Source organism: Agelaius tricolor, unplaced genomic scaffold, assembly GCF_023055355.1.
Source record: "Agelaius tricolor isolate 1412-34295 unplaced genomic scaffold, bAgeTri1.0.p SCAF_1, whole genome shotgun sequence".
Lineage (NCBI taxonomy): Eukaryota > Metazoa > Chordata > Aves > Passeriformes > Icteridae > Agelaius > Agelaius tricolor.
Genome location: NW_027269261.1, coordinates 55,096,337 through 55,218,232, shown reverse-complemented (window position 1 = coordinate 55,218,232; position 121,896 = coordinate 55,096,337). Strand labels below are relative to the sequence as shown.

The following is a 121,896-nucleotide window of genomic DNA, read 5'->3' as shown; positions in this document are numbered from 1 at the left end:
GGCATGGGGAGAGATAAACAGATGCTGTGGGACATTGCTCTGATCAGTCTGGTCCACATTGTAATGGACCATTGCACAATACTGTGAACTGTAATTGGTCTTCCAAAAGGAAAACTGGAGAGGGATGAAAGTTTGTCCTGACTCGTCAGTGAGAGGAGAGAAAGACAAACAAAGAGGAGAGAAAATGAAACATTTACTTGATTACTTATTTCGACTAATTCAATATCAATTGTTAAAGAATGCTTGTAAAAATACATGTCTAAATTCCAGGAATCCCCTTCATAGAATTTCTCTTAATTTGTAACTTTTTGATTTTTTTTCTTTTTTATTCATTTTAGCTACAGTTGGAGTAAAGTGTAAGTTGTATTTGACTGAAAGCCCTTTTTTGTCATTTTGGTGTTTTCTAGGAAGGCTGTGTGCAGCTCCATTCTGGTTTTGGCAAGCATAGTGGCTGGCCACGAAGACAATGCAGAACATACTGACTGCTAACTGTGCCCGTGTTTGAGAGTGTTCCTACAGGTTTGCTCTTTCTTTCTGTGCTTTTAATCAAAAAGTGCTAAGGGCTTGAAGTAGGGATGTTAAAACATAGAAACTCCAGAAGATAAGATTATGCTTTTGCTGTGGCTTGTTTTGACAATTTTTTTAATGAGGCAGCAGTGTATCCTCCTCCCGGTGATAGTCTGAGATTCCACATGTAAAGAAGCATAGTCCTGATGGAAAAAGCATTTTGGTGTTGTTTCTGTACGTTACAAACACTGGAGATTCATTTTCTGAGTTACAAAAAGAACAGAACTGTCTTTTTTACTTTGGGGTACACTTTATGTAGGTTTGGAATCTGCAGTCACCTCAGTGGGGCAATTTAACTGCTCCAATGTGTGCTGTTCACTGCAGACACTGTGAAAAACTGAAGAGCATTTCACCAAGCAAACTATCAAACTGTGCTGTGCTGAATGAACATAATGCAGTTTCGTGCTGTAGAGGAAGATAAGGCTGTTTGCTAACCAAATTATTTTTTGTCTGATTTTTTGCATGCTTTTTTTTTTCCTTTCTCCTAGATTAGCTTCATTTAAACACATAGCTGGGGTTTACTGAACATTTTATTGAGGCAACCCTTGGTTGCACAGAAATCAGTCAAGCTGAAACTGCAGTGGGCTTGTCTGCTGCCAGAAGGGATTTCTCTGAAAGTACAGTTCACTTTACATCTAAGTTATGATTATCTTGCTGTCTCCCTTTCATTATGCCATTGTTCTTGGGAGCCAGAGATTTTGTAAGTTATAAGAAAAGGATGTTGCCAAGGGTGTGGGTAGAGGAAGGTGTTGACATGATTTCAATGGAGTTAGATTCCAGCTTTATAACAGAAGGGTAATGAACCACAGAGAAAATAGGCTTTTCTAGCTTGCCCCTAAAATAAGTTCAGTTATGAATTTAATGTTGTACATGGCTATTTAATGGCTTTTTTTGAAACAATTGTTTCATATAATTTTTTAAATAGGCATTTTCCTGTGTAGAGGAAAACTTTTTGCTCTTTTAGCCATTGTTTCTAATGAAACTCTTCTTAATTTAGTGGAAAATGGGGAATTCAGAAAGCCAATACAGTCTTCAGGGATCAAAAAATCATGCTGCTACTACAGCTGGTGCCAAGCAAAAGCCTTGCTCTCTGAAAATTCGCAGCATTCATGCTAAAGATGAAAAGTCTTGCTCTATGCATGGATGGGGACATACCAGCAGCGGCTCAAACTACAAATCAAGGTCCCTTGCCAGAAGCTGCCTTTCACAGTTCAAGAGTAGTCAGCCTTACTCCTCTAGACTTGGTGACACTGTGATGAAGGTCTCCAAAAGCAATGTCCATGCCAAACACAGGACAAATGCCTCAGGGGACTACTGCCAAGGGAATAACGTGATGTTTTTGCCAGAGAATGGTTTCCACTATATTGGCCTCCAAGCTGGAAGTAATCATGCTGCCTCTCGAGAATGCAATGGACACATTTTAAATTGCTATGGAAAGAATGAGAGTCTTGCATCAGCCTCTCCATCAGAGGACAGGAGGAGTCCTAAAGTTCTCATTAAAACTCTGGGGAAGCTGGACGGTTGCTTGAGGGTCGAGTTCCACAACAGCAACAACAGCAAGGTACCAACCGAGGAGTCCGGTGGGCCAGTGCAGTTGCTGAGGTATTCCCCTGCCTTGGAATCTAAGCCAAACAACCTGCTTGATGTCAGGAGGAACTCCAGTGCAGACTGTTCTTCAAGTCATCGTCTGTCACCTACCGACTCAAGGCTTCGGTCTAGTAAAGGGAGCTCCCTGAGCTCTGAGTCTTCATGGTATGACTCTCTCTGGGGAAATGCTGGGGATATCAATGAGCTGGATGGCTCATATTTGACCAGGAGCACTCCAGATACAAGCATTCATGCCAGTTTCCCAGCAAGCGACAACAAGAAGTCCTTCAACCAAAGTTCATCTCTTTCCTCACTCCGAGATCTCTATAAGGATACAAATTTGGAAAGCACTCCTCCACCTGGGATCAGGCTGTCTGATGAGTATATTGACACTCCTGGTAGCCTAAGCAACCGTGTCTCCTTTGCCTCAGACATTGATGTTCCCTCCAGGGTAGAGCAGGGAAGTCCTGCACATTACAGCTCCTACACCCTCCCGTGCAGAAAGTCTAAGCCCCTCGGTGAGGATGCATCCAAGAAGGATACATTAAAGAACCGAATGCGGCGCATCAGTGACTGGACAGGAAGTCTTTCAAGGAAGAAAAGGAAGCTGCAGGTATGTACAAACCAGCCTAAGTGTGTGAAAGTTGGTTTTTATATTCCTCTTATAAGCGTAGTGATTGCATGATATTTGTCTTTTTTGCAGGTTAATTATGTGCTTATCTCATTTAGTAATTTGTGGAATTTTGAGAAGTATTGCATCCCTGGTGCTGTCTGTAATGTCAGCAGCAAAAAAAGATACACATTATTTTGTGCAAATTTTCCCTTCCTATTTTCATATTTTGTCACCTCCTAAGTTAACTCCAGTTTTTGGAGCTTAATATTTCTGTGAATTTGCTTTTGAAATTGTTGCTTTACTTAAAAGGTGACTTGGGGTTTAAACCTTCTTTTTATTTCAAGTATGGAAATACAACCTCTCTCTATATATGTGCTATGGATTAGCATACATTATCAGAAGAGTGTGGAAGGAGCAGTAGAAGGAGGACATTGTATCCATCTTTTCAGATGCTCCCTGTCTGTCTTACTGGCTTCACCACTCAGTTTTTGCTTGTTGGTCCATTTCTAGTAAGGCAAGCAGCCGTATTGACCAGAGGTGCTGGTTCTGCCTCCACATGCTCTGAAGGCATTACATGGAGCAAACTCCTCCTTCCTGTGTGTCAGCTTAGTTCACCAGATGGAAAAACTTGAGTTGCCATCTGGCTCACTGGGAGATGGTGGTGTGAAGGAGATGGGAGGGGAGAGCAAGAGGGAGGGAAAGGATGTTTCTTTAGAAGAATTCAAGACTAAATCCATTAATAGGAATTTAGGATGCCTGTGGTCAGGAATGAAATTCTCATCTCTAGCTGCAGGCCTCAGAATTGGCTCTTTAAATACCAGACTGTGCCTGGTCTCTGTGTGTGAGTTTGCAAGCTGAGATGAGACCGTTTTTGGATTTGGTCTGGATTTTTGGTTTTTTCCCTTCCTTTTTTCCTCTGAATCTTCCCTGGTGTTTTTCTTAGAGGAACACTCACTGTGCTTCCCTAAATGAAGGATGCTCTCTTTCAGCAACATTGATGTGCTGGCCACTTCAGAAGTTTCTTGTCTCCTGTGCTGGAAATTCAGACAGGTCTTGTGCTTAACCATGTACATCTGTCAATGCAATGTAAAACTCTGACAGACCCTTAGGCTCAGAAATGAGCTCAGCGTAAGGTTTGCTGGTGTGCGTCCTGGCTGGGGGCTACAGAACTGGGAAATGAAAATAAAAGCTGTTTATTTGCATCACTTCTTTTGTGAGTTGGTGCTCATGTACTTTATCAGATACTGTCTTTTCACCTTCTTACTCAGCTGTGAAAGAGAGGGCAAAAAACCTGGAATCACTGAGGAGCCTCAGTGCTGTGTTCCAGGATTCTTCACTGATTTCAACATCTGTAGCTGCTCTGGATTTTACTGCCAGGCTTTACATATGATTTCTGCATCCCAGACCTTTAGTATGTATTACTTAGTTATGACATTTTCAGAATGGCATTTGTGGTGTGCAGTTCATAGCTATTTTGAATTCACTGTGCAGTGCACTGACTTCAGACACAGCAAGGAAATTTGGCTGGTGAGATTGCATCAAGCTTGAATCAGATTGTGGTAGAAGGAAAACAGCCCTAACTCCAAAAACGGTGGTTTCTTAGAAAAAGGCATAGGAAATGGTTAGTCACTGATTTTAATCAGACAAATATCCAGCAACAGGAAGGGTTAGAGGGAGGTAGTGAATGCTTTTTAGTTTTGCAGTTCCTTGTGTAGCTTTATTGGTTCATTTCCATCTTTCACACTTTGAGTAACCTGCCATCTCTTCTGGGGGTTGCTGGGTTGTAGTTTGGTAGTGCTTATACTCTTAACAGGTCCTTTAGCTTAAAAAGACAGAAGTGTTGTGCATGGTTCTGAACTGTCACGTGGTTGGTCCCTGTTTGTGCGACTTCATCTCGTCATGGCAGCATCTGTGCTCTGCTCTGAACAACGCGTCCCTTCCTCCGTACATTAGTAATGACTGGCTGTGAGTCACTGGGGCTGAACGTAGGTGAAAGCTGGAATATTTCCCTGTAAGTGGGCCTAAATGCCAGTGGTGGCTGGGTAGTCCCTCGAGCTCCCCAGTGGAAGCAAACCAGCCAAGCCCCCTGCTTCATGGGAGCACAGGCCTAGGAGACACAGGCTTGGGATATTGAGGCCAGACCCCTGACACTAGAGAGGCAGTGGAGTTTAATCCCCTTTGTGAACAAATTGCAGCTTAAACACAGGTAGGATTTTCTCCATCTTAAAGGCTCCTTCCAGACCGTCTTATTCATGCTTGCTAATAGGCAGAGTAAATGTAGTTCCAGACAGTTTGTTCTGATGTCAGTACTGCCTTCTACATTAGTTATTCTTTCCTATTTTTTAATCTGTTATGATTTATTTAAAGGGAGAAGTGGTGTCTTTTCTTGGCCTGCATTTGTGGGGCTATACAGACTTTCCTTGGTCTCCTGTGTTAAGATTGGAAATCTATTTCCTTTTCATTCTGGCACCCCTCCTCCTCATCTGTTTTAAATCATCCACAAACACATTTGCATATGGGATATTCCAGAGGATTTGTTGGTTATGCCCTGTCCAGTTACTTGGATGTTTCCTTATGTCTGCTTGATCTGATGTATCCTGGAATTGAATTTACCTTTCTAATTAAGATCTTGCATCAAGACTTGCAATAATCTTTTCCAAGACCTAGTTTTCCTTGCGTGAGGGTGTGCTGAAGTGTTCCCTCAATGCATCACTGGTACTGTACTGCAGCACACATCTTCATTTAGTTTAATCTGTGCTGAAATGGCATTGGGGTGATGCTGAGTTGCAATTCAATGTGTGTGAGCTGAAAGGTGTGTGTGATGTAGGTGAGACCTGTGGACAAAATTTAGGCAGACTTGCTGCACAGCCAGATATGGCTAAAGATGCTGGTGTAAACTCTGTGCAGCTCTTTAACATGGAGAACATTGGCAATTTCTGTGTAAAATGAAAATCCATCCACCAGAAACAGCTCCTGAAGAAAGGTTCTTGAATTAAATAAAATAGCCTCACTTCAGGAATCGTATCTGAAATTTTATGACTTTATAAGCCAGAGCCCTGATGTGGGCTGTAAAGAGAATTTAAAAGAAAAGTACATTGAATGAACCTTTTTATTTGACTTGAAGACTGGTATTAGATTCTTCTTTTAGCATGGCTCCTAATGAATGCAGCAGGCTGCATTTTTCCTGTGCTGTTCTTTGGACCTAATTATTACGTGTGTCACTTTGTCTAATTGGTATCTTAGCCACTTGATCTTTTGCCTTGTTTTTAGCTATTCCAGAGTATATCTCAAACATTGAGAGATCTCCTTGAAGGCAGCTGAGCAGAAACAGAGATCTATCATCACTAGAGTCAACAGAGCAAAAACCAGCAAAAGCCAGCCTGGCAGGGAAGCCACCTGGCCAACTTAGGTCAAACCTTTTCAGTAGTGGCAGATATTGCTACAATGACAGCCTTCTCAAGGACCAACAGACACTGGCAGACTCTGACAATTCAATTCTTTAGGAAAAGAAAAATACAATTGATGGTGTCCTGGTGAAGTGTATATATTCATTTTGGATTCATTATCCATTTTCTCTATTCTGGTACTTCCTCATTCCTACCCTTTCTATGTGTGAGGAGAAAACATAGGATTTGGTTGGTGGCTGATCATTGACAAGTTGCATCCCACACTTTTCCTTAATGTTTGCTGTTCCAGTGGTGGGTTTTCACAACAGACCCCTTCTATGTTTTTGCCTTGTGTTGTGTCTCTTACTAGCGCTTTGGGACTAAAAGAAATACATATTATTAATAAGCTGTACACTAATGTTTTCCAGTGGACACTAGCAATTCCTGGAGAATAGTCAAACAATTAAAATGCTGGATTTTGGCACACAAGTACAGTGGCAGTAATTAAAACAAGGGTGGAGAAAGCTTTCAGTTTCCCCCTGAAATACAGATCACCAGCACAGTTGTACGATCCATGTTCTGCAGTTGCTTTGTGGCATAACTGCATTACATGTGGGATTTTATCCTGGCTTGCCACCCCATATGCCTTTTACCATATAAAAACCAGTTAAGCTGTTGATGTTTAGGGAGTTACTCTTGGGCAACACTGATTACCACTTTGCAACAAGATTTGAGGAAGGTGCTCCTTTACCATGAGAATTGGATCACCAGACAGTGATCTGACAAGCCAGACTTGAAGTTCAATGTACTATAGGAGAGTGTGGGTCTCAGGTCAAACTGGCTTTTGTGAGGCCACAAGCAGCAGTGTCCTGCTGCTAGAAAAGTGGTTTGTCTGGCATTGCCTGGGAGGGTGTACAATCCCAGTCTTGGTTGCACACCGGAGGTCCTGATGCTACCAAAACATAGCACAGCTTTTCTACTGCAGTTTTGAAGAGCATCAAGTAAGAAGCAAAGAAAAAGTAGCTGTTTTCAAAGCTGCTGGGGAGAACAGCTCCCAGGAGACCAATGTTTATTTACTTTGTTCTTAGTACAGTAGTCTGTGAGAAAATAAATGCTTTTAGAGAGGCAGTCTAAACCTGAAAGTATAATGGCTTTATTATTACCGAGGGTAATAGCTTCACTTCTCAAATAGTTTATTGCAATATCTTTTTTTTCTCCCCTTCCACTTTTACTACAAAAGGCAACATGTCTTTTGTGTTTTAGGTTCTTAAACCTTGGTTGCTTTTAAATAGCACTGACAATGCTTGAGTTCAGAAGACAATAAATGTCTTCTTAGGATGGATGGTGTGGTTCTCAGCAGTGAAGTTAGTCCAAGGAGCTCTCTTTTGGGTAGTAGGAAAATCCCTGTCCATCCCTGGAGCTTGGGAGAGTTGGGATCAGAGAGCATATTACTTGGAAAGGCTTAAAAGAGAAAAGGTCCAAACTGCCAACAAAGTCCCACGTTGACAAGCAGTGGCAAGAAATAGGCCTACTCTAGCATCCATATCAAAGGCAAAGTTGAAGTCATACCATCAGGCCTGATTATTTCAAATAAAATTAGCCAGCCCTCTCAATCCAAGGGATGAAGTTGCACAGTGCAATTAGGAGAAAGGCCTGCCAGTGCTTGATGGGATGATCAAACTCTCAGGGTGTTCCCAGCAGCTCAGAAAATACACAGCTCTGCAGTCTGGAGACTGGATTTAAGCCAGTCAGCAAGCATGTCTTTCTTTTTTTTAAATCCCATATTGTTTTAGATTAGATTTTAGTCAACTGATCAGTTCTAACAAGCTTAAAATATTCTTTACTTTTGACCTTTTTTTTGTTGGTTAAGCACCATTTGTACGACAAATAGAAACTGGAGGTTAAAATCAGCCTTGTTGTGTTGAAGCTAAACCTGGCCACCTTGCACCAATGTGATAGCACCAAAGTATCGAAAACCCTGTAATAATAAAAAAACCTGTTGTGACACTATTCCTGCTTGCACTCAGACAGATGCCAAACATGGTGCCTGCATTTCAGATGGAGGATGTAGTTGTCTCTTGGAGTACTTCAGGTTTCAGACAGTAGTTTCTAGTGAAATTTGAGATTGCTCAAAGCATGATGGAATTGCCAAAGTGCTCACATTAGTAGATAGGGTTTAATGGGGTTCTGCTGAAAAAACTGAATGATAACAGTGGTGGTGTGAGTGGCTGAGGCAAAGGCTGTGATATAAGGGTGAAAAGATGAAGGAACTGGAAGTGGCTAAACATGAAACAAATTTCATTGACAAATGAGGTGTGTCTTTTGATCATAGCTCTGGTGACTGATGGCAGATAAACTCCTTTTATGCGCAGGAGCCAAAGTGTAAAGATGGGAGTGACTACTTTGACAGCAGAATGGACAACTTCACTACAGACACACTGGCACCATCACAGCTCTCCACTTTACTGTGGTCTCCTGGCTCCAGCCATGCCCTGTCCCAGAGAAGCGAGTCCACCAATGCTGTCAGCAGTGATGCCTTGAGGCAGAACATTTATGAGAACTTCATGCGGGAGCTGGAGATGAGCAGGATGAACTTGGAGAACACGGAGACCTCGTCGGAAACAGAAGACTCCAGTGGCGAGTCCCTTAGCTCCCTGGAGCAGCTGGATTTGTTGTATGAGAAAGAGCAAGGAGTGGTGCGCAAGGCAGGGTGGCTGTTCTTCAAACCCTTGGTGACCCTGCAGAAGGAGAAGAAGCTGGAGCTGGTCACACGACGGAAGTGGAAGCAGTACTGGGTTACACTCAAAGGTAAAACCACCACGCTGATCCTTCATCTTGGCAGCAGCAGTTCTTTCTGTTGTGTCTCAGCAGCATTTCATGCATGCTGGCTTCTGTTAGCAGATTTAGGGGGATCACAAAATCACACCTAACTTTGCAAGGCCTACCCACCAGCTAAAGTGAAACTTGTGCCTAGGCAGCCCACTGAACTGAGGTGCTGCTCAATGTCTTTGGGATTGTGTGCAGCCTTGTGTGTCATATCATAGTGGGAATTGTTTTGTCTGACTTCCTAATTTGTGTGTTCACATCAGACTGGGGAGTTAGAAGATGCTTTTGGATGTTTGGAGATCAAAGACCAAACTGAACCAAAATTTAAGGGTCAGGAGAAGTTGCTGGTGCCCCATTCCTTGTTAGAGACACACAGTTCCTTAGGCTCTGCTATGAAATTTACTGAAGGATGGGGTAGTTTATTGTAAAAATGTTTTGTTCATTTCTAGCACATTAGGTGGCAGTATAATGGGAGAGGTGAACTCCCAGTGCCAGAGCCTTTACACAGAGAAGTGTGTGTGGTTCAGAGCAGGGGAAGTTGAAGTGGTGCCCAAGGCAACTATTCCCAGGAGTTGAAGGTCTCCCTCCTTTTCCCTGCGAAAGCAGGTCTTTCACATTCTCCGCTCCCAGCAATACCAACCCTTTCTGGCTTTTGGTATGCCCAGCTTCCCATTTCCTGCAGCTGCTCCTGTTGTGAAAACAGCCCCGTGGGAGGGGAATCCACTCAAGGGGGCTGCTGCAGGTGTGATTGTTGTGCTCCATTTGTGCTCAGAGGGTGCTGTGAGAAGTGTACAGGTGTCAGGAAGTGTGAGAAGGAAAATAATATCTATTGTGGGGAGGAAGGGAAATTTAATGGGTAAGTTAATATGCCTTTTTTAAATTTTGAATTGCACCCAAAGGATTTGTCTTTCAGTAAATATGATACTAAGTTAATGAGCAAGGAAATGATCAAGCTTGATCATTTCCTATCATATCTGGGACTAGAGAAGAGAAAATGGCAACTTTCCCACAGGTTGCCCTTTTAAAAATTGTGCATGGGTGTAGACCTGAAGAAAAATGAACAGCAAGTCCTGGTAATGTTTTGCTTGATAGTGCTGATTGAAAAGAAGCAAACCTACTAGAATGAGGCAATTCTGCCTAAAAATTCAGAGACTTGTTATCAAGTGATCAAAATGTAGGCAGGCTTAGCAGTTGAAATCACTTGTCCTGATAGCATCATCAGATAGCATGATTCATGCTTACAAGCAGTGTATACAAAGGGAAAAACAGTCCCTGAATTCCACCCTCTTATTGTGTGTGTTTGTGCTATGGAGTGTGAATATAGTTTAATCTGCCTCTTCTAAAATACACTTTCTAAACAATTCTACCAAAACTCTAAACTGAAATATGTTATATACTAGTAGTTTGTGCATTTCTGGGATAATGAAGCTCTGGCAAGCAATTTACGTGCTTCATGTTCACTTTCTTGGCTATAAAATTGGCTTATTGGTGACCTTGAAAAAATTGTGTCTCTTCTTACTACCTAAATTTCTACAGCTACAAAAAAAGGAACAATAAAGTTCTTTGTAAAAAGCTTTAACTTCTAACATTATTACTGTTAGATACAATGCTTTTTACTTCAGTGGTTGATCTGGCTGCATTCATGGTACAGAGTCTTTTGCACTTTGCTAGCTGTTTTAAATATACATTCCTAATTTCCTTGATCTCTTACCTTTATTGTCCTGTGGAGACTTCTGATTCCAAAATAAACTTGCCTGTCTGGATATCAAGGCATAACTCTGTTTTCATAATCGCTATATCAAGATCAAGGCACTTGCTTTAGTTCTCTTTATACAGGTTTTTGAATGAATCAGTGTCTAATTTGTTCTTGAAGTTTAAATATCCAAGATATTTTAAAGCATTGATCTAAACATGTAAATGGAGAACAGCATGTTTATTTGCACTCTGTTGAGATGTGTTTAATTATAAGTATGCAGAAGGCTTATAACCATCTAGTTACCTGCCAGACTTAAAAGTATACATGTCCTGAGGCCTCTGCTCCACTTTCAGGGCCACCAAGACCTGAGCCTGAAGAGTAACTGCATACCAAGAGAAACTCTCTTTTCCATCTGTCTTGTCCAATTAGTTTCCTTTAATGAGGGAAATTGCTTTCCCTTTGCTCTCTCTCTTCAACTCAAGTTTTAATTAAAGTATTTGGACAATAATCAGTCCCTGTGGGTCTGACAGAGCTTATGAAACTAGCTGCTTCCAGGGATCACTGGACTTGACCTAAAGATATACCTGGGGTTCCATGCACCCAAGCATACATACGCGCCCTTCAAAATTTTTAATTTGTGTACATATAAACTCTCAGGATAAAATATGACTTATCTTGAGTTAAAGCAAATAGGGGAAATACGGGAATATGGAAATATTTTAAAATAAATCTTAAAAACTTTAAACTTCTGCACTTTCCTAAAATGCAGAATATAAGAGAAGACTTGGTTTTGTTTGTTTAGTTTGCCCTGTTATGTTCAAATGACATTTCTGATATGCAGAGTGTTATAAACCATGTCCTTTTCTCCAACTGCAGAGATCTCCCAAGTGTTTCAGTGGCATAAAGAAGATAAAGTGAGGGCTGCCCAATGGAATGGATAGGACCAACTCTATAGGATTTGTTCTTACCCAAAATATTCTACCAGTCACTTTTGACATTAACAGGAAAAGGTGCAGTTATGTAGTATAGAGGTATTTCTATGTATTAGATTCCTTACTCTAGAAACTTTTCAGTTAACAGATGATTTGATCAGAAATCTCTGATATGGGTTTCCCTTTGTAATGGTATTTTAGAAGTGCACTTCAGTCCATGACCCCTTGAACAGGCAGATTGGTGTGTCTTGGAGGACAGTGGGTTATACTGAGGCAGGAAGGAAAGGCTGCCAGGGATGGAGGGCACAGGCCCTTCTTGAGCCAGCATCGCTGCCAAAGGAAACATGGCACTGTAGTCATATTGCTGTGGGCTAGGATCAAGTGTCCTCTGCTGGGATCAAGTCTCCTCCACTCTCCTCCAGAAGTAATTCCACTTGTTATACTCGGGATTGCCGTCATCAAGGATGAAGTTTGTTTTCTGGATGCAAGCTTCATACCTTAGATATTACGCTATTTACAAGACTGAACATGCTCAAACTCAGCCCTTTTAAACTGTTTTAAATTACTCAGAATTGTCTGAGTCTCAAATTTTCAGTTAGATTCAAGGAAATCTGGTTTAAATTTGAGAAGTTTATTCACTAAGCATGTTGTATGAAGACAAAGGGTTCTGCAAATCTTTTCAACAAATATGAAGATTTCTTAAGTGGCTGTTATGGGAGAGTTGGTTCAATTTAATAAAGAAACACAAAAGCTGATTTAACTAAGCAGGAGTTAATCTCTTCTACATGCCTTAACATTTTAATAGACTGAGTTTATTGATAGAATATTGTGGGTTAGAAGGGACCTTTAGTCCCGCTCCCCTGCCATTGGCATGAACATCTTTCACTGCAGCAGATTGCTCAAACCCCATCCGACCCTAACCCTTGGATGCTTCCATATTGAGGTGTCCTGATTTATTTATTAAGTCCATAAATATTTGTTGTGGCCCTATTAGATGTCTATTTCAACTTTTCATTGGCAAATGGATCATTAACTGTTTTTCTGTGTAGAAGCTCTTCCTTTTTTATCTGTTTCGAAAGAGGAGTGGAACTGATGTTCTCTGTCTCTGAAGGGTGTCTTAATTCACAAAAACATCATATAATGTTGGGAGATCCATGACTTACTTTCTCCTCATGTCTCATGTTTTTTTGTCCCTCTGAACTGCAAAAGGTTGTACTCTACTGTTTTATGAGACCTATGGGAGGAACTCAATGGAGCAGAGCAGTTTGCCTCGATATGCGCTGTTTGCAGAAGACAGTATAGTTCAGTCTGTTCCAGAACATCCCAAGAAAGAAAATGTATTCTGTCTCAGCAATTCTTTTGGAGATGTCTACCTATTTCAGGTAACAGGATGCATGCATAACTTGGTGGTTGTTTCCATTTTAGGATGTGTTTGTGAGTCTACACATGTATCTATAGGATGGTATGTACACGTGCACACACACATCATGTTTCTGCCTTTATTTTTATTATAAAAATAAAAGCACGACTACACTGTTGCATTACACTATTATAATATTAAATATATGATATGACTGCAGGTATTACACCAGTTGGCTCAGTCAAATATGGTTCAGAAACAAAAAGAACAAGGACCACAAATCTGCAAGAAGCTCTGGGTACCTGGTTGATCACAAGCTTCTAAAAAATCAACTTTTTATCAATTTTTTTCACATCTATTAGCATTCCGCCCTTATAGAATGGTGTGCTCAACCCTGAATCTGCTGGCCACAGAGAGTTTGCTTGAGCAAGATACTCAAGAAAGAGAGCTAAAAATAATCAAAATACCTGGGTTGCTCAAGGGCACCACTGGAAATGTCAATAAAGAACAGGGTTATGTGGAACTGCCTGCATAGAAACATGTTGATTCATAGGCACACTTGTACATATCTCCAGAGATACTTCATGCAGATTGCATTCTTTTTACCTTGATGTTGCATCTCCACTAACTTGGCACTTTTTAAGTAAGCAAATACCTCACATATAAAATCTTCTCTGCTATCACAGCAGTGAAGAAGGTTTGTCTTTGATATCTGGTAGGGTTTACTTTAGTTATCTGGAGGGATGAAAGATGCCAGTCACATCTTTCCCACAGCTTATGTGGCTCTTGTCCTTCTGGGGCTTTTAGACTTTGCAGGTCTAAGAAGCAGAAGCTGGAGTTTGGAGACAAGTCATGATAGTGTAGGAAAAAGTCAGACTACCATTATTTCCTCAGTTCTAAAGAAAACTTTATTTCACTTGATTAAGATAAAGTGCCTAAGGCAACAGTGAGCCCATGAAGCACTTCATGCCCTAGAGCTGTTGATTTTATTTAATTTTTCTCTTTTCTGCTCATAACATTGCACCATTGATTGGTTTCACAGGCAACAAGTCAGACGGATCTGGAAAACTGGGTTACTGCCATACATTCAGCCTGTGCTTCCCTCTTTGCAAAGAAGCTTGGTAAAGAGGACACTGTCAGGCTGCTGAAAAATCAGATCAAGAGTCTCTTCCAGAAGATTGACATGGATGGCAAAATGAAAAAGATGGCAGAGTTGCAGCTCTCAATTGTTAACGATCCAAAAAACAGAAAGGCCATAGAAAATCAGGTACTGGAAATAATTTTTTTATGAGAGCATATTTATTATAATTATTGCTTTGGTCTCTATTTGTGATTTCTTGGCCTGAGAGTAATTGTCTTAGCATAGCTGGCACAGTGGCTGTAATTATTGCCAGGTTTCTACAGCAATCCAGAGCAGTGCAGGAGGCAGGTTCCTGAAGCTGCACATCAGACTGTTCTGTTACAAGAGCACAAAGCTTTTTCTTGTCTCTTCTGTGAAAATGTAATTAATTTTTACTGTTTTATGTTAATAAGATCTAGCTGTTACATCACATACCACAGAATATACGGTATGTTCTGTGAATAATTTATTATTATATTGCAGAAGAGATTGAAGAGTAGGTGCTTGGCAGTATTGTTCTGCACCTTAAGACAGCACATGAGGAATATTTCGTCCTTCCTCTGACTTTATTTGTGTAGTGGCAGACAGAACCATGTGCTTCCAGTTGAAATTTAGCCACGACTAATGATCACCTGATTGTCTGTGTGGTGGTGAACAAACATGAAGCCTTACTCTGCTCTCAGTTCTAGCATGCAAACCAGGAATGACTCCAGGGATACCTTATGGAAGTACATCGTGCAGTGTTGATGGCTTGCCCATGCCCTCAGTTTTGCAGATAGGAACAGGCAAAAAGATGCTTTAATTATTTAGACAGATTAATGTTCAGTCAATGACCTTGCTACGCACAGCTTCTTCTGCACTAACCTTGTCTAGTAGTTTAGCCTACATAAGTCTGTGGACTGAGGCTGCTGTATCTTTGGTTTTATTAGGCCATTTACAGAAGACTTCTAATAATTTGAACTGATTGACTGGTCTTTGAGAGCCTTTCCAGTCAAAAAAACTATTCCTCTGTCAATACATGCTGCATATTATGGCCCCTTGAGTAGCGAATGAGGTTTACTTCCTTCAAACCAATACAGCATAATTATTTTTCTTTTGTTAAGGAAACAGTTGTAGTTTCGGCGATTTGATGCTTATAATATTTAAAATTCTTACTTTACTGGCTTGGACTTGATGAAGAGCAGACTGAGTAGTACTGACGTCACTGCCAAGCTCTTGTGGCACACTTGAGTCTGAAGCTCTATGAGCAGAGTTCAAATAACATGCAGGTTTGTGTAGGGATTTGCAGTGCAGATGTTCATAAGCCCTTTGAGTGCTCAGATGTTTTATAATTTATTTCCAGGTCACTTTATTTCATGGTCCAGAGCTGAGTGAGGTGAATGGAGGAGGAAAAATGTTAAGCATCCTTTTATTGCAGTAGGCTTTGAGACCTAGGAGGATATACAGACCTCTATAGATGTCTAGTGCTTGTAACGTGTGATGCACTGAGGAAAAATCCTGATGTATATTAAGTTAATTTATCCCTCCCTCATCAGATAGTCCTGTTAGTAGTTAATTTAGAGTCAGCTGAAGAGTATTAATGATCTATATTAATATCTGCTAATTAAGTGTTCTATCCTTGAAGAATTGTCATTGTTTTCCAGCTCTGTTAGAAGTTGGCTTCATTCTGTAGAACTGAAATCCATCTTCTGGGCTGCAGAAGATTTATTCCTGTTAATTTTCTGTCTATGTGTGTCTCAGAACATTGAATGGGGGCAGACCATTGGCACAAAGAATGAAATGGATCACTGCAAGCATCCAGTAGTTGGCAAAGAATAAATTTATAGCAAGAATTTTCTCCATTCTTGATACCTTTGATCTCTTTAAAATCTCTCCTTACAATTGCCTAAGGTTTGCTGGCGAAGTCACTTCAGAGAAAAATCGATAGATAACTCAGTTGCCTAATCTTCTAATTTGTTGCCTCAGACTGGCTTTTGCAAAGAAAAAAGAAAATCTTGATGCAATTAGTTACTGAGAATTCTTAATATACTTAGTAAGGTAATGATTTTGAGAAAATGTTATTCCTGAGGGAATAGTTTGCATATATGTAGCTATAGTTGTTTAGTAACTGTGGGTGTTTTGTTGTCTTTTGCCTATTTTGAGAAACAAGAAAATATAAATTCTAGTTTTGGTTTTGTGTAAATTTGATGATGTGTCAATCATGGGGCAGATATTATTCTTCCATGCTGAATTACATAGTATTGCCAATACTGTATTTCTTAAGAATGCATTCTGTGCTGGAAATTGTCACTGGTGATTTATTTTGGGAAGCCAGCGGAAACAGTGTGATTGACTTCAGAAGGACTGTGGTGGTTTTTTTACATAAAAAGAATTTATTTTCACTGGGGAATTATCTTGGAAACTCTGATTTCTATAGCCTTTCTCCTTTTCCTTCCTCAGAAAACTAACCACCAAATGTCAACTTACTCTTTCGCTTCTTATTGACTTAACATCCATACTTCTATGCTGAAGACTTAATAATTCTCAGGGGTTTAAAAGCAAGCAAAACCTTTTTTTATTTCACAATTTCTACCACCTGAAAGACAGTTGTACTAACGAAACTTGCGCTTCTAAAGTTGCTATGGGTATTTTGATTTACTTTGACACGCTTTTTTTCCGTATCCAGCAATTAGACTAGAGAAGCTCATCCAGTACTCTCTGGTAACTTTTGTGAATTTGAAGGCAATCAATTGATAAAACCAGTGCTAAACAGAAGTGCAAACAAACAAACAACAACAAAGACAAAGAAAACATTGTTTTTCTAGAGAAATTGTTGTTCTATCAAATCTGTTTTATATGGTATCAAATGTTGTTTATATGCTATCACACTGGTTGGGAAATGTTTTCAGTCTTGTGGCTTACATGAGGGATTCTCTCTAGCTGGGTTTAGTGGCATAATAATAATAATAATATTAATAATAGACTTTTTAAGTGTTTAAGCGAAAATTGTAGCCCTTCACAAAGCTATTGGTAATGCTGGTCAGTTTAGAAGAGATCAGTGAAGCATCTACAAGATGGCAATGTGGCTGGAAATCTGGAGTCTGTACATGCTACTTACAGCCACGTATGTTTATTATTACTATGTGAAATAAATAGGTTGTGTGTGATGGTCTTCTCCCAACATGTAACTTCTCCCCTCAAGTGAAGGCCATTAGGACAAAAGGTAGCAAGTTTGAAAATCTTCTGGTGCCGAGATGAATTTCAAAGCCTTTCTTTAAAAATTTTTTAGTTTTCCTAGATGTTTAACCTGCTAGCAAACCACAGTGTTTGCTGTGAATATGGAGCCCTGTTACTGAAAGGGATTATTAGCATTTATTTAGATAATAATCTCTCTCCTAGCAAAGAGAGCTCTTTTAACAAAATATTGCACATTAAAGTCAGAAGTGAAGCTGCCTCTGCCTGCAGAACTGGTTTTAATGGGGTGGAAAATCTGTCTCGCAAGAGAGACCACTGCAGCCCTTGTGTAATTGTTTATGTACTTGGTACATAAGTCTATCCTGATGTCTCATTTTAGAACAATAGCATGATTAATAGTTGCTTGAAAGCATTACGGAGTTTTGTCTTCAAATTTTAATATGTTGGCATAATCATGTTTTCCAAGCTATTCAGAGGTTTCTGATGTAATTCATATTTTCTCTGCATATACTTCTTAACTTTTCAGAGGGTTAGGAACATGTGTATTTACTTGCAGGCACTGAAATGGTGAAGCATTATTGAGAAGAACAGGAACATGCTTTTTTTGGAGATAGTTTTTTTGTAAGTTTTCATACGTGTCCTCCACCTAAAAGTAGTTTGTCTGTTACCATAAAAAAAAAAAAAAGGTCAGTAAGATGATGGTCTGCTTATTCTGGGTAGTCATTTAATCCATTAGTACCTTTCTTTCTTTCTTCCTTTCCCTGTAGTGGTCTCCAGCTTTTTACAAAGAGCATAACTTCACTGCTTTGTTTTTAAAATTTACTTGACTCTTTCTCTTTTCTCTCACATTTGAAGAAGGATGATTGGAATAGATCTGAAAATTTATTCTTCAGCCTCCCCAAAGCTCAAATTTCATATCTTAACTTTCTATAAAACATCTGATGGAATATTTTCTGACATTGAGGTCCAAATTCTCAACAACACTCAAAGACAGTCTTTTCAGGGAACTTCGCTAACACATGCCATCATTGCTGCAGACAAATTCAGCTGGAATCTCAATACATAGTAACTTTTCATGCTTCCATATCCTCTTAAACTAAAAAAAAAAAAAAAAAAAAAAAAAATTAAATGTCCAAGCTTGTTAGAACAGACCTTCAGTTTGTGTGGTCTTTGAACTGGCTAAAGCAGATCTCTGCTTCCTGAGAGGTTGGTTCAATATCTTTCCAGATGTTACTCTTCAGTAACATTTTACTTCATCATACCTTCCCTGCATTATTAGCAAAGTACTTCTCTTTAGCAGTAGTAGACTGGAAGTGAAGTGAGTAGGCAGACAGAAGGTTAGGGAAGTTCATCTCCATTCTCTCTGCACTGTTGTTGCAGTTTTACAGATTAATGATCTTCCCTCTTCTGCAAAGATTTAGCAAGAGGTATTGAAAAATGAGTGTGGAGTTGCATAGAACTATCTCATACAATGGAGCTGGTGGGGCAGCCTGTTCAGAAAGGGATGGTGATCTGGATTTTGGAGAGGGCAGCTGGATAATAAAATTCAGTGGCTTCATTACTTACATCTCTAGCTGTAGACCTATATATGGTACCACCAATTTCCATTGGATTTTCAACAAGATGTAACACACGTGTCCACTTTCGTACTGTCAGTGGTATTGGGAATAAGATTAGCTCTGTCTGTTTTGGTTAAAAATTATGAAAAATTCTGTTCTTCCAATGCATCCAAAAAGATGACATTTATTGAAAAAAAACCCTCCATTGTCTTGTTATTTCAGGAAGATTTCTTAACCTTTTTAAAGTCACCATGCAGATGAAGAATAAAGTGTTGCTAATTTCACGAGTGTACTCTGTGAGTGTACTCTGTTACAATGCCTTCTTTATTTCTTTAAACTAAAAGTTATGATAGCATCTCATTAGTGTTTTTTAAAGTAATGGAATTTCTGGAAGAGTGATGGTTTTGCTTCTTCGAGTTCTCTTTAGGAAGTAATGACAATAAAAATCTGTTCCCTGTCCCCAGAAACCAAGTGACTCATTTTTCCAGATGGATACAATATGAATTTTGTTTGAGAACCAGGGACTGGAATGCAAAGAGTTTGGTGTTGTTTGTAATGTGGTTGAAAAGCTGTACATATAAAACAGCAGCAGAAGTTTCCTCTCAATCCACAGAGTTCCCTACATCAGCCTGCAGAGACACTTTCCATCTGGAAATAAGATATTGTGTAGGGAAGAATTGAGAATTTTTATTGCTATAGATAGTGAATTGTGTCAGCAAGGCCCTCATGCTTCTGTATGGTATAAGAACTACTACTCAGTAAAATCAATTTTGAAGGCTGAAGTACTGACAGAAGGCCCTCCTTCCTGTGCATCTTTTCTTTCGTGCTCCTTTGAATAGGTGCCAGGTGAAAAGCTGGTGTTATCAGGTGAGCTGTCCAGGAAGTTTTTTCCATCCTCCTTCTCTGTCCTTGAGTTATTGTTACATTGAGTTGATATGGTGTAATTTCTGGCCCAGCTTTACACCATTCACAGGCTGGTTTGGGTTTTATTATACTGAATTCTTTTTACTTCGTACCAAACACGTGCTTGCAAATGAGACAGTTCTTCCTCAGCCCCCCAAAAGATACTGTTTGCACTGTAGTGTATGAAGGATGAGGGGCCAGGGACCATCCCTGAGCCACCCTGCCTTCGCTGGGACTCTTTCCCAGCCTGCAAACCTAAACCTGTTCCAGCTGAAGGTGCTGGTGCCACTGCAAATGTCACCTTGAGAGAGCTGTAGAGCATGTTGGAACTATGGATCCCCAAATCACATGCTGGAAACTATTAGCATGTATATATTTACCCCTTGTTTTCCCAAGCTCCCACTTTAAAGTTTAGCTATAGAGAACTTAGCAGGTTTATTAGTCTGAGAGACCTGCTTTCAAACAACTTGCTTTAGCTCCTGTTTGTCTGACTTAAAATGTAACTAATTTGCAATTTTTTCTTAGTGTCTGAACTGATTTTTCACTAACCTGGAGGAGATTTGACTATTTATGTTCTGAAAGTGATCATTACTGCTGAAGTACTGCCAAAAGTACCATGCTGATCTTCCTTTGTGTGTTAACTCTTAATAACTCATTTCCATGCAAAAACTTATCCCTCACATAATTACTGTCTTGTCCTTGCACCAGGCTTCCTTGCATGAGTTCTCTTGGTGGCCCAGGCTAAATAATTCTCAAGGCTTTCCACATATTTACTCCTTTTTATCTGTCTACGTTGGAAGGAAGCTTCCTTTTCCACCCTATCTTACAGGATCCTACTAGGTTCAATACATTTATTTGAGTGGCCCTTTTTTGCCTTTCTTCCAAGCACTTTCATGCTGCCATTAAACCGAGAAATCCTTGCTTAAAATTTCCCTGGACTAACAATTACATCCTCCCTTTCTTCTGGAAAAACCCTTTAATGCTTTCATGTTTCATGTGTGCTCACTTTTCTTGGTATGCCTCATTTCTGGCTGTATCTCTTATCTCTTTTTGGACTCACTTCATACTGGTGTTAGCCTTTGTTGCCCATTCCTGCTTTCACAGCTGTCTGCTGCATCCATGTTTTCCTGTTTGCTTTCGAGCAGATTTCAAAGGGCTGTCTTTTCTGTGCATGATGAAGTTAAATCCTTGAGCCTTTCTTCGGGTAGTCCTCCCACGTGGGCCAGAGATTTGCCTCACACAATAGCAGAATAGGGATTGCAGCAGCGAGTCTGCAGGCCGTAAATTAACTTCATGGACCAGGTCATACTGTGCTTTGAAGTTGTTGCTTTATTACTTGTGTGCTTCTCCCGTTTATTCTTCAAGAATATAAATCTCTAGGAAGAATTATCATAGTTTAAAAGCCCTAGACAAATAGCAGCTGGTATTGGTTCATGGTCTGCAATTGGTTCCAGACATCCCTGGTTTTGATAAGACTACAAGACAATCCCAGAAATTCCTTGCCTACAGCTTTTGCTAATGCCATTAAATGTAACATTGTGATTACCAATGCTTTTGGAGCTGATTAGCCAGTATCCTGTGTGACTGATAAACACTGTAATTTAATTATTTCTTCAGAATGCCCCCATGTCGTATCCCACTTCCCCTTCTTAGATTTTTTAATTTTAAAATACAACTTCATACAAATGTTTAATGGGGATTTTGAAGAAGGCCTAACACACACAAGGGTGCTTGTTCTCAGCCTGTGTTCAGTGAGGACAGGATGCTCCACTCCAGCAGTGCCCAGAACAAAGCTTGCTCTGTTCTTGAGCTATTAAAAGTTGACTTGGCTCTGTACCCACAGAGGTGTCATCTTGAAGGGAAAGACATTACCTGAGCTTGTAGCTTTTGGCTTTGTGAAGAGCTGACAACCATGTTTTCATTCTAGTTGGATGTTGACACAGAGAAAGAGCCCATCTCGCAATCTCCTTTTGGAGTCGTCCCATGTGTAAAGTACTGGAAGCAGAAAAAGGCTCTGAGAAGCACCTGAGAGCACAAAGAAAGCAAAAGAAAAATAAAAGGGAAATTATCAAATAAACCCAGGGAAAAGAAAGATTATTCTTTCTGGAGTGCAGAGGATGCGTGTTTCAAATGTTTGTGATGAGAGATTAGACAAGGCATCTTTGTCATGTGTATGTCTCTGTCCATTTTCACTAGACTTCTGAGAATTGATCTCATTATAAGCTTTTGTAAATTCTCTCTTTTGCTTTTATTAGCCATTCTTTGAAAGATTTTTCAAGTGTAATGTGAATTGCAATTTTGCATTCATACCTGTACAAAATGGTATATTGTCTTCTATTTCTCACCCTACCCACCAAATAAGATTTACCTCTTACTTCCAAAAGTAACTGATGCAACAATTTGTGAGCACACGTGTAAGGAAGCTGGACTGAGTGGGATCTCTATCAGCTGTAGCACAAACCTTAGCACCAGGTTGTTAACAGGGCCTATTTTGCCATTTCTCTGCTTAAGTCTTAATACTTGAAAGTAAAGTGGTAAAATACTTGTTTAATTCTTGAAATATTTGGCAGCATTATAAGGAATCTGAACTGATTTTGCTTCTAAACAAGCCTAAAGGGCATAGTCCACCTGAGGTTTTTATATTTGTCAGCTTGTTTCCTGAGCCACAATGGTGCTTGTCCCAGCCTTGGCTAATCCCAGTGTGAGGTGATAATGTCCAGTGCACGTGGGGACAGGCAGGTGTGCCAGGAAAAGGTATGAAGCCAAGGCTTATTAGAGAAAACATGATGAACTTTCTCCACAGACCTAAACACCTGTTGAACAGGCAGCCTGCAGTGATTGGAGCTGATGTTGGAAGCTCAGTGTTGTCAGGGGCTCAATAGTCGTCAGTACCCAATCTCAGTGTTCCTTGCCTTTTCTACCTTCTCGTTTATCAGTGTGCTTGCTGCCTTTTTTATTTGCACTATCTATAGGTATTACTGTGTGATGTACATTAGTTGTACAATCTCCAGGGGAGATTTTTTGCTGCTACTACCAGTATGTAAGTTGGGGAAATGAAGAGCAAAATTTGACTTGGGTGCAGTGCATAAGAATATGTGTTTAAATAAGTGTGTATGTTTTAAATGCATGTGAATATGTTTCAATGAGTGTGTATTAACACAAATACTTAAAGTCTGTAATCTAAACCTTGATTCAGAGCTATCAGTCTAGTAAATATTTGAGTCTTTTCTAATTTTACATTGAAACTGGGTTAAATTGTTACATCTTCATGTACCTGTGGTAGATATATTGTAAGAATTGCATATTTACATTCCTTCTTTGGGTACAGTGGTTTGTATTGGGTCTATATAGCTGATTTTTTGCAGTTTGCAGTATTGTCTCCTGTTTACTACCGTAGGATGGTAGTAAAGAATGAAGAGAACCTACCACTGTAGCTACTTTGCTTTTCACAGTGTGTTAGAGTATCTGTTTTCTACTTTGCTTTCAGCCAGCCAGCTACACAATCTAAGCTAAAAAAACCCCAAAACTAATTTCCAAAAAGAAGGGGGTGGTGGGAGGGAAGGGAAAAAAAAAAAAGCAAGCTTTTGTGAACCACAGGGTTGTGTTTTTATGTAACTGTTTTTGTGGCTATCAAACTACCCAAAGTTCATGTTATGTTCATCTTGTCAGTATGTGTTTAAGACCACCAGCTTTGTTTTATTTCAAGTCATCTTTTGGGTTGATGTAACACAATATGACTGAATGTGTTTTGGCAGGGAATAACTAATCTAATCCATATACTACCAGATGAAAGCAATTTACTCAGGGTTTGGGGAAGCGCTCGAATTTTCAGTGCAGCCCACAAAGGCATTTTCCCCCCATTTAATTGTCCCTTTTTATATCCAAACAGATCCAGCAATGGGAACAAAACCTGGAAAAATTTAACATGGACCTTTTCCGAATGCGATGTTACCTATCCAGTTTGCAGGGTGGGGAGCTCCCAAACCCCAAGAGCCTTTTGGCTGCCGCCAGTCGTCCTTCAAAATTGGCACTGGGGAGGCTCGGCATTTTCTCTGTCTCATCCTTCCATGCACTGGTAAGTCCAAATGCACTTCCATGGGTGTGTTACACACAAAAAAAAATGTGCTTAGACGTTGAATTGTGCTGGGATAATGCATGGCTGCACCCACATGCATTGCTCAGGCAGCCCTGTACACTTCTCACCCTCTCTGCCTGCTCCTTGACTGTAAATACATTTTCTTCTACAGGATATGGCCATGGCTTTTTTTTTTTTTTTGCCCCAGAGTACTCCAGACTTGGAGTCCCTCCTAAAAAGGAAGTATTCTTAGAACAGGCTAAAGCTAGAAACAATTCAAAATTAAATGTCACTTTTTTTGAAAACTGTGGGGTGTGTTTCTAAAGAAGAATGAGTGAGATCCTCAGCTGTAACCTGTTGCCACCCTGTCAGCTTCAAGGGAAGTACAACAGTAGCAGGTTTGCCTCTGCTCTTCAACCTTGGCAGGGCTGAAAGGCTGATCTTGGCAGAGAGGGCTGGACCACATTTGCTGCATGAAAAGTCTGAAGAGTAGTACCAAAAGAAAGACCTATCAGGGAATGTGTTCCTCTCCACCACTGTTTTTATCTGTGTGCTTTGTGCCATTCTTTGTTAATAACTCAAAGCCATAGCATTTATCTCCTATGTTTGGCAATTTGGAGAGTCTGTCTTCCTCTAGAAATTTCATATCTGAATGATAGGTTATCATTCTTATTCAGAACCTTTTCATTAGCTTTTGTTTTACAGAGCAATATTTTCTCAGATTTTCCCTTCCTATGGCTTCTAATTTTGCCCCATGACAAAAAAGTTATGCTGCCATGCCACTGGAATACTGAAACAAGCATCACTGCCAAAAGCTTAAAACATCGTCCTTGCACTTTGTCATGTTACACTGAGATGAACTGAAGTAACCCCCATTTGATGCCTCAGGTTGAAATAACTGTCAATATTTTGCTGTTATGAAAGTGATACAAGAGGGTCTGTCTCTGTGTTTAAATAGATCTGCTCCAGGGATGAAGCTGCTCTCAGGAAACGTACCCTGTCTCTGTCCCAAAGGGTTCGAAATAAGAAGGGTTTATTTTCTTCTCTAAAAGGACTGGACACACTGGCAAGAAAAGGAAAAGAAAAGCGACCTTCCATAACTCAGGTAGATCTTGCTTGCTGGGAATGGCATAGAATGGCTTGTTTCTCCTGGAGTTCATCCTGCAAGGTGCTGTTGGTGCACAGGGTAGAAGACATTTGTCCATCAAACCTACATCCAAGGTTTCAGTAGGTTTAACAAACTTGCAATGGGATCATCACCTGTGAAGAGTATATGTCTAATTTGGGGGGTTTTTTGTGATGAATAAGATTGGTGAATGACAGGTTTTGACCCAGTAATTTAATTATTGTCAGCATAAGAACATCAGGCTGGAATTTGTAACAAAACTTCTCCTCTGGCACATTGCAAACTGTTTGGATGTAGGGTTTCTTTCAAGATAGCCTCTCTGCACAGTCCTTAATACAGTGTGTGCTTGTTTGTGACTGGGACTCTGAAGCACTGTTGCAATTCAATATAGTGACATAGGTGAGTCTTCAAGGGAAAAAGAGACTGTGCAAAGACAGACATCTTTGGCATGGCCTGTTAAAGCAGCACACACTGCCTGGAAGTACATTTTAGCCACCAGGAGAAGACTGCTGTCATGCAGGGAGTCAGCTCTCAGTACAGACAGCTGACAAATAATGCCAAACCAGTTTACTGAAGACTTGGCACAGGTTTGGTGTGCAGGGTCAGACTGGCTCTAGGGAGAGGGACTATGCTGATGTGTGCCCCCACTGAAGGGCTGCACTGCTGGTGAAACCACAGTATCTTTTTCTCTTTCTGGAACTAATGGTCCATGCTTACATTTAGTGCAAGCTCCACACTTCAGGAGTCTGTGTTTTCTCAATAAAAGCTCAGTTATATGCAAAACAAAAGTTTGCTGCCTTTTCCCTGAAAAAAAGGTAAATAAGAGCAGAGACGCTTCTTAACAGTGAGGCTGAAGTTACAGATGTGCATTCTGACTCAGAACACTACTGTTTTCACTAGCCTCTGCCATGTCTGCTGCTGCTGCTGCAAAGCAGTATTTTGTGCATTGTTCATTAGGTAATTTTGCTCCTGGCCCTTGATTTTATTAGTCACAAAATCTCTGATCAGCACTTGAAAATTGGCTGTTCTTGCATGTGTGGTAGTGTCTTGCAGAATATTTAAACAAGCCTATCTGTACATGTCCTGCTCAAGACACAGAGCTGATTCAACAGATTTAATGTTGCAAAATAACACATCAGGATTTTCTGGTCTAGTGGTTTGTATTTTTAATAGGTAAATATCTGTGTATTACCCTGGCATTAAACTTCTGCCTGTTACACATTTTAGCATATTGATCAAGGAGTGTTAGCATGGTGAAATTGATTATTGAAACTCTGCCTTACAATAGAAGGAACCAAAGGAGAAATTTTCCCTAGGTCATCTATTTCACATAACTTCCCCTGTGTTCCCCAGCAGCAGAGTCTGGTCTGGGAGTCCTGCACCTCTATTTCTTTATTACTATGAGCACTGAGGGAAGGAATGTTATACCCTTTAGTTCTGTTCCCAGCAGAGCCGATACCTTGCCCTGTTTTTAACTGGGTAATATGTCTTCTCTTATGCTTTATAGCCCATGAAGGGGATTCTGTGGAGCTCAGGGACAGGGAATATTATAGCTCTGGCAAGGAGAGGAGGCTCCTGCTACCCTCCCAGTGCTTTTCTGAGCAAAGAGAAGGGAGGCCTGTCACAGGCAGAGGTGCCCCCGGTGGGTGTTTACCCTTCTTATTACAAACCTTGCAACCAGCTGGTCCAAAAATGTTTTCATTTTCATAGACAAGCTGGAGTTCTTGGTTTTTTTTCTTTTTGTAATTAAACATCCTGCAATATAAGTAAGGAAATTTAAATGCTGAGTGTTGCCTATAAAAGTGAGGAATTTTTATGGGCATGGCTTGAAAACTGACCCAAGAACCTGGAAGATGGCTGAATAGAGAGCCACATCCTTGCTCAGACTTGTGTATATGCACATAATTCTGTATCAAAATCAGAATAGGCCTGAGGATAACTTTCTTGTCTCTTTCAGCCAACTGGGTTAAGCAGAGAAGTCGAGGTTCCTTCTCTGCTCATTGTGTTGAGGTGTTTCTGTCAAGCAATAGATTAAAAAAAGTCTTGCTTTCTTGGATTTAAGTTCATTTGACTGTAGCTGGTATCTTTTAATCTTCAGTACCCTAGCTTCAAAATCCAATGGTATATTCTTGAAGATCATTGCGTCAAGGAAGCTTTTAATTTTATCTTGTTTATTTTTATGACATTAATAAAACTGTTCAGAATTTCTGTGCTGGGAAGCTTTCGTAAACATTAATGAAGTGGCTAAGTCTTCTACAAATCAGTTAATAAAACTGCACTGTAGCAGATGGGGGATGTCTAGGCTCACATTATCCTCAGTTTCTTAAATGCTTATCTGCTTTCTTATGTCTAAATGGTGAACTGTTTTGACAAATCATAAGCAATAAAATACTTTGATTATATCTGTGGGTGAGACAAGGAAGTTCAGAAGTGGTACCTTTTATTTGCATTGGCAGAAACAGGATTTTGTATGAAATCTAGAGAGTTTGTTGTCTTGGATTATCTGAAAGGCTTTTGCTAATACCAGAACCCCCCAAAAGTTCATCTGTAAGTCTGATATTGTCCTAATTTGTTGACTGCAGAAGGAGTTGGAAAATGGTTTTTAAATTTGCAGTTTAGGAGGGCAATGTTATTGCTTGAAAATCTCAATGTCATTTATAAAGTATATAGGTCTATCCTTGTGTTTGCACCAGCCTTATCACTGAAATATTCGTATTCATAGCCATATACTTTGTTTAAAAATAAATAAAAATCTTAGCAACTTTGTGAGATACCAGTAGTTAAATTTCCAGAGCATGTGGGCAATGTACATCTGAGGTCCTGCCTTCATCACTTCCAAAGCAGACACAGTAGTCAGCTACTTTTGTTGCTTAATAGTGTGGGGTTTTGGTCAACTATGCCTTTAAAGCTAAGCTAAAAGTTTTGATTAATAGTGCCAAGAAAATTGGTTAGAAAAGATGCAAAACTGTAGGGTAGGAGATTTAGAGACACCAGCAACAATGATTTGAAATAGTCCCTTGAAGTCATGATGAGATTTGTAGCTCTCCCTAACAGTATCCTGAAGGGTGAAATTTATAATTCCAGTATAGTGTATGGTTTTGAAGGTAAATGACTTTAATCTTATTACTAAATAGTGGATAGGAATAAACAAGAACATATTTTATACATATTTGAATCTGAGTGTGCATGTAGCTTAAAAGAGAAAATCTGCTTAAATTTTCTTTGTATGGAGAGAGTTGTATTTCTTTATGACTTCCAGTCAGAATAAAGCAATAAAAGGTACAAAAGATCCCTGGGGCTTAGCAGGTTGATATATATTCCTTAATTTAATTTTATTTTTTGTTTTTTTCAATGGATTTACCCAACACATGTCAGAAGCAAAGGTGTTTATTTGTTCAACCTACTTATTTATCTGTTATGTTTTCAATAGGTTTTTGATTCAGCAGGAGGACATGGATTTGGTGGTGTGCAGAATTCAGCCAACTCTGCTGAGGTATGATATGCCTGTTCTCATTCTGCATCATAATGTTTTTGAATTCCTGAATGCATTTCTCTATGGCAGGGCTGGTTCAGAGACCCTAAAGAGGTTCATAAAATGTATTTATTGTCAGATGAGAGGATTATAACTCTGCTAATGAAACCACTTCAACATAAGTTTCTGAGCATTCATGGTAAGCTTTAAAAAACCAAACTAAACCGCTAGAAGCTTCTTCACACACTAATGCATACAGTCTGAACACTGTGAGAGAGAGACTTGGGGCCATGCTTGTTTGAAAGCATCTTTCACAGTATGGCAAATCATAGGATGGGTTGGACTGGAAGAGCCCTTTATAGGTCATCCAGTCCAACCCCCTGCAATAAACATGAAAATCTTCAACTAGATCAGGCTGCTCAGAATCCCATCCAATCTGACCTTAATGGTTTCCAGGGATGAGATGAAACCCAGGATATATTTTTCCCCTTTGTCTGTTTCAACAGAAGCTTTGTATTTTGAGTTTTAAGGCAATAAAATCTATGTAAAGTCTATGGACCATCCCATCAGAGAAGTGAGATTTAATATAAAGCTGGAGATTGCCCAAATAAAGGAGAATAATAGAGCATCCCTCAGCTGCATTACCCAGTAAATAGCTGTGATCTTCTCTGATACCCAGGAGGAGGAGATGTGCTGCTTTTGCCTGCCTGGCCTCAGTCATGATCCTTCTCCATTCCTTCAGCCCCCCTGGGGCACAGTGTTGCCATCCCCTAGTCTGGAAGGACATCTCCCACTGACAGCAGCTATCCTGTAATCCTGTAACACTGTTTTGCCTTCTGAAAGTATCTTCACATTTTGTCTGTTTTTTGAAAAAATGGATTGAAATACCAGAATTCCCTTTATTACTTGGCCACTTGCCTGTTATTTCCTGGAGTGGAAAAGTATTTAAACCAAATCACTCCTCTGTTTTCAAAATAAATTGTAATTATGGGGTTGAAATCAAGTCCTGTAGAGAACACTTAAAAATTTCCTCCAGAATGTCCCATTGTGTGTGGTGTGAGATGGCATCCATCTCCTATCTCAGAGACAGCAAGCACAATTCATTCCTGTTCAAACATGCTGAAACGTGGAGAAGTTTGCCACATGAGAAGTGACCAAATCTCTTGGGCACAGCCCCTGGAGGTTTCTCCTGAAGGGCTGTGACACCAGTCCCTTGGTTGGATGCCAGCCCCCTCGGGGCTGGGAGGTTGATGCAGCTGCCTTATACAACAGGGTCTGCCATGGTTCTCCCATCCTCTGGCTAACAGGAGCATTTACTCCTCTGAACCCTCCTGAGGAGACAGAGAAATGTTTTGAACTAGGGAGCAGGCAGAATGAAATGCTCTCCCTCTGGTGAAGTGTCAGCAAAGGGACAAGGTCTGTCTTCTTGTCCCAGCTCTAGGTAAAGCAGCCTTCTCCAAATTCAGGTAGGGGTGCACAGCCCTGTTCCCCAGGCAGAGGGGGACCATCAGAGGTCAATATGGCTGCAGGTTTTGGGCCAGGATTTAAAAATTTAGCAGGGTTGTTCAAGACTAGAAAAACACACACAATTTAGGGTGCTGAGTAGACCTCTAGAGCTAGAAAAACATTTTTTTTTCCTTATTATTTCAACCCTATTTCTGAAACCTTTTTTCAATGGGTATTAAATACAGCGTGGGCATTTTTAAGATCCTGACATTTTGGTGAATCATACAACAACTCAGAAATGATTCATCATAACTTTGAAAACCGTTACTCTGGCATCAGCCTGGTTTCACTGATTTAAAATGAAAAAAAAAAACCAAACAAAAACAGCATCAAAACTTTTATAAAATGCTGCCTGGGTATGACAAATAGCGAAGTCTGCCAGGGAGGCTGTATTTTCCCTGAAAAGGATGATAAAACTAGAGGCAAATAGTGGGAGGAAATTATGAAGTAACCTATTGGTCCTGCAGCAGCCCTGTGGCACAACATGTGACAGTCCTGGCGCCTCTTTCTGGAAAATTGGATGGGTTGTTATAACTTCATGTGGCAATGAATGAATGAACTATTGTGGAATTGGTCACTGCAGGCATAACAGGAAAAAAAAACCCTTTTCATGTCAGATTTTCTGAGACGGAAAATGTGGATGAAGCAACGGTTCCTTGACTGCAGTTAAGGAACAGTCATGTTTAATAACAGAGGGAAGTTTATCTCAAATTGTATGCTTGAGCATCAGTGTACATGGCAAGGAAAGGATGTAGTTCACATTGGCTGCAAAGCTTTCTGTCCCATTATAAAAGCTTACATCAAAAGGTGGCTTTGGACCTATTCCTCATCACCTTAATCCTCTATGATATGAGGTGACGGGGGTTTTTTTCGTCTTTGTTAATAGTGAGATTTATTCCAGTTGCACAGATTTGGAGTGCTAGTGTTGCAGGGCAATAAACCATTGTAGTAGTTGCAAACCTCCCTTGCTGAGGCAGGCAGAGCATTGGTTTTCCCTGGAGAAAGCCACCAGGGAAATTCAGCCTGACTCATGTGTGCTAATCTCTCACAGCCTCCCTGCCTTGCCCCCTTTCTCCTTTCTGTTATTTACACTATGGAGGTAGGTCAGGCTTCATTCTCAGGCAGTTGATTTAGTGCTGAGAGGACTAGAGTTCCACAGGAATCATCTTCTTCAACATCACCAGCATTACGAGCAGGCTGCACCTACAGCCGCCAAGGTCAAACTTCTCCTGGTGTGGATTTCAACACTGTGTTAATTGCAGTAGCAGAACATGACTCCTGTTATGTATAAATTGATGGATTTCAGTAGGATTTCAATCACCTGTGTTAATTGAAATTTCATGTTCAACTGGTTAAAAGGGATGGTTGAGCAAGACAGACAAGATTAATGAAAAGACTTAGTTCATTAATATTATTTCACCAAGCCACTATTCTGGCATCACATTATTATTGTGCCACAATCTGGCTTGTCTGTAACCTGAATTTCTGCATTGTTTGGTAATTACCTGCATAGGATTGCTTGCTTCACTGTTTTTACAGCCTTAGTTGTTATTTGCAAAAAGAAAAGAATATTGTCTCTCTGTTGCTACTGACAGATTGTTGTCAATAACTTTGCTGCCTGCAGCAAGGAAAAGAGGCTCTGTGCAGCTTTTACAGCAGCTTTTAATTGTGGTGAACCCTTGGGCTTGTGTCCCGGTTGAGAGGGGGCAGAACTGTGTAATCAAGGGTCTTTATGTAGGCAACAAATTCCCCCAGCACAACAAACAAACAAAAAATTCTAACAAAAAGCACAAAGGAAGTAGGGATGCCTGGGAACAGCTCAGGATGTCTTAAGATATGCCTTGGGTGGAAGTCTTGCCACTCTATTGAGTTATTGTCCATTTTCAGTGGCTGCATGGGGAATCAAGGGACCCATCTGCATAAACTTAAATGCCTTGATATAGGTAATTAAGTGATGTGCTGAATAGGCTGACCCAAATAATATGTGAGACTCCAAATTCTGAACAGCTCTTGGTGTTTGTCTTGTCCTGTGTGGCTTCCTTTGAACCATGCAGCCTGAAGTGCAGTACAGGAGAAAGTGTGAAAGTGAAGAGTGAGAGAGTGACAGGGAATTTATTTAGGACTGATGTTATTTGATCAAGCAGAGTGGCATTGGAAAGAGGGAGAATGCAGAGCAAAATGGTAAACAGGCAAAATACCCTCTGCTGCCAATGAAACACAGTGTTCTCAAACTGTAAATAAAATAGGAGCACTTTATTCCTACTTTAAGCCTTTATTTTTTTATGGCTAGCCTTGCTCCACAGTGCTCTCTGCTGGAATTTTGTTGTCATTTTCTGTCAAAATGACACCAATTCAATTTATTTATTTATCTATTTATTTACTGAGTTATTTTACATGTATTGGTTAGGTAAAATTGCAGTTGCAGTTCTTCTTAAAAATTTATTTCCACTGTGATATAAAACCAGGTAGATACATATTTCCACAGTCAGTTAAATCAATGATTAGTATGAGACAAAGGCATGAAACTCCATCATGGGAAAGCACAGCAAGTTCAATCTGAGCTCTAGAAAATCAGGCCTTCAGTAGTGAATGAGAGCAGGTAACAGAACTCTGCCTGGATTGCCATGGGGAAATACACAGCACTGTTTTTGAATCATAGCCAAATCAGCAAACTGCTAATGTCATTGAAATGTTTTGTTTTGGGTTTTTTTTTGTTTTGTTTTTTAACATTCATATATGTTGTTCTTTTGTCTCTTGTTTCCAGCAGCAAGTTGATGATTTTTTGAATGTCTACAGCTCAGTGCCAGAGAGCATCCAGAAGGAGAATGCTTGGGAAACACAGACATACGTTCATTTCTGTGATGGCCAAGCTGTGGCGCTGACACTCAAGCCAGAGCACAGGGTGGAGGATGTTTTGTCTTTGGCATGCAAGGTACTTAGTTTTCATGCTCAATTGCTCCGTGTAAATAGCTGTGGACTTGAGAAAGAACATAGTATATCAGTGGATGCATGAATAGGGAAAACTGTGGTAAGATTATCATTATATATAATAATACAGTAATGAGATAATATATAATACTAATAATACATAATGAGACAGCAACAGGGAGATGCTTAAGGCACATTGCTCTCTTTCCTCAGTTGTGGTTTTTATATGCTGTAGCTAAGGCAGCAGGGTTGTGGCAAGGTTTTCAAGATCGTTGCTGGAGACAGCACACAGGGAGTGCTTCAAGGGCAGTGACAGTGCACCAGGCAGTCAGCCCTGGGCAGTCTCAGCACGTGTCCACTCTGTGTTGTCCTTGCAGCAAACCCAGTTGTTCTGTGCAAATTAATCACAGAGGAGCAACAGGGACTGGTTGAGCTAGAGTAGGAGATTAAGACATTCAAGACTGCTGTGACAAAGGCTATCATATAGGTTTGCTTCTGAAATGACCTTTATGAGCTTTTAATGAAATACAAGCTCTATTTGTGAATTTCAAAGAGTGAGTTTTCTTGTGAAAGTCAGTGCTGGCAAATTGAGAGGGATTGCTGTAGACCAGGAACAGAAAACTGAGTCACAGGTTGAAGGTAAAATAGAAATACCAGTTTTAGCTACAGGCAAAACACTAGCACCTCTGGAACATTGTAATATACCTAGCATTTCTGCCTCCATATGTGTCAGTGCTTGAACTCTATAACTTCATGTTTCAAGACACTTAAATGATGCTAAACAGCTTTTTGGAAAAAATTACTCTTTACCCCCAAGTTCTCTTTTCTGGCCATCTGGTAAATATATTTTATTTACTTCACAAGGGGAAAAACAGGGAAAAAAGAAGTCCTGTGCCGGACAAGATCCAGCTGTAGCTTTTGGCATAGGTTACGGTGAATTTCCATGTTAACTCATTGAACTGCCTTGACGTTAATGAAGTTTGAGGCTTTAATGGAGGAAAGGACCCAATTTAATGGCTCTTTTCACATGCTAATATTGGGTGAGGAAAAAAAATAGAAAAGCTTTTAACAATCCAGAGTAAACTATAGTTTTAAAAATCAAAATAAATCAAAATAAGCGCTCTGATTTAGGCAAGTCCAAATGTGTCTCCAGGGCATCATTAGGAAGAAATTATCTTCTTGTTGCTTCTCCTGGTGGAGACTGAATCCTTGAGAAAATGTTTAATATTAGGCTTTACTTTTAAAAACTTGTCTGTGCCCGGTCAGGCTGAAGGGATTGTGTGATACACGGGTTGGCCACCAGGTGGCACGGGAGAGCCAGAACATTCTGAAGTCCTTGGGGCACCATGCGAGACCCCTAAAGGAGGAAATAAAATTTATAAAAGTAAAATTAAGTTGGAAAAGGAAATTCCTTACCTCTCTTATTCTATCATTCCAAAATATTTGTAATTGTAAAGCTGACTTTTAATTGTCATTGTCTGTATCTCATGAAAATTTAGTTTTAAATTCCTTGATTTTTTTCTTAAATGTTTTTCTGTTTTATTTTGTCTTTCTATTCTGTGTGTAAAGCTTTTCATAAGCATTCTCTAATGCTGAATACTTTCTGCTCATCTGTCCTGGTTCTTTTCCTTCTTACATTTTCATTCTGCTCTGGTGAGTGTAAGGAATCTTTCTTCTTAACAGAAAATGTTTGAATGCTATGTGTATAAGGCTAAAGTTCAGAAGAGTTGTTAGGGTTTTATTTTACCCCTTCATCCATGCTTTATGAGGTTTATACTTTTCTCATTTTTGTTTTCCATTTGAGGTTTTTGGATAGCACGTATAAAACAACCTGTGCATTTGAATTCAATTTTTCAGGATTCAGAACACAAGTAACTTGTAAACTGCAGCATGTAATGAAAGTTAACTACCAGTTTCTCAGTAGAGTTAGATTTGTAAGCTGCTGAGTTGCATTAAAGGGGTTAAATAACCCTCAGGGAGGGTGTCAGTCCTCTTCTTTTGGAAATGTTGCTTCCTCCTGTTTTAGAACTGTTGGTCTATTAATATGCTAAAATGAAGTGTTTTGTGCCTTGGTCTCACCCGTATCTTGATTTTTTCAGAGCCTCCCATCAGGGGCTCAGCCCTTTCAGGCTAATATCCTTTGGGAATATCCCTATTTCCCTTTGGCTTCCTGTTGAGACAGGATCTTTGCTTTGACCTCATGTGGTAAAAAAAAATAGGGGAAACTCTCTGATCATGGATGAAATCCAGCAATAAAAATAGAATCTAATAAAGGCAAACCCTTAGGGAACCTGCTTGCCATCCCATCTCCTCTCCTAACTGCCCATACGTGCACACACATTTTCTACATCAGAAGCAAAAGCTGCTAAGCAGAACTAAATCATCAGAAGTAGTCATAGAAAAAGGTGCTTGTGAGTGCTAAGTTCAAAAGGACAGAAGACTGTTGAGATATCTTTGGAAACATATATTAGTGCTCAGTTAACCTAATAGCCAAGACAGAGTGTTCATTAAAGGATTTGGGAGGATCATAAGGCAAAATGGAAATAGCACTGTAATCTTATATTTTAAGCATCTAGTTTTGTTTATACTACAAAAATAGGTAGAAAATTACTTTTTGAGGTTGCTTTTGCGTGATTTTAGAAGCTTGTTGTGTGTGTCATTTCTCTGTCTTCTAGGATTCTGGAAATAAATAATGAATTCCAAACTCCATTCTTTTTCTTCTTTAGATGAAACAGCTGGAGCCAAGACACTATGGCCTACAACTCAGAAGACTGGTTGATGAAAATACTGAGTATTGTGCTCCTGAGCCATATGAATACATAGTAGACCAGGAAAGTGTAACTCCTTTTAGATAAAGTTTTGTGATGTTGGTTGAGCTGCACTTGAGTTATCACCTACAAATATGTGAAATTTAGGTGTAAAACGAGGTTTTAAAGCTGTTCTGGGACTGCATTTTAGTTCACAGTTTTGAGTAGCTAGGCACTGCAAGCACTTTCTTCAAGAAATGTTTGAAGATTTGAATGAGGCTTTTAGTACAAAGTAAAGTGTCAGCTTTTACTGCAGAGTGGGTTTTTGGTCTTTAACTTTAGTCCCACTAATAGCAGTGATGCTTACAAAGTAACACAGTTCTCTATGTAAAGACAGCAAGTCTTGATGCAAAGAATTTTGTGCTTGTTTCTCATGCTGTATCTGGGGTTTGATTTTCATTTTCATTTTTGATGACTTCTGCTACTGTTCTTTTCTAACAGGTGTATGATGAAATAGAAATTTGTCCATTAAATGTTTATCATGTTCATCTGACAAAAACTGAAAACATAAGTGATTATGGTAAGCTCCCAGGAATTCTTCTTTTTATTCTTCTCATTGCTTACTTTCTCTCTTTGGGACTTTTGAGTTTCTGAAAGCAGACAGAGCCATCCTTGACAGCTCAAAGTATGAGTCTGCAAAAAACTCAAGGCATTATAAAAAAGACCCAAACTGATTGTTTTACTGGCAAGTGCATTTTTTATGTTTTGAAAGGGTCCACTTTCTAATTTTCCTACAGTGGCTAAATAATTGAAGCATGGGCTTGTCAGAAATGTGAATGTCCTTTGCCAGGACTAATATGAGTGCTCTCAGTCAGACACTGGTCAAGGTCTGCTATTTTTTTTTTGTAGTGAGATCCTCTGTTGGCACAGTATCAAAAGTATCCTTTGGAACTAATTCTGACGGGCTTTTTGTCTAGGGGAGGTAGTTATGCCTAGGAATAATTGCATACCTTGCAAAGATACCTTTGTAAGGCAGCTTTATGCTGTGCTTTAGCTGCAAGTCAGTTTTAAGTTATTATTTTCTGGCCTTTCCCACTCATTAGTCTAGTATAGTTTATTGCTTTATAGTTTGGGGGATTTCCACTTTTTGGAGTTGTTTATGCACCTCTGTGTCTGATGGAGACTCTGTAGAGTTCTTACTGTAAAGATGGACTGTGCTGTGTTATGGAAATGTCATGGAGCTGAGGTAGAAAATACTTTTTTTGAAACCTTTTTTTTTTTTTTGCATCAGAGAGTGGCATTTTCTGGGAGTTGAAAAGTCTAACTAATTTTAACAGGTCTTACAATGACTGGGTAACCATGTGATAATTTCTACATGCTCTGTGAGTGTGTTCTCATGAGAAGTATCTTCCTTCTCATGTAAAGTCTGCTAAATACAGGAAATAAAAGGGAAATGTTCCCAAGAAAGTTTATTTGCTTTAAACCTCTTTTACTTCAGGCTTTGCTGTCACAGCCCAAGTTGCTGAGAATGAACATCTCACCCATATCTTTGTAAGTGATGTTCTCCCTGATGGACTGGCATACAAGGAAGGTATTGTATCCTGTTTGTGTTTAAAACTATTCATTATCTTTTTTGAGTCCAAAAACTTGAAGGAGCTTTAGTAATGCTGTCTCAAATATTTCTCGGCTTTTACTATTCACAGTTTTCTTTCCTGAAGACCGTGGAAAGTATGTAGTAGGAAAAACAGTGTCTACAGAGTAACTGAATTATCCTTTCAGTGTAGTGGGGACAGTTCTTATTCACCCTTGGAGACAGTCTGTGTTCAGCCATCCAACTGAGTGCTTTTGCACAGAGGAACAGACTGGAGAAAGAGTTCATCTCACACCAGGGAACTTCATGGGCTTGATCAGTTTCTATGAGCCATTGCTTCCACTTTTGCTGGCAAAAAGCCTTCCTCCCCAGAGCAGTTTTCTGCATACATTTCTGTGAGCACCTTCCCACTGCACTGCTCAGAAAATGTGCCTCTCTTCATTGGCACGTGTGAGCATCATGTGGGTTCTGCTAGATGAAAAATAGCCCCAGAGAAATGGAGATAGATCTGAATTTGCTACCTGATGGTAATATCTGCTTGGTTTTGCTGACTTAGAAAGACAGCACTTGCTACTGTTTAGATTTATATAAAAGCTGATAAAAACCTCCATCTTTAGTTGTTGCAGCTTTGCATGAATAATTTGATCTCTGTGACTAGTGCCTTGTTCTTCACAGCTGATGAAATATGTGTTATGGTGCTGTATAGTGATGGTATCTGGTTGTGAGAGGTGCCTCTATTCTAATCTTCTTGAAAGCTGTGCTGCTCTCCCACCCACCCAATTCTGTAGCATCTTTAAACAAAACCAACTTGATTGCTGTACTGTGGGTAGCACCTATCAAAGTAAGCAAGCATGAGGTCAATCTGTATAATTATAGCACAAATAAAGCTCCCATTGGTTTAATGGACTTGTGGTAGGATTTGGGTATTTGAATTCAAACAAAAAAGATAAAAAGCAAGTCAGCACAAGGTTTGAGTTGTTACCCTTCTTATATTATCTTACCTTTTTTTTTTTTCCTTTGCTTTCACATGCTGCCAGGGCTCCGAGTAGGCAATGAAATCCTGAGCATAAATGGAGAGGCTGTGTCTGATCTTGATCTCAGGCAGATGGAGTTACTGTTTTCAGACAGAAGTGTAATGCTTACAGTGAGAACGAGCCATTGTGGTACCCAGCAACCCTTATGTGTGTCCTGGTCAGATGGTGACATTTCCAGAGACCCAAAGAGTTTGTTGCCCCCTCCAAACCAGTCACAGCTCCTGGAAGAGTTTCTAGATAACTTCAAAAAGAACACAGCAAATGGTAAGAAATTGACAATAATTCTATTATTTCCACCTCACTTCAAATATAACTGTTTTTTAAAACTCAGTAATGATCAAAAGTGTGTGCTTGCCTTAAAAACACAACTACAAACTGTTTAAGTTCCATTTGTGCTCAATATCTGTCTGTTATTAATTTTTTAGGGAGTAGAAATGGAACAGAATATGATTATGTCTGCAGGGAAATGATAATATTTTAATCTGTTTGTCTTTACCATCCAGTATTATCAAGTGTTCTCTTAACTGTTCTGTGTCATCTCGAGTATCTCCAGCACATCCATTTCCCAGGCATCAATGGTTGAACTGATGTGATGGCTTTCAGAAGCAGAGTATTGTTCTGTGTTTGCCGTGCTTTCTGTGTGGCAAAGTACCACTTACATTCAGGGTTTCTTCAATGCAGTAGTCATCATCACCTCAGAAAGGAGTCATTGAGCTCTGCTCCCATCTGGTGACATGGTGCTCCTGTTGGGTACAGAGGCCATTGTGCAGAATAAAGCCTATGGAAAGAGCTTTTGTGGGGATTGTTCTGCTTCTGCCTGCTCACATTCCTTACTCAATGTGATAGCACTGTTTTAAGCACTGGGTGGAGGATGTATCCTAACAGTGCTTATGTCAGGGTGAGATCCTGGTGGGATGTGAGGAGCACCAGGCAGAGAAGGTGCCTATGTGGTAAGGAGTGCTCCTGGATGATATCACAGCCCCCCAGCCCCAAGGAGGTGCCAATGCCCACTGCTGGGTTGCCTTTTCAGCTGGAAATAGGAGGTGCACATAGAGGGGCTCTGCCCCTGGGGGTGGAGGCAAGCCATGGACTCCCTTCCCTTTCTTTATCTGATGTTATGTCACTGGAGAACCACATCTTGTCATACCAGAACACTTGTGAATGTCTGTCTGAAAGTACGTGGGGCTTTGCTCCCCTTTCGTCCCACACCTTGACTATTTTTCAAACAAGGTAGAAGGAAATTTAACGAGATTTTCAGGATAGAAGGTGCAGTTTCGTCGCTATGACTCTGGAGGGTGCTAGTAAAATTCTGCAGGAAAGCTAGCCAGGATGCAGTGCTGTGTGAAGGGAGCAGCAAGAGATACAAAAAGAGATCGCTGATTTTTGCATATAATTACGATGGCGAGTGTTTTCTGATTGGAATTCTTTTCGTAATTAAAAATGGGAGAAGAGAAAGAATCACATAGGAGAAGTTAGAGTGGATTTAATTATAAAGCAATTTTATTAGGTCATCTTTTGAAATTAAAAGAAATCTGAATACAAGATTTGTGATTCAGTAAGTAGCATCTCTCTCAGGGGCCTTATTTCAATTTAAAATGCCATTAAATTGACTAGTGGCACATAAAAGTTAGTGTCATAAACCAAAAATTATGATAGAGCTAATTAATTACATAATTATATCAGGGCTATCATCAAGCTTGTTGGCTTGATATTATAGACCAGCATTACCTCGAGTATTCAGTGTAATAAATGTATGTGTCCATTCACTAGATTCCTCATTCCTCAGGGATAAATTTGCAACCTGTGCAAATATTCCATTATAATAGGAAATTACTGTAGTATGTATTATACTTTAAGCACTAGTGGATAAAGGGACATAGTGTATTTGCTTTTCTGCTTAAAAGCAGTTAAGGAAGATTTATTTTATTCTGAAAGGGAACAAATAGTTCTAAATTAAGCTTCGTGAGAAGAACTTTTATGTTAATTGAATTCAGTGCTTAGTGTCTGATTACCTGATCAGTTCAAATGGAAACAGAAGAAAATGGCATTACTTTGAATTAATAGATAATCATAAAGGGTTTAACTGTTCTGTGTCCTGTTACTCAGGAATTGAATAAGATTTTAGATTAGTGGAGGGGATATTTAATGATCCAAGCAGGGATTTGTAGGTCAAGGACTCTTAAATTCATACCCAATCTTTAGGAAATTCATAGAATCATTAAGGTTGAAAACACCTTAAAAGTCATTGAGTCCAATGTTTGACCAAATGCTGCCATGTCAACCAAACCACAGCACTCAGTGCCACATCCAGCTGTTCACTGAACACTACTGGGAAGGGTGACTCCACCACATCCCTGTGCATCCTGTTCCAATGCTTAACCTTTTCAGTGGAGAAATACTTCCTGATGTCTGACCTGAACATTCCCTCATGCAGCTTGAGGCCATTTCCTCTTGTCCTGTTACTTGCTCTCTGGGACAAGAGGACAAACCCCACCTGGCTACACCCCCCTTTCAGGGAGTTGTAGAGAATAACAAAGTCTCCTCTGGGCCTTCTTTGATCCAGGCTAAACACCCCCAGCTCCCTCAGCCATTCCTCATATGACTCACTCTCCAGACCCTTCCCCAGCTCTGTTGCCCTTTCCTGGACACACTCCAGCACCTCAGAGTCCTCCCTGCAGTGATGGGCCCAGAACTGGACACAGGATTTGAGGTGAGGCCTCACCAGTGCTGAGTGCAGCGGGACAATCCCTGCCCTGCTCCTGCTGGCCACACCATTGCTGAGCCAGGCCAGGATGCCATCGGCCTTCTTGGCCACCTGGGCACAGCTGGCTCATGCTCAGCTGTTTTCCAGCACTCCCAGGTCCTTTTTCCCTGGGCCACTTTCCAGCCACTCTTCCCCAGCCTGTAGCCCTGCCTGGGGCTGTTGTGACCCAAGGGCAGGACGTGGCCCTTGGCCTTACTGAACCTTGTACCACTGGCCTCAGCCCACTGGTCCAGAGATGTCCCTGCAGAGCCTTCGGGCCCTCCAGCAAATCAACACTCTTACCTACCTTAGTGTCACCTAAAAACTGACTGAGGGGGCATTTCATCCCTTGTGCAGATCATTGATAATACATTAAACAGGACTGGCCCCAGCACTGAGCCCAGAGTAGCACCACCCGTGACTGGCCTACAACTGGGTGTAACTCCATTCACCACCCCTCTCTGGACCCAGCCATCCAGCCAGTTTTTAACCCAGTGAAGAGTGCACTTGTCCAAGCTATGGGCTGGCAGTTCCTCCAGGAGAATTCTGTGGGAGGCCGAATCAAAGGCTTTACTGAAAGCCAGGTTGGCTGTGTCCACAGCCTTTCCCTCATCCATTCGTTGGGTCACCTTGTCATTAAAGGAGGTCAGGTTGTTCAAGCAGGACATAGCTTTCCTAAACATGTGTTAGCTTTCCTAAACCATGCTTTTCCTAAACCTGTCCCCTGGTTGTCCTGTTTAATACTGTTCTGCTTGAGTAAAGTTGAGTGAGTCACTGTTAAGACTACAGTTTTCAAAAATAATTTCTAACATTTGCTTGTCCATATTGAGTCTGTTCTTCTGAAGCACCACCTTGAAAGTCAGTGCTGGAAGAGGGGACCTTTTTAAAAAATCAAGCTCAGTTTGGCTGAAGGTACATAGCAGGAGTTAAAAAAACTTCAATGCTTCTGCTGTTGCTTCCCTGTTTTTAGAAATTAACCCTGTCTTTCTAGAGTGCTATGAGGTTAATGAGCTAAAATTAACAAAGTGCTTAGAAAATGGAAATTTTTAGCACTGAGTCATACAGTAATGCCCTGCCTAGTGGTTGGTGATGACCACCATGTGAAAGCAAAACAGAACTTACTTAAAAGTAAGTTATGAATCACTGGCTTCATATAACTTGGATAGTAATAGTTTGTGCACATTTGTTTACAGTTTTGTAATTGTTTGTAGTAACTTTGATGAATGCCTTTTCCTACGTATTCTGCTGTGTTGAGGATACCCAATTATACCTCGTGACAAACCATGGCAGCTTTTACTGTATGGAAGGGAAGTGATTGACTTTCTCCAAAGCCACTAATTCTGCCACTCCTGAAAATTATTCCTAGGGAATTTTTGGTGAGAATGATTCATTTTCTCTAAGAGGTTGTTATACCCTTGTAGCTGTATTTTGGACCTGCTGTGGTTGTATCATTTGATCTCCCACGTGGCACCACTATGTTCCTGCTGCTTAGCTGCTTGGTGAGTAATAAGCTTATCCTGGAAAAGAAATGAGATGAAATGCTTTTAAAAAATGCACTCATAAATGTGGAGCAACTAAATTTTTTCCAAGCCCCAGTGCCAAGAAACTTAAAGAAATATTTATGTAGAATTAAAAAATGAGGAAATTGCAATGAAGTTCTTATAGCTGTGGAGCAAAAAAAAAAAAAAGAGGAAAAAGTGCCTCATTTTAGGATGGCATGGATATTTGAGGAAAAACAACAGAGGAGGCACAAAAATTGGAAGCTATATTTAGGGCAATGCTGTGTGGGTTTATCGTATATCTATAGATATACCATATCTATGGTATGAGGCAGGAGGTAGAAGCATTAGTAGGTGTGAAAATTGGTTGCAGAATGTTAGTTACTGTCAGAGTTGAGCAGAATTTTCTTTTTCCTCAGAAAGTGTGGTTTTGCCAAAAAAAGCTGTTGTTTCTGGTTAGCTGACACTGTTAAAATCAACCCTAATTTGTAAATAGAACTCTGTGATTAAAAAGAAAAAAAAAAGTGGGGATGGAAGGTTGGAAATGCTTTAACGAGTTTCCTTGATGAAACACTTTCATCTCTGAGGGCTAGAAAGTTAAATGGGAGCTAAGTGGGAAAGAAACCACTTAAAAAGGAAAGAAGAAAATTCAAAAGTAAAAAATAAATGGTCATATTTTTCCTGTGCTCCGTGTTGTACTCCTCACCTGGGGGGTGGGGTGCTTACCTTCTGAGCAGGGTCTGGGTTTCTTTCTGGAGGCGCAGTCCCAGGAGCAGTGAAGAAGCCCTGGGTGCTGCTGACAAGGAGGAGGTTTGCTCCTCCTCCTCTTCCTCTAGCCCCATAGCACTCCTCCCACCCCTGTGCTGGCAGCAGCACTTGCTGCAGCCCCTGCAGCTAATCAAGGAGAAATCTTCCTCCCCTGCCCCCACACTCAGGCAGTTGAACTGATGGGTGCAGAGTTCTGACAAGGGCCAGAGCCAGGTAAGGAGGAGGAGCAGGGAGCAGGCAGGTGCCAGGGGAGAGCTGGTTGCAAGGAGTGCTACTCTCAGAGGCAGCAAGTTCTCTTTCAGTTGAGCTGCACACAGAACACTGCTCTAGCTACTTTGGAGCAAGGGTTTTGCCCTCTGCTTTCCCTCCTCTTGCACTAGTGTCTGGCCAGCAGTGTAGTCTGGGACGTGCTGGTTTGAGTCACTCCTGTTGAAGCTATTTTGTGCTGTAAAAGGCATGGCTGGAGTCAGGGAGGGAGAGAGTCAGGCTTCATGCTTTTTGACAAGTGGCTGGGCTGTGTGCTGGAGAGGAGCAATTACATTTTAGTTCCTGATCTGCTAAACATTGAGATATTTTTGCAAAGTGTCAGTGCTTCAGGAGGAGGATCAGTGGTTTGAATCCTCACATGGAAAGTGGCTCTTCTGTTCACCAAGACATGTGCAGCATCTGATTTTAATCTTAGTAAGCACCCACAAAAGCAAAGCACATCAGTTGGCCACAAGTTTAATTTTTATATGACTAGATTATTAAAAAAATTACTTTAATAATAACAACTGATTTGGATTCAATTCCAAGGTACTTCCTGTTTCAAATGCACTTTGCTAGGTGTTCTAGATGCCTCTGTAAAGTGTGATTACAACTCACTGCTTCTCCAGAAAACTTTGCTCCATTCAGCTTTGTCAGATACCGCTGATTTGAGGGAGGAAAAGGAAGGCAGATGTTGGTTCTGTTGCCAGCTGTCTCTCTGCATGTTGCTGTGCACACCTTTCCACACAGCACCCTGTACATCCTTTTTCAGCCCCAACCTACCCTGAGTATCAGAAAGACCTGTGTGTCCTTCTTAACAGAAGAGATAAAGTTAGGAAAATGTTGACACTAAGGTGGCCTCTAGCTCCGACAGCTGGGGGTTGTGCCTGGACCACTGGCTCAGAACACTCTGCTTCTTGCTGTCTGCCCATAGCTTTTTGTAAATGTCTTTAATGTATTGCTGAAAGCATTTTGTAAACTAAAGTAGAACTAAAACTTAACTGAAAAACATTCCTAAAATGACTTCTACTCTTAGTTCTGCCTAAATCAGGTCCTGTTTGTTTGCCTAGATGCTGTTTCAACATATAAATTCTCTATGTTGTGCTGTAGGGCATCTCCTTCCTTGTGCTTTGTGTGTGAGATCTCAAAGAAATCTGGTTTTATTCTTTCACAGAAAATTCCTTTGAGCTCAGAAGAGCTGAATATTGCTTCTTAGCTTCTCAAGTCCCAAGGACATCCACAGTCCTGTTAGATAATGGGCCCTGATATCTGTTAGTTGTGCAGATCTGCACACATTGCTCCCTCTTGCCTGGTGGATCTAATACCAGGTATAAGATGGTTTTGTGTGGTGTAGGGCAACATACTGGGAAAGCCTCTCTGTAACACAGACATGTATCTGTCTGTGCAGCATGATTGCTTATCTGCCTGAAGATAGATGACTCTGCTGCGCTTTCTTTTCCTTACTTGTTGCCCAATTCAGTGGGAAACCACAAAGATGTGAGAGGACATGCTCGTCAGAGCAAGTGCAAGGGGCGGGCTGTGTGTTGACAGTAGTCTTGGACAGCTGTGGAGGGTTGGCTCCTGCTCCAGGCTGTTTGTGCACTGTGGACACCAGTGTCTTTGTCCTGCACTCTTGTGAATCGCTGGGAAAAGACTATGTCTGACCTGTGACAATTCCTGGGACTGTAGCAGTGTAGGGATCAATTCAGAGAAAGCATTTTTCTCTTCAGAAGATGGATCCATTGGAGCACTTGTTGCCCTACTGTGTATTTTGCAATCCAAGTGTTTCCCAAGAGTGGCAGTTTAATGAGCTCTTGCTGACACTTGACAAACTGTCCTGTTGGCTTTCTGCTAGATGTGTGTGCACCAAATTAAAAAATTGCTTATGCTATAAAATGCTCTTCGTTGTGCTTTCTTACTGGAAGAGCATTCTGTTCTGCTTTGCTAAATGCTGCTATGATTTAATCCCTGTGAAGTCAGTGGGCCAAATTGTTGGGTTATTTTTTTTCCTGGTGTAAAATTCATTAAACCCTGTATAGCTGCACCTTCTGGCTCAGTGATATGTAGGCATAAATCATCATATTGCCCTTCCTACTAAATTCTGTAGAGTGACAATATGGATAGCAAGGAGGTTTATTAATTATGATAAAGTTAGAGACATCCACATATAGACTAGTGTCATAGGCATGATTTAAAACACATCAAACAGCAGATGTTCTGTGTTTCACAGAGGTAAGGTAGGTTGAGTAATCATAAAAACTGTCTAAGCTAGCCACAAACTCTTGCTAAACTATTAAGTAGGTAACTTTTCCTCTCCTTTTTTCTTTCTGTTTTCATTACTTTTGTGCCTATAAATCTGAGATGGAGAAGAAAATGTGCCGCTGAGGTGATATACTTAAAACCTGGGCAGGGCTAGCTCCATTTGCTTTCCAGCTCTCCCCAGTGCAAGTGACCTCTGAGGGCAGCCAAAGATTCCCATGTGAGCAATCCTGCAGAAGCAGCAAAAACAAGGAGAGGGAACCCCAACAGCACCCCTGCATGTCCAGCAGCTGTAGCCTGGAAGACCTAATGGCAGCTGCCTTAGAGAGGATGGTGGCATTGAGGAGCCAGTTTGGGCTCTGCTGTGTCTTCCTCCTCCGTGCTGCAGGCACACATCTCCAGCTGTTGAACTGGAATTGCAGGGTGATGCATTAGCTGGCCTCCAGTGAGAGTGTATGGAAGGAGGCATTTGTTACACACTTAGGAAACAAAAGCATTTAGATAATAGTCTGAGAAGCCGGTGTGAATTGTTAAACTTCAAACTGAAAATGCTGAACAGCTGCCCAACCAGAGAAAGTTTAGAATGTTAAATAACTATATAGAAACAAACCACTGAGATGCAGGGGCTAATCAGGCGTTGCTACAGAAGTGCAGGCAGCTATTTCCTATTGTGTCGCTAATTTGTATCTCCTATTGATGGTTGAATTAGCTAATGAGTCAAATGACTTAGCCTCACCGTGAGCTGTTAATGGACAAAGGAATCTAAAGGACTCTGCTCCAGCATCAAAATGGATGTTGCTGTAGATATTTAGGAAAAAAAAAAGAATTATAAGAGCATAAAGCAGCCTATAGAAAGTCAAACTTGTACAAGTAGGTGGTTGATTGGAGTGAAGCCACTGTTCAGCATGTCGCCCAAAATGTCTTAAGAAAGCTGTATGATACAAGAATATTTGCGTGAACATACTGCCTTTTTCTATACTTGAAAATGTGGAATGTTAAAAGGAGAAGTGTCACTTTCTCACTGAAGGGTGAGAACAAAGGAGAAAGACTTGTCCAGCTTGATCATTTCAGATTCTAGCCAGCAGTAGGAATTTCTCTTTGTCTAGGCAGTATCACATATGCAAATAGAAGCAGCTGGGTTGCATTGTACATTGGGAAGCATGTAAAGCACCTTCTGATGTTTCATAGTTTGCTCCCTGAAGCCAAAACATATGGGTGAAAGGGGCCATGAAGGGAATCTTCTTGGCTGGTCTGTAATTGCATGTCTTGTTTGGTAACAATTACTCTAGTTAGTGACAGGTCTCTAGTAATTCTGTGTTTAAGAATCCTGTCTAGGAAGTCTGATGTTATGACAGCTGTATGCTAATTTTCTTTCCAGATTTTAACATATGGAAAGGATTCCTGAATGAGTTTCCAGCTACACCAAGGAGTCATTTGTTACAGCCTAACCTGAGAGTATACCTTCTCGCCAGTCTCAAAATAGGTTACAAAATATCTAGACCACCAAAAAGTGATAAAAGCCAAAATACCTTACAGAGACTTAATAGTTTCTGAATTACTAAATTCAGTTAATTTTATTTGTGTTTTTCTAACATTCAGTTTTCTAGAGACTGAAATTACTAGTGGTAGTAGATTCAGGTCATGATAATATAGCAATAAGAACTTGAGCTAATTGTTGTTATCTGAAGTTAGTTCAAAGGCTTTCAGAAGAACTTGAAAATTTCCTAGGCAAAAAGAGGAAGGTGGTTTTGAATTGATAATAAATTTAGTGTTTCAGTGTCTTTTAAACTTTTGGTTAAAGCAGCATGAAAGCTGTACAGTTAGTAACCAGAATTACTGCCTGCAAATACATTTGGGCTTACTCCAGCATTAGAGTGAACACTGTGAGTACCAGCTGTGGGGAAAAAAGTGGACTGGCACTGTGTAATAGTAAAAAACTTACACAGATTCCATTAATTGAGCTAACATGAACACTCAATTAATTGGAGATGAATAAGAATCTGCACTTGGGGTCCATCGTACCTCAGTCTCTTGCCCAAATCCATAGAGAACCTCAATGAAGATAAAAAAGTGAACCAAATTACTGTGGCTTTCAGCTTGAAGTGGTAGAGAGAATATGGAGGGTTTCAATGGGCATTTCTCATCTGTGGCTGCAATCTACCCACCTTCCCTTAAAAATCTGTTTTCTTAATGCAGAAGTTACCTAGAGACAGTTTTCAGCCTAGAAATCAAATGTGACCATAAAAACTCTCATAAGAAGACATATGAGTTATTCATAGCTGAACTAGTGAACCCAGAACCCTTCATCTCTCTGGTGAAACTTGGATGTCTTCTCTAACAGAGACTGTGAGAATGTCTTTTGAAAGCCATTCAATAAATTCTTTTGGATCAACTGTTACTTTTTGAAAGATATTTCTTGAAGTTTTTCAGAAAGGAAAAGGATACAGAAGGAATGCTTACAGACCTATTTCTCAACTTCATTACAAAGGAGTAAATATACTGTTGAAAACCTGAAATGTATTAGGTTGTATAAAACCAAAAGAAATAAGCACGTGCATGCTACCTGCCAGGCTGAACTGTTTAACTGAAGTTATGAGTGGTGGTCTCTGAGGGAGCATTTTTAGAGCTCATTATGCTGATATTTATCTTCTCCAGGCTGTGCTGGAATCGTTCACCTACCACTCCCTGTTTTTCAGTAAGTCTGAAGGCATGAAGACCACCAAAACTTTGTTCCTTTCTGAGAGTTGGCTCAGACTTTGGTATTATTTGCACCAGGGATTTTGGAAATATTTGTTATCTTCTCTTGGAAGTTTACTTTTCTCTTGATAGTAACATTGGCTAGAAAATGATAACTGTAAGCTTATCATAATTAACTGCTCAGTCTGGGGAATTTGCAGAACAATGAAAAATGCAGCTTTCCATACACTTGGCTTAAATTTATTACCCAAATGTAATATCTCATTTCCAGATAAACCATACAGGGGATTATGGAAACTCTCTGTAACAGGGAGTGGAATATCCTACATGCTGAAGATCAGCTGAGTTGTGTTTTATTGGTGGTTTCTAGAACATTTGGGAATTACTGAAAATATTGAATACATTCTTTCCTAGTGGACATTCTGGACCTCCTGCAATCTTTTACAGTTGTGGATCCTATTTTTCTTTCAAGCTAAAATTCATATTACTATTCTCAGAAATAAGTTGATGCCCACTTTATTGCTGTTTTGCATAATCTGTCTGAAATCACTGGACAATACTAGTGTTTAAAAAAGGCTGTCAGTTGCTCTGATCTGATGTCAGGATATCAGTCTTTTACAGACTAGGCCAAGCCCATCATAACTGTTTGAATGCCACTGTATCTACAGCATCTATCTACTGCAGATTAAAAACTGCAGCAGAGAGGACAGGAAGTGAGAATCCTCTTTCCCTTTCAAGTGCCAGAGAACTACAAACAAGAATATTATCATTTTGTTGCAGTGGAGTTGTTAATGAATATCAGAGCTGGAGTGAGCAAGAAACTGGGGTAAGACAACTGTCAGGGCTCATAACCCACGTGCACTTGTGAAATAAATGTTCTCTTAGTCATAAACATTCTTTGCCAGTATCTTTAAGCACCAGTATTAATGAAACTTAAAGTATTTCTTGTGCTCTACTGAAGAGACAGAGGCTTCTGGCTATTTTAACCTGTGTAGCTAAATTATGTATGTATGTATTTGTGTAATATTTGTACCATGCTGGTGATAGATAAACCCAGGATGGGAAGGAATTTCCAGACTCAGCATGCCAAATCCAAGCTTGTTATGGCTTTGGACAACCCTATTGATACATTTATTCTATTCCATTTTAAAATAGATTGTTTGCAATCTTTGTGCCTAGGTAAGTCTGTTGTAGAAATTTATTTGTGTGATGGTTGAAAACCAGTCTTCTAATTGCCAGCATAGACAGATTCCTGGCCAGTGGAATGACTGGTCAGTATCTGCTGGCCTTTGCCATTGCTTAAGTAGCTCTAGCTCACAACTACATGTTGTCAAGCCCTTCTCCACACTTCCACATTTTTCTTTCACGTTTCCAACTCAGGAGTCCCAGCTTATAGAAGCAATGGTTCTTACAGGTCCCTGAAACTGTCTTCCATGTGATTTCATTCGAGGACTGTGCCTTCATCTTCAAGGTTATCCACATCTCCTTTATGCATCTCCAGCTGTGCTCCTAATTAATGCTCTGTAGTAACTTTGAATGATTTGAGTATTTAATTGGAGTACTTACTATTGTACTTTCTTTGCTGAGACAAATAATGAAAATATCAAATAAAATTAGTCCCCCAAACCCACCTTGAACAAAATCTACAATCTAGCCTTTCCTAGGCCTAGGAGTTAATTCAGACAAATCTATTCTCATCTTACCTGCTAGCCAGTTCTGTCTTGTTTTAATTCCTGTCCTTTTCATTTTGGCTAAAAATTTCCCCAGGGATATTATAAAAGTTTCCTATTTCTTTTTTTTTCTTTTTAAACTAAGTTTCCAAAAGGTTATTTTTATCCTTTATTTTTGTCTTTAAAAAATACTTTATTGAAGGTGGATGTCAGATTAGTTTGACACCATCTGCTTACCCATAATGTATATATGTTATAGTCCATTTATCTTCACATTTCTGATTTTTCTTTCCTTGAATTTATTGTGAAAGCCTAAGGTTACTACATAGGTTATAGAGCTGTATTTTCCAAAATTAGATTACCCCAGAATTCTTGTTCTTTCTTTAAGCATAGCTATTGGATGTTATTCACCAGCTGTATAGCCTCATCCTCTTTTCCCATCATCAGTTGAATAATTCATTGATATCTTTGCTCCTGAGTTTCAATTTCATATAGGTTTTATATGTTGAGAGCTAAAGTTTAGTCCTCTGCTCAGCTGCTTGAGTGCAGCATGGCTTACACCCACCTCAGACATGGCCATTTTCTGATCATTAATTCCTGTCCTGCCTTACTCATCCCTGTTGATTACAGACATATTTCAGCCTGGTTCAGCCAAGCCCTGTGGGACTGGTTTTACCATGGCCTTTAGAGTCAGACTCTGTTTTAGTGAATGTCTGGTGATGTGGCAAGTGGATCAGGTGAAGTCAGGGGTACCAGGAAAGACTCACAGCTGCTAACTGTTAATGAAGTATCTCCACTCACCTGGGTGCAGTTCCCTTGCCTGATTCCGACAAAACACGAGACTTTATCTCTCTTGCCCTCTCTCTCCTACAGCTGAGGATAGTTATCAAGTAGTGCCCAGAGCTGCTGCTCCTCACAGATCTGAAAATGATGCCCTGCAGTAGTCTTAGTTTGTCTTGGAGTGAGAGACTGAGTACATTTAATTTATCTGTGTTGTCTTCTCATGTAGATGTAGAAGGAATTTTTATTCAATTTATCATTGTCTTTGGAGTGGCAGGCGGAAACACTCCTCCTTGCCATAGTTTGAAAAAAGAGGTGGTTACACCACCTACACAGTGCTTGACATTTGATAACACTTGACATGCTTGTGATGGTTATTTGGCATTTTTTTAAATCAGTGAGAGCAGTCTGAAATGGAACAAGTTCTGATGCATTATGAAAAGAGAACTATGAATAAAGAAACAGGATCCTCAGTTCCTACTCTCTCCTCATGATGATTGTGGCTTTGCAGTGAGCAGCTGAACTGGTAAGAACATCTATGACTTGAAAGTAATTAAGGCTTCTTTGTTAATTAAACAGAAGAAGAAAGATAAGTGACATTTGCAATTGCTGATGGCTTCTTTATGGTAAATGAATTGCCGGATGGTCGGTGTTGATGTTTTCCAGTTGATTTCCTTTGGATTCTTGGCTGGGATTGCAGCAGAGATTATTATTGTCTCACACATCTGCTAGACGATGAGTTTCCATTGTACCTCACTGCTCACAAACACATGAATAACTTCCACATTCACCACTTGTACGTGTATCACTGCATCAACATGGGAAGAAACATTCCCGTAGGCATAGAGCTCTTGGATATGCTGGATGTGTTTGTTTTTCAAACCAACTGTCCCATCTGTGTGCTCTGTGCCTGTTTTTAATTGAATGTTGAGCAGTGAGGAACATTACTTAAGTATGTTTTCTCTGCATCTTTAGTGGTTAGACTGTAACTTCTCTTGAATGATTGAGTACTTACCTGCCTGCCAGCAAGACATAACATTGCAGGAGTAATGGCATTCTTTGGTGATGCTGTTGGTAACTAAAGGTGCTGAGTGTGTTCTTAGTACTTGGTGGTTCTTTGTTAGACACTAAGAAAAATGTTTAGTATGCATTTCACGTGATGTAGTTTAAGCTTTTCACATAGAGGCACTCTTTTCCCCCCTGTGCTTTTCTGGGAATCCTAGCATTTATCTGCTGTTGCTACTCTTGTTTGCTACAAGCTGATTGTATTGGGTTTGTGTTGCAAAGTCTTCGTAGCAGGGGCCTACAGGGGTGGCTTCTGTGAGAAGATTTTAGATGCTTCCCAGTGCCAATTAGCTCCAGTACGGACTCACCACTGGCCAAGGCTGAGCCCACAGCAGTGGTGGTAGCTCCTCTAGGATAATTTAGTTAAGAAGGGGGAAAAAAACCTGCATGATCACAGCTGGAGGGAGGACTGAGAATATCTGAGAAAACCAGACACCAAGGTCAGTGAAGAAGGCAGGGCTGGGATGTGCTCTGGGTGCTGGAGCAGACCTTGCAGCCCTTGGTGCAGACCATGGTGAGGCAGCTGTTCCACTGCAGCCCACAGAGAGAGAGATCCACCTGCAGCCTGTGGAAAACCCACACCAGAGCAGATGGATGCAGGAAGGAGGCTGTGACCCCATGGGAAACCCATGTTGGAGCAGGTTTGCTGGCCAGATTTGTGACCCTGTGGGCAATCCACGCTGGAACAGTTTGTGAAGAGCTGCAGCCCATGGGATGGAGTCATGCTGGAGAAGTTCAAGCAGGACTGTCTTCCATGGGAGGGTCTCCATGCTGGAGCAGAGGAAGAGTGTGAGGGGTCCTCCCCATGAGGAGGAAAGAGAAGCAGAGCCAGTGTGTGATGAACTGACCACAACCCCCCATTCCCTGATGCCCTGTGCTGCTCAGGGGAAGGAGGGAGAGAAAATCAGGAATAAAGTTAAGTCTGGGAAGAAGGTGTTTTTAAGATTTGGGTTTATTTCTCATTATCCTACTCTGATTTGATTAGTAACAAACTAATTTTTCTGAGTTGCCTTGGTTTTGCCTGTGACTGGTGAATCATCTCTCCCTGTGCTTTTCTCAACCCATGACCCTTTCATAACATTTCTCTCCCCTGCTCAGCTGAGGAGGGCAGTGATCGAGCTGCTTTGGTGAACATTTGGGGTCCAGCTAGGGTCAACCTACCACACTGACTTAGTATTTTCTTTTCTGGAAACACTCCTGTTTACTAGACTGGAAAAAAGTATCTGCTTCAGAGGTTCCTGTATCCCAGCTGAAAGTGATAAACATTTCAACTCAGCAGGCATGAGTGCATGTGTAAACAGGACAGAGGTGTACTGCAGCAGAGAAAAATTATGTTAAAAGATTTAAACCATATTTTGTTTAACTCATTATTATCAGTCCTATTTTTCTTCCAGACAGCTTTATAACAAGTATGTCAGTAGAATAAATCAAATGTACTACTGTAATGGAGCTGTAGGGGCAGATTTAGCTGTGATACACTCACCATTTACTATGCTGGAAAGCCTCTCAAGCAATGTTTTCAGTGAAGTAGTCCATGTTTTCTTTAAGTAGAGAGCAACATAATCCTAGTAACATCAGAGTTTTGGTGTTTTTTTTTTAATAATGATTAAAAAAAGCCTGGAAGTGGTAGTTTGACCTTGAATTTCAATGATTTTTAGGAACATATATCTCCCTGCATACTTTTCCATCCTCCTGGCCAGCAAAGAACCAGAATAATATATACTGGAACAAATTTGTACTTGTACAGTGATAGTATCTTTCTTGTCTTGTGCAAATTCTATACAGTTTTGTTGCTAGTTTTACCTGAAAGAATAGTGGTTAACCAGCCTGTAAGAGAACACTTTCACATTATTATTGGTGAACATCTTTGATAATGTGAATTCTGTTGTAGAGCTAAATCCAAATTTTAATGTTTAAAGAAAATACATTTTGTATGGTTTGGCTTTCCTAGGCCCTTGCACTTATCACTGGAAGTAGAAGGAATTTCAGTGTTGAACTTTTTGCTCTGTTTATGTCCTTAAGCTTTGCATTTGTAATTACTCATTCTGTAATACTACCTCTTTTTTTTGGGGGGGGGGCGGGGTTGAGCTATGCAGCTGATATTGGTGCTTCTGTGCTTTTTGGGAATAATCTGCAGGAGCAGATCCAAAGGAAGTCCCCTTCCACAGCAAAAGAAGGAAGAGGAGACAGGATATGGAACGCTAAACTGATCAACAACCCATACATCCTTCCTTCCTTTCTTACTTCCCTCCCCATGTTAGTTCTGCATACAATGTGGGATGCAGTAGGATGTCTTTTTTCACCTTGGATTCTTTCCGTGTAACTTTTTTTAGGTTTTGCTATTTAAAATAACATTTACTGCTGCTTCTCCATCGTCAGCAACTCATTCTGCCAACAACAAATGCTATAAAAATGGGCAAGGCTATATAGCCCTAGCTCTGACAGTCCTGTACACTACAAAGGAAAAACAAAATGAGGGTAAAGGCAGAAAAAGATGGGTCATCTGGAAAAAGCAATACAATATTCTATTTGCCTGCTTTGGGTGTTGTTATCCTGATTGCTTCTGTTAATGTTGTTTGCTGATTCTTTTACCCTGTTTTCCTCTTCCTACATTTATGCTCTCACTTCATTGCTTGTGTAAGTTAGTTTTACTGCTTCATGAAGGACAAATATGTTTAATGATCACTTGTAAAATGATTTGTAAAATCAGGGAAATAGGGTTTTTTTTCTCTTTAGCTAACTACCTGAGATCCAACTCTACATCCTTTATACCATTGCAAAATATAGCTCAGGTACATGCTTTTAGGAGGGGAGAAGGGCATTAAAACCCTGAGGGCAAGTAAAAAGATCTCATCTGGGAAGCAATAGGAAATAATATCTTTGGCATCACCTTACCCTAAAGAAAATGTTGTTTAAAAGTCAATTTAAGTTTTAGGGCTTGGCTTACGCAGGAGTTGACAATGGTGGAAGTCAATAGGCATTCATGTGTACTCACAGACAGAAGAGAGCCTCAAAATTACTTTAAAAGTCCAGAGGGAAGGAGAAAATTATTCAGGCTTGGTGGAAGAAGAGAGGTAAAAGCATAATAAAGTAAATAGACAAGACAGACTCTTTCTTAAGGTCTTAAAGATGATGGATGGCTTGAGTGGAGTTATATAAAATGTGTTTTTTCTGCAAAAGTGATAACTCTTGGGGTATTGAATGTTACACAGGCTCTTATATATCAGGAGGCACACCTGACTGGGAGCAGAAGGTAAAAAAGCCTGAGGGGAGAAAAGTGATGAGACCTTGTTTCTGTAAGGATAGGGAAATGAGGAGGTGGTCAAGTATTTGGCATGTGGATGGAAAATGTCAGCCTCGATGCTAAGCTTGACCTGAGCACCTTAATAACAGATAGAAAAACCCAAGTTGATATTGTGCTGAATTATTTGCATGTCTTTCTCTGAATTGCCTCTGGAGTCTGTCAGCCATACTTTGTCTTACCAGGAAGGCTCTTTATGGGTTGCAAGGTGGTCTTTTGGGCCTAAAATTCCCATTTTCCTCTCTGCTTCAGTCCATGTGGTTAAATTCTCTCTGAGAGGAACTGGTCCTGCTCTGCATTGACAGGAGAACAGCAACACCCAGGCAGCTAAATTCTGTTGTCCTTCCCAATTTCTTTATTGCAAGCTGTCATGATATTACTGCAAGATGGGTGGTATTTGTTTTAATTACCATTTCAGTTGCTGGTGTTAGCGATTAAATAAGACTCTTACCTTTCACTTAAAAATAAATCTTCAGAATTTGTAGGTGTTGAGAAAGAGTTTGAAAATGTGGTAATGTGGTGTGAATTATACTCTGGAGGTTTAAAGGCTAGGAAACAAAGCAGCAAACTTTACCCTCCCCTTTATTTTATTGCTGTTTTAGCATCTGAGGTTGCTGCAAATCCTTTTTCCTTTATCTTTTCTGTCCCTTTTTTTTTAAATTTGTTGGTTGCTTTATAATTTTCAGCTACATGGATTGATAATACTGCAGATAAAAAATCACTTCTTCACTTCTAGAATTTTTAATTAGAATTTCCACGTGAACATCTCTGCAGATTTTCAGCAGCCAGTTGAGGAAATATAAAGAGAAAGAACATGATTTTTAAATGAATGCTCAGCATTGTTGGATAGCTCTTGAGTTTAAATGTAAATGTTACCAAAAGCTACAGTCTATCAGTAAGTGGAGCAGGGCAGTGCTCTGGTTTTTGCATTGTGCCAGCTACTATGTAGATGGACTCCAAACTTGAGAAAATTGGTAAAGTATTTGCAAGAAGAAGGGATTGTGTCTGTATTATGAATTATGGTGTTTGTTCCAGGGCAAAATTCTCTTTTCTTCTTAAATCTTTAAAGGATTTAGGACTAAGTCATGTTGAACAATGGTGTGTTCATCCAAGGAGAACTGCTGAGTGCATTTAATAATCTTCACTGGTTGTCTCAGCACAGAATGTGCTGATTATAGATAGTGCTGCCTTCAAAAGCATGCTGCTAGCAAGAGCCTTACGTTTATTTTGGTAGATCAGATATGCACATTGCTTCAGACACTCTCCCATGTCCAGCTGCTGTTTGGAAAGCAGAGTTTCAAGGCATCGTTGCTCCTTGCTTTGACCTCTCCCATTGTTTTTTGAGGGGTGAAGATGATTGCAGATTTTGTATTTTTTTTGGATATGGCACTTAGTGTCCTCGTCTAGTTGACATGGTGGTGTTAGGTCATAGGTTGGACTCAATGGTCTTAGAGGTTTTTTCCAGTCTAATTGATTCTGTGATCCTCTCCTGCTGTTGTAATTGTACTAGACACTGAACGTGTTCACCAGGTAAGAGCAAATACTTTTCCTTTTTCTGTCCTATAACCATCTAATTTGTTTATGTGTTTTATTTCAAATGCAGACTTTAGTAACGTGCCTGACATCACATCCAGTTTGAAAAGGAGCAGTACTGATGGCACTCTGGACCAAGTGCCACACAGGAAGAAGACTGATCCACCCTTCAGGGTAAGAAAATGCTTGACACAACGATCCTTATGAACCAAAAGGCAATGTTGTGGCGTTAATGCTCTGCATTTTGTTGGAAAGAATTTACCATATGGCATTAGTGTGAAAAAAATTGTATGCATATTAGCTGTACTTGGTGTTTTAGTATCTTGAGGTCACCCTGACAGCATCTACAGCACAGCTGCTGCATCTGCAGGAGCGGTGTGATGGGGGCAAATGGCAAGCAGGTGGAGACTTGTCAAATTCATTCTTCTGTGTGGCTTGAACCCAGTTCCTGCAAAGAACAGTAAAGCTGCTACATCTTTCTAATTGATTCAGTTTGTTTTGTCTTTTCTTTTGGCTGATCTTTCCAGGGCTTACTGATAATATTGCAGTGACCATAGCAATACTATGTCAGTTGTTTTAAACTGGGCTACAGGCTTGGAGAGGTGCAGTGTTCAAGAGACAGTGATTGCCACCCACTAATTTGGAGACCCTTTATGTGTCTGCAGTTTCTATCTGACATGGCTGGACTAATGGTTTTCCTTCCCTCAGCAAGGACTTTGGGGGCTGAGGCAGGAATGCCCAGAATTAGTGCCCACCTTCATGCAATGGTCTCCAAAGAGCAGCTTTTTGTCCATTTTGCCCTGAATCAGGCAAATTGCAACCTGTGTCCAATTGAAGTGCATATTGTTTTGAACCTCCCAACTGCAGGTGTGGGTAGTGTTTTTGAGTTGGTGGCCATGATTTTACCTGGCATTGCCATTCTGACAACAGAAGTGTGTTTTTAAATTCTGTTGATGAGTTGGTTGTATCTTCAAGCAAATTTGGGATAACACTTGTGTTAGCACCCTTGCATAACAGGAATGACGTTAGAGTTTTTATGGTTCTGGAATACATTACTGTCTTGTGCTGGGTTGTATGAAAAATTGGTAGAGATCAGACAGAATGTTAAAACTCAGAAGACTGGAATAGGAAGATACATTGTGCCTTTAACCATACTTACTAAGAGGAGCTGTTAATCTTACTTTATTAGTTACTTCATAACCTACTTCAGTCTTGTACAGGTGATTTTATGCCCTTTCCCTAGAGAATAAGGAGAAACCTGGTGATTGTGGGTCCTCAGCCCATCTCCTGCTGCACAAGGGGATTCCCACAGAGATGGGGAGGAGATTCTGGGGCATCAGCTTTGCTCTAGCAGAAGAACAAAGCCAGTCCTGATTGCCTGTGTCAAATACACCAGGTGCCAGAAAATTAGGGAGAGTTCTGCGGATTTAAATACACAGAGAACAATTGATGTACACTAGTTGCTGCTTTTAATGCACTAAATTTGCTCCAATGCTCTAAATTGCATGCTGCAATTAAAGCTCAAAAAAAGAGGGGAAAATGGACAGGTCTGCTCCCTGTCCTCCCTCCAGCCTCAAATTTGTCAGATTCAGCAGTTATTAGGGCTTTTGCATGATTTGCTGAAGTAATTGCCCATTCTGTATTGCAGTGCACTTCTTGAGCTGACATGCAGGTCTGCTAGTGTCATTTTAAAAATTATCTGAGGTTGTCCTGGTTTTGTAGGTACAAGGGTGGAAAACAGCCTGGCAATCAGAGGCAGTCAGACTGCAGCTGTAAACGAGTCTGTGACAGGTCTATAATTTCTGCAAATGGTTTGTAATTGATTGCTGTCTTTCTGTTGGAGGGTGCCTATTACCGTCAGAGCTTTTTGTCTGACCCTTTTGATATCCCCAATAGATGTAGAAGTAAAGAAAACCCAAACCTAACAGTTAAGTTCAGGTGGTGTACATTGTATGTGCTTTTGTGGTTATGTATGACAGGAATTTAAATGATTTCTGTTTTTATATCTGTGATTTGGGACTGCTCACCAGATGAACAATAACTATTGCTAATAAAAGCTAGTTTGAGGAAATTGTGCAGCCTTGAAAAGTGTAGCATCTGGATTTGGGGTTGTAGATTTTTTTTTTTCCTCTGCCTTCTGTTTCCTGCATGTGCTGACTTGACCTCCCACGCCTGTGGACACCATTAGTGCAGTAGGCAAGTAGGCGATGCTGCAGAAGTATGGGGGAGAGGAGCTCTGTAAGCACAGCTCTGTGGAGGAGAGGCTGGTGGTGCTGAGAGGTTCTGAGCACAGCCTGGAACAACAGGCAGTTTGGGATTATTTCAGAGGAGACACAGCTAGAGATGCTCACTTTCCAGTTGACAGCAACTGTAGATGTGATTGTTTGGCTCTGAGGGAGCAGGCTCCTTTGAAGTTTGGTTGATTTTTGTCCCGTAACATGTAAGTAAATAAAAAAACAGTCTTAAAGCTTTGGATTTAATAGCTGCATGTCTGATTTCTGGACTTTATGTATCTTGTGTTGAGCATTTTCATTTGTCTGTTTTTCACTGTTTTCTTGATCTCATACCAAGCTAAGTTTAGGCATCATCTTAACTGAAAGTACAGTGAGGCATTTGAGAAGTGCCTTATAATCTCAGAGAAATAAGTCTTTTATTGCATGTGCATGTGTATTACATTCAAACATGCCTTCATTTAGTCAGTCATTTTTGGATTTTTTTTTTTTTTTGTAGACTGGGAAGTGAATGCATTTAGGAGGGCAAGAGAGGCTAGTATCGTTCTGGAAATGGAAGCTGTTCCTTAAATTATAAAATATTATATAAAATACATGCATATCAAGAACCATCCATTCCAGATGCACATTTGTTCTGACAACTCTCTATTCTCTGGGATACCCCATTTGTACTTTAATAGCTTTAACCTTATCTTCAATTTTATTTATCAGGGGTAGATATTATGCTTGTAACACATTGTGCCGCAGTACATTTCCAAACTCTGTTAAAATACATTTATGTGGCAACAGCATGTTGTCCTTGCTCTTGTTTCTGGAGCATATAGATGTTCTGTTGACAGAAGAATATGTGACCTCAGAAAATCTGTGAATTGAGCATGCCTGTCAATGTAATTAAGTTTAGTTATGTTTAATCATTTTGAGAAGTAATTGTCTGTGCTCCTCGTGCTCATTAAATCCTGGTATGTTGGCAGTTGCAAGTATCAAGCTCTCTTCACATCAAAGTAGCATGAAGTCGAATTAACAAAAATTGCAACTCTTCCTTTAGCTAGTTGTGATTTCTAATTGCAAACTATATTGGCTAGAAATGTTTTCTCTAGCCCACTGTTTAAGATTAGGTTTAGTAGTCTTTTACTAACTCGCTTATCTTTACTTTGTATTTTCAGTGTATTAAAATAACCTTTTATGAAACATAGTTAGAAGGGGAAATCTTACCATATAATTACCTATTCTTTTCAGGTCCCTAAAAAGAGACCTGCTGTGATCTGACTCTTGGTTGTTCTGAGTCTTTTGAGTGTCATCAGAGAGACACATTTCTGAAATCATATTAAATCTAACAGACATAAAAAAAGTAACTTCATATAAATGCGTGTCTGAGAAGGGGAAGATGTATTTTCACTTTAAGTATTTTACAGATCATAAGAAAAAACCTTAGGGTATACTCTCTGCAAATATTTCACATAACTTCATTATATCCTCAGCTGTATCTTAGTGGTCTTTAAGAAACTCAAGAAACCCAGTAAAAATAGCTAGTGTGATGGCTTTTAATCATTAAAGAAACAGTCAATGAATACTGAATGGTTTTATGGTGGCATCTTCAAAAATTAACATTGCAGGAAGCTGCTGTGTGAGAAACTTTGAATGTTAACAAGAATTGGCTTTTTAAAGAATGGCCAACTGGTTTCACTTTGTAAGGCTTTGAAATGCTTCCATATTTCTTTCAAACAATGAAGGAAAATTGGTCCTGGGAATAAGTTGGACATAGAAACTTGGGGAAATTACCTTTGCTGTTGCCTCTTGAAATAGTCACTTTACTCTCAGCACGGATTATTGATCATACATGAATGTGTGTATATGAGGACAAATCTATCCCCATCATCTCTTATTAAAAAAGAAATCTATACACTGCAGAGACAAACTCCATTTTTTCCCTTGAGAATACCATTCTTAATGCAATGAACAGAAGTTACAGTTAAAAATCCTAGAACACCTTTCCCTAGCTTGAGCCTATTTAGATTATCTCAACTAATTAATCTTTCCCTCCTGTTGATGACCATGTTCCCTTTTCCTTCATCTGATAAGGAAATGAGAATTCATGGCAAGTCTGATCAGTGGAGTTCATGACACTTTTGGCAAACGCAAACCTGCATCTCCTACAGGATGGAACATTTTCATCCAATGGTTTCAGATTTTCATGGGGATGAGGTCTAGGTCAATATGATGGCCCTACTTGAAATGCCCATTTTTACAGATATAGCGAACAAAAAGAAGGTAGAAAAAAAAATGTCCTTGTGTGTTACAGAAGTCTTGTTCTTGGATGCTTGAGTTTCCTATGTAATATCAAATCATCCTTGCAGTGTTTTTGAAGCTTGTGTGTTCTGTTTATTGTGATGCCAATTGTGGCCTGTAAAGTGATAAGTACATTTCCAGGAAGTCGGCATGTCTGGGACCATGGTGAGAATTCTGGTTTTTGGTTTCCCTGCATGCAGCGCCACTTTTCGTGTTCAAGGAGCCAACGTGCACATATGCCTGACTTGGGCAACTGTTCAGATTTTTTTGTAGCCCTTCCAATCAAAGGTATATGTGAAATTGAGCAGCTCATTTGCTCTCATATCTGATGGTGGCCAGGAGGTGTGAAAGCAGAGAGAGACTGGGTAAGAAAGCAAACTCATCTTCCAAGTTCTACATCATGCAGCTACCTTAGGAAGATTCCCAAAACAGTGCTTTGAACAGATGCAAAATATATGTGTTGGGATTTCAAAAAGGAAATCACTCTGTTATCTATTAGCTGATTTCACACAGCTATTTTTGTAATGAAAATCAGTGAGCATTGTAAAGATCTTGCTGCTTTTTGCAATTTTGGCCTCTTGTACATATGCATGTATACAACATAGCCACCACTGGAAGGGTGGTTTTCATAAGCTGAAGAAATTAGCATTTTGTCTTCAAAATCTCTAAAGCTGATTTCAAAACCCCTCCATTAGTAGTATGACCACAGCCATCAACTTCTGATGCAGAATAATTCAAGGATAAAAATCCCCTAGGTACAATATATATTGAGGTCTAAGTTCAAACCAGGATGAGAGAAAATGTGTCTGATTGCTCGTCTCCCCAAATGCTCAGTTTTTAAAGAAAAAAAGCATGGTTTGATTTTTGGGGAGAGGAAGGGGGCAACTGTGGCAGTTGCCATGGAATGGCAGGAGTGGAAGGTAGTTGGTAATCATTACTCATACTTTCAGTCCAATCCCAACAGAAAATTCATGCAATTGTTCAATGTTTGTGGAAGATTTGAATGGTATTTTTTCCTCCAGAAGAATGCAAGTGGATGCTAGTAATCATGTATTCCTATGATTTATCACCTAGAAAACATTGTACATTGTGATCTCTAGCAGATGGGCTTTGGAGTAGTTCAGGGCACTGTTATTCAAAACACACTCAACTCAAAGCAACAACTGCTTTCTACTGCTGCTGTCAGTAAATGTAATCCTATTTTTTATATGGAATATATGTATTATATATATGACGTGGTTCATTTATTTATTTTGATCTGGTGATGGCATTCATCACTCTCAGAGATGAGTATGGGATCACCAGTCTGACTGTGTGTATATAAGCAGCGTATGCGAAATAATTTTGTTAAGCAGCCTGTAAAAATTAAAAATCTTGGAAAGGGAATGTTAGTATTAACCAAGTTGTTGAGCTCCACTGAAAGAAAACCAAGCAGAAATGACCAGAAGCTCAACAGAGCCCCATACCCACTTCTTGCATGGAGGCAATTCCAGCACAATGTCATGATAGCTTCTCATTAGCTCTGTTTTGCATTGCCCAGGCAGTTCCCACTTGCACAGCATGTCATTAATTGCAGGAGAGCTGCCTGCCTCAAGGTTTACTCAGCATCCATAGGACATGAAGGATTTTTCCTTTATTTTAATCATGAAAACTTCTTTTTAGCAGTTGATGACATCCAAAAGCCTGGGGAGTAGTCTACAATTAACATCTTTTTTTTTTTTTTTTTTTTTTTTTTACTTTGTAGGAGGGGGATTAAAAACATGGTATTCTCAAAATCATGTATAGCCTCTGCAGTCCAAGTGTCATTTTCTTCCAGATGTGACATGCATTTAGGGAATCTCAGAGCTGACATGGGAAAATAGCATGTTTCTCAGCAGTGGTTTCCTTCATTCATTTGTGCCTGGAGGGGACTGTTCTGCATTGAAAGCATGACAAGCCTGTGGGGAGTTCTGCTAATTATTGTGCTTCCCTTGCAGATAGCCCAGCTACCAGAGCCAGTGGCTCCAGCAGTGTGGACCTGTTTCTGGACCCCTGCTCTCTTCCTGTGCCTTTTGAGAAGGGTATCAGTGAAACTGTAGCCCATCAGAAGTTCATAAGAATTTTGCAAATTAATCTAATTAATTAGATTAATTATTCAGTATATTAATCTATCACTCAGAGAAGGCACCAGAACTGGTAGACTACAGGTTACAGAAAGCCTAAACCTACCAGTGAGCGCTACTGCCCAGTCCTGGATTTCACTTTATTGTGTTGATTCTGGAGTTCTGCATCCCCTACAGATGGCCCAAAATTCAAGTGTAAGAGCTGTGAGTCTTGGCTAACATAGCGAAGGAGCTGCAAAACCACAAGGCTTAAAGCATGTAATGTGCTGAACCTAGTATGAAACTGTAACCAGGTCAGGCTGTGGATGGAGACCTGCTTGCGTAGTTACTGGTAGGGAGGCACAAGAAAGGAGGAAAGACCGAAGGGTCTGCACAGTATGTGCAGTTCCTGCATGCAGAGGTGTGACCTTGTGCAGCTTTGTTTTGTGCTATTACACTGAGGCCCTGGGGCTTAGGGGGAGGGGGTATTTGTTGTCTTTCCTCCAACTGAAGGAAACATCCTCTCAAAAGTACTGAGACAGCTTTTGGTGTAAAACATACAGATGGTTTTGATCAGGAAAAGAAATTGTGTTGTGTTGATGCTTGCAAATGAAGGAAGCCAGTGGGAGAGGACTTACAACACAGATTTTCTTTGTAGTCATCTGGGAAAAATCTATAAGGCTTACCTGCAGATGAAAAGGGAAGCATATGACAAGGGCCCTGAATATTTGCAACAGGATATGGTTAGCAGTGTCTCTGGAGCCAACTGTGACTTCACTGATGAAGGGCAGGAAGCTGCCTCAAGCCCACCACCCTGTGCCTCCAGAAGCAACCCCGGTCACCTGCAGTGCAGGATATGACGCCAGTGTTTCACTTTGCAATGAAAGGCAGAGATATCTAATCACGCTTCTGATAGACACAGGGAACTGTGTCTCTGCCAGCTGCAGAGTATTTGGTGGTTTGTTTTTTTAAAATAAAGTACTGTTCAGTTGCAGTAACATGCTTTTTCCTTGTGATGCAAAAGCATCTAGCCCCAATTTCAGTCTGTGCCAAGGTATGTGATGTGCCCAGCTGTCACCCATAGCACACAAAGTCACTTTAAATTTGCACAAAGTTTCAATATAGGATTTCAGATAAATACTGCATCCTGGATACCATCATAACTTCAATAAAGCTTTGATTCCTATTTTGCTCTGTCAGGAACATGTAATAACAAAGGTAGACCTGAAATACCAAAACTGAAAAATATCTGCTACCTGCAGCAAATTCTGCAAAATAAAAGGTAACAAAAAGGTACATGAAAGAATGAAAGAGGCAGAGGAATTTAAAAAAAAAAGGTAAGGGGTCAGTTGAGTCAGATGCATAGGGAAGTTCCACCAGACTTTCATGTTTTGTTACCTGTTGTCTCTTGTTAACATATTGTGAGCAGATAAAGACATCCTCTCACGTGGTGATTATTTCCTTCTGGGACAGAGGAATTCTCCTGTAGTTCCTAAACAAAGCCTTGCCAAAACCAGGGGAGAGGTTGGTGTAGAGTTCAGAGAATCTATATTTGTCTTTACAGGGGAGTTACTGCATCTTTTAACATTTGGAATGCAAAATGCTGGCTACTAACAAGAACAGATAGGCGTTGCCTTCTCTGCCTCCAAAGGTGTCACACTGCAAAACTATGTTGTGAAACATGAGTGCAACTGCAAAGATAATGTCTCAGTGGTTGTTACAGTTTCTAATGCAATACTTGAGAAAAGTTTTTGCATTCAGCAGAAAACACTTTGAGTGAGAACGTTAGAAACGATATTTAAGATGCTTGAAATTAAAAATAAAACAAGAATTCACTTTAAACATTTGGAATGCTAACTGATTTTTTAATCACTGGAATTAAAGCAAGTGTCTTCACTGTGGTCAATTATGCTTTGAAAATACATTTTGACGGCATTTAAAAAACATATTATTAGTATAATAAGCATGACAGGAAAATATGCAGAAAAATTATCCACCCACAGTTATAAAAAGTAAAAAACAGACTCCCTCTAGATCAGTGCAGAGGTCTGGAGACAAGCTGCATTAATCCTGAGCTTATAATGCTTAGAGACCACTAACATTGCAGAGCTCCTGTTAGTGCAGGGTATGTAAGTACATGTATATTTTAAAATATATGTGTCTGTGTGTTTGTGTGTCTACATATGTATGTTGTGTATATGAATTCTGCTTCTGTGTCACCAGGGGTCCAGACTGATATTACAAAGTAGCCCACGAGTGCTTGGGATTGTCCTGCAGGCAAGCCATTGTTTCCTTTCATTCAAAGTATACACTGACTTTGAATGAAAAATTAGCAAAATTAGCCTTTTACCTTGATGCATTAAGGGCAAAAGCAGGATGGGAAATGAACTGGAGGCAGATAAGCACACCTACACATATGGGGACAATAGAGGGAAGCACATATTATGAAGGATGTCACTGTTATGGTAACTATCAAGGCTGGTGCCACTGAAATGGAAAGATGAAAACCAGATGTCGGTGAAGGGAATGTGCATTATTCAAAGTACACAGGAACAAACAACAGGGCTGTGTCATTTTTCCAGTGATCTTAAAAATATTTCACAGTGATGGATTATTTCACTTGCTTTTGAAAAGTGCTTCAGTACTGCTTGTGTGCTCCTAGAGAAAAAAGAAAGGCTAAATGAAAAGCATTCATTCATTTGCTTTGCTTTAGTTTGTGTTGTTCCCCTTTTTGATTTGTCCAAGTCCCTCAATAGGAGATGGAAAGATTACTGAAACATAATTGTCTTTTTTCTAATGAATACACATTAAAAAAAAGCTGTTAATTGGTAACATCTTTTAGCTGGCATATGGCTAGCTAATAATGCAGGCTTAATTAGCAAATCTGGGGAAGAATAACTTCCTAATATGGAATTAAAAAGGCCTGTCATTGTTTTTCATCAAGATTGACGATATTGCTTGGACCTGAAATTTAGCAACCTTCTTTTTTTTTTTCTCAGTCCCAGTGGATGAGCTGTGTTTTTAGATGTATCTATTAGAAAAAATTGAGCTTGAAAGTGCCACAACTAATGCAGATAGAAAACAAAGAAACAGTAGCTCTCTAGAAAGTGTAGTTATACTCTTAATACAGTGTATTAATCTTAATCTGGTGACCTGGCCTGTGTTATTTTAAAAATGCTATATGCAGCACTTGAAACTTTTAATTTCCACAAACTACTTATTTGTTTCTTATCTTCAGACTTGCTCTGTGGATCCCTACAATCTGTGGACTACTGCAGAGGCACCCACTAATGGTGGATAAGAACAGTAGCCAAGTACACGCTGCACAGCAATCTATGAATTTGGGTTTTTAAACCAGACTGTACATCCACTGATAAATGAAATGTTTAGGGAGCAGGCAAAACCTCTCTTGCTCCTTCAAGACCATTTCCTCAATTTTCTGTTTAGTCTTCTCCCCCAGTGACCCTGATATGTCTCCAAGAGGAAGAAAGGGCACAGTCCATCCGCTAAGCAAGAGGTTCCTGCTGCTGTGATGTGTTCTGTATGTCTTATCAGCAGCATGTTTTTTCAGGGCTCCAGCATCATTTTTCCTCTGATAGGCAGCCTCTCAGTGACTGAGCTGTACAGTTTGGCAAATGCTGAGCTGTCAAGTTGTGCTAATGATTTGGAAAGAGATGGATGTAAGTTTAATTGCAGTAATTAAAGGAGAAAGCTGTGTTATTCCCTTGCTTGCATGAAGGTGAACATCCTTGAAACCTTGGAAGCAGCGCACTCATAACCAAGGATATAGATACCCAGGCTTGTTGGGGTTCAAGAAGAGGGTTTCCTAGGGAGCAGTAGGGTGCTGCCAAGGGCAGTGTTGAATGAAGCCTTACAGCTCAACTTCATTGCTCTCTAGGAGTGCTGTGATAGGGGCAACATGAGAGTTGCTGAGTTTTATTATGCCACTGGTGTAGTTCTCCTTTTATTAATGAATTGCTTGTCAGTCTTTTATCTCTTCAGTTCAGTGTTGTCATGTCCTATAATGTTTTATTTAAAGCTGCATTGTTCTTAGAGTAATCTATCTGTAGACCCAAATGGTTTTGTATAAATATGTCAACATCAGAACTCTTACTTTCAAGCCTGAATTTATTACTTAGCTCATTTTAAATTTCTTTTTATTGATGTAATTATGGCTAAAAAGTTCAAACAAAGGACAAGCATAATTATATAAAGAAATCATCCAGAGAGCTGCCTATTTGTTTTTCATTTTATCATTGTAAGAGCATTTGTATGCCTCAACATTTAGCAGCATATACCCTTGACAGAACATCAGTGCTATTGACAAATTATGCTGACCTTCAGGGCAGTCAGCATCCTCTAGATATTTTTAGGTATTTGGCTAACTTTCTCAAAGCACCTGATGTTTTGTTTATGCAGTAAATTTCACAGGCAGGGAGGCAGGTATATTTCTGGGAAGATCAAACCCATTTTCCCTTGTCATAACTGAACTCCTGCACTCACCACATTAAGCTATTTATAAAAAAAACCTTCTCATCTAGCATGTTTTTCCTTCATTTATAGCAATAAAGGGAGGCATGGCAGGTCTGTCTGTACTCTCATACGCTGCTTAGCCTCCTCGCACTGGGATGTTGTCAGCATCTCTGATTTTTGGGTATTTGGCACAAAAGAGAAACTTGTGCAGCTGAGCTCAGAGGGAAGGTGTGTTTGTGGGGGATCACAACATCCGCGGCTTCCTTCCGAGGGCTCTTTCCTTTGGCAAAGTTTGCGCTCACGAGCCGCAATGCCCGCCTTCAGGAGGAGTAAAGCCAGAGCTAAGAGTTTAGCGCTGGCTCGCAAGACCCAGCAGCAGGCAGCAGCAGCTTACGGCTCCCTGCACAGGATGCTCTCTGTGGTGAGTTCTGCAGCTTCTGCCGTGGCTTCAGCCGGGGGTGCTGCCTAATTAGGCTGGGGTTGGGGTTAGGATGGGGCTGCAGGAGTATCCAAGCTGCTTGTACCTAATAAATAATGACTGTCCCAGCATTAGTCATCAAATAATGGATTCTCACAGTGTGTAGTTGGGGGCTGAGTTTGTACCAGTGCTCTGCATGGGAAAAGGTTTGGGGTTTCTGAAGTTTGGGGGAGGGAAGGGTGGGTTGGTTGCCTGCACTGTTTGCTGCTGGGCTTGAGCAAATTGTTATTTCTTGCATCTCTCAGAGAAAGGACTAAGAAAGATCCATATTTTGACAAGAAGTGGGAAGGTTTTAAAAAGATTCCTCATGGAAATTTGGAAATAACTGCAGCATGAATATTTTAACTGTTTCTCTGTTTTTTCACAATTGAGTTAGTATTGTGGAAATAAGGAGGGGAAAAATATTATTTATAATCAAGGTAAAGCTGGCAAAATATATGTATTACACAGATGGCTATATCTATGTGTATATATATATATACACATGGATGTATGTGTATATGTGTTACACAGGTTGCAGAAAAATAACATGAGCCTCCTGCATTAAAATTGACAACATCAGGATAAGGACCTGGGGTAGGAAGAACTGACAGCTTTTTACAAAACCAGGGTTTGGGAAAATTTTTATTGTGTGCTTTGATGTTGCCTCATAAGACTCTCCTTTTTGTGACCTGGGCTGTCAGGGTTCCTCTTTTTGTTTTCCTGATGCTCTTATCTTTACATTTTGTACAGTCAGGATTTAGTGTCCTGTGATGGAAATCACTTCTGCTTTGCTTTTGACTTTGGTATGAGTTGGGTCAGATGACTTTGGAGACTGATTCTAGAGAAGCTGAGCACTGCATCCATGAACTCCATGGTTGCTGCTTGTCTTGGGGACAGGGTCAATGCAGGCTCTTGGGCCCAGGTCCCTACTGCATGACTTGGTTTGTATCTAACAAGAGTTTTAGTTAAGTACCTCAGTCACCACTGATGGTTCTTCTGTGCTCAAAGAGAAAGATGGGCATCTCTCTGCATGGCAGGTGAAAGGGAAGATTTGCCTCCATGCAAATATCAATATCTCAGGCACCACATAGGAGGGTTACATCTTGGCTGTTTTACACAGCTGTATGTTCAGCCTTCTTTCAGGCCTTACCCTGTGCTCTTTGGAAAGATTTACTGGGTCAGCAGCCCCTCCCTCCTCTTACAGTATTTGTGATAATTCTAAATGAGGTTGGTGACATCCAATTCTGTTAACAGAGTGATTTGCTAATGTTAATCTCTCTAAAATTGGGAAATTCTAACTCAAGGACAAAAGTTCCTTGTTAATTCCTTGCCTTTTGTATCATCTAGTAGTGTCTAACAGGGCACCTTCTCATCCTGTGGTGCAGAGGATTTGCTTTTCCCTCCTTAAAACATAACTCCAACTATGATTTACGTATTTCTATGAAGCAACTGAGTAGACACCAAAAAATTGCCCTTCTTTTAGCAAAGTTTTAAATATTTTCATTAAAAGACATGCAAGAGACAGAATGAAACAAAGCAGATCCATATAATTTTATTGTCAGTCAGGAACAAGTTCATACTGAGTGGCCTTGGAGTTGGGAAAAGAAGGAGAAGGAGCAGAAGATAACTAATGGCTGAGGCTACTGCTTTGGTTTAACTTCTATTGCTGAAAGCTGAGCAGCACTTTTGCCCAGACTTTTGTGGTGAAAACGCTACAAAGTATTTTTCAGTAAAGATCTGCCGTCATTTTTTCCGTTTCAATGAACAAATTACAGGAGTGAGGTACTGTATTGATCTCTAACATAAAGCAACTTTTTTTCTGTGGTCTTTAAGGAAGCTAGAGCCTTCAACTTTCTAGCCTTTTATATTGCTTGGTTACAAACTACTTCCCAGTCTGAGGAGATGCCAGAGATGCCCACAGTTATGCACACAAAGTAAAAGGGATGGACATCTCCAAGAGCTTTCCTTTTGCACAGAGAGAGGGATGTAAAGGTGTCTCAGACTAGTTGTTCATTGCTCAAAATTCCATGTAATTGTACTTCTGCTGACTGGTGCATTCAGTCTTCCTGGAAATACATCCATCAGACAGAGCTGATGTGTTAGCTGTTCATTTTTGGAGGGCACAAGTCTAATCTATTTCTGCAGGATGTTTCTGAGCATGTTTCCTTTTAGGGTAGAGAGTTCAAAGGATTGGTGATCCAGCCCATAGTGTGTGTCCTGCACAAGGATACTGAATCCTGAATGCTTTTCAAAGGACAGGCATAGTTTTCACTTCACCAAGGAGTCTTTCTTAAGTTGTGTAGAGTTTTCTAAGTCTACTAAAATATTCCTTTCCATCACTGTTTCAAACAAACCCTGACAGACTGGGGTAAATGAGGGTAAAGTAAACAGCAGCATGCAGAGACCCTGTAACACTAATTGACCTTGTGCAGCATTTATGCTCAATCAGTATAATTCAGTAGAAAGTCACAGGATAACCATGAAATCATTGTGCTAGTTCTTAACCACTGCTGATTAATGTCTTCTGCTCTCTCACTGATTAATTTTATGGGTTTTTGTTACTCTGGTGGGGATAGCACAACCTCAAATGATGACATGCTTGTCTGCAAGTTGCAAAGAAAATCTGTAAGACATCCTTGTAAGAGTATCTTTTTGCTCACTTTAGGGGAATAATCTGTAATATTTCTTATTGCAACTATTATTGAAAATGGAATGTGCTGCATCTCCATCTGGGCACCTCTGTGGTTGCTGGCTGCCGTGGGTCAAGGTGACATCTCTGTGGGCTGGAAATTTCCATTCAAAGGTTACTTTGAGCAGTTCACATTCACAGAGATTACTCCTTGCAGAAGGACATGGAGCCTTAAGTCTGAGTCTCAAACATGCAGGGAAGAAAGAAATGTTTCTCCAGACTACTTATATACATCCTTCTGTTTTCTAAGAGGCCAGGAGATGTTGGTCAGGAGGTTGCTTCCCCTGACTGGTAGATCTGTAAAACAGTTTATACAACTTTGTTGGAAAATCTTGAATATGGCAAATAAACCATAAGGTTTATTAAGCACAGTGCTCCTTAGCTTCCTTCTCCTTGAAATATATGTGGGTTTTTTTTTCCCTTTAAGCCCTGCATAAACTCCATTTTTCTTTCCCACCTCTAGCACTGTTAGTCTAAATTTCTTGATATTTAGCCTTATCTGTCTGCTGTTCAGTGCCAAAGGTAAGCTGACACTGCTTGTAGTCCCCAGTACATGTTGCTGAAAGCGGCATACATAAGCTCAAGTAATGGATTTTGGAGGAAGTTTGCTGCTTCTATTGTAGTTTCTCCTCAGCTTTTATCTGTTCCCAGCTATGCTGCAGCCTTGTCTGCAGTCACTTATCTGGACTTTTCTTTTTTACTGATTTAACTGTTTTTATTCTGATAAGCTGCACACTATAAAGGTTGGCATAAATAATTTTTTTACCATTTACGAAGTACAAACAGTCTTGGTCCTGCACAAATAAAATCAGCTCTGTGCTTGAGGAATTGATGAGTTTTATCTGAGAGTCATAGCTGCCGGTATTAACCATTGCAATGTCAAGGGTTAATTCCCTCAGAGCAAATTCAGGGTTAATTCCCTCCTTAATTCAAGATAGATGTGGATGTGTGTAGTATCAAGAGGGAGTTCCTTTTGAGATTTCTGGGCTTAAGGGTGCTGGACTACCAAGTTTTGATTTGACATCCAGAACGTCCAGATGGCTTTGAAATCCCAGCTGCAGGGCAATCCCAGATCAAGGACAGAGGCTGAGCCTCTCCTGCCCACACATGCCAGATGTAAAAGAGCTGGTCCTAGGGGCTGTCACTCAAGACTTTCTGGAAAGGATCTGTTTTAAACAGTTTAAAAGAGCAGGAAATTGTTTCATGTCAAAGGCAGAAAGTAGCATCCAGAACACTTGGGAAAAAGGGTAGAGATCCTGACCTGGGTGGTAAGAGAGTTTTGGGAAGAAACATGGAGGAAGAATTGCTTTATGCTTCTCTACTTATTTGTTGCTATGTTCTCATTTATACTAGGCTCCTTGTCAAGAACCAGTGGTTCCACTGGCAAAATGGGTTCCTTCATCTTCCGTGGTCTATGCAATGCACATAAGTGAATGTGAATCACTTTTGTCCTGTGATCAAGTAGCATTTCATGCTTGCTTTGACCCACGTGTAAATACCACAGTGGGTACAAAGAGTGAGGTCTGGATATTGCGTGGTCTGGAAGACTCTTCCCTCTTGTAAAGGGAAGGACACAGAGCAGCAAGACTTAAGGAAAAGACAAGACCCTGTGAGCAGGGAGGTCAAGGACAATATTTTTAATGCCAAATTTGCAAACATATCCAGGAATGTATTAAAGTTTATAAGAATCAGTGCTTGTCGGCAGTACAGAGAGGTAATCCTTGGGCTTAGGCCAGCTATGCAGAACAATTTCTGACAGCAAAATTATATTGCTTAGGTGATCAAAAAGTATTTATATGGAGGAGTATAATCTATTTCCATATGCTTTCCCATACAGTGATTCTTGGTGACAGATGCAGCACTGACCCCAGAACTTAAGGGGATGTAGAAATAGCACATTCCCCAATGTATGCCTGCTCTATATGCAAAGGTGGTTGAGGAGGAATAGAGGACTTCTAACTCTTCCTTGTAAAACTGTGTCTGATGATGATGCTTGTGACTTGGTTTAAACAGGCTGCCTTGCATCCTTGATCCCTGTGTCCTTGATCAGTCATCAGGCTGATGTAAATCAAGCTGCCCATGTGCCTCTTGAGCTGTAGAGAGTGTAAAATCTGAAACATTCTGATATAAATACAAACCTTTCTGACATCAGAAACAAAGAAAACAAAAGTGAAGTGCTTTGGCATTCAGTTGTTTAGAAACTGCTTTAAAATAATCCACATACACACAAACACCCACACACCACTTCCTAAAGGATTTGTTTGCAAGCCACTAATTAATTTCAGTGTCACAGACTGACTACAATTTTTAAATTTATTCCATCAGTGTGGAGCTGTAATTCTAACAAACACCATTCAATTCATATAGCAATTTTTGGGGTCCTAATAAGTGTTGAAAATACTAAATGTATCTAAATTTCATAGTTCTGCAAACTGTCATTATACTGGATTATGAAGAGGGTTCCACATATCAGTGAGGAAAGTAACTTCATTTTTTTTAGAATGGTGGCATTTTTCAAAACTGGGAGCTGGGAAGCTACTGAGTAATATGGACTACATGGCAAATATCTGACATTTTAACATTTTTTTCATCATATAGGTGTTTAATCACAGGAATGATTGAGATTAAATATTGCTAGTCCATTTAGCCTCCAATTTACTGAAAGACTTTGCATAGCTCAGTTCATTTTCAGATTAACTTTTGCATTTGTTCATTTGATGGCCTAGTATGTTGGTGAACCAAGCTACACAGATAATCAGTGGTGAATCAGGACACCCAAAAAGGATGACTTGAAACAGCTTGTGGAATAAATAAAGTACAAATTAAGACAACTCTGAAATGCACTCATGTCCTGATATCACTATAAAAGGACTTACACCTGAAATAAGGCAGCCTTCATGTAGTCCTCATTTGAATGCACTTTCTAAATACAAGGTGATAAATGTCACAGCTTATGCAACTGTCCAGTTTGTGCAAGTGTCTGAATGACAGGACTGAAGAATTGTTTCATGTACTACAAAGATGTGGATACTCAATGCTGTTAACATAGAATTGGGTAATGGTAGTGATGTTTTATCTTCCAGGGAAACACTATGTAAGAAAGAGACCAGTGGAATAATTTCAAATAGAGCATTCAAGATTATGGCCTGCAAAAGTTGCTCTTGGATATTAGTTGTGGTCATCTGAGAGCAAATGACATAACTATTTCATAGTGTCAGAAATATCTCCTTGTCTTCCATCTTTGCATCTCAAATTAACTGTTGTCATTGTATATTCAGTTCCTATCTTGTTTGAAAATTTTCTCAGTTTTATTTATTCTGTTTTTAATAATTTTTCTAAAGAATATAAAATATTTAGTTTTCCATTTACCTTTTTTTAAAGCAAAAGATCCTGATATGTAGTTGTATCCTTGGAAAGAAAACATCTGACCATCTTTTGACATCCCCAGAAATTGGAATCTGAACCCTCAGCTTCATGTCTCATTGTTTAGAAAGCAACAAGACAACACACAATACAATATATGTTGCAGATGAAATACAAAAGAATTATTCTGGATGCTTATAAGATATTTATCTGTTAATTCCTTGAATTTTGATGCAGTGAGTGTTGCAAAGTAAGAGAGGTGGAAAACAGTGTCATAAGAATCAAAGTATGTGATATATCTGAGTGCTCTGTCATCTTTTGCACTCTACGAACTTGTATCTGAAGACTGAAAATAATTTGTGCTGGAAAATCCCTAGCAATTTTAAATTCCTTTTACTGCTCTGATCTGGTTTTGCTAGAAATTAAAGCTGTTCAAAGCTGTCAAGATACACCTCTGACAAAAATCGATGGCATGCTCTGGCCCCTGAATTTGAAACAGGAGCAAAATTGGGGGAATTTAGAAATAATTGTGGTACAACTTGTATTCTAAAACATCATCACTTGTCTGTTTCTTCTCACTCAACAGAGCGCAGAGCAGATCAGCGCATTGTGCCGAAACTTCCAAGAAGTCCAAGCAAGCAATATGGAAGCACAGAAGGACAACCAGGATCCACCTCCACGACCACTGGCTCGCCACCTTTCTGATGCAGATAGACTGAGGAAAGTCATCCAAGAACTTATGGACACTGAGAAATCTTATGTCAAGGTACAAAAAACAAACCATGGCTTACTTGTTTTTGAGGCTGGACAGTGTTAACATATTTTGATCTTATCTTTACACAACCGGCCTTCCACAAGGGCCATAGCCTACAAAGTCTCCTTATCTAATTGTTCCTGTTGCTTCTGGCAGACTTGCTCCTGCAGCTGAGGCTGTAGGATCTGACGTAGTAGCATTAATTGCAGTCAATTTGTAGTTGTATTGGAGAGCAGCCTTCTGTGGGGAGAAGATACCTGCAAACAAAAAGGGTTTTTCCAGGGGATGTCTCCCCAGTTTTCAAGATGAAGATAAATCTGGTAGAAGAACAGAATAGTCTCATACAAATGAGTATGTGGAAAAGAGTGCATGATTATTTTTGAACCAGGAAAGCTGAAAGGCACAACTCCAGTGGGTTGTAGCATGATAGGGAAGTTATTCTGACTGATAAACCTGCAAATTGTTTGATGTATCTCTCTTCTTTTTATGAACTCTAAAATCACGTGACTGGCTGCCAAAGGAAACATAAGAACATCTATTTCATTGACCTCCAGCAAGAAGACATCATCTCCTTTTCTGTATCTCAAAACCTGTATTTACAGATGTCAGTACTTGCTGCAGTAATGTTTGTGGAAGAGAAAACACTTCATCCACTTCATCCACTGATATAGCCATATGCTGGACCCTCATTTATGTCCACCTGATATATCTTTTAGAGGAATCACTTGAACAAAGCATGACCATGGAGGCCACTGATATACATGAAATTTTGCATCAGGAAAAATCGTGGCACGTTGCAATACTTGTTATGGCATTTTCAGGGAGCTGCTCGTTATTCCTTCTACATAGAATTTCTGGTGTGTCTCTTCCCAGGGTTGGAGAGCCCTGTAGTGGGCCCCAGCTCTGCTGTCATGCTTTGGTGTGGGACAGTAAGTCTTCAAAAATGGCATTAGTTTTTTTTGAGAAGTGACTGACAAAGCCCTTGATCATACCTACCTGAAAAAATAACTGAACACTTTAATAACTTGTAGGGTTTTAAAATGCTACGTGTCCTTCTGAATATTACTACAGATGTTTAAATAAGTAGCTATTTATATAGTTTATGTAACATAAATAATTAAAACATTTATGCTGTTCATATGGATGGACTCTTTCAAAAATAACCATTTGTAACAATTCTTCCTCATGCTAAGCTAAAATAGAATTTGTTATAATCAAGTTGTAAAGCCTTAAGGATGAAAAATAACATTACGCTGAAATCACTTTGCCTCTAATTTAGCAGTAACTTCAGTGCTAACAGTATGTAGGCTATTTTGTTACTTAAAAGGAATTGTATCTTTAGTTCATTCCCCAAACTTACCCCTATCTCAGGGTTGCCACATAAAGAACAGTTTCCAAATGGTACAGAAAAAGTGAACAAATATTCTTTTTTGCAGGACTTGAGCTGCCTCTTCGAGCTATACTTGGAGCCCCTTCAAAAAGAAACCTTCCTTACTCAGGATGAGGTGAGGGAATATCTGAAAAAAGTCCTAGTCATTCTTTTATGGGCTAAGACCTTGACACTTGGATTTTTTATTGCTGAGAGTGGGACAGAAAAAGCAAACAACAAAGATGTCAACAGGAATGACACCAGTCAGTGCCTTTCTCTCTGGTGTGCGCATCACTTCTTTTTTTTAAAGAGTAATTGTTTTTCTGAATTAACTGTTGAGAAACCTCCATTTTTTGCATGGATTTTTTATAAAACCTATTTGAAAACTATTAACAATGACATTACTAGATTACTTTGCAATCTCTTTGTGTGTTACATCTCCTTAGTCCACTGTTTTCAAAAGACCTTTTAGGTCCATGGAGTGCTGTACTTCATGGCCCGATGTTTTCCACAGATGGAGTCCTTGTTCGGCAGCCTGCCAGAAATGCTGGATTTCCAGAAGGTGTTTTTGGAGACCCTTGAAGATGGAATATCTTCTTCCTCAGATTTTAATACATTGGAAACACCATCTCAGTTCCGGGTAAATATTTCATCATTTCATACTTTGTAGTGTGCCTGCAAATGTTTGTGAAAATCTGGCTTTAAGAAGTTTCTGGCTCTTAGAAGTTTCGTAGGGTTGCTTTGAAGCTTTACTTTGGATTACAGAGTTCTGTTCAGCAATGAAAGGTTAGTGCTATTTTTCATGGTCTTATCTTCCTCCCCATGGCAAAATTTGCAACATGGGAAAAGACAGAGTAGAGTTGGAGTACACGATGTTTGGCAATGTTTGTGAGGCAGAACTCCTTTGTAGAGAGTTTATTGTCACTGCACTGAATTCTGCCCTGCCTGTGCTTTTCTGTGTTGTGCCCAACTAACCCCCAAGAGACTGGGAGCTTTTCTTGTTTAATGCCACATGAGTTTCCCACATTGTGAGGTCCAAGGAGCAGGAAGTGAATTGTAAATGGCTGCAGCACTACCCAGTACCTGCCCTGACTGGAAGAAGTGGATTCCCTGGCAATGGAGTCACTGGCTCAGGACTGAGCTGGCAGGCCTCCTGAACACTTGCTGCATTTTGTGGAGCAAACATTGATTGAAAGAGGGGAGAGGGCTGCTTTCCTCCTCCCTCACTACTCCTCTTTCTTATATTTGCTTTGGGAGGCATTTTTCTAAAAACCTCTTTTGTGATTCAGTTCCTCCCACATCTTCCCAACCTCCTCTTCATGCAAGAACATCAGAGGTGTCCTGTAATTACCACCTGCCTGAAAAAAGGAAAACAGCTGGAAAGCAATCCTGTATTTGTTTTACTCTGTCCCTTCTGGCTTTGGCACTTTTATGCTTTGCTTCCTATGGCTCCCGTTTTTTTCCCAGAACAACATAGTTATATGTCTGCTGATTTTTGTTCCTGTGCTGCCTGAAATATAAAGTAAAACAGAATATCTGCTCAGGAACAAAAGAGAAAATTGCAGGCTGACCTCTACACCTCTCAGCAAAATACAAAAATATCATCAAGTTACTACCAGTAAAAATCATCAAAAATCTACACTCAGCGAAATACAAAAAAATCATCAAGTTACTACCAGTAGTATATTAATGTTATATATATATGTATGTATATGTATAGAAAGATAGCCAATAATTCACCATTGAGTCTGTTTGTTGTATGCCTGAATACATATTTAGGATTCTAGTAGTGAACTAATATTTTGATTGTGTTGATTTCAGAAATTGCTGTTTTCCCTTGGTGGCTCCTTTCTGTATTATGCTGACCACTTCAAACTGTACAGTGGCTTCTGTGCAAACCACATCAAAGTTCAGAAAGTTCTTGAGAGAGGTAATTTATTGTCTTTATTGTAATTTACTTGCATGAATTCAAACCACAGTGAGCTACTGTTACAAATCTTGTCAACTTGTAGAGAATATTGGATAAAATCAAGGAATAAATATTGGTATCAAACAAGGACTAATCAGGTATCTTTCAATAGGAAGATCTAAGATCACAGGTTCTGCTGAAGTATAGTATAGACCTGAAGAACAAGATTCCTTTTATAACTTCCAGGCAGTAGCCTGGAGAGCTGTAGAAACACCTTCCACAACTTCATGCTGTCTGCAGGCCCAGTCTCCAGAAAAGCAGCAACAAATGGTAGAAAAAATCAGGAATTACTTCCTCTGCCATTCACTGCAACGCAATGGAAAAATTAGAGGAATAATCTCACCTTCATAAAATTGCTCTCTCAGCCCTTTTGAATGTTATTGGATGCAGGAAATTATAATGAAATTGACAGTATATTCTACTCTGTAAATCATCCATTGAAGAGGGCAAGAGTTTTGGTGCTGGGTTCAAATTGCCATTCCATGTTTTTCAATGATTGTAGCTTCCATGACTTTCATATTCAACGGACAAATTTTTTTGGTTTTTAATTTTTTTTTTTTAATCTAGCCAAAACAGATAGTGCCTTTAAGACCTTTCTGGATGCTCGAAATCCCACAAAGCAACATTCTTCTACACTGGAGTCATATCTCATAAAGCCTGTTCAGAGAGTGCTGAAATATCCTCTGCTTTTAAAAGAGCTGGTGTCTCTGACAGACAATGAGAGTGAGGAGCATTATCATTTGACAGGTAACTTCTTTTCTTCTACAGGAATGAATGAGTTAAGTTTTATTTCCTGCCCTTTCTGAAGATACAGGTAGGCATTCTGGTAGATAGCACAGAACTTGTCAAAACCTAGAGAGAATTCCCTCACTCTCCTTTAAAGTATTGAGTAATTTTTTTTTGTTCCTTTAGCTAAAAGTTCTACTTGGTATGTCCAAGTCCCTTTGAGAAGTAGGTATGCCAGGATTTGCCATGGCAAGTAGGACTGGGATCTTTATCCTCATGCACAGGAGCATGTCAGGTCACAGTGTTGCCTTTTTTTTTTTTTTTTTTTTTTTTAAACCCACTTGAGAAATACTGACCAAGGCTCCATCTTGTGGTTATTATTTAGTTCTTGAAATATGTCAAAAAGTTTGAGTACCACAGAAGGAAATATTTGTTGTTTGAGGTCCTTCTGTGACTCTTGTTTGTGTAGAAGAGATCTTTGTCAAATGTTTGCACTCTCTCCCATGTGGAGAGACTTATCTGACATGCATTAGAGTTGATTGCTTTTCTAGGCTCACATGCCTGGGACTTCACCCTGGCAAATTCCAGTTCAGGTCTGTCAGCACCTGGTGGATGAAAATCAAGAGATGTATTTTATGGATTGACTGTCATTTTTACAAAATGGATGTAGGCAAAATACACTGTCAGTAAAAACTCATGAGGATCTTACTGACTTCAAAAGGAGCTTCCAATATTGTTCCCTTTCCCAAACAAGCTGGGGACTTATTTGCAGGTCGGGATAGATGCCAAACTGCTAAAATTAACAATTGATGAAACAACTGTGCCATTAAGAATTGATGAAACAAAAGATCCCTGTCCAATTCCATTCTGAATTAATACAAAAATCTAATGGAAACTAGTGACATTCTTGTTTGGAAAACATAATTTAAACAAAACCTGGCCACCAGCATTTAATATGTACAGCCTGTGAGGAACTTGTACAGCCTAACACTGTATTTCTTTGTCCATTCTGGGAGGAGACAAATGCAATTTGTTTCTCCTGAAGATCATTAGATAACTTATTCTAGGATGAGTGTAGATTACTCCAGAGGACTTAGTGGCCCTATTCTACAAGATGCAAAATTTAACCATGGTACTATCATACTGCCATGGTACTATCATACACCCCCCCAACTTTGGGGGCTTGTCACTGGAATGCTTATTGCAGCCTTTTCAGCCACTTAAGACACTACATGAGCATTTTTCACTTACTCTGACCAGGAAGTTTTTCTTCTACTGTTGCTATGAGAAAGTATTGATACAGAGCTAGAATTCAGTTCGCCAAACTTTCAGAAGGCAGCATCGTTTTACATGCCTCAAGGGGAATTGAATTTAAAATTACCATATTTAGAAAATAAAAATTAATTACATAGTTGTGTATGAAATTTTTACACCTTACAGAAGCACTGAAGGCAATGGAAAAAGTAGCAAGTCACATAAATGAGATGCAGAAGATATATGAAGATTATGGCACTGTATTTGACCAACTGGTTGCAGAACAAAGTGGAACAGAGAAAGAGGTAAGAGAACAAACGACATGTCACATTGACTCTTGAAGCATTATCCAGCTTGCCCTAGGGGCTTCCTCTCTTCCTGAGGTAATTTGGGGAACTTACTTCCACTGGGCTTGCTCCATTCTCCTTTAATATTTTCACTTCTGTTTTGTATCTGCCTGTCAAATTTCTTTCTGTCAGTAGGTTATGGTAAAGTTTGCAGACAGCTGCCAGAGCTGCATTCTGGACTGACAGGAATTGCAAGCAGGAGTAGATATAGTTCTCAGTAGGCAAAACCCTCTTGTCAAAACATTGCAGAGATTATCCATGCCCCAAGGCATTCAGATTTTATGCTATTGAGTTCTTAACATATTTTTTTCACCCGTATAAATGAAAATGGCAATTTGAAGGATATCACATTAAGGTCTGTTATTCTCATTCTCTGCACTTCCAGTGCTGAGGCATCCATGGGTACTTGTCAGAGCAAAACCCATTAGTTATACAGACTGTGTGCAGTCATCTCCCAGAACTGGGGCAGCAAGGCCTCAACTCAGCCATTTACATCAAACAATTACTAAGCAGATCAAATCTGTAAAGCTGGATATCAGATATGAGAGATGTCATCTCAGTTGTTTCATTTCCTGCTAGTAAAAAGTCAAATTGTCCCTGTTGACTACCTGGTTTCTCATCATTTATGGGGAAACAAAACTTGACAGCCTTTGATATTCTTCAGCATTATGTTGTGTCCCACAGAAGAAAGGAGCCTCAGAGTACAAGACCTCCATTAATTCTGCCATTGGTAGTGTCATTAATACTAATTACTCTATAGAAATTAAAGATATTTACAGCTAATAATCAGGCAGTTCATAACTGACTATATAGAAGTGTAAGATAATTAGATCAGCTTAGTATTCTTCTAAGTTATTAATAGTAAGAACTTCTACCCAGCTTTTGTAACTTAGGGGCTATTACTTTGTATATTTGTAACCTGTTAAAAAAAGGGATTACTCACACTTTTCCTGCTGTAGTGAAGATCTCTTTCTATACATAGAGTAAATACAGAAAACATAGATCCTTAAAGTTATCAATGTATACTAAAATGCAGCACTGATGTAGATATTTATACTGTTTATTTATTTTACTTACTGTTATAATTTAATCCAGGTGACAGAGCTCTCAATGGGAGAACTTCTGATGCACTCTACAGTTACCTGGCTGAATCCTTTCCCATCGCTGGGCAAAGCAAGGAAAGACCTTGAACTTACAGTGTTTGGTAAGTGTCTTCCTTAAGGACTCAGTGCTTTCAAATCTGAACATGGCCACATTAGATCTCCTCCCAGGATAAAAGCCCCAAACTCCATTCCCTGCAGTCACGTGATATATAGGGTGGATTTATATGTGAAAAAATGCATAGCTGTGTTTTCCTAACATGAAAAAACTTTCTATTTATTTGCTTGCTTGTGCTGTTTGCTCTGTGAGCCACCCTCAGCTGCTGTCTTGCCTATATTTAAACTATGGAAGATTTTCAAGAGGCAATATTAGAGTCTTTAGAACAATCTGTTAAATGAGGCTATCAAAGGAGGCTTGTGGGAAAATCATGATTTATTCCACTCTTGTGAATTCAGACTAACTTCTGCTTTACAGCTACAGCACTGACATCCCCATCCAGATTATTTTAACCTGAAAATTGATGTGGAAATGAGAGCATACAAATAAGAGTCCATTTCTTAAAAAAAAGATTATTTTAATACTTCAGTGGATAAACACCTTCAGAAGAACTCCAGGTTAATGTCAGACAGGTTTCTCCTTCTCAGAGTACTCCTTTCCTGGGAAGCATGGTTAGGGAAGGGGATGCTCCAAACAGAAGAACAACCTGTTGAACTGCATGAAGAACAGACTCTCCTGCTACAGGCCCTTCGCTCCACTTGAAAATGTCCACTGTCTACAGAAAGAATATTTTTACATCTAACCTACATCTTCTGTATTTGTTTATGTGAAGAGTTACAGAGGATAGATAGGTGGTTACTATCTAAATGTACAGAATGGCTTCATCCTAGACATTCAGAAAAAAATGAGAGAAAAATACTGCCATTTCATGAAAGTGCAGAATGAAAAACCCAGTTGTCATCTCAGCACATGGCAAATGCTTTTCCATGTTTGCTTATCTCATCCTTCACATCCCCATGACTATACTTCTCCAAGATAGTATTTTCACTGAATATTGTAATATTATGCCTATAATTAAGAGTTTTCCTTTTATTTTTTTCTTTCTCTTTTCAGTTTTTAAGAGGGCTGTAATATTGGTCTATAAGGAGAACTACAAACTGAAAAAGAAAATGGTAAGTCTGGTATCAGTGGAGATGGTGGATGTTCAGGATATTAATGCAATGTGAGATGGACTATAACAGTGTTAGAGGGGGAGTGACTGACACGAAACACCACTTTCACTTGCTAGGCTGGAGTTCTGGCTATCCTGCTAAAACAAATGCTCAGTGTCTGTGTAGCAATAAATATTTTTTGTTATTTAGTAAGCAGCACCATCATCTTCTGTGTGAGCCCTGTGTTAATTTTATCAAGTGGAAAATTTCTTATTTCTGCATTGCTATGCAGAAATAACTAATTCTTCCTGATAGCATTTATGACAGCCTACCTTACCACAGGGTGCAGGTGAAAGACCTTTCTTTTATGGACCCTTGATAATCCTGGAAGGAAAGGAAAAGGGGCATTATAGACATAACCTTCTCTGCACCCACTTACACACCTGAAATGTGGAAGCCAGGTAGCAAATTGTATGTTCCAAGTACCAGTGGTGATATACTGCACCATGCTCATTGTAACAGATGGAGGAGCTCTAAAAGTAGCAGCAGCAGCTACATGATTAATGTATTCTGCTAATCCACAGTCTGTGTGTTCTTTCACAGGAAACTTCTTCCCTGGTAGTACTTATAGGCAAAGTTTTATTTTTATCAGTTAAAATCAAATGGCTTTTAAAAGTTGAAGCAATTATGAATTCCAAAGGTTGTGTCTATCACCATTTCAACTGCATTTACAAGTTCATTTTAAGGTAGTGAAGGAAAGTTCAATCAATTTAGTTTTTCTTCAAAGGTAGATCTTTTAAGAGTAGTACAAAACACCACCACTTCTTCTACTTCTTAGAAATATCCTTTGTTTTCTTTTTACAGCCTACTAATGTTCGTGCTGCACATAATTATGGTGACTTGGATCCATTTAAATTTCGTTGGCTGATTCCTTTATCTGCTCTTCAAGTTCGACTAGGGAACACAGCAGGTAACTCTCTTGCAGTAAATACTTTAGGACTGAATGCTTTCCTGGAATTTTGTAATACTGCTTCTTCCAGATGTCTTTCTGAGCCTCTGGAAGCAAGCAGGTGTAGAGAAAGTATTATCTGTCCACTGTTGTCTCTGCACTCAGGGGGTACAGGCTTGATACATTTACAGACTTCTTCATTTGGTATGCTGACTTCTGTGCATTAAGGGAGATGTAACATGATGTGAAGGAATGACAGAATGGAAATTCCCAATAAAAGGCAGGTGGCTTACTGTAGTTGACATCCTGATGACATGCTGGTGCTGTGTGTGTGCTGATCCTCATGTTTTTTCAGAGCAGAAAGGTGACTGTAATTTATGGTAGTAAAGGGCCGTGGGTTTATTTTCAAGCTGATCTTTATAGTCCTATTCACTTCTGTATGTTCTGTGAAGTGTCACAAGGTTTTTAGAGCATACCTGGGTGAAGGCCTGTTAAGGCTGGAAAACAGAGAAGCAGCAAGAATGGGGGAAAGCAACTCTCCTAGAGAAAAGTTATCAAAGACAGTGCTGGGCTGCTGCAGCAAGAGAGCTCAGGGGAGCTCTCTTGGGTTCCTTGGCTTCCCAAGCTTTCTCTTGAGTTCCACCTTGGGTGAGATCTTCTGTAGTTCCACACATGGCTGAGTTAACACTGCCTTCTGGAGAGTCAGGAACTCCACCCTGGTCTTTCTAATGCCAAAGGTTTTGGGAAGTGTATGCAAAAGTAATGTTTCCTTCCATGCACAGGAACAGAGAACAGCTGTATCTGGGAACTGATTCACACCAAGTCAGAACTAGAAGGCAGGCCAGAAACAGTTTTTCAGTTGTGCAGCAGGTAAGCTTTACATGGAGGTTGTATTTTACAAATCACATTCATGGCATTTAAAATAAAAAGAAAATATTTTCTCCCATGTGACCTTTACATCAGCAGTTTCAAAGTGGGACTCTTTACTTGAAGCTAAGCACTATGCCAATCTTTAACTGCATAAAGTATAACAAATTCAAATGGGTGAATTAAGTGTAGTGATCCAATGTCAGAAATCTGCAGATATATGAACATAAGCTCCTGTATGGGCAAAGTAACTGATTTTATCACTTTTAGCTGGTTAACAGAGAAAAGACCACTTAAGGTTGTGATTCCCTCATACAGAAGCTACCTTTCAAGTAATTTTCTAAGAGGAAGCAACTAAGATCTCAAAACACAAGGTGTGTGAAATGTCTAGCACTGTTAAGATGTCCCTGCCCATGATGCAGGGGTTGGAACTTGATGATCTTTAATGTCCCTTCCCACCCAGAACATTCTATGAGCTTATGATAGCTGTAAACCCACTACTAAAGAAAGCTTTTGAAATAAAACACTGCACTAAAGCCCATCAGCAGAAAGGCAGTGGGAACATTTTATCCTAGTGTCTTACTTCAGCGAGGAAATAAAGTTTTGTGTTTTCTTAAACTTGCAGTGATTCTGAGAACAAGACTAACATTGTGAAGATCATCCGTTCTATCCTGCGGGAGAATTTCAGACGTCACATAAAATGTGAGCTACCACTGGAGAAAAAATGTAAAGATCGCCTCGTTCCACTTAAGAATCGTGTACCTGCAACAGCCAAACTGGGTAAGAAACACCTACTCAAGTGAAAACTAAAGCATCCAGACTGGTGCTGGTAGGGCATTCACAATTATTACCATAGAGTGATCATAGAGTGACATGTGTCAGACCCACAACTCCCATTTCTTCTTTTTTTGGACTGGAGCAGGAGTAGTTTCTCTACCACTCAGTATGTGACAAGGGCTAGAGGAGATAAGCAGACTTCCCCACACTGCAATGTGTCATTAGCTGTCTTCAGAGGAGACTTAATAAGGCTCAAATTAATTTTGCTGGGAAGGAATAGACACCCTTTGCCATACAATATTAGCATTCTTTCCTCTGGGCTCCCTTTAGTAACTCAGCCCTAATAGCATTTATAGCTGGAACAACAGGGAAAAGGCAGGGGGTCTTGGTTCTTTCAATGCACTAAATCTGCATCCCAGCTGATACTGTAATTAAGTACAGGACTCAGACATTTTAGTTAAATTTTAGTTAAATGAGTAGTTACTAGTATTTCAAGTTCTCTATCAGATCAGTCCTCTGTAAAATCCCCTTAATGTCAGAGGATCTGGAAGAGTTCAGCTGCTGCCTACACCTGGGCCCTTCAGTGTTTGATGTGCCCAAGTCAATCTTTCTTTATGCAAAAGTGTGTGTATGACTACACTTTTTTGGAGGATTTGATCTATATTACACATGAAGGAAAGCACAGAACCCTAGGATAGGTGTAATGAAAACTGTGACATGAGGAACAGACTGTCGGTATCAGAGTGCTGACACATTTGACTTGGAATGACTATATCCACCATAATTGTAAGTGGGATATTAAGACAAAAGGTATAACCAAATTTTTTTTCTGAAAAAAATAAACCTGTGATTTTACTCTGCACAGCTTCCACAAGATCCTTGAAGTTACTGAAGAAGTCATCCAGCAGTGAGTGGAACGGTGACCAGGGGAAAGGCAACTTCCAGGACTCTGATGAGTGCAGCCTAAGCAGCAGCACTCAGAGCAGCAGCTGCCACACTTCTGAGAGCATCCAGGAGCCCAAAAATTCATCTCCCGATAAACAGGCAGAGAGCACTGCATCTGACTTTTCTAATGCTCTTGTCAAAGAATCTGACATTCTCAGTGATGATGATGATGATGAGGACTATCAGAGCCTAAAGAAAGGCAGCCCTACAAAAGACATTGAAATACAGTTCCAGCGGCTGAAGATTTCAGAGGAACCCAGTGCTGACTCTGAACAGGATCAGGCTGCTGAAAATGAGGCAGAGGATGGCTTTCAGATAGCAGAGCATCCAAAGCTCGTGCGGGGCCATTTCTGCCCAGTGAAGAGAAAAGTAAACAGCACAAAGCGTAGCAGAGGAACTCTAATGGCAATGCAAGAACGTCACCAATCCCTTGACAGTCACTCTGATGCTGCAAACCTGGATCTGAACTCTATTTTAGAGAGAGAATTTAGTGTCCAGAGTTTAACATCTGTAGTTAATGAGGACTGTTTTTATGAAGCTGTGGAGAGGCATGGAAAATCCTAGCTTAATATTAAAACATTCATTTGAAGTCCACATAAAATTCAACAAACATTTTGCTTTAAAACTAAAAATTCATGGAAGCTGCAGGAAAACTACTATCTGATTTTGTGCACTAATACATTTTTGCTCAAAAACAGCTGTAAAGGATTCTTAACTTATTTTAATTTATTGTGGATTAAAAATAGATTAAGTTGGCCCCGGGTTGTAAATTAGTTCATCCCTTTCAAGCATTTATTAAGACAATGTAGTGTTCTTGGGGATGGCCTCATTAATATATTAAATAAGGTGGAAAAGGTGCTAGTGAGTGGCAGAAGGGTTTACAATGGAAAGTAGCATGCCAAACTGAAATTTTTAGTACCTTGGGCATTTTATTTCTTTGGTTTTCATGTTTGCTTTATTTAAAGCACAATTAAGTTATTTTAATGTGTTTTAGTGCACAACAGTGCAGAAGTTTCATTTTTGTATGTTTCAATGCTGTTTATACTTTATACATATGTGTAAATACAAAAACAAAGCTTGGCCTGTAATCTTTTATTTGACTGTATTTTTTATTTTCTCTATGAGCCTGTACAGTAAAAGACAAACAAGTATTGTACTTAGCCATGTTTTCTACTTTTTATTGTGCTGCTTTTCTGTAGTTGGAGCTTTAAATCCCAAATTCTTTGCTTCTGCATAAATGAGAGGAGTATTAGCAGACCTTGAGGCAATTGGTGCACTTTATCCTCCCGTAAGCCAGTCACTTGAGCCTATTTATAAGAGTCTTGGCTTCTGTTTTTTAAATTCCTCTGCACAGGAGGATGTTCCAGGATAAAAAAGCACAAAAACTCAAACACCATCTTATGTGGTGATGTCTGAAAAATATTTTTCTTCAATATTCATTCATGCAAAATTCAATTATATTTTGATTGCAATTATAAATTGCAATTATAAATTGCAACTTAATTACCTTTCTCACAACGTACCTTGTTTCTTCGTATGTGTTCTAGCCACTCCCCTGAAGTAAAAAGAACCTGGATTGCCTTTTCCCTTTTGTCTGCTGCTGTTTGGAACAGAGAGATGCCCTCTCTCTCTACCACTTTCTCAAAAGTAGGTCTTTCATATCTGCATAGATGTAGGACCATCTAGACTTTCGTTTACTGAGTTTACACCTGTAGATCAAGGAGCTGAAACTAATAAAAAAAAATCAGACTTGTGCTGTTACAGCTGATTTTCCTCTTCAGTCTGTTCAGGTTGACCAGTGCTTCCAAGTAAACTTCTTGTCTTCTTCTTTTGCCGTAGTTCTTCTCTGTAGTTGAACACAAAAAGGCTTGGGTCTTCATCACACATTTTCCTGTATACATTGCACAAGTTTCTAAACTGTGACATAGAGAGCTGAAAAGGACGCAGAGTTGGATCAACATCTGCTGTCATCATCAACTGTTCTGTTCTTTTCAAGCGCCCATTTTCAGGAAACAAGGTCCTAAAAGATATGGGGTGAAGAAAAATTTCAGCAGTTCAGACAGACAATTACATTTCTCTTAAGAGTAAAGTGGAATTTAATAATAAACCTACATTAATTATGTCACTATTTTAGCTCTGGCACTCTTAACACATCTCACAATCTGAGCAATGGAAACAATATAAAGCGCCTTTTTCTGCTTATGACACCATAGAAAAGCACATACATACATTATAGACTAAACACATGTGTGTATGTTCATGTTCGTTAACATTAAACAGAGCTTTGGGTATGGATACAAGCACAAAGCCTTCTTAGAATTAGCCTCATATTTAGAAAGCAACAACAGATTAAACTGCACAACACAGATCAGATTCAAAAACTATGACTTTATTCAGACTGTTTCATTCCAATAGAAAACAGTTATCACTTGTCATTAATACCCCAATTCTAATATCAGAAAAAAAAGCCAAGGAAGAGGAAAGGAGCATTTAATTGTCATTCACTTTTTAATATTGAGAATGTGGCAGGAGTCCTTGATTTTGTTTACAGCTTTGTCATTGTTCACAGATAGGCATATCAGTACATTTACTCTAGGGCTAGATGCATTAGCACCTTCCTCTCAGCAGTTGCCCAAATTTGAATGAGGAGTACTAGGTAAGTGATTTTTAATGTCACACAAAAAAATACATACTACACAGTGCATACTATTGAAAGGATCAGCTCTTAATGCCAGTACTTCTCAGTCTAAAATAAGCCAGAAATGCAAAAAGCTGCACATGATTCATGGGCACTTCTCAATTTTCAAGTTCTATCTGTGTTATATACATAATACCTAAAAAATATTGTGCATCTAATACACTAACACATTCCTTCCACCCCCCCACCCAGATGTGTTTGGCAGGTTGGCTGGATAAACTACTCAAAAGGCTTTGTAGAAGAAATGATAGTTGGTTCCTGGTAGGTACATAGACCACAAAGTTAAGAAGGGGTTTAAAATCATAAGTGAAAAATGAAACTTCTGGGAAACCTGTTTGTAGTATATGTTACTTCAGGCCTTTGTCAAAATGTTCCCATTAGTTCAGCATCTAGGTCAGCAATGGGTTATTTCAACATCTCTCTTTCCTTTGATTCTGTAGTTAAAAAACATACCTGGAGCAAAGTCTACCTAGTCTTTTTTTACAGACTATGAACCATCATATAAATGTTGTGAATCAGAACTCAAACTACAATGTGGACTTCATAGCGCGCTCTTATTTCACATCTCAAGGACCAGAATCCATCCACAAATATGAAGTGATTCTATTGCCTTGTTTTTATATAGTCTGTGTGATAGAGAGCCTTATAATGAACTTAACAGCTTTTTTATACACCAGAATTTGCTATTTTTTTCAGGTCAGCTAAAGAATAAGAGGATTGTGTTTTTTAGCTGCACATTAGGGCTAAGGTATGATAAGCTGCTAGGGGAATACGTGATGTCCAAAAGTTCAGTTTCCCCCTCCTTGCCTCAAAAGAATGTAAAGCAGTTATTAGCAATTTGAGATTACACAGAAGCTGGGAGGGTTTTTTGAAAACTTTGGTAACAATATTGTACACAACACAGATATGCTGACTGCATGTGCCTTTTGCTTACATTGTCAAGAGAAACCATTCTTTCACAGTAGAAAAAAAAGGAAAAAAAAAAGCACCACCGCCCTGTAAGCCAAAAACAAACCAGTCTAGATTTTGGACACATCATTTTCTAAACACTTTGAAATGCATACTCAAACTTTAACACAAAGAAATCTGTACTCATTTTAGATCCAATGTCTGCACCCCACATATCAATGGCATCTACGGCCTCAAGGAAAGAGAACCCAACAACCCAAAACTAGATGCAAAATTCTTTGTTCACCTTTAAAACAGTGACATAGAAGGCTTGAAGTACAGTAGGTAGCCACCCTAATTCTAGACTGCATCAGGGCCAAAACTATGCCCAGCAACATTCAGGGAGCCCAGGCTGCATGAGATGCCTCTAGTCATAACAGCATTTCTGTCACACGTTCTACAGTGCTGAATGCTGGGGGTTGCCCACAGTAAGTCAGACACATGGCAGTGTTGGAGTTTAAACAGGATCCTTGGCAAAAAGACTGCAGGTTTCTCACATCAGAGAACCTAATAAATTCCCTCAGTAAGATACTGAGATTTTTAAAAAGCCAGTAAGAACTCCATAAAAGGGCAAGCAGAGAAACAAAAATTTAACCTTTTGACACTATCCCCAAATAAGTAAAATTTCCTACAGATGATGCTTTCCTCACACTGCCATCTTTGGTTCTGGATTTTGATACTTTCATTTTTTAACTCAATCATTCTGTAGTTTTTGTGGTTGGGCTGGGATTTTTTCATTTCTGAGACAGACAAACTCTTGAAAAGATGACCACTTTATCCTAGGGATTTTTAACAACTTCAACTGCACCAACAAAAATACACAAGTAATTATTACATAATTACTTTAGATATTAGTCTCATACTTTCATGTCCAGAAATCATCACTCTGAAATAGAAAGATCTGATGAACTATGACGACAAATTTAAAATTGGAAGAATAAAATCAAATGCATAGCTGATTTAGTAGCTGGTGCATTTACAAAAACATTACCTGGTAAGTTTTCATTAAAAATACTTACTCAATTCCACGGAAGCAATATTTTCTTCTAAACTGAAAAACACTTTGAACCACCTTTTCTACCAGCTCAAATGGCTGCTGTATCTTTGGTTGCACCAATGGAGTGAAATGCACCACAGCCACATCCACCTATATGGAAAGGAAGAAAAATTCGAGTAGACATCTTCCTCTGAGACACAGTACTTCTAAGTTACCTGGCTAGACATCAGCAAACAGGCATAATATAGGAAGGCATTCTTGCAGCAGATAAGCCAGCCGTGCAGTGACTAATGGCATGGTATGGAATAGAAAGATTTGCCTTAGCTTTCAAGACCCTACAGAATTTTAGTCTTCGTTATCTGCATATTTCCAATTAGTTCACATGCCATCAGTACTTAGTACTTTTTACCCCCATGGCACTTTGTCCATTTAGAGGAACTTTCACATAATCTGTAAAGTAATTAGCACTTCTGTCTTCAGATCCTTCCACAAGATAATTCTGACATAATACACAAATTAGATAATATTTGATATATAGGCTGAAGGGCAGCTGGCGAAAATTGGTATTATAATTAGAAATCAAACTCATTCCCTATATGTTTTCTGTTGCTCTAGGGCTTTTCTAAAATGTAAGCTAAGGAATTGCTTTTTAATGTATTAAGATTGCTAGTCTATTTAAAGGAATGGTAGGTAGTAATAAGTGCACTCAGTTTAGGTGACCACACAACTCTGTATTTACACTGAGTATCACAGTTCATCCAAAATTATGTTTGAACAGTTCCACGAAGATAAGTTTGTACATATTCTTTTGTAGTTCTCAAATCAGACTGGTTCACAGTGTAGTCACTGGCCCTGTGTCTGAGAACAGAATGAAATAACATGTACACACTTTATGTTTTTTATATGTGTATGGGTATATATATGTGTATGTCAAGCAATTATAGAGACACTGTATTATATAGAAACTTTCTGAATTCAGACTTCTGTACTAAAAATTAGGAGCTGGAATAAAACTCCAGTTCTGCACAACAATGAATAATGCAGATCATCTTCCAAACTAGATATTAACAACAATAAAAAGGAAAAATTTCTGTGTAGGAGCACATTGAAAATTTGTAAAATGTGTACAAGTACTGTACAAATTTTTAAGTGCCAGATTTTAAAAAGTATTTAGTCTCTTATTAAAAAGTCTGCTAAAATGATGCGCAATCACTGAATTTTTTAAAACAATCTGACAGTCAATACTGGCACTCACAGAACATGAATTTATCATCACATGTGCTAGTTCTGACAGAAAAGAGAGGCACAATCAGACCAAAGACCAGCTGCTGCTTGAACCACAGTCTCAGTGTACCAATTGTTCAAGATAACCCAGAGCACAAAAGTACTTCAAAAAAGAAAGTGTTCCTCCCACTGCTTCAACCAAAACTGCTCATAGCAACCTCTGATGTGACATCATCTTACACAAAGGTACCATCCATCCATTTTGTTCTTTCTGTGGGAACAGCTCAGCTGTTAAGTACATCTATCCAGTACAAATGCTTCTACAACACAAATTTCAAAGGAATTGTAAAATCCAAACAATATGAGTTTTTCATGCAGACAGAACTTACAAAGCTGAGCAAAAATACTGGCTAGAGAAAGGAAAGAAAATACCAATGAATGGTGCTGATGAAGAAAAAACCCACAGCAAGTTTCCATTGTTAGCACTGCTGATCCCAAGTATATACTACTGGAATACTTTTCTTTAGTTGTCCACCTTCTCTGAAAGCTAGAGTTAAAAATACAACAGAAAAAATGCTTAAAATTACTGAAATGTGAAGCACAAGAACTTATTTAAAAATCAGGTGACAAAAAACTTGACATATGGAATCTGCTAGGAAACACACATAAATTATTTCCCAAAGCAGATTTTAAATTTTTCAAGTGTTCAGAGCATCTGCCTTTGCCATGGGTTGCTCCTATCAGGAAGATCACAGGGATATAGAAAAAAAACTCATGTTCACATTGAGTAGAAGAAAAGTTAATCTTTTTGAACAGAGCAAATACATAGTTCACATGTTCAATCAGCTCCTTGAACAGAAATACTAACGGCACATGCATATGTTTATCTACATTTTGGCCAGGAAATATAACAAGGTATTACCCCCACAAAATTAGGGGTAAGAAAACAACCATGTGGCATCACTTAGTCACCTCAATTCTGCAGAAATACTCATAAGTAAGAAATGAGGGGTCTTTGGGAGTTAGAGCCACATCTTGAACAAAAATTTATGAAGGAAAAAAGCACATAATCTAGATACGGTGTACAGCTTCAGAGCCAAACAGCTCAATTTGCAATCTCAAGGCCAGTAGGCAACAATTTCTGCTTCTGAAACAAAACACAGCACTTCTCAGTTCCATTATAGACACTGTTTTCTTTGGACCCCAGGAAAGCTGCTTGGTTACTATAGCAACAGATACAGGGGAAAGCTTTTCATTTGTAAATGGCCACTCCTTTAAAATCACACATGCTATTTTCCCCATACCTTTTAATATGCATCAAATAGAGAGTAGAATTATGAAAGCCAATAGAGTACATAAGAGCACTTAAAATACACATGTTGATTTGATAATTTTACTAGTAACACTTTTCACCCAACCAAGTATTTTAGAAATATTTACAAAATAACACTCAAGTCTTACAAAATAATGAATACCAAAATCATTGAACCGATACATCCCAAATTGTCAATAGTACAGCAATTACTCACCCCTTACTGTTTTAGTGTAACTGTACAATGAAGGTTTATGTCCTGGTAGGGCAGGAGGAACACATAACAGAGTACAATTTAATTCACACAAGTCTGCTGCCTTGCTAATGAAATCAACACACTAAATCAGAATAAGCTTAAATGAGACAATTTTTACTAATTGTTGACAACAAAGGTCTCATAATGGGCAATACATGTACCTTGCAACAGGGCTGTATTAAAAGCAAACCCACACAACCTTTCCTCAAGATGTAATTTGCTCATAGGGAACTAAAACCAAAGCAGAATATATTACAATTTCATTAAAACAGACTGCTTGAGATCCTACTGAGATAGTTCTAAGCCAGCACTTTCACAATCCAAGTATTCAGATAAAATATCTGTCTACTACAAACAAATGTTATGTCTAACACCAGATATGCGGAACTCACAGTGCAGTCTTGTTCTGAGAAGAGTACTTTTGGCTCACTTCCAGCAGAAAGCAACTATGCCCCTACACTAATAGAAATTATTTCTGTGTAAGAAGAGCTCTGCAGTAACTCCATTCACACCAGGCTCACAAACAGAATCACAAAGACACCCAAAGTCAGGTACAGAACTTGTGAGTACATCACTGCTGCAATGAGCAAAATCTTTCTCCCAACTGCTAGATTTCTCAGACCAGCTTGTTAAGGCCACTTCTCTGATGTGCTGCACTTATCATGGAAGCCTTACCAGCAGCTTTATCCCCTTATTCTTTTATACAGCCTTATACAAAGGTAACAAGTTAGAGGATAACCTATGACAGGCTAAAGCTATCAGGAACAGACAAGCAAAGCCTGCAGTGGAATAGAAGTGTCCTGCTGTTCCAATTACAAATTAAAATAAATTGCACAGTTCTTTTCCAGGAAATTTAAACTCTTAATAAGATTATCTGTGATAAAAAAACAACAACTGACAAGTAAGAAAACTCTCTGGCTCTCAGTGCAACTTGAATGATTCTCCCCCCAGTCTGTAAGTCTACAGTTTCTGGATTCACAAGATTTTACTCAATTTAATCACTGCTCACACTTTCCATCACAGAACCTGGACATCATTATGTATTTAGGACTAAGGGCCGCCGTCTGTTTTATTCCATAATCTCTTTGCTTTCCCTTACTGAGTGTTTTTCAAACAAAACTCATTAAACAAAGTACTCCTTTATTCTCGGGTAGATGGAACTAAGAGAGGGAACAAACAGCAGTAATGCACTTGCTGTGGAGAACAGAAAAAAAACAACATTCCAAGAAATTTTGTTAATACATGCCAATGCAGTTTTATATGAGAAGGGATAGCTGCATTCAAGAGAAACTGCATTTACCAGGACATCTACAGTGAAGAAAACATCTCAGACCTCACGATCAGCAGTAAGTCCTACACAAACAGATAGAAACATAACTGTATGTTTAATTACAACTGTAGTGCTTATACTTGAATTTATCATGCCTTTAACTTGGTTCACCCCATTAAATGTAATGTATGGCTACCATTTGCAGTGTTTTGTGTTTATGCTTGCGTGTTTTTATATACTGATTTTAAAAAAGGAAGCAATGAAAAAGGCTGATTCAGAGTACTAATTATCTTTTTCAGAATATGAATGAGTTTTTGAATGAGTTTTGAGCTACCCAGACCTGTCAGTTCCTTCTGTAAAAGGAAGTTAAGCCATCTTTCCCATGGGCCTGTACAGCAAGTGATATGTATTTGCCAGAACAGCTCTTCCCAGTCTGAACAAACTGAAGGGATTTGGAAATAGGCAGGTCTTTGAAACAAGGTTTTAACAATGAATAGTTGTTAATATTTGCACCTTAAATTTAAGCACTTTAATATACATATGCTGCATAGAGTTAGCACATCCTTGAACAATTACCTGAAATAAATACAATATAAAAAGATTGGAGTATAAATATGTAAATTATATATAGAGAGAGACAATATAGAGAATTATACTATAGATTACAATAGAGGATAACAGTATTATACTTATAAAGGATAAATATATTAACTAGTTCAGAAATGCCATTAAAGACTGATAGAATACATACTGATCAAAACCCTGTTGTCTTATGTATAATGAACTGAAACAAGAGTACAATGCTACAGATATTTTGTATTCCCCTTATTTTAATTTTATCCCTTATGGCTTTTCAAAAAAGTTCTAATGCTGCAGACCAATTTTAATATCATGGTACATATTTAGATAAAAAGCCTGGATCATGCTTTCTAAGACAGAAGCCTGCCCTTTGTCTACCACTGATAAAAGGCAAAACCTGCCAATTATACAGCTCCATGCAAAAGGCAAAGCAGGGTACCACCTTCTAATCCTCCTCTCAGAGGTTTCAATCCACTGTTCTGCATCTGCAATCCCAACAGTCCAGCTGAGGTGACAGCAACAGTTCTGTCTTCCCAGCTGCACAGTTATCATTCTGCCCAAAATGTTCTCATGTGTCAAATGAAATTGGACACTGCATAAAAGAATAGCAAGGAGCTTATTCAATGGATTTTTTAAAACTACCACTTCATGGCAGATTTGCAAATTATTTCAGACAGGTGACTGACTCAAAAAAAGGCACTTCCACAAATGAGCTGTTTCATACGAGCATTAAAAACATTTTAGAAGCAGAAGAAGATCACATTCACTCTTATGACTTCCAAAATACCACTTCTCTAAGTCAAGGAAGGAAAATAACTGAAAATAAAAAACTGGTAAGTTTAAATAAAAAGAAATAAAATATTGATTTAGAAAAGTCATGTGAAAAATTGTGAAAATGCAAAAACTAAATTCCATTTTATTCTCCTCCAAAGCCAAGATATTTGTAGCACTTATTAAAAAGATTAACAAGTAATATTTAAAAAAAAGAAATAAGGGGTTACCTTTAATCATAATTTAAGTAAGAGTTAGTACAACAGTGCTGATTATTATAAAAAAGTCAACAGGAGCTGACTACAGCTATCAACACTCTTAAACAAGGTACCTGAAAAGTACAGTATCTTTTCTACCAGTGTGTTTTCCTACCACAATGGCTTCTAATCTGCAAGTTTCTAGTGTTCCATTTACAATGTGTATTTGTCTAGTAAGCCTGCAATTTGTATGCTATTACCAAAACCAACTGCAGTAAATAAGTTTTGCTTGATGGCTTGCAATCATGTATGAAAGGGCAGCAGCTCCTTTTTACAAGCAATTCTAAAGCACTGTCCATTTGCCATCATCTCTGTTCAAGTACCTTGTGTACAGCAGCTCTGCTGCTGCAGGGTCATATTCAGATATTCATTCAGATAGCTCTAATTTTAAATGCAAGCTTTTTTTGTTTGCTGATTTCTTTTCCTTTCCCCCTCGAACTTCTCCTCCCCCCCTTTCCTCCCTGTTGCACAGACGGCCACAGCTTGGCTACGAAGCTCCCAGTTACTCATTTCCACGAGAGAAAAAGCAGACAAAAGGTGACAGAAGAGAACCATCATGGTATCAGCAAGCCTGCAGTTCTTTGCTTTTGTTCTGGCTTTGTTTGGCGTTTTTGGAGATATCGCAGCCACCTTGCTACCAAACTGGAAGGTAAATGCAGACGTTGGCTCAAACATCATAACAGCTATAACACAGATGCAAGGACTTTGGATGGACTGCACATGGTACAGCACTGGGATGTTCAGCTGTACCCTGAAATACTCCATTCTCTCCCTCCCTGTCTACATCCAGGCTGCACGGAGCACCATGGTACTGTCGTGCATCCTATCAGCCTTTGGGATCTGCATCACTACGGTCGGAATGAAATGCACAAGGCTGGGAGGGGACACTGACAGCAAAAATAACGCTTGTTTTGCTGGAGGAATCTGCTTCATTCTCGCAGGAATCTTTGGATTAGTACCAACGTGCTGGTACACGAGAGAAATTATTTCAAATTTCCTGGACCAGACCATTCCAGAGAGTAGTAAACATGAACCCGGAGGAGCAGTTTATACTGGATTCATCTCAGCAGGGTTTCTGCTTATCGCAGGTGTGATCTTCTGCTCTTCCTGTTTTAAAAGGCAGCAAGGAGCATGGATTTACCCTCCAAAGCAGCACCATTTCCCATCCACAGAGCAGGAGAGCAATGCAGGTTACAGCCTGAAGGACTATGTATAAATAGTTATTTCTATCCGTTGAAGTATTTCTATTCATTCAAGGGGGTTTTTTTGTGTGTTAAGTGTAGTTTGGTTATTTCAACAAATGCGTAACATAGCACTTAATCATTCCTGTATCTGGGTTGCAGTTATGCTTATGCAAGGTATTTCATTTATAGGGGCAGCCACAAAAAGAAAAGATTAGGAAAAGATACTTGTCTGCTACAAGGGTACTTTATTTTGTTGATTTTTCAAACCCTTCTTTCTGACTTCACAAGTTACACTTATTGAAGAACAAGGAACTATTTTAAAACATAATTGACTGTACAATTTATGCATCAATATCTTGTTACAGCAAAGATTATTAAAAACTAAATGCTTTCTGTTTAGTCAATCAGACTTTCAATAACATATGACATTTTTTAGTGTATTTTACATTTTTATCTTGATTTTATTTATGATGCAAGGAAAAAACCCAGAAACTATTTATCCAAGAAGCCAAATTCAAAGACTTTAAAAAATGGAAACATTTGCCTTTCATTTTCAATTCTAAATTGCCTTGGTAACCAGATTTTGTTAAAAAAAAATAAAAAATACAAAAAAATCAACCAACCAAAACAAATCCACAACAAAAGCTCAAGGCTCCAAACTTTAGCTGCACTGTATACTCTGCATATCAGGCTGAAGGATCAGCAGTACCATTCAGCTCTTGCCAAACCCAGCTCTCCTGCCCCAAACTGCCACCTGCTGTGGGTTTCATTTATTATTGCTAAAGGAAAGTATGTTGGACAGTCACCAACTGCTACTAATCTATCACTACACAGTGAATGTTAGAGATGAGGAGCAATACAACAAGAAAAATGTAACCATAGCTGTGAAAACACCTGCAAACTGTAATGAACAGGATAGAAACCAAATTATCTATGTTCAAGAAACATCTGTAAACATTCTGGCTTACACTTGCTAAAGGCAGTTATTAACAGCTCAAATAACACAGTAACCACTTACTGCCTTCTACATTTCTGACCTTCTGAAAGAACCTTTTAAAAAATTTTAATTATTCCTGTAGGATCTGTTCCAGGCCCACTCCCAGGTATTCTATTACTGTAAAATGTATTATACAACAGTGATCAAGAGACAGCTTTTTTTTTTAACTGCCTTATTTTGAATAATTACCTTAAATCCTTTAACTTTTTCTTTTACCACACAGATTTTGTTTTGTATTGGTCATTGGCAAAGTATGTTCTACCTAAATACTTCCGTAAGTGAGAACCAAATCAAGAATGAGAACAGGTATGACACAGGCCTTTAAATTTAGGAAGACTATGATGCTGGATGAGTCTCTCAATAAAATCAACTGCTATTTATTCTGAGTATTTATACACAACTTTCATTTCCTGCAGTACTAGTCTGAAATTTGCTAAAAGACCGTGAAGGAGACTAAACATAAAATGTTTGGTATGTTGGAAAAAGATGTTTTACTACAGCATTTGGTAAAGTGAACTGTTTTATGGACTTAGTATGTAAGCAGTCTTTATTTATAGAGAGTCTTCATTTTTCACACACAGAATGGCATTACATCTTGTTTTTATTCTACTGTTACATACCTATTTTGAGTCTCCTATGTTTTAATCAAGGAGCTTGATTTGTCCTATTTCTAATGCAACTATCAGCAGTTATTATGTATTGCAGAGACTTCATTATAACCAAAAAGTCAATTTCTTTTTTACCTAGACACAATGTTGTGCAGCACCACTCCATTAACCAAGAATCTTTTATGTCTCAACACTCATAGAAATGTTGAAATAATATTCATGCATTGAGCAAATGAGGTAAACAACTCCTTCTCATAAACAAGCATCTCCACCTTTAGAAAGGGGTTTGACATGACCCTAAGCTGTGATCACTACCATGTAAATCTGTTTGCAAAAAATTATAATCAAGAGGCATTTTTACAGGAGGGTGTAAGAAAAAGGTAATAATGGCATACCATGAACACAAAAAGTTCACTGGTTACACATACTGCAAATTTTTCTCCTGAAACTTTATATGAAGTAGCTGTACTTCATATAGCTATGAAACAAAAATCAAGGACGGAGCCATTTCATTCACACTATGCTGCAAGAGCTTTCCAATAAAACAGATTCTATGAAAAAGGTAACATCTAAAACCATGTCAGTCTACAGCTAATAGAACAAGGACAAAACACAGGATCAGTCTACAACAGGTGTGTGAAGGAACAAAAATAATAGTGAAAACAGGTGCCAGTCCTGTCTGAAAGAATTCTACTTTCTGCTTTTGCAATATAAGCAATACTTGTTTTAACTCAAAAAACACATTAAATAAAAATATGTCTGCCTTTAGTTGTACTGCCTTTTTTATTCAACAGAACATCAACTAAGATGTGTTTATACTAAGATATTTATCATAACTCTGTGTCACCTCTCTTGGTCAACTACAGCCTTTTCAGTACAGGAAAATGGAAATAACAGTTACAGCTTCCCAATTCTGCGACACAGTCTGCACAAGACTTCACTACATTAGCTTTATTACTACTCAAGTTGTACCCACCACTGAAAAATCCCCACCATAAAACTGGAATTTTAGCCTTACTCAAAACTATTTCACATATTTTACAGTGAGAGGGCATCCTGAAATTATTTTCCATTCAGCTAAGAAACAGGGGAAAAAAATCCTAAGTCAAAACCTCAAAGCAAAAAATAAGATCTCTTAAGCACATTTTCTTTCACAACAGATTTCTGTAATTTAACATGTCTGAACAGTTATTTGCTCAAAAAATACTAACAGAATTTTAAGAATTTTAACAGAATTATACCCAGATAGAGGCCTTAAAAATCATTGTGATAAACAAGAAAATAACCTTCCAAAGGTTCTCAAGAGATATGCCAGAAAAGAAAAAAGGACCAAGAGAGACTGATAAAGGGGAAGGGAGATGTATTGAAGAGCTGAACCAACCAATTTAAGAGGAACTCTCAGAAGTTGCAAGTTCACTTCTGAAACAGAACAACAGTTTGATAGGACAAGTAGTAATGGTTTTAAATTCCCAGAGGGTTGATTTAAGGATATAAGGATAGATATAAGGAAGAAGCTTTTTACAATGCAGCTGGTAAAACACGGACACGTTGCCCAGAGAGATGGTGGATGCCCCATCCCTGGAAACATTCAAGATCACATTGGACAGAGCTCTAAGCAATCTCATGTAGATGTTCCTGCTCATTGCATGGGAATAGTACTAAATGACCTAAATGACCTTCTTTCCAACCCAAATACTTCTATAAGCCTATGATTTCCACATGCATTCAGGAACACAGAAATCACTTGAACTCAGGCACAAATTTTTACCAAAAAATCCAAACCAAACCAAAACAAGCTTCTTGTCCAACATACTGAATTATTTCTTAATTTTTGATTCCTGGACAGACCTGGATTCTGTCATAATGGCTATTAATAAAAACTAGTGGCAGTAGATAAGAGGACAACAAAGAGATTTTTTTTTTACTCACTCAAGAATACATAAGAGGGAGAGAAGATTGTTACTTTTTTAAACAATCAGTGGGATACAGCTGACAAAGTGCTGTAGCAAATAGGAGAGAATAAAATATGCTAAAGATGACTGGGGTGAAACAAAGATTATAGACATGATAAAATTAGAGATGTTCGACAAAGTTGACTAAAGAAAAGCTTTTCTTATGACACTCTTTCAAAAAACCTATCAAATTCTCAAGGCACAATTCCCAAACTGTTTATAAATGCATATGGTAAAATATCAGGCTTTTGAAAAATACTCCAATCCTAGCAGACTATCCTGACATTAAATCCTAATCTCAAGTATGCTGACCTTGCAGATAGGTTTGAAGGTCAAAGCCAAGTTCTGAGGAACAAAAAAAAAAAAAAAAAAAAAAAAAAAAAAAAAAAAAAAAAAAAAAAAAGCATGCTTCATTTACAGGAATTTCACATCACTCCACTTCGTAATACAGAGATGTTCAAATAGAGCAGCCAGCAATGTTCCTTGGTGAAAATAAGAGACGTTGCTTGACTGACATATTAACAAAAACCACAAATAAATACAGGAAAACCTACCTCTGGCTTTGGAACAAAGGCTTGACCTGGAATTATGAAACAGTTTTCCACTGTGCAGAGATGCTGAGCCATGATGGACAGTCTGCTGCGTTGGTTACTTCCTGGATTAGCTGTGAGTCTCTAGGGGAAAATCAAAACATGTACATCAGTGATATTGAACTGGCCAAGTGACCAGTTGTATTAAAGCTTGATTTTCAGTATAATCAAATTTAAGAAAAACACACCAGTTAATCATTAGAAACTTGTATCAAATCATATGCCCAGTTAATCTAAAATTTTCTTTTCCAATATAGCAGCATTTCACTAAGATACTACGCTGATTTACAACCTCAGTCCTGCAATCACATGCACATGAAAAGGAACTCCTAGAAATTCTGCAGATCTAAATGAATGTCAAAAGAATTTTGTATGGATACAAGAGAAAACTAAAACTATTCTGACTGCAGGATTCAAATCAAACCTTACACCAGCTGACAGTACTCTCACAATTCTTTCCTTCCACTGTTTCTGTATAAAATATTACTAGTTATTTTCTTCTTCAAGATGAAACAAAACTCCAAAAACTCAAGATTGGCTAGAAACCAAAAGTTCTTTGTAATTAACTGGTCTACTCTTACAATATTTGCCAGGAAGCTGGGTCTACTTTACATAAATATAGAATGCCTAACAGTGAGAGCATTTAATACTTAAAACTCAATTTAAGTATCCTCTGATTTTCCCATTATTTTTTTTACAAAATAGTAGCCTGGACACAGGTTTCCCATGCTTTTGTGACCTGGCAAGAAACACATTTTATTGTGTTTTGCTTGCACAAACATAATTGAAACATATAAAGCATCTTGTAAAACAAGTCTCAAATTACAAAAGTAATTTCATTAACACACACAAAAACAGAATCATGATGATTCACGTTCTTATTTACCACCACCTCAACAAAAAATAAAAACTGAACCCCAATTAGCATATCTGGTAATATTTGTACAGCATGTAGCTCCATATGAAAAGCCTACTCATAAAATGCTGCCATGCTTATTAAATTTCTGCCTGAAAACTAAAAGTGAAACCAGTTGCTGAAGTTTCACATTTTTTCAAACACCTCTTCCTAAAGGCAGTTCAGCATGGAGCAAATAAAACACTTTTTGGAAAGAATGGTCAGAGATCCTTTTTGCCTATGGCAGCATTTGCAGCTACCTTCATTGTTGTGTCAGAGGAAATTATTATTCTCTAAAAAAAACCCAGACTGCAAAGTCTAACAATGCAATCTGACACGCACTTCCTTAACCTCTGCAGTGGAAACGAAACTGACCTAATGGCAACACTTGTAGCAATTCTTCCAGTGCCGATTCACACAAACATACCTTTACTTCTCCCAGAAACCAACTAGCAAGTCTCAGGCAGTAAGCTCCTGCTTCTCAATTACAGAAGGGATAACTGAACATCTGGATAGTAACATCTTAAACCACTTCAGCCACAGCAGCAGGAGCATACTTGTATACAGCAGCCATGCACGGATCAGCCACACAAACCCCCAGCCACAGGCAGGGACATGCACACCTAGGTCAGCTTGCTCAGAGACCTGCCCTGCCTGACCTTGAAGGTTTTCAGGGATAGGGCATCTACCCCATCTCTTGGCACCCTGCTGTAGTGTTTCACTACCCTCACTGTAAAAAATTCCTTCCTTGTATCTAAATCTCCCTACTTTAGGTTTAAAACCATTACTCCTCACTCTATAGCAACAGGCTCTGTTAGAGGATCAATTTTAGAGTAAGTGGGCTGGAAGAACCTGGCCTAGGGTGACAGATTTGAGATGAAGCACTAAAGAATTTAGGACAAAGCAAAAGTTCTTACCCACAAAGTGAATAGCAATTTTACAAATTTAAACTACAAAGTTAAAAAAATATCTGCTTGACACTCAAAAGTGCTATTTTTACTGATGTGGGTATTTGGCCTTATCCTCCTCAACAGGCCTCAGATTCAGCATATAAAATAACTGCTGGCTCTCATCAGCTTTAATCAATTTATTTATATCAGAACACAGTGGGCTGCAGTTGTAGGTGTCTAGTGACATAACTCACACCAACATTGCTGTGCTACAAGGAAACAGAAAAGCAAGAATATATAACCAGCAAGAAAGGCAAAAGTATCTACTTCTCTATTATACTGGCAAAACAAAGTCTGACCATAAATAAAAGAGTACATTGCTTCACTTTCCTACCGTTAACATCAAGTTATCCTAACTAATTATAAAGCACATCACTCCATTCCATGATACATCTTATGCTTTTGCTGAGCTTATGACATACACACAGACTTTGATATTCAGGCTCTTAGCTTAGAAATATCCAGGGATGACATCAAATTCCCCTATCAAGACTATAAATCCAGGGATACACAAAATATCAGCAGCAACTCACTATGATCTGCATTACACTGTCTCTTTCCTGATAACTGACTATGCCTGTACACACCAATTTACAGTGGTTACCTTAAGCAACTCCAGACAGTCAGGAGAAGAGACACAGAGCCTAATTATTGCTCTTTCTCCTAATCATAAAATAAAATCGTATCTTTAAAACAATTTCTTTTCATGGTATCAAACCAACAACGGAAATGCAAACCAAAAACCATGAACAATTCTGTCTTTGAGGAAGACCCGTGTTGAAAAAGAATCAAGAGTTCTCAGAATGTAAACTCAACAATTAACACTGCTTCATTGCATGACCTTGAACAACATACTCCATTTCCTAGTGTTTCTAATTCCTCAGTGTTTTAAGTACAAGAGCTTAAGTGTGCATGCTATTTTGCACCTAATTGAGCTCTACTGGGTGCAAAAGAACTGTAATCTGCATGTCACCATTGGCATATGCAGCTGAGCACAGCAATGTAAAGGACAGAGTGCTCTCACACAGTGTCAGGTGAATTTTTGCTGTCACAAAACTATGCATCTTACCTATCACCACTCTGTATTTTACATCACAGTCCATTAGCCTTATTTTGCAGCAAGGCCTAATCTCACCTGACATGAAGTCTTTCTGGGAAACAGACCTGGATTCTGTAATGCCTGAAACCAAATGAGCCCAGAACTGAATTAAGAAATCTGGTTTATTTCATACCAAATGTTTGTCCCTAGTGTTCTCTAGAGCCACCTACTGGAAATACTTCTTCAATCTTGATTGCAAGGCTAGGGCAATGATGGCACAATATGGTTTTCTTTGACCCCAAAAATGACAGCAGAAATTCCACTCATATAATTGTTACTAATTTTCACAGAGAAAAAAAAAAACTTTCCTATTTGAACTTTTGCTTTGAAGGATTAAAATTAAAACGACATACACATTGAGGCTGCACAGACAAAACACAGTCTGGGGTAATAAGATGGAAATTCAGTTTTCAGGCTGATGTCCAACTCCTTTTTTTCACTCTAAATGCAAGTGACTGCTTCCATAACGGCAAAGCAAAAAAGCTTTCCATTCTCTATGTTTTATATGTTTCATGCAATGTCAATAGAAATAAACTGTAAAGTCAGAAAGCACTGTGGAGTTAGCCAACCTAATATCAACTGATCTGACATTAACACTACAACACTGCAGATCAGTCTGGCCTTCCTTGAGAAACTAACTATTAATACAAAGTAAAATATCAGTTTGTTCTTGGACTTGTGGTGACAGAAGTAAATTAAGGCCTTTTTACACACACAAGAATGGCAGAATACATTAATAATTCTGATATCAAGTCTCATTCAAGAAAGCCAATGCCAATTTCCATGGTCTTGACAAACACCCCCTGCATTTTAAGTGCTTAATCAGAAGTGGAAATAATGCTAACCTTCCATTTTTCCTTATTTTAAGGAAGGTGTTTCTCAAAAAATTATCTCAATAAAGAGGACAAAGAAAAATATAAGTATTTCTTGAGATGAACAAAAGGTAAGGAAAAGCAGATTGATGACAAGCTGCACAAATGACTGTGAGAGAATAAACATATTTGAAAACAGAAGAGTGCTGTGCAATCTATTCATGTTAAAGAAATCAGACTACAAAAAAGAACAGAAAGAGTACCTTAATGGAATATAACCCTGCATAAGACATTAAAAAAAATTACATTCTTGTGAAAGGATCAGAGTAGATAATTAACACACCAAAATTCATAATTTATAACCACATAAACTAAAAACTGAACTAACCTTTCCCTCTCTTTTCAAAGTCAACTAAGACAGGGTTTGTAGTTTTAAACAAAAGATTGCATATTAACAATATGCAAAATTGAAAAAATGCCAAAATTTTACCTCCCCAACTTCCTTTTGAAAAGTCAGTGTCATCTGTGTCCTGCCGTAAATAAAAGGCCCATCCCTTTTCGAAACATTCTCAAGCCACTTGATGATGAGAGGAGTTGAAACACTGAAGGGCAGATTCCCAATGATATGTATATCTGGTGGTTCTGTTGACATTTGACAGAAGAAAAACAGCTGTGAAAAAGTTTTGGATAAGATTTTGCCAAGAAGTAAAACACAAGAAAGATACATGCCTATCAACCTAGACTTAAAATATGGAAACAATTTTTTATCATGCCACACCAAAATGATGCCTGTCCATTTATACTCATCTTACACTGACAAAACTATGTTACTCTTCTCAGTATTTACTTGGAAAAAAGTGGTTAGGTCTGGTTCTCATTCACATTTGAATAATCAGTCAGTAGCTTTCAGATGATTTTCAGCTGATGAGTAAATTCTGAGCTACTCTAGAATGGCAAAAGCACAACAGTGTTCCTGTGGTTTCAAACTATGGCTATTAGGTACAGAGTAAATAGCCATACTCATACTTGTGCTCAACACATCCTCCCAGAGGCATTTTACTGAGTCCTAACAATCCTCAAATCAACCACCTAACTCAGGCTGGGCAGAGCTCTCCTTCTGTATAGAGCCCTCTGAAATCAAAAGGTGTTAAAGTACAAGACTTAGCAATAAGAAGTGGCACCTGTTTTTCAGTTATGCATCATATCAGTATCTGTGTGTGCTGTACAACACAACACAGGGATTTCAGCAGCAGGGACCCTTATGTCTAAGCAGGAGTGCAACAGAAGTGGGCAAAACCCAAAAGCCAGTGTGCTGTTTCTCAGATATGATGATGTTTAATAACATAAGAGATGACAATATCAAATTCAAGCTGCTTTTCTGGCACACTTTACTTATTAGCACTTTTTAGGCTGTGATATTTCTAGACTATCTGTGGTATTACACATTTATCAGAGATGGTGGCTTTTGAAACCCATCAGCTTTTGAGATTTTCATATGGCAATAATACAGAAGAAATGTATCTTGCCTCTAATTGGTCAGCTCAAAACCTAATAGTGACTCTATGATCAAGAAAGGTAAATTTTTAAAACTGCACTACATTCTCACATGTCCATTTTATTATAGTTTGTTCAGTGAAGCACTTATCTTTTGCAATGAGGCAAATACAACATACAATTTTTCTAGGTGAACATGATGTGCCATGGTCTTTTCTGTCCTAAGTCAGAAAGCACTTTACTGTTCTTCAGGCATTGCAAAGAATGACTTTACCTTATACTAATAAATTTGGAATAGGGGACTGGGAGGTTATATCTGATTTATCTAATAGTATTATTACATGTTTTGAAATGGAAGTGAAATAGTGCTCTATTGCAACCTTAGGTTAAAAAAAAAAAGGCAAAAATACCACAATCCTGATGAGATACTACTTTTGCCAAAGATATCCACCTGAAACCAAAGCAATGAGAAAACTAAATTTTTGAAGGTAAGTTTTCCAAAAGTTTCAAAGCAAGTTACAGAAATTTCTTCAGTGGAACAGCAACAGTGGTGATTTCTGACTTCTTCAAAAACAGGAAGAAGCCAGGAAGTGCACCATTTGATCTCCTTTTATGATTTCCAGAAGTCATTCCTTTACAGTCAAGACACTCTAAGGTTAATAACTGCAAAGCTCCTCAGTTTAAACTAAGGTCAATGTCACACAAATTCCACTGTTTTGTATTAGAAAAGGAAGAAAGTTCTCTGCTTTCTCTAGGGAAAAAAAACCCCAAACAGTTGTCTCTTTATCTTCAACATGTACCAGAAGAGAGTAACACTGGCACTGAGTAAACTTCAACTTTATCACTACTTAAGACAAACTCAGAAGCCCTAAAAAATGAAGTAAACCAAATGCAAATACTAACCATCCTCCCAGTTCTTTTTTAAGTGCTTTGGAAACGCCTTCTCCATCTTATAGGTCAGGATATCGCCATGAACAATGCGCACTTTTCCTGGAGCCGCTTCAGATAGCATCTGTTTGTAAACAAGCAAGCAGTGAGTGTTAACCACACTGATTTCCAGTTTCAGCCACTGCAGGAATCAAACCATTGCTATATATTTATCTTCAATGTACAACAAAGCACAGTAGGAGGTAAAACTGAGAACACTCTTAGTAAGTACTTACTTTCAAAAAGCAAACACTGGATATGGATTAATGTGTGATTCTGTAAACATTTAACTATTCACAGATGTAGAATTCTTGATAGAGAATTCAAACTTGAAAAGATGGCTAATACTCTCTTCAACAAGAGTATTATCAACAACAACAAGTCCCTCCTCCCAGTGAGGACTAGCAGGACCTCACCTGATTCAAGTAATTATGCAAGCAAGAGGTTTTAAAAGTTTTTTAGACCAATTACCTATGAAAACAAGGGCTCATGTTGTTTATTCTGTTTCCCCCACAGCTTTAGGGCCTATTATCCAATTTCAGCCATATGTGATACAAGGCTGCAGAAATACTAATTTTTCCTTTTACATGAAAAATGTGGAAGAGATTCTCTTAATATTCCCAGTAGTAGTCTACACTTGTACCATTAAAAAACAAGGAATCAACTTAAAAGATGGAATGAGTATCTAGCAGGAGGGAAGATCTCAACAATTTCTATCCTCCTAGACATTACAAAATCACCTCCATTGTCAGTTTCTGCAGCCCACTTGCACAAGTTATCTAGTATTTAATAAAGGCTGATATGCAAACTCAGCATTGGCTGTAGTCTGACAACCAATTCTTTAATTACTGGTGTCAGTTCCCATAATCAAAATTAGTTAAGCTTTACTAATGTTGTACTAATCTTTTCTCTTACACTATGAAACTATGCACAAACAGCACAATTCAAAAGCAGTGGAGACTTTTTCAAGATGACATTTGGAGATATTTATTGATCCTACAAGACAATAATGAGAAATGGATTAAAGAACAACTTTGATTTTGCACAGAAATCCAAATTCATAAACAGTTAAGTGCCAGTGGCCTAACTGCCAAAATAAACTGCTCATCATTGTTAGTCCCATTTTCAGTCTGAATGATGTTTATATGCTCAGGAGCACAAAGAGCTTTCACAATTCTCTGAGCCAAAGGAAAATACTGCTTTCTCCTACTGTTCACATAATGTTGTCATGAAATTTTTTTGAGTAAAAGTTTAGGGTTTTTAATTATCAAAAAAGCTAAGTTTTATGTAGAGCAATAAAAGCTTAACAAAAAAAACCCAAAAACCTAAGTGTTCCTACATGTTTTAAGTGCAATTATTTCCAAACAGAAAAAATAAAACTAATCTCAACTCCAACCCACTTAATGGGCTTTTCAGCATTACACTACTGATTATATGACATACAAGTTCACTAATCTGCCATGGTTTGTCAAACCTTTCTTTGAAGCTGTTATAAATGCTCTAGCAGGATTATACTGAAAGATAACGTAAGATTAATAAAGTTAGAAAATAGTGTCATTTGCTAATAACAGTTTTCTTATCAAGATTGAGTTTAGGGGCTGCTGAGCAACACACTTTACATAACTGAGAATTGCATTTAATTTGTGACCAGAAAATCATTGTCTTATATTTCTAATTTGAAATAAAGACTTGGAAACCCAGTGAAGCTTTTTTTATTTGAAGTGAAAATGTGTGCAGCTAACACAGCTCCAGGAGCTGCTGTGCATCAAGGACACCAGCCAAGAGTATTCCATCATACACATTCTCTCATTCTTCACACAGAAAAGGGCACAAAGGAAGCATAAGGGGCATAGTTCAAAACATGAAATACTGTTTCTGGAATAATTTTATATTCAGTACACTCTCTTGCTCCCTTTCTCTCTTTATCAATCTTCCCAGCCTAAAAACTATTAGGGCGTATGGCATAGAGAGGTTGGGATTCTTTAAGACTGAGACAGAACTGACAGATGCTCAGCTGATGTAAACTTCAACTCAGTACACATATGTTCTTCACTGTATTTCAGTTCTGCAGTAAAGAATATCCCCACTTCAGTTTTGTGAGGGACCACAGCTTGAAAAATAGTTAATGAAAAATGCTGTATGCTTTAGATCAGCAATTTTAAAAGTATCTAAGAGACATGTTAAAGTAATAGTCCCCAGTTGTTATTTTCATCTCTGACATTTCCCCTTACTCAAATCTCAACCATTTTATGAGCATGAGTTTTGACAGTTTGCCTGGGAAACCAGAAAAATTATTACAACCCACATTATTAGAAAAGAAAGATTCACTGTTATATATCTTATTTGTATGAAAAAAAAAAAGCAAAACCAAATTGAACACTAATGGCTGCAACACATTTCTTGCTCATTCACATCCGCTGTTACTGAGTTAAACCACCTCTACGTTCAGTAACCTCATACAGACATTCACTTCTACTCTGAGGAGATTGGCAATTAAAAATAATGACTAACATTATGTCACTTGAACAGTAAAGATAATTACATACCAAAAGCTCATTTTAGATGCCAAGAAGTATACTTTTATTCAGATAAAACTGTTGCAGAGGATGCATTTTGGAAGATCAGAAAAAAAGCATCCAAGTACTTAAAAAGCTCTCTTAACCAAAACAAGTGTCATTTAACCTCAAATTCTCTCCAGACCCAAACCAGTTCTCAAAATCTAACACAAAAATACTGATTGCCCCCACTCAAGTATAAACATGGTTTCACATTTCATAGGATGCATATGGCATACTGTATGTTATTAATGGCTAACCTCACAAAGACATAATTACATGAACATTTAAGTTTCAGGGTATAAGCAGTTTCATTCATACCTTACATTATTTTTACCATATAAAGAGACAGTAGCAGTTCTCAAGTGAACTACTTATTTATTTTCACTGCTGATTTACTGAAAAAGACAGTGCAATTTAAGGAGAGTCCTCAGAATTGCTTTGAGATTGTAGAGCCATAAGAAAACAGCAAAATTTTAAGATTTTTGGATTCCATTTTTCTTGCTGGATTTATACAGCCAAATTCCATAAACATCCAGCAACGCACGTAGACAGCGTTTGAAAATGGCACAATGACTTGTGAACTTATACCAACTTTAAAAGAAAGGAAGAAAAGCTTAAGAGGGTTTTTTTGAAAATGTGAAAGAAATGCTTGCTTTATTCTTCTCTACCTGGATGTTAACCCACATTGACTGTATTAACTGGAGCCTTCTCAATTTTATAAAGCATAATTATTAGGATTAAAATGAAATATAAGACCCTACATAAGGACATTACATTCAGCCTTCAAATTATGATTTCACCAGCATGATGAAATGCACCTGAAATGTCTCAGCCTGAAAAAAACCCACAAAACCAACAAGCCTTGGCAGTAACTTAGTTGCAAGATAAGGTCCTAAAGGGCCTATCAGAAAGCGGGAACAATGAATTGCCATACTGTGTATCTTCAAGCAAATTATAGCTCTGGTTTCTGCCATAGAACCAAACCTATTTTCAGTGCTGAGATTCCAACAAAACACCTGGAATCTCTCGAAGTTCTCAGAATGTTCTTACTCAATGCTGTGGTTATATGTACACAAATTATTCTCCAGTTGGTACCTGCAATCCTGGAATAAATCGAGCATCTTTTTCAATTAAAAGGAGTTGTTCAACACCAGCACTGAGAATGGATCTGGTAATTCCTCCTGGCCCAGGGCCCACCTCGCAAACATGGGCATTCTTCAGCTCACCAGCCTGTTTCACTATCTTGTCTGCAAGACACAAAGAACATACTAAGCCTTTATTTTCCAGGAGATTCAGCTCACCAAGATAACCTCATTGTTTACTGTTACAAGCACAAGCATGCTTATCTCAGAACAGACATAAACAGTGACACATTCCAGTTAAATCATCACGCACCCGCCAGACTGCACAGAATTCAGACTTGCTCCATACTACAAGATATACTGAGCTATTTAAAAAAAGCTATTTTTAGTTTTATGCCTTTAGTAGTTGCTGTGCTCATTACAGAATCAAATAAAAAGAATATTTCAAGGCAATTTAAGAAGTAAGAAAAATAAAGTAAAGTTCTTTGAAGATTATATTGTACAGAGCAATTTTATGAGGGAGAAACTGGACTAAATGAAGAACTGAACACAGGCAACTTGTAGCCATAGAAAACAGGGCAGTTGGAAGGTGAGGAAGGAATACCCACATGTAATTGAAATGATGAAACATTAGGCAGTGTTATAGACACTAAAGACAGATTAAGGACTAGAAAATTTAGCTAATGAAATGAAGGGATCCTTGGGAAGCATGGAGAGAGGATATTGACAGAAACTTTGCTGCTCACTCCATTATCTCTTATGTTTGCAATAAAAAATATACGAAGACCTGTCTGCTTGTAAAATTTTACTAACGACATGCAGACATCTTTATTCTGGGGTAGGAGCCTGGTTGCTCAGGAAGTGGAACTGAATTTCATGTTCTGAATTTTTACCAGTCTGAATTGTCAAACAAAATCAAATCATTAGCTACATGAAACTGCACTGCATTTCTAAATGCAAAATCTAGCCACCATTGTGCCAGTGAAGACACCCACCCCTGACTGACAGACTAGTGCCAGCTTTGTCACCCACTGCTGACACAAAGCTGAAAAAAAATGAATTGCTCAGAACAATGCAACTGGTTCAAAAAAGCTACACATCTGATAAACTGAGACAAATGACTCTCCTATCTACAGCACACAGCAAACTCTAAACTACCCAATATGTCACATACTTTCTACGATACAGAATAATCTGAAAAAAATGATAATTTTTAAGTCAAAATTATAAACCAAAATAGTACACAAATGATAAAAGCACTACTATAGTTTTGATTTTTTGCATTTCAGTCAATAACCCATATTTAATTTAGGAATACAGTTTTAGAAGAGGTCTTTATTATAAAGGTTTACCATTAAGCTGCCATTACTCTGACAAATGCTGTTATGCAAACATCATGTCCTTAGCTGTACTCTGTATTCTGACAAAAACTGTGATACATATTCAATGTTAACTAAAACTATTAGAATAAAATATGTAACCTGTCAATCGCAAATCCAGTAGAAAGTTCTGGGAAAGCTGTTTCAGTGCTTTAAGGCGAAAGAGTTTAATAATCTCTCCAATAGTTGGCAGGGGAGGCAGACGGAAAGCTGCCACCTTTCCTGGAGCAGCCATAAGACAAAACTCTCATTCCTTCCTCCTAGGGAGACACCGAAAAGATTATTCTATTACAGAAAACGAATTAAAATTATTATTAAAAACAGTACTAAGCTTACAAACCAAGGCGTGATTTACAAACCACTATAGGAGGACTAAACTCCAAACATCACGGCTTTGATTTCTGGGTGCAGTGTTTATGCTAGGCACGAATTCAGGGTATTTGGGCAAGTCCCAATTTGCAAATCTGCCAAAGCCTCGGGTAAAACCAAGCCCTCTAACAAGTACTCGATGTCAATCTTTCATTGCTTTAGAGCAGTCAGTAAGCAGAACAACCTCACGGCACCATGTAAACACAGAACGTGTTTAATTCACGTGTCCCTAAGAGAGACCGGAACAGTTCCGCCCACCGCCCGCGCCTGCTCCTGGCGGCACCACCCGACTGCGCAGGCGCACATGCCGTCAGCGCGGCTGGGGAGGGGCCGCGCGTGCTGTTACTGCCGCCGCACGCACCGGGCTGGGCCGGGCTGGCAGCGCCGCGCCGCCACCGCCGCACGGGCTTTCTCTCTCCCCCGCTCTCGCTGCGGAAAGGGACGCTCGGAGCGGTGTCCCGGCACCGCCGCGGCTCCTTACGGGGCGCAGCGGGCGCCAACCCGGAAGAGAAAGGGCCGCGGCGCTGCGCATGCGGCTGTCCCTGGCTTGCATGGCCTTACCTGGCTGTGCACGGGCGGGGTGAGGCCCTGTGCACCGCCCTCCTGCGCATGCGCGGTGGGAGCTGGGGGCGGGGCTCGGCGCTGCTGGGGAATAGGAAATTAACAATGGAGAAGCCAATTTAAAAAATAGTGTTCGTATGCGTAATTACCGTATGTAAGTGCGTGCGCTTACGTATATTTGCAGATGTATTTATATCTAGGGATGTTTTCTTCAGGCGTTTTCTTGTTTTGTTCGTCCTGAGATACACTGGTCCCACCAAAAGCCATTTTGGCAGAGCATTTCTGCAATATCTTCTGTCACAGTGGATTAAGGAAGTTCTCTTCTCCACAGCACTTTTAAACAAGTATTTTATTTTAAGGTTCTTTTTCAAATTTGCCTGTAATGATCCATGTTATTATGACTCCAACAATGTTAAGAAAATATTTCCTGGAAGCTATATTACTAAAAAGGCAGAGGTAACAAAGGATATTGCTAGCTAGATGCAAAGAAATAAGGACGTCAAAGGATTTGCAAAACATAATTTCTCACTCAGGAGATATAATGGGAGTAATTCTCAATGGTTTTCTACATTAGGCGTAGCTTCTACCACCAATGGCCTACTCCATTCAAGTAATAACAGCAGATGCTGTAGTGCATATTAGTGTTGTCCTGTGAAGAAGTAAATGGAAGGAGGCTGAGACACAATATTTGCATCAATAACTCTTTACAGCTGTGGGTTCAGTTCTGAGATCAATAAAGTTTGTTACATTTGAAACCTATGTGTGTGAGATAAACAATCTGTGTATGAAGAACTGGGAAAACGTGATGTTGATAGGAGAGAGAAGATAAAAGGAGGAACCACATTTACAGAAAAGTGAAAATGGATCTAATTACTCAGCCATTAAAAATATTGGGAACTTTGCAACTGGTGTCAGTAAGAAGAAGACCTGGCCTAGGGTTTTTTTGCATACAGTGGAATATTGGTATAAACTCTCATGATTTTAGTCTTATCTGAAACACTGAAGTTTTGAGTCTGTGAGGTATAAAGTATCATTTTAAATATATATTATTTGAATTTAAAGTCGTTATAAATTGAATATAAAATGTAAGCTCCACCTGTTGGTGAAAATGTGGGATTTCAAATTATACGTGCTACTAGCCCTATGATAGTAGCTCAGTTCCAAAAGGGCTTTACAACAAATTGATACAATGGTGATTTTTCTGCTTAAAATCTGAAGAAATTTGAAGGAATATGGGCTGCATCTCAGGATAAGGAAGTATGAAAATGGCATGGGATCAATCAGCTTTAAGACCAGCTAAGGCATCCAGGCTGTTTTAGGTCTCAAGCAAAAAAAGATTCCAATTTAAGTTTTTCTCTATGTAAAAAAGTCATGTCAGAACAATTTTTTAATAATGCATTTTGTACTTGATTGTCACCAAGGCTGAACTTTTTCTCAACCTCAAATCTCTTCAGTCTTTGTATACAAGTATTATTCTGACATAGTTAAAAGTAAACACTTTTTCTTGATTAGATGCACTTGCATTAAAGTTTCTAGGTTATTTCATGTGGCCATAACTCTTACTGTAATAATAAACGATAATAGATGTAAATTAAATAGTTGAATGAAATCCAGTAATCTTTGCTAATACTTTCACCTGTGGAAACTTTTTGGTAGAAAAATTGCTTGCTAAAATAACAATTGCAGTTTATGGCTGAAATGTTTTCAGACCACGTAGCTGACCATCATAACATTGGATCAGTCAGACGTCTGCAAGGAATTTTTTGTGTGCAATCATCCTTTTTTATACACTGTTGTTATTAGTATTACTGCTGTTATGATTTGTTTTCCGTATTTAATTGCTGTTTTTCCAGTAAATTATTATCTCAATAATAATCTCTGCCTTTTGTCTCTTTTTCATTGGGGGAGGGTAGGGGCAATGGAAATGGCTGATTGGAGCTTAGTTTCCAGCCAGTTTTAAACCACAACAACTGGTCATTTCTAGAAGGTGTCTCCAACAAAGTCTTGCATACTCTGCAAGAGGAAAAGTGAGCCTTCCAAGCTTTCATCTGTTTATTCTGCTCATTCTAGCCCTTTCGTGCAAGTTAGGTAAAGCCTGCAGGAAGAGAACTTCCTTCTTGTGGTCCTAACAAAGTTCACAAAAAAGATGTGAGAGAAGGCAGCTGGAAGGAATTTTTCCATTCCTGTGAATGCCTGCCACCCACCCTGGGACTCTCCGGTCTCTTTGTCTTTTGATGTGTTGGAATTGTCCCCGGAAGATATTTACCACAAAGGTACTTGTGTAACAACAAGGGATTATGAGCACCACAATCAACTCAGTCCTTAAGCATGCAGAAAGAGGATGGAATATGGAGAGCACTTGTATAAATAGCAATAATAAAACCTTAATGTTCTCCCAGACTTTGGACAACTCCATTTTTATACTGGAACCTGGCCCAAGAATCTACTAGAGAAGTTCCTTATCTATTTTCTTTCATTCCTCCAGGGTTAAAGCAGTTGGAAAAAATCATAAACAAAATAATGCAGAATTTTGGAGTGCTGGAAAAAATGTTTTCTTTTGGGAATGGCAGGAATCCACCATCTGCTTATTTCATCATTCGATTGTGTGTTAACCTTACATGCAGAGCCTGCTAATTTTGAAGACAATGAAACATTCAGCACATATTCCACAGATCAGGTGGATGCCAGAGAAAGCCAAACTGAGCATCTGACGAAGCTCAGGATTGGGTTCTGAGATCAGTTTTGCAGAGACACCAACATGGGATCAGTTGGAGTTCTTCTCTTGGCTACAGCTTCAGTTCAGGTTCACCTGCCAGCATTGCAAGGATTGAAACCAAAGTTGTGTCTGCAATGATGAAAAAGCATGATCACCAGTGCCAGGAAGTTAATTTTACAGACTTGCTGAGCTCATTTGTAGATACTCATTATTTTCTGGTCCAATGTTCAGGTTTATACAGTTTTAAAATAACTCCCTCTAAAAGGAAGTACAGTCTTACAGAGATAAATGTTTTGTTGCTTGGGAATATTGTTACTAGTTTTACATTATGGCATCTTGTTGGGAAAAACAGGATCCACACCATGCTCTTGAAATGCCACACTCCACTCAATTCTGAGACAGAAAAATCTATTTGACAGTTTTTTTACATCAAGTTAAGGTAAATAAGATAACAAGTTGTAAATGCCCAGATTACATTGTAAATTGATAAGGAAATTTAACACCCAAAAGGGGTTAGAGACAGAAAATCTTGTATTTTTCACCCTGCTGGAAGTATTTTCATACCACAAGGCCTCTATTCTTCAGCTTGCTCTCAAAGACACTATTTTCTATTGTATGTTAAAATAAAATGTTTATTTTTTCTGTTACACTACCTCATAAGAATCCTAAATAGATGATAGGAGCCCATTGCACCAGGCACTGTACAAACAAGCACAGTGACTGCACTCTCTCAGAAAGACTTTTGTAACCAAATAAAATATCGAAGAAAATAAATTAGCAAATGGGAAGATGTTTAGGGAACATAACAGCAGAGAGGTGTACATTTGTGTAGTCATAATAATTTTAGAAGCCATGAGCTGCAAAAAGAGTACAAAACTATTATGAAACCTCTTCAGTATTAACTCTGTACAGGCTCTGTAATATGTTTTCTTGCCCTTTGACAGTGGAGGTGGTACATTTTAGAGACCCTGGTGTGAGCTAAATGCTTTGCTCACTTCAGTATTTATACTCAATGTGAAATAAACCTGAGTATTACTTCAGCTATTTTTTCTGGTGGAGCCAAGTAATTCTGTTGTGGGGGAAATTTTCTGACTTGTGTCAGTCTACCACTGTGGGTTTGTCAGGCCACATTTTGACCAAGAACAGTGTTTTTTCTTGTTACCATTTCAATAATGTTGTGTAGCAAAAACTAAACACTCAAAGAAAAAACACTTCAAGTTAACAAAAAATCTGGCAGAAATTTCTGTCCAGACTGCTGGGTTCTTTCCTAACATAACTCAGGAAGTACAAAGATCCATGGCTTTCGGTAATGTCATAGCAGATGGCTAAAAATCATTATATTTATTTTAAAGTATTAGATTTTCTTTTACTGCTCAATTCTTCTGATGTGCCTTTTTATTTGTGAGCCACTTAATCAATTCAGGTCACATTGTAAGGCTCTAGCTGTAGCCATCCACACTAGAAAGTTTATTTTTACTTAACAATTTTGACTTTCACTTCATCATGCCATTTTAGGTGCTAAGGCATTTTTAAGAAATACAAGTTAATGCAAAATTTAGGTTAAAATTTGAGGAATGTCAGGAATGATGAGAATCAAGACTGCTCTCATTTACGTTATCTGCTGGCTTCTGTAGAAATGGGGTTTTTCACACTTGCAAGTAGGACTTAAAAACAAAACCACAGACTCAGTACTACCAGCAGCTGCACTTTTCATCCATTTATCATTGGGAATTTTAAAGCATTGTGAAACATTGGTATTTCAGTGAGCTTGGTCTTGTTCATCCAACATCCAAGTTGTCTGTATTGGAGAATGTTCTGTTGAGGATAACAGTTGTTTCAATCCTAATTAGGCACTCTGATGTTCCAGTTTTAAGCATTAAGTATCCCCAGGTTAAAAATATGGAAAGCTTTGTCACTTGCAACACCTCCCACAAATATATTAATTAAAAATAAAACATAGCACATCAATTGGAACCCAGATTTTTGCACTCTGATCGTAAAAAATAAGTACAAAATTAGCTAAATCTTTGAGGAGCACACAGGTAACTGTTCATCGCCACGCCACATTTGCCAGCTGTGCCTCCTTTGCAATAGTTAATTTATGGTCTTAAACCCCACCATGGACTAGGAGTGGCACAGAGCACTGTATGTCCCCCATGAGGGGAGATCACAAAGCAGGCAATGTCCCTGGGTTTTCCTTTCCTGCTGCCACACAGGTGTTTTGCAGGACAGTTTAAAAACATATGTTTACCTCATCTGGACCACTGAACAACGTGTGAGAATTAGATGAGGTCCTTGAACTCCTCATCTTCCTTGCTTGTGTCAGGCAAGTCAGTTGCTGCCTGATCCCTCAGAAATAAGCAATACCCTTTATAGGGGCCTCATAGCTGTGGTAGATTGTTTATGCACCCAGAAAATGTGACATGAGAAAAGATGGCAGAGAGGAAACCTTTCAGCTTCGCTTCTCTAGTTTCTGTCTTTTAAGTCCAGAGGTGGGATTTGGGTCGGGGAGCTCGAGCGTGAAAGGATTTCTGTCTTCAGTATGTGGGAAGTGGATTTATAAAATGCAGAAGGCAGCAACTTCGGGACATGAATGTTGGGCCAAGCTCTGTGACCACTGGGTGCCACTCTTGTTCCACGGCGAGTGAGCTGCTGTGTCTTTAGCATGGACCAAAAAGTTTACTGACTCGACTGAATGTCCTTATGTTGAGTCAGGCTGCCAGAATACGAATGCCATATATTCTGCCTAGAGGAAATAAAAAGCAGAAGGTCAATGATAGACACTTACAGTAAGCAAGAAAGGAAGATTCAGTAAGCAAAATCCAAGCAGTAAAACCTGGAAGTTCAGGTCTGCTGAATATACCACGTATAAGGGTGGGTTGTTAATCATGGTTGCGAGCTCCTAAGTCAATGTCAGAATTTGTATATTACTAAGAAAAGGGTGAAGAAACTGATTTAAAAAAATCTGTTTTTAAAATAAGACAATCAACAGATTTTAAGTCAGCTTTTTGCATCTAACGCAGCTGGCAAAATAAAACGTGGCGCCTCTGTTTGAGCCATAACCTATTTCTATCATTAGGGTGCTGTAACAACCACAGCATTCTGATCATGTATTTCTAAGGGGACAGACAACCACCACTGCTGTAGTACTGAGTATGGGAGATTAAAGCTAGATGCAATGATTTCTGTCCAGACTAAGAAAAGTGCTAAACAGAAATAAAAAAATCATTGGCAAGACATTGCTCCCCTAATCAAAAGTGTGACGTTTTTAAATAAATATGTTTTTCTGAGGCTTTACCTGGCATAAATTGCTACAGTTCTGTTTAAGTTGTGGTGACAGCACTGATTCCTAAAAGGTGTGAATACTCTTTAATTCTATTATGTCTTGTTAGCTTGATTTGATTTTAAACCAAAATATTCTAACATCTTCAAAATGCAGCAGTGAACTGCTCACTTCCAGATACATTCTGTCATACTGAGATCTGAAAATGAAGGTGGATTGAGATGGATTTCTTTCTGGCTCTTCACTTGTGGAATTCTTGTTTGAAATTTATTTGGAACCAGAGCTCTTCTTGGAGTGTTAATGAATGCATCTGTTTAGCCCTGTGTATTAAATAGATACTATTCAATGTTGGATTCAAAGCTTGGAATGGATTTTTTGTATTGTAGTTACACCCAAAAGGCCCCAACTGAGCTCTAGCACATCAGAAATTTTACTAGCACAGCAGAAGATGTGACCTCTGTCAGGGAAACCTTGCCATGTGAATCCAAAAGAATAGGTGGAAGTAGATGCTGACAGATTAAAAGAATAAGAAGGTACAGAGTTAGCACTGGTCAGCAGTGGTCTCAGGAAGGCTGCTTTTTTCCTATAGAATCACAAAAGAAGGGTACAGTGACAGAACTCTGCTGATGTTTACAGGGAGGGCAGAGGGGAAGAAACATCAAGGTGCTTCTTTGAAACATAGGCTGCTCTCATGAACCGTGGCCTCTCATAATAACTAAGTGTCCAGGAGGCAGCCTCAGAAATATTTGTACAGAGGCAAGTGAATGTGAGTTTGTGGCATAGTTGCAATATAAAAGGTGAAGCAGTGGAAGATGTAAAGAGAGGAGAGGGATTAGGCCAAAGCAAGAGGGAGGGAGATATGTCTTGAAAGATGGATATGACAAGTGGTGCAAATAGACATTTATAAAAGCCAGGGGGAAGGTTTAATTTCACAAAATATGAAGAGTTAAGAATTGGATGAGAATTTTAGCTGTATTCATGAAAAAAGTAACTTAGAGATTTTGTGGAGACAGATCTGCAAAATGAAGGTTGGAGATGAGGCCCAATTAGATGTCCAAGGTGATAATGATAATCTGATTATATGAGTAGATGGAAGCACAGTGATCAGTAAAAAGTATTGCTAATAGAAAAACTTTTAAGGAGGTTTTTGTCCAGGCCATATCATCCCAGGCCTCATTCTGCGCACAGAGGTTCCACACACTGGTAGCTTTAGTTCTTGCTCCACCACCTGCTAAGAGTAAAGTGAACTGAAATTGGAAAGCACTTGCAAAAGATTCCATATATTTGATAGCCAAAAGAATTTGGAAAGTGTTTGAAGGAAAGGAGGAGTTTAGTAGGACTGAAGCTATAAAATGAGGAGCATATGAAAGCTTGGATCTGGCTGTGATTTAGAAGGACAGCTGCGTATGGGACAAGATCCAGCCAAGACTGAAGGTTTATTGCTCTAAGTACCTTGGAAATTTTGGTTTTGTTGTCAAATAAAAGACCTTGAACAGGAATTAAAATCAGCAGGAGCCCAGGACATGGTTTTACCAGGGTCAGTAACTCACTGACTTGTAGCATCACTGTAGTGTAC

General features: G+C 39.1%; 3 protein-coding genes across 13 annotated transcripts; 2 read left to right on the top strand and 1 right to left on the bottom strand.

Annotated features, from left to right (window-relative positions):
- The first annotated feature begins 404 nt into the window (after nucleotides 1–404).
- On the top strand, nucleotides 405–87,712 carry TIAM2 (TIAM Rac1 associated GEF 2). 6 transcript variants are annotated; one of them, XM_071434960.1, is made up of 26 exons: nucleotides 405–519; nucleotides 1,565–2,767; nucleotides 8,526–8,961; nucleotides 12,817–12,989; nucleotides 14,010–14,234; nucleotides 23,613–23,798; nucleotides 24,757–24,903; nucleotides 28,355–28,417; nucleotides 32,670–32,834; nucleotides 35,557–35,662; nucleotides 36,080–36,157; nucleotides 37,076–37,168; nucleotides 38,206–38,466; nucleotides 56,834–56,937; nucleotides 74,933–75,112; nucleotides 76,537–76,605; nucleotides 76,984–77,109; nucleotides 78,291–78,399; nucleotides 79,006–79,185; nucleotides 80,605–80,723; nucleotides 81,861–81,969; nucleotides 82,977–83,035; nucleotides 83,879–83,984; nucleotides 84,746–84,833; nucleotides 85,456–85,610; nucleotides 86,473–87,712. In XM_071434960.1, exons 2-26 carry the CDS (start codon nucleotides 1,571–1,573, stop codon nucleotides 87,114–87,116), a joined length of 5,178 nt encoding a protein of 1,725 aa, XP_071291061.1. In that variant the 5' UTR covers nucleotides 405–519; nucleotides 1,565–1,570; the 3' UTR covers nucleotides 87,117–87,712. The 6 variants fall into 6 exon arrangements, with proteins under 6 accessions (XP_071291061.1, XP_071291052.1, XP_071291070.1 ...); XM_071434951.1 differs by having other exon boundaries at nucleotides 32,667–32,834; XM_071434969.1 differs by lacking the exons at nucleotides 405–519; nucleotides 1,565–2,767 and adding an exon at nucleotides 4,829–4,973 and having other exon boundaries at nucleotides 32,667–32,834.
- TFB1M (transcription factor B1, mitochondrial) lies at nucleotides 87,704–114,343 on the bottom strand. 4 transcript variants are annotated; one of them, XM_071435087.1, is made up of 8 exons: nucleotides 114,322–114,343; nucleotides 113,494–113,651; nucleotides 112,026–112,177; nucleotides 108,349–108,457; nucleotides 106,442–106,593; nucleotides 102,160–102,279; nucleotides 91,218–91,345; nucleotides 87,704–88,572 (listed from the first exon to the last, which is right to left on the bottom strand). In XM_071435087.1, exons 2-8 carry the CDS (start codon nucleotides 113,624–113,626, stop codon nucleotides 88,311–88,313), a joined length of 1,056 nt encoding a protein of 351 aa, XP_071291188.1. In that variant the 5' UTR covers nucleotides 113,627–113,651; nucleotides 114,322–114,343; the 3' UTR covers nucleotides 87,704–88,310. The 4 variants fall into 4 exon arrangements, with proteins under 4 accessions (XP_071291188.1, XP_071291170.1, XP_071291160.1 ...); XM_071435069.1 differs by lacking the exon at nucleotides 114,322–114,343 and adding an exon at nucleotides 114,122–114,307; XM_071435059.1 differs by lacking the exon at nucleotides 114,322–114,343 and adding an exon at nucleotides 113,751–114,104.
- On the top strand, nucleotides 95,097–100,421 carry CLDN20 (claudin 20). 3 transcript variants are annotated; one of them, XM_071435116.1, is made up of 3 exons: nucleotides 95,097–95,333; nucleotides 96,510–96,669; nucleotides 97,337–100,421. In XM_071435116.1, the coding sequence occupies exon 3, from the start codon at nucleotides 97,421–97,423 to the stop codon at nucleotides 98,078–98,080; it is 660 nt and encodes a 219-aa protein (XP_071291217.1). In that variant the 5' UTR covers nucleotides 95,097–95,333; nucleotides 96,510–96,669; nucleotides 97,337–97,420; the 3' UTR covers nucleotides 98,081–100,421. The 3 variants fall into 3 exon arrangements, with proteins under 3 accessions (XP_071291217.1, XP_071291201.1, XP_071291209.1); XM_071435100.1 differs by lacking the exon at nucleotides 96,510–96,669; XM_071435108.1 differs by lacking the exon at nucleotides 95,097–95,333 and having other exon boundaries at nucleotides 96,456–96,669.
- Nucleotides 114,344–121,896: the final 7,553 nt, after the last annotated feature.

Bases quoted from the DNA above. Each gene is read 5' to 3' on its own strand.
- TIAM2 (XM_071434951.1), top strand. From the start codon at position 1,571: ATGGGGAATTCAGAAAGCCAATACAGTCTTCAGGGATCAAAAAATCAT. The intron at 23,799-24,756 runs GTAAGTCCAAAT...GTGTTTAAATAG, and splicing joins TCTCATCCTTCCATGCACTG to ATCTGCTCCAGGGATGAAGC. The intron at 80,724-81,860 runs GTAAGAGAACAA...AATTTAATCCAG, and splicing joins AAAGTGGAACAGAGAAAGAG to GTGACAGAGCTCTCAATGGG.
- CLDN20 (XM_071435100.1), top strand. From the start codon at position 97,421: ATGGTATCAGCAAGCCTGCAGTTCTTTGCTTTTGTTCTGGCTTTGTTT.
- TFB1M (XM_071435087.1), bottom strand. From the start codon at position 113,626: ATGGCTGCTCCAGGAAAGGTGGCAGCTTTCCGTCTGCCTCCCCTGCCA. The intron at 108,458-112,025 runs GTACCAACTGGA...GTTTACAAACAG, and splicing joins GATTTATTCCAGGATTGCAG to ATGCTATCTGAAGCGGCTCC. The intron at 102,280-106,441 runs GTAAAATTTTGG...ATTTTCCCCTAG, and splicing joins TTCAAAAGGAAGTTGGGGAG to AGACTCACAGCTAATCCAGG.